The sequence below is a fragment of the Mirounga leonina genome, unplaced genomic scaffold (genome assembly GCF_011800145.1).
Source record: "Mirounga leonina isolate KUSES-001 unplaced genomic scaffold, KU_Mleo_1.0 Mir_174, whole genome shotgun sequence".
Classification (NCBI taxonomy): Eukaryota; Metazoa; Chordata; class Mammalia; order Carnivora; family Phocidae; genus Mirounga; species Mirounga leonina.
Genome location: NW_023270451.1, coordinates 79,353,391 through 79,477,911, shown reverse-complemented (window position 1 = coordinate 79,477,911; position 124,521 = coordinate 79,353,391). Strand labels below are relative to the sequence as shown.

Genomic DNA, 124,521 nt, shown 5'->3' with positions numbered 1-124,521 from the left:
GAAAGCTCGCAGGGAACAAAAGCCCCGGAGAGCAAACCCGAGCAGATTACTTAGCCGGGAGGGGGCAAGGGCGGGGCAATTCCGCCTCCGGCAGAGACATTTGGAAACCACGGCAACAGGCCCCTCCCCAGAAGATCAGCGAGAACAGCCAGCCAAGACCAAGTTTACCGATCAATGAGAACGGCAGAACTCCAGCGCTAGGGGAATACTGCACATAGAATTCATGGCTTTTTTACCATGATTCTTTAGTCTTTCAAAGTTAATTTTTTTAACTGTTTTTTTTCTTTTTTTTTGCATTTTTCTTTTTCCCTTTTCAACCAACATCTTATCAATCCCTTTTTTTAAAAAAACATTTTTATTTTTCATTTTTAGAGTCATATTCTATCCCCTAATAGTAGTTACTCGTATTTTTGGCATATATATATAAGTTGTTCTCTCTTTAAAATTTTGAGATAGTTTCTTCTAACAGATTAAAATATACCCTAAATCTCTAGTATATGGTGTTTTCTATTCCCCTGCCTGATCACATTCTCTCCCTTTTTTTTTCTTTTTTCTTTTTTTAAATCCTCTTCTTTCTTTTTTCAAACAACTTCTTATCAATTCCTTTTATAAAATTTTTTATAATTTCCATCTTTACAGTCATATTCCATCCCTTCATCATATCAACCCTTATTTTTGTACATATATAAGTTTTTCTTTCTTTAAAATTTTGGGAGGCATTTTCTTCTAAAAGACCAAAATACACCCCAAATCTAGTGTGTGGCACTGATCTATATACCAGCCTGATCATATTTGATCACATTCTGTTTTTTTGTTGTTGTTGTTGTTTTGTTTTGTTTGTTTTTGTTTTTATCTTTATCTTTTTCTTTTTCTTTTTTCTCTCTTTCCATTTCTTTTTCCACTGCTTCAGGTCTTTTCTGATTTGTTTAGAGTATATTTTCTGGGGACATTGTTACTCTGCTAGCATTTTGTTCTCTCATTAATCTATTCTCCTCTGCACAAAATGACAAGACGGAAAAAATCACCTCAACAAAAAGAACAAGAGGTAGTACCGACTGCCAGGGACTTACTCAATATGGACATTAGTACGATGTCAGATCTAGAGTTCAGAATCATCACTTTAAAGATACTAGCTGGGCTTGAAAAAAATATGGCAGTTATTAGAGAAACCCTTTCTGGAGAAGTAAAAGAACTAAAATCCAACCAAGTAGAAATCAAAAAGGCTATTAATGAGGTGCAATCAAAAATGGGGGCGCTAACTGCTAGAATAAATGAGGCAGAAGAGAGAATCAGTAATATAGAAGATGAAATGATGGAAAATAAAGAAGCTGAGAAAAAGAGAGATAAACAACTACTGGATCACAAGGGCAGAATTTGAGAGATAAGCAATACCACAAGACGAAACAACATTAGAATAATTGGGATCCCAGAAGAAGAAAGAGAGAGAGGGGCAGAAGGTATAATGGAGCAAATTATAGCAGAGAACTTCCCTAATTTGGGGAAGGAAACAGGCATGAAAATCCAGGAAGCACAGAGAACCCCTCTCAAAATCAATAAAAATAGGTCAACACCCCGACATCTAATAGTAAAACTTACAAGTCTCAGAGACAAAGAGAAAATCCTGAAAGCAGCTCAGGAGAAGAGAGATGTAACCTACAAGGGTAGAAACATTAGACTGGCAACAGACCTATCCACAGAGACCTGGCAGGCCAGAAAGGACTGGCAGGATATATTCAGAGCACTAAATGAGAAAAATATGCAGCCAAGAATACTCTATCCCGCTAGGCTGTCACTGAAAATAGAAGGAGAGATAAAAAGCTTCCAGGACAAACAAAAACTAAAGGAATTTGCAAACACAAAACCAGCCCTACAGGAAATCTTGAAAGGGGTCCTCTAAGCAAAGAGAGAGCCTAAAAGCAACATAGACCAGAAAGGAACACAGACAATATACGGTAACAGTCACCTAACAGGCAATACAATGGCACTAAATTCCTATCTTTCAATAGTTACCCTGAATGTAAATGGGCTAAATGCCCCAATCAAAAGACACAGGCTATCAGACTGGATTAAAAAACAAGACCATCGATATGCTGTCTGCAAGAGACTCATTTTAGAACCAAAGACACCCCCAGATTGAAAGTGAGGGGATGGAAAACCATTTACCATGCTAATGGACACCAAAAGAAAGCTGGGGTGGCAATCCTTATATCAGACAAATTAGATTTTAAACCAAAGACTGTAATAAGAGATGAGGAAGGACATTATATCCTACTTAAAGGATCTATCCAACAAGAAGATCTAACAATTGTAAATATCTATGCCCCTACGATGGGAGCAGCCAATTATGTAAGCCAATTAATAACAAAAGCAAAGAAACACATCAACAACAATACAATAATAGTGGGGGACTTTAACACCCCCCTCACTGAAATGGACAGATCATCTAAGAAAAAGATCAACAAGGAAAGAAAGACTTTAAATGACACACTGGACCAAATGGACTTCACAGACATATTCAGAACATTCCACCCCAAAGCAATGGAATACACATTCTTCTCTAGTGCCCATGGAACATTCTCCAGAATAGATCACATCCTAGGTCACAAATCAGGTCTCAACCAGTACCAAAAGATTGGGATCATTCCCTGCCTATTTTCAGACCACAATGCTTTGAAACTAGAACTCAATCACAAGAGGAAAATTGGAAAGAACTCCAGTACATGGAGGCTAAAGAGCATCCTACTGAAGAATGAATGGGTCAACCAGGAAATTAAAGAAGAATTTAAAAAATACATGGAAACCAATGAAAATGAAAACACAACTATTCAAAATCTTTGGGATGCAGCAAAGGCAGTCCTAAGAGGAAAGTATATAGCAATACAAGCCTTTCTCAAGAAACAAGAAAGGTCTCAAGTACACAACCTAACCCTCCACCTAAAGGAGCTGGAGAAAGAACAGCAAATAAAGCCTAAACCCAGCAGGAGAAGAGAAATAATAAAGATCGGAGCAGAAATCAATGAAATAGAAACTAAAAGAACAGTAGAACAGATCAACGAAACTAGGAGCTGGTTCTTTGAAAGAATTAACAAGATTGATAAACCCCTGGCCAGACTTATCAAAAAGAGAAGAGAAATGACCCAAATCAACAAAATCATGAATGAAAGAGGAGAGATCACAACCAACACCAAAGAAATACAAACAATTATAAGACCATATTATGAACAACTCTATGCCAGCAAATTAGATAACCTGGAAGAAATGGATGCATTCCTAGAGATGTATCAACTACCAAAACTGAACCAGGAAGAAATAGAAAACCTGAACAGACCTATAACCACTAAGGAAATTGAAGCAGTCATCAAAAATGTCCCAACAAACAAAAGCCCAGGGCCAGATGGCTTCCCAGGGGAATTCTACCAAACATTTCAAGAATAATTAATACCTATTCTTCTGAAACTATTCCAAAAAATAGAAACGGAAGGAAAACTTCCAAACTCATTTCATGAGGCCAGCATTACCTTGATCCCAAAACCAGACAAAGACCCCATCAAAAAGGAGAATTACAGACCAATATCCTTGATGAACATGGATGCAAAAATTCTCACCAAAATACTAGCCAATAGGATCCAACAGTACATTAAAAGGATTATTCATCACGACCAAGTGGGATTTATCCCTGGGCTGCAAGGTTGGTTCAACATCCGCAAATCAATCAATGTGATACAATACATTAATAAAAGAAAGAACAAGAACCATATGATCTTCTCAAGAGATGCAGAAAAAGCATTTGACAAAGTACAGCATCCTTTCTTGATCAAAACTCTTCAGAGTATAGGAGTAGAGGGCACATACCTCAATATTATAAAAGCCATCTATGAAAAACCTACAGCGAATATCATTCTCAATGGGGAAAAACTGAGAGCTTTCCCCCTAAGGTCAGGAACACGGCAGGGATGTCCACTATCACCACTGCTATTCAACATAGTACTAGAAGTCCTAGCCACAGCAATCAGACAACAAAAAGAAATCAAAAGCATCCAAATCGGCAAAGAAGAAGTCAAACTCTCACTCTTTGCAGATGATATGATACTTTATGTGGAAAACCCAAAAGACTCCACCCCAAAACTGCTAGAACTCATACAGGAATTCAGTAAAGTGGCAGGATATAAAATCAATGCACAGAAGTCAGTGGCATTCCTATACACCAACAACAAGACAGAAGAAAGAGAAATTAAGGAGTCGATCCCATTTACAATTGCACCCAAAACCATAAGATACCTAGGAATAAATCTAACCAAAGAGACAAAGGATCTGTACTCAGAAAACTATAAAATACTCATGAAAGAAATTGAGGAAGACACAAAGAAATGGAAAAACGTTCCATGCTCATGCATTGGAAGAACAAATATTGTGAAGATGTCAATGCTACCTAGAGCAATCTACACATTCAATGCAATCCCCATCAAAATACCATCCACTTTTTTCAAAGAAATGGAACAAATAATCCTAAAATTTGTATGGAACCAGAAAAGACCCCGCATAGCCAGAGGAATGTTGAAAAAGAAAAGCAAAGCTGGCGGCATCACAATTCCAGACTTCCACCTCTATTACAAAGCTATAATCATCAAGACAGCATGGTGTTGGCACAAAAACAGACACATAGATCAATGGAACAGAATAGAGAGCCCAGAAATGGACCCTCAACTCTATGGTCAACTCATCTTTGACAAAGCAGGAAAGAATGTCCAATGGAACAAAGACAGTCTCTTCAACAAATGGTGTAGGGAAAATTGGACAACCACATGCAGAAGAATGAAACTGGACCATTTCCTTACACCACACACAAAAATAGACTCCAAATGGTTGAAAGACCTCAATGTGAGACAGGAGTTCATCCAAATCCTAAAGGAGAACACAGGCAGCAACCTCTTTGACCTCAGCTGCAGCGACTTCTTCCTAGAAACATCGCCAAAGGCAAGGGAAGCAAGGGCAAAAATGAACTATTGGGACTTCATCAAGATAAAAAGCTTTTGTACAGCAAAGGAAACAGTCAACAAAACCAAATGACAACTGACAGAATGGGAGAAGATATTTGCAAATGACATATCAGATAAAGGGCTAGTATCCAAAATCTATAAAGAACTTATCAAACTCAACACCCAAAGAACAAAGAATCCAATCAAGAAATGGGCAAAAGACATGAACAGACATTTCTGCAAAGAAGACATCTAAATGGCCAGCAGACACATGAAAAACTGCTCAACATCACTCAGCATCAGGGAAATACAAATCAAAACCTCAATAAGATACCACTTCACACCAGTCAGAATGGCTAAAATTAACAAGTCAGGAAACAACAGATGTTGGCGAGGATGCAGAGAAAGGGGAACCCTCCTACACTGTTGGTGGGAATGCAAGCTGGTGCAGCCACGCTGGAAAACAGTATGGAGGTTCCTCAAAAAGCTGAAAATAGAGCTACCCTATGGCCCAGCAATTGCACTACTGGTATTTACCCTAAAGATACAAATGTAGGGATCCGAAAGGGTACGTGCACCCCGATGTTTATAGCAGCAATGTCCACAATAGCCAAACTATGGAAAGAGCCTAGATGTCCATCAACAGATGAATGGATAAAGAGGATGTGGTATATATATATAATGGAATATTATGCAGCCATCAAAAAAATGAAATGTTGCCATTTGCAACAACATGGATGGATCTAGAGGGTATTATGCTAACGAAATAAGTCAATCAGATAAACACAAGTATCATATGATCTCACTGATATGAGGAATTTAAGAAATAAGACAGAAGATCATAGGGGAAGGGAGGGAAAAATGAAACAAAATGAAACCAGAGAGGGAGACAAACCATAAGAGATTTTTAATCTCAGGAAACAAATTGAGGGTTGCTGGAGTGGAAGGGGGTGGGACGGATGGGGTGGCTGGGTGATGGACATTGGGGAGGGTATGTACTATGGTAAGCGCTGTGATTTGTGTGAATATGTGAATCACAGACCTGTAACCCTGAAACAAATAATACATTATATGTTAATTTTTAAAAAAAAGATGTGTTGTATACATATACAATGGAATATTACTCAGCCATCAAAAATGTAATCTTAATATTTGCAATGATGTGGATGGAACTAGAGGGTATTATGCTAAGCAAAATAAGTCAATCAGAGAAAGACAATTATCATATGATTTCACTCATATGTAAAATTTAAGAAACAAAACAGGATCATCATAGGGGAAGGAAGGGAAAAATAAAATAAGATGAAATCAGAGAGGGAGACAAACCGTAAGAGACTCTTTGCTATAGGAAATAAACGGAGGGTTGCTGGAGGGGAGGTGGGTGAGGGAATGGGGTAACCAGGTGATGGACATTAAGGAGGGTATGTGATGTAATGAGCACTGGGTGTTACATGCAACTGATGAATCACTGAACTCTACCTCTGAAACTAATACACTATATGTTTATTAATTGAATTTAAATAAAAGAAAAAGAAAATTTTGGAAGTTGTAAGAGCATAAAAAAATACTTGTTAGTATAAAGCAAAGAAGGAATGGAGCACGACATCATTCCATAAAACCTAAAAGTGAGTATAATTTAATAAACGCATGGCATTTACTGAGACCTGCTATGTACTAGGCTCTCTTCAAACCATGTCTTATGTAAGAATGACATTGTTGTGGACTGAATGTCTGTGTCCCTCCAGAATTCATATTTCGAAATCCTAACCTAAGCTAATGTTGATAAACTTAGCAGGGAGAGCCTGGGGGGAGGTAATAGGTCATGAGGGTAGACTCCTCATGAAGGGGATGGGATGAAGAAATCCAAGCTCTCTCCTTTTGTCATGTGAGGTTGTTGGCAACTTGATCTTGTACTTCCTAACCTCCAGAAAATTATGAGAAAAGACATTTTTGTTCTTCAAGCCACCCAGCTATGATATTTTTGTTACAGCAGCCCAAAGTGACTGGGACAAATTAAATACCTTTTAAATTAAAAGTAGCACGTGCAGAGGTGCCTAGCTGGCTCAGTCAGGGGAGTGTGTGACTCTTGATCTCAGGGTCATGAGTTCGAGCCCCATGCTGGGTGTAGAGATTACTTAAATAAAACTTTAAAAAATAAAAATAGCATGTGCAATATAATCCTTCCTTTTTTCTTGATTCCCATCTATTAATGCACTGTATTGCTTTAATAAAAATAAGGAAGTCTTTGTCCTTAAACAGAAGATAGCACTTAACCATTCTTTAAAAAAAAAAAAAATTCTCCTGCTTTACCAGTCTTCCCTCAGTTTCCCCCATCCTCCCACTGTTACTATTTTGATTATATTTATTTCTCAATGATTATATTTATTTCTCAATTTATATTTATTATATTTATTTCCTATTTTGATTATATTTATTTCTTAACTATTCATTTCTAAACACAAAATGTTCCAAGCTTTAAACATGTTCTTCTTTGCACTCGTGTTTGTAATAATTCCACTTAAAAAACTGATTTTAGTCCCTATTAAAGCCCACAGAGAGGGACACATAAGGACATGAGGGAGAAAATGGGGAGGGATGGAATCAACCGTAAAGGTTCTCTGGTAGCTGATTTATTTTCCTCAAGGCTTTTATCCCAGACTATAGTGAAGAGTTACATGAAGTGTACTTAAATGTCCCCCTCCCACCGTAGAAGTCCCTATGTTATGCAACATAGAGCTTTTAGGGGTGGTGGGGAGGAAAAAAGCTTAGGAAAACACACCAGGACAGAGGCCTGCCTGGTAAATAAAGAAAAGCACCAGTGAGGGGCTACAGATAGGTGTATCTGTACAGATAGGGATAGAGGACATTGATTTATTACAAAGAGTTGGCTCAGGGGATCTGGGAGGCCAGTGAGTCTCAGACTCTGCAATCAGCCAGCTGCAGACAGGAGAGCTGATGGTGGAATTCCAGTCTGAAGGCCAACAGGCTCAAGATCTGGGGAAAAAGGACAGGAGGATCAGTTCAAAGGCAAGAAGAATTTTCTGACTCAGGAGAGGGTCAGCCTTTCTGTTCACTGGTACAACCCCTTCTCCCTGGAAATCTGCAAGCCACCTGTCCTCTCCTTGCCTCCCTGCAGAAACCTAGCCTCCCTCAGAACTGCCCCACCAGAGTGGAGGGCAGACATGGGGTTCAGCTCTCAGAGGTTTCTAGAAATGAGCAACTGGCTTCCCAGACACAGAAGGGTAGTTTCTGACTAGAAAGTCCTCCTAGGATGAAAGACAGAGCCAATGTCTGGACACGTTTGTGCAGCTGAGTGGGGTGTCTGGGGTCTTCTGTGGAGGCAGACTGAGTGTTCCTAAAGGACCCGGGGTGCCTTGGCATTGAGCTCTCTTTCCATTCTCTCTGCCAACGCAGCTGTATTTCTCTCTTGCCATATTCCTCCTCCTCTCAGAAAGGGAGAGTCAAGAGCACACATGCCTGCCCTCCCCCACTCACTCCCCTGACACTCACAAAACCCACCATTTTGCTGTGCAATTGATCATAGAGTTTGGGAGCTAAAACATCTCCTCCAAGCTCCTTCTTTCTCGGAAAAGGAATACTGAATTCAGACAGCAGAAAGGGTTAGCCCAGGTGGAGATGGAGCATGACCTTGACATTTCTATGCCCACTGAGGCCAGTCTGTTCAGTACAGAATCTGGGAGGCCGAAATCACGGCCCTAGGCTTGGCTCCTAATGTGTGTGGGGAGGGGGCGGGGGGGGGGATCTGAGAGGAGACAGGGCCATTGCAGCCTGCAAACCTCCTCCACCCAAGCACAGGCAGACATCACCGACCTCAGCCAGCAAATTCCCTGCCAATCGGGGGCTTGGCTGTTTTGCTCAGCTTCTCTCCTCCCACAGCTGCCTCCCCGCACCCCAGCCCCGTCGCCCCTCCTCCTCTGACGTCACCCACATGCTCTTTGAGGACTGGCTCTGGGCCTGGGAAGGAAAGTCAGTCCCTGGGTGAGGGTCTGGACAGGAACGCGCGGAGAGGCGGGGCACTCGGACTGACAGCCGTCAGAGTTAAGAACGCCCTGTCTCACACGGTACCGCGTGTGTTTCCACAGCCCTGAAAAGCAGCAGAGTTTCAAGTGGCAGTAAAAGGGCACAACCAAGTGTTCTGTTCATAAGGTGCTCTACCCACTACACTTTCTACCTGTAAAGAAGGAAATTATCGGGCGCCTGGGTGGCTCAGTTGGTTGGGCGGCTGCCTTCGGCTCAGGTCATGATCCTGGAGTCCCTGTATCGAGTCCCGCATCCGGCTCCCTGCTCATCAGGGAGTCTGCTTCTCCCTCTGACCCTCCCCCTTCTCGTGTGCTCTCTCTCATTCTCTCTCTCAAATAAATAAATAAAATCTTTAAAAAAAAAAAGAAGGAAATTATCTGGGGGGACAAAGACGAACCAATGCAGAAGAGAAGATGAACAGAAAGAGAAATAAGCATAAAAAGGGAAGTGGGATTCAGAACTGAGGGTGGCCTGTGGGATCCAGGGCGGAAAGGGAGCTAACAGGTCAAAGTCGCTCAGAGATAAGTGAAAGAGAAGCAAGAGAAATATGTGGACAGGCATAGAGGCCCAGGTAATGAGATGGCTGGCTTTGAAGATGGAACCCAAAAGCCAAAGAATTTGGGCAGCCTCCAGGAGCTGAAAAAGTCAAGGAAATGAAGTCTCCCTGAGGGCCTCCAGAAGGAACACAGCCCTGTCTACACCTTGATCTCAGCCAGTGGGCTTCTGAGCTACAGATGTGTATGATAATAAATGTATTGTTTCAAGTCACTAAATTTGTGGACACTTGTTATTGCAGCCATAGGAAGGGAATGCACTCCCCGGATGGAAAGGAGGCGATGTGCCAGAGGCTTCATAGTCTAGGTTTATAATAGCCACACCTTTCTTTCTCTCATGCCCAATATCTGCCACCTATTTGTTAGTTAGTAATATTTTTAACACCTTCCAGTTTTTTATTTAACTTATAAAACTATACATGTGCTATTTTAAAATAATTCAGTGGTTATGAAGATAAGTATCAATAGCCAACTCCTTCACTCTTAGCCCTGCCCCGTGTATAAGCCTTGCAAGACTGTTTTCTTCTTATAAGAATGTAACCGTATGCTCCATTCTAATGCAACTTGACGCTTTTAATTAAAAATGTATCTAGGACCCGAAGATTTAACTCTTCCTTAGAGATAATTGCGCATTATCTTATATAAAAATATATTATTGTATATCAATTGCTCACTTGTTCATAAATTGTCTTAGATTTATTTTTCAACGAACTGCCCTGCCGCGCTCCCTGGACGGGTGCTGGGGTCCCCATGCCGGATTTGGGGCTGCATCTTCCTGCAGAAATTGATACAAAGAGAGGCCTCTACGGTCCGGGGACTTCGGGCCAGGCTCCGCCCCAGCGCCGCGGCCACCAATCAGCTCCCGGGACGCCCCCCCCCCCCGCCCCCCGCGCGCCCCGCTGTCTGCCTGAGACTTTCCACGTCCCCAGCCTCGGCGGCCGCCCAGTCCCTTCTCACCTGAGAAGCTCCTTCCCTTGGGGAACTGCCGCTGCCCCCTCCGAGCCGGTCCTCTCCGCCCCGAACCCGCGCTGCAGGGAAAGCGGGGCAAACGGTAAGTGGGGGTCAGCGATGGATTCTGGACCCAAAGAGGCCTGGGAGCGACACAGGCCACAGCCCGGAGCGCTGTGGCCCGGGGGTGGGGTGGGATGGGGGCACGGGGAGACAGAGGGAATGCCCGTGGAGACTGTGCGTGCTGTCGGGTAGGGAAGGATGGGGACTGGTGTGGGGCCTCTACTTGTCCTCAAGGGGAGGGTGGCAGACGTGTTTAACATAATTCCTTGCGGTTTACCTCTCGGATTCTTCTCTGCTGTCTCCCTGCAACTCGGTCTCTGTTTTCTTCTTGCCGCAGTGTTTGTCTCCCTTGCTTGTCAGGAGGCGATGACCTTCCCCCTCCCCATTTTCTTGTGCTTTTTTTGTGCGTGTGCTCTACAAGGAGCCACTGAGATTTGAGCTAAAACGAACCCCGGAGGTAATGTTACCCCATCTCCTGGGGCGTTGCTTTTAAATTATCTGGCTGTTGCTGGCCTCTGCAGGACCACTCCCACCCCCCACCCCACCCCTCGAAAGCCTACTCCAGTGCTCTAGGCGCCCAGAGGCTCTGAGTGTGTCTGCGCTGGGGGAGGGAGGGGTGGGGTGCGGGAGGGGTGGTGGTAAGAGTAGGTGCCGTGAAGGGGGCGGAACTTTAGTCTGGAATGTGTTTGGCCTGCAGCTGTAAGTACTGGATTATACAGTTCCCAGGTAAACAGCTCGAGCTGGCCAATGAGTTGGGTAAACCTGCAATGAACGGAGAAGGTCTTAAGTATAGGAGAAAAAGATTTATGAACCAGATAATCATGAAATTCTTTTTTTTTTTAAGATTTTATTTATTTATTTGACAGAGAGAGACACAGTGAGAGAGGGAACACAAACAGGGAGAGTGGGAGAGGGAGAATCAGGCTTCCCGCAGAGCAGGGAGCCCAAATGCGGGCTCTATCCCAGGACCTGAGCTTTCGGAAGGCAGACGCTTACCGACTGAGCCACCCAGGCGCCCCCAATCATGAAACTTCTTGAAAGAAGTTCAAGTTCGATTAGACATAAAGGACCGAACGATCCATCTAGCAAACCACCCATCCATCCATCCATCCATCCTTTCTTTGATATTCCAAATTATTTATTTGTCCATTGACTTCATTTCAATACCTTGCTTTCTTTTTTGCTTTGGTTTTTTGTGTGTGTGTTTATTATAAAGGGGTATATAAAACGTCTAGAACGGTCTAAATAATGAACAGAATGCCTGACCATCTCCTAGATGGAAAAAATGGCACTGCAGTACCACAGAAGCCCCCTGCGTGTCCCCCTAAAGCCCATCCTTTCCCTTCCGTGAGAGGTGACAGCTGATTTTTGGATTAATCATTTCCTTGCTTTTCTTTATAGCTTTGTGATTTGTGCGTGTATCCCAAAAACATGTATGTACATGTTTGCTTTCCCTAATTTTTTTAATTTTCATATTAATGGCATTATACTGTACATACTCAAGTTTTTGAGATTCACCCTTGATGATTCCTTCATTTTCACTGCTTATGGTATGAGTATACTATAATTTATCCATTCTACATTTAGGTTGTTGCTAGTCTGGGAAATGTATTAGTTATCCTTTGCTGTGTAACAAATTACCCCAACACTTAGCAGCTTAAAATAAAAACCTATTATCTCACAGTTTCTGTGGGCCAGGAATCCAGAAAGAGCTTAGCAGGGAGTGTCTGACACAGTTATCTCTCACCGGCTATAAGCAATATCGTCTGGTACCACAGTCTTCTCGAGGCTGAGGATAGAGGGAACCCCTTCCAAGCTCCCTCAAGTGACTGTTGGCAAGCCTCTTGGCCTCACTGGCTTTGGTTGGACACATCAGTTCTTTGCCAAATGGGCTTCTGTTTAGGAACTAGTCACAACATGGCAGCTTGCTTCCCCCGGGATAAAGGCTCCCTGAGAGAAGGAGAGAAAAAGATGAAGGCCAGATTCTTTTTGTAACCTAATCTCAAAAGTGACATGTGATCTTCTATTTATTAGAAGTGAATCACTAATTGTAGCCCACACTCAAGAGAAAGGGCTTACACAGAACCATGGACATCTGGAGGTTTTAAAGCCTGCCTACTACAGGGGATATTAACAAATCATGTTGTTCTCTAACATTCTTGTACATGCACAGGCTCACTCTGGTTCCCTGGATGGAACACCCAGGTACAGAATTACCAGGTTATAAGATTGGTGTATGTGCAACTTTATTAGGTTATTTCCAACCTGTTTTCAAAGTATTGAGCTGGTTTTTACTCCCTCTAGCAATAGACAAGAGTTTGTTACTCCACATACTTGTTATAACTTGGTATTATCAAATTTCATTTTTAGCCTGTCTGGTGGGCATGAATAGTGTTTCACTGTGATTTTAATTAGCATTTCTCCAATAACTAATGAAGTGACCATCTTTTCAAACATTGGTGAACTATTGTGCTTTCTCTCTGAAATCCTGGTTCCTGTCTTTTACTCATTTTCATATTGGGTTGTTTGCCTTTTTCTTATTGACTCATTGGAATGCTTTCCTTATATAATGTATAGTATAGGTAATCAATTCTTCGTCAGCTGTACATGCTGCAAATATCTGCTTTCAATTTGGTGCTTAGCTTTTCTTTCTCTGTATGTCCATATCTCTCAGCGAACTAAGTTTTGAATTTTAATTTCAAGTTACCAATATTTTCTTTTATAAAAAGAAAATTGGTTTCTCTAAACAGTAATTTTACTATATTTACCTCTAAAAGCATTTATAGTTTTGCATTTGGCAATTTGTCTTAATCCACCTGGAAACTGATTGTTATATTGTTTATTCCATATGGATAATCAGTTGTCTCAGCACCAGTGATCTGCAAGAATTCAGTTTTTCATATAAGCATGAATTTGTTTTAAGTTTCCTAATCCTGTAGTTATCTCAAGATCTTACCATTTTTAAAATTTTTCTTCAAGAGTTTTTAGCAATTCTTGTATCTTTGATCTTCCATATAAATAAATTTTTTAAAGATTTTATTTATTTGTTTTAGAGAAAGAGAGCATACGGGCAAGGAGAGGGGTAGAGGGAGAGGGAGGGAGACAATCTCAAGCAGACTCTGCACTGAGCATGGAGCCTGATGTGGGGTTTGATCCTGTGGTCCTGTGATCTTGACCCAACCCAAAACCAAAAGTCAGACACTCAACCAACTGAGCCAACTAGGTGCCTCCATATAAATATTTACATGAACTTATCAAGTTCTCCCAAACAAGGAACAAACAAGCAAATAAACCCACTGGAATTTTGGTTGATATTGCATTAATTTTATATATCAATTTGGAGAGACAAGTCCTCTTTAAGATGTTGCATTTTTCCATCTATGAACTTGGTATATAATCCTATTTATTTAGCTCAACTTTAATGTTTTGTAATATTTTTCATTGTTTTCCTTCTGCTTATGTTTATTAAATTTATTTCCAAATACACTATGTTTTTACTGCTATCGTAAATGTTTTCTTTTATAAAATTATATTTTATAGCTTATTGTTTCTGTTGTATAGAAATTCCGTTGCCTTTTATATATTGACTCTATTTCGAACATGACAAACTCCATTAATAATTCTAACTTTACCTGTACAGTCTTTCAGATTTGCTACACAGGCTATCATATCATCTGAAAATCGACAGTATTGTTTCTTCCTTTCCAATCCTTATACCTTTAATTTCTTTTTCCTGTCTCACTGCGTTGGCTAGGACCTTCAGTATAAAGTTGAATAAAGGTGAGAAGGGCATCTTGTTTTATCCTTAAGAAAGAGAAAGATTTCATTATGTCAACTTTAAATATTGCATTTGGAATGGTTAGTTTGTAAATGCCTTGTCCCATGATAAGAAAGTTTGATTCTTCTTCTGGGAAGCACTTTTATTATAAGTAGATGTTTTATTGAATGCTTCTTCTGTAGCTATTGATTTTCTCATATGTTTTTTCCATTTAAATATGTTAATATGATAAAGTGTAGTATTCAATCTTTAATATTTAATCAGCTTTGCTTTCCTGGAATAAATTGTCTCTGGTAAATATGCAATAACTTTTATATAAAGATAAGCATTAGATATTTGCATTTATATATGTGAATTGAGATTGGCATGTAATTATCCTCTTTGGTTCTTACTTTATTATTTGTTGATATCATCTCATAAAATAAGATGGGTAGTATTCTCACTATTGCTATTCTATGGAAGAATTTGGGCTAGGTTGGAATTATCTGGTCCTTGACTATTTCCTCAAATCACCAGCAAAACCCCAGGTTGTGGAGTTTACTTTATCAAAAGGTATTAAAATTGTTGGTTCAATTACTTTAAGGATTATAGGACTATTTAGGTTTTCTTATGAGTCAATTTTCATGAATTTATTTTCTAAGATATTTAACTGTTATATATATATATAATCAAACTTAATAGAATAAAATAGTTCATAATATTCTCTCATTATGTTTAGTTTCATCATCTATTATTATGACCTGTTTTTATTATTAATGTGTGTAAATATACTTTCTCATTTTGTTTTGACTAATTTTGCCAGAATTTGGACTACTTTATTAGCTCTTTCATATACTTACACCCATACACACACATACATGAAACTTAGCTTTTTTTTTCATTAATTGTTATTTGTTTTATTAGTTCTTCTTTAATTTTTTGTTATTTTCTAAGCTTTTAAGGTATATGCTTAGCTCATATGTTTAGCACATTAAGCTCTTAAATTTGTGACACTGCTTTTTAGCTATATCTCTCAAGTTTTGATACAAATATTTTGCTATCATGTAGCTGTAAGTATCTATAATTTTCATTATGATTTCTTATTTAAGCCATGCATTTTTTTAGAACAGTGTATTTTAATTTCCAGTTACTCACATGAGGTTTCTTTTATTATCTTGCAGTAAATGTTACCTAATTCATAATATAGTCAGAGAATGTATGATATCAATTCCTTTGGATTTATTGAACCTAGCTTTATGATCTAGCACATGATCAGTTTCATTTGTGCGCTTGATGATAATGTATAGTGTCTAATTATATTAACAAGTGTGGTAATTATACAATCCAGATCTGCCATATCCTTACCAGTTTTTTATCTGTTTGAATTGTCGATTACAAAACAAAAAGTATGTTACCATCTCTCACTATGATGGTAGATTTTGAAATTTCTCATTGTAGATCTGTATATTTTTACTTTATATATTTTGAGGCTCTGTTATTAGTGAATTGGAGTAAATTGAAAATTTTAATATAATGTAAGGATTCAATATTATGGCTACCTATTAATGCTTTTTGGCTTAAATTCTTAATTTGTTCACCTATCAAATCAAGGTTTCTTTGACTAATGTTTACCCTGATTGGTGTTTACCTCCGAGAAAGATTTATCTTTCTTTCATCCTTTGACTTTAAATCTTTCTAAAACTATGTTTTAGGTCATATATAGGTCATAAACTTATCGGTATTTTTTAAATGCTGGTTTTAAAATTATTGTTTGAGAGGTGCCTGGGTGGTTCAGTTGGTTGGGCATCTGACTCTTGATTTTGGCTCAGGTCATGATCTCGGAGTCATGAGATTGAGCCTGGTATCAGGCTCCATGCTCAGTGGAGATTCTGTTTGAGAGTCTCTCCCTCTCCCTTGGCCCCTCTCCTCCCCAAATAAATAAATCTTTAAAAATAAGTAAATAAAAAAAATAAAATTATTGTTTGACAATTTATAACTTACCACTGAATAATTTATTCCAGTTATATATATTGTGATTAGTAGTGCAAATAGATTTCTATCTCTCTCTCTCTTTTTTTTTTTGCTTATTATTTTTTGTGCTTTATCTGTCTCTTTCATTCCCCTCCCCTCTTTTACTCCTTCATTCCCCATTTTTCTGCTCCTCTTATTTCGAAGTTATATGTTGTAATGTGTTAGGTTGAATGTTTTAGGAATACTCTAGTTGTATAACACATTAAATCATAACATTTATTAGGGTATAATTGAGAAAATTTGCATATATATAAAATGTACAATGTGATGTTTAGATATATGTGTACATTGTGAAATGATTACCACATCAAGCTAATTAATATATTGATCACCTCACATAGTTAACCTTTTGTGTGTGTGTGTGTGTGTGTGAACAATTGAGATCTATTCTCTTAGCAAATTTCAAGTATGTAATACAGTATTATTAACTATAGTCCTTGTGCTATACATTAGATCTCCAGAACTTATTTACCTTACATACCTGAAATTTTGCAACCTTTGATCTATATATCTCCCCATTTCTCCCACCTCCCAGCACATGCTACTTTCTGCTTCTGAGTTTGACTATTTTAAATTCTACATATAAATGAGATCACACAGTATTTGTCTTTGAATTATTTTGAAACTTAGCATAATGCCATCAAAGTTCATCCATGTTGTCACAAATGGCCAGGTTTTCTTCTTTTTATGACTTTTTTATTACTTTTCTTCTATTTATTTATGACTAAATAAATTCCATTGAATATACATACAACAATTTATTTATCCATTCATTCATTGGATAACCACTTAAGTCATTTGCCGTATCTTGACTACTGTGAATAATACTGCAATGAACATAGGAGTGCAAATATCACTTCCAGATATTGATTTCATTTCCTTTGAATATATACCCAGAAATTGGGTTCCTGGGTTCTAATGACTTTACCAATGTACATTCACACCAACAGGGTGCAAATGTTTCCTTTTCCCCATATCCTCACCAACACTTGTTATCTTTTTGATAGTAGTCCTTCTAACAGGTGTGAGGTGATATGTCATGGTTTAGATTTGTATTTCCCTGATGATTAGTGGATTTGAGTACTTTTTCATATACCTATTGGCCATTTGTATGTCTTCTTTTGAGAAATGTCCACTTAGGTCCTTTGCTCATTTTTTAATTGGATTATTTATTTTCTTGCTAGTGGAGTTGTTTGAATTCCTTATATATTTTTTGTATTAACCCCTTATTGGGGACATATGGTTTACAAATATTTTCTCCCATTCCATAGGTTGTCCCTTCACTCTGTTGATTGTTTCTTTTGCTATGCAGATGCTTTTTAGTTTGAAGTAGTCCTATTTGTTTACTTTTGCTCTTGTTGCCTGTGTTTTGGGGGTTATATCCAAATATTTATTGCCCAGACCAATGTCAAGAAGTTTTTTCCCTATATTTTCTTCTAGTAGCTTTACAATTTCAGGTCTTAACATTTAAATCTTAATTACATTTTGAGTTGATTTTCATATACGGTATTTTTCCACATGTGGATATCCAGTTATTCCAACACCATTTATTGAAGAGTCTATCCTTTCCCCATTGTGTGTTCTTTGTACCTTTGTTGACAGTGAGTTGAATGTAAATGTGTGGGTTTATTTCTGGGCTCTCTATTTTTTCCCATTGCAAGTACCATAGTATTTTGATTACTGTAGCTTTGTAGTATAGTTTGCAATCGGGCATTTGTAATGCCTCAAATTTTATTCTTCTAGCTGAAGACTGCCTTGGCAATTTGAGTTCTTTTGTGGTTCATATGAATTTTAGAATTGGTTTTTTTTTCCAGTTTTGTAAAAAATGCCGTTGGAATTTTGTAGATTTTGTACTCAAATCCACTAATCATCAGGGAAATACAAATCTAAATCTGTAGATAATTTTGGTTAGTATTGACATTTTAACATTATTGATTCTTCCAATCTATGAACATGGAATATCTTTTCATTTATTTGTGTCTTCAATTTCTTTCTTCAATGTTTTATAAGTGTCGTCTTTTACCTCCTTGGTTAAATTGGTTCCTAAGTATTTTATTGTTTTTAATGCTATTGTAAATGGGATTATTTTCTTAATTTCCTTTTCAGATACTTCCTGGTTAGTTTATAAAAACACAACTAATTTTTGTATGTTGATTATGTATCCTGCAACCATACTGAATATACTGAATTTGTTTATTAGTTCTAACAGTTTTTTGATGGAGTCCTTATGGTTTTCTATATATGAGTTTTACAATACTGAAATTCTCCAGCCTTGCTTCTATAATTTTTTAACATATTGACTCAGTTATTTTAAAGTCAATCCCTAAGAATGCAAATGTCCAAACCACATGTGAGTCTGTTTCTATTATTTGTTGTTTCTTCTGAGTTCTTGGCAATGTAATCTGATTTTTAGCCTCCCCCTAAACCATAAAGTTATGGTTGATGTTATTGTTTTTCAAAGAGGATTTTGGGGGTGGGGATGAGCAATGATAAAGCACCAGAAGAGTACTTTCATGCCATTAAAGGTTAGTTTTAAGCTTTCTTAAAATTGGTGCATTTTAAGTTTTTCCTTTACCCAAGACCATAATCCTGACTCCAAAGATGTCATTCTTTTGATATGCCATGGATCCTCTCATGTCTCAACTGAAAGAGTGTGTTGATTAAGAGTGTATTGTTTTTGTGGGACTTGACCTCCACTGCTTTATTCCCAGAATAGTACAGCTACTGAAATAACTGTCATCTGTTTGACATTTTAGCTGCTATTTTCAACAAGCTTTGGTGGATTTTTTTGGAGGAGGTGGTCCCTTCCTGTGTGTGCATAGTTTAAGAGTCAGCCAGTGACAAATTAAGGGGAATTTGTATACAGATTTTTTATATTCACTCTCAGAGATAGCTTCTTGTCTGAAATTTTGCCCTCTGAGTTCAGTTGGTTTGAGAATCTTGAATCAGTAAGACTGACACTTTCTGCTTGGCCTCACTTTTTCTGCATTGTGAACTTGAAAATCCCCAGTGGATGTAGAGCTCATGTCCTGTGTATTTCTTCCCTTGGGATTATAGCTTCTCAAATTCTCCTTGTGTTGTTTGCTCTTCCAAGTCTTCCATTGTTTCCTAGATTTTGTCCAACTTTTATTGCTGTGAATTTTCAGTGGAAGGGTTGTTCTAAATAAGGTATTCTCTCAGTGCCAGATTTAGAAGTCTCTTACCATTTTGTCTTACATTTCAGATAATTTATCTCAGATTATTTTATTTCTTCTTGAGATACATCCTTTAGAATTTCCTTAAAGAACTTTTGAAAATAAATTCTCAAATTTATCTGAAGATAACATCTTTAAGACACTTGTAATAGAAGATAGTGCCAGGGCAGAACTAGGGGTAAGAAAGAAGGGAGGGTAGTATCCAGTTTTAGATTATTATGGATGGTGCTGCCTTGAACATTATGGTACATGTCTTTTGGTGACATATATATACATTTCTCTTGGGTATATACCTAAGAGTGGTATTACTGAATAGTGGTATTACTGAATAGTCCATATATATATATAATATATATATATATTAGGTTATGTTTGTAACATTTTAAAAATACAAAATGCTAAAGAAAGGTGCCTGGGTGGTTCCATTGGTTAAGTGACTGCCTTTGGCTCAGGTCAAGATCCTGGAGTCTCAGGGTCGAGTGCCACATCAGACTCCTTGCTCAGCAGGGAGTCTGCTTCTCCCTCTGACTCTCGCCCCTCTCATGCTCTCTCTCTCTCTCATTCTCTCTCTCTCAAATAAATAAATAAAATCTTTTTTAAAAAAAGTTTAGGGGCACCTGGGTGGCTCAGTCGTTAAGCGTCTGCCTTCGGCTCAGGTCATGATCCCTGGGATCGAGCCCCGCATCGGGCTCTCTGCTCGGTGGGAGGCCTGCTTCTCCCTCTCCCACTCCCCCTGCTTGTGTTCCCTCTCTCGCTGTGTCTCTCTCTGTCAAATAAATAAATAAAATCTTAAAAAAAAAAGTTTAAAAAAATAAAAATAAATGTCTAAAGAAAAAAATTACTTGTCAACCCTCTCCACTTCCTGAGGTAGCCAAATATGTCCTTATTTTTCCTGCTTAAATAAACATAAACACATACTAGGAGCATTACAAATTTTTTGCTGAAAATATATATTGAAAGCATTCCTCAAGGTATGACTTGAGCTTATCCTTTTTCAGAACTGCATAATATTTTATAGTATGGGTTTTTAATAAATTGTTCATTCATTCCAATTTAGCTGAGTATTTACTGAATGTAATATTTCAAAAGTTATTTCATTACATTCAGGATTTCATGGCAGTCTCAAGGTAGAAACCGGAAAGAAAAACAGAAACTCTAGAAGGATATAGGATTTAAAACGGAGCAAGTGATGTGAAGTCTGAAACAGAGGGAGAGATTAGAACTAGCTGAAATTTTAGCAGATATAGGAAGAAAACAAAAGGTTTATGGGAGAAGATTAAAAGAAAAGAATATGAAGATGAGAAAACTTACAACATAGGAAAGCTGTGATTTGATTCACTGTTAAGCTACTCTTTGTCTTGTTGAGGAGTGTGCTAAGATTGCCTTCCTCACCCCACAGTCATGTATCTTGTCCATCCATCCATCAAGCAGACATTACCAAGCACCTGTTTGTGGGCCACATGAAGTGGAGAATCTAAAGAAGAACAAAACACAGTTCTTGACTTATGTTTACTCTAGTTTGGGGAGTGGTAATGAAACCCCAAAGTGATACAGGATGTAGGAATCTATCTCCTTTACCACTGAAACCACATTCCTGTCAAAGGTCCAGCCTGGACACTGTTTTGTGGTAGGGGAGAAAGCTTTTTACTGGTCACTTCCTGAGAACAGTTTGATCAGGGACACCTTCTCCTTAGGCACGCAGAGAATAGGGGCCAGTGCAGTGATGGGTGAAGGGTGAGGAAACAGCAGAATGTACAGATGCCACACAAATCTTTCAGGCCTTTGGGACCAGCCATAAAAGGGAACAAGCTGGTTTTTGGCCCAGCTTCTAAATTTGAGCTCACCAAGCTAGATGAGCAGACATGGATTCAAGGCGGGACCATATAGTCAGGTTATGGCTCAAAAGTCAAGTGTTATATCCTGCTCTTACTGACTAAAATGAGATAGGACTAGGGACAAAGTTCAAGAATCCCCCACACAGGGAAAAATCATATTTATGGCTGTGTCACTACCAGCTATTTGAGCAAGGATATTTTATCTGTTTTAGTTCATTAAATTTATCAATTTTTATCACAAAATAATATATATTTCTACCAAAATGTTAACGAGGTGTATGAAGAAAACATACTTAAAAGTAATCTACTGTTAACTGTCTGAAGTAACTGATTCTAATTGTTTGATGTATGTTTTCCATATAATTTGTGTTTATATAAGCATATATAAATATTTAAAAAGTTTTTCCTACAAAAATGCAAGCTCTATTTTTAATACCATGTTAAACGTTCATTAAAAATATTAATATAGATACAGCCTAACTCCTGGCACATATATGTATATTTAACTCTTCCTTGTAAATAGTTATGTATCGTTTTATATACAAATCTATATTTATCAACCCCTCCCTTGGTAAAGTCTTACGGATTTGTTTTTTAACCAATCGCCCTGTCGCACTCGGAGCCGTGCCGGGACTCCATCCAGGATTTGGGGCTGCATCGTCTCAACACAAAGCAGGGCCTCTGAGGTCTGGGGGCGGCCAGCCAGGCTCCGCCCCCCCGCCGCAGCCGCCAATCAGCTCCCGGGTGGTACCCCCCCCCTCGCCCTCTGCACTGCAGGCCATCTCCCCGCTGCACGCCTCCCGCCGCCACCTCCGCCAATTACCGAATCTGCAGGCTGACTGCCCTGTCTCCTTGTCACGTCTCTGCAGATCAGTCCCTTACCCCTCCGGTTAGCCCGGTGTGAAAATTGCTGGATAACGGGTGAGTATCGTCCAAAGATGGTTCTGGAACCGGAGCAGGCCCCGGCGCACCGACCAAGCTCGCGCGGCTGGGGTGGGAGAAGGAGCGACCCGGCCAGAGTCCGGGGGAGCGCCGGGGAGGGGGCGCCTGCGGGGCTGCGAAGGTAGTCAGGGTCTGGGCCTGAGACCGCTTGGGCCTGGAGGCAGATGTCTTCAAAGGGGACTCCCTGCGGTCTCTCCATCTCTGTGTCTGGTTCTGCTTTTTTCTACCACTCTGGCTCTTATTTCTTTCGTGCTTCATTCTTCTCCAGGAATTTCCGCCCTATTACAACACTTCTCATGATGAAATGTTTCGAAGCTGCAGATACGTACAGAAAATAATATAACAGAATTATCAGATGCGGACATTTTATTACCTTTGCTTCAGCGCACTTGCTCTCCCCGCCCCCCACCCCGTGGATGTGGATGTGTGTCTCCCCCCTCCCCGCGTGTGTGTATATGTGTGTGTGTCTCCTCCTTTCTAAGAAACAAAACCTGACAGTTAAAATCTTTTCCCCATGAAATCTCACGTCCATCCTCAGATGTAAGTTAGGGTCTATCCTTCTCACGTATATTTTTGTCCTTTTATTATTTATTTTTATGTAAACAATATGTGCGTTTTTGTTTTGCATTTTAAATTTTTCCATGCAACTCAGTACTTGGGGGGTTTGCCTTGCGGTGCTATTAGTCTTGTCATTTCAGACTGGAAAGGGACTTAGCAAGCAAGTCTCCAGCCCTCCTTGTTTATTAGCTCAGAAACTTGAGCCCTGTCGGGGATAAAGGACGTGCTCACTGTCGCTCAGGTGGTCCTCCACTGGGCAGGATCCTGAATTGAGGTTTTCTTGATTTCTGTTCCTGGCGTTCCTTCTGTGTTTTATGCCACTGAGCTCACCTACCCATATCCCTTATTGGCTATTAATTATATGATTCAATTTGGGGAAAGATTTAAAGAAGAAAGGAAAGAGGAAAAGGAGGTTGAAGGGGACTCGGGAAAGGAAATATGACTTGGATTTGGACCAAAACTCTAGTCAGTATATTAAAAGGTATGCATTTTCCTGGAACATGAAGTATTGAATCTTAGGGCAGCCTGAATATTTATTTTATTTAACAGGCACTGGTACAGTCTTACTGCATGCCAGTCATTGATCTAAGAACTTTACAAGTATTCACTCACTTAATTTCAGCCTTACAATAAATCTGTAATATAGGTACTAATTTTATCATTCCTATTGTACAAGTAAAACTGAGGTCAGCCTGTAGATTGTAGCACTGAGATCTGAATCCGGGACATCTGGTGACAGTCTTGAGTTTTTAACTGCATTTCACATGCTAGAACTAGCTCCTGAGGACGGTGAAGTCACTGGACAAAGTAGAACTCACAGTTCACAGCAGGGAGGACAGCTGTCAACTGGTGATCAGAAAAGACTTCAAGAAAGAAATAGGAACTGAAATGTACATAGAAAGGTAGACTCTAGCTACCTATTGTCCGTTTGAAATATAATATATTCATAACTTACAAAAGAAACATAGATAATGCAAACAATGCAGAGCTATATAAAAGTTGCCCTGCGCTCTTCCTCAGGTCAAACAATATTAACAGGTAGAGATGTAGTCTTCCCTTCTCCCATCATAGTACAAATACGTAAAGGGCTATTTTTTTTAATTATAAAAATGAAAGCACAGCTAACAGTTTTGTACAATTTTTATCCCCCCTCCGCAGTATGTCAAGTACATCCCCCCAACCAAATGGAGATCTAAGACCTTCCTAAGAATTGAATAATATCGCACCGAAGGTGTCCTATCATTTATTCAGCCTTTCCCTTAGTAACGAATAGTCAGAGCAGTTTATGTCTCTAATAGAACGGCCGTCCACTCTGCCAGGATGGGGGCCACCGCAATGCCGAGCCAGCAGGGCCGGCGACACAAAGAAGCGCTGTCCCCTGCCAAGCGCCGCCCCTCGGGCTCGCTCTCGCGCCCGGGAGGAAGTGGGGAGGAGGAGACTCTTCGGGAACCCCTCCTCCCCCCCCATCCCGGCTGCGCCTCCTCCCCGCTACCAGCTCGCTCGCCCGCCCGCCGCGGCGCTGCCTGCAGGGAAGCCCCTTCCCCGCCGCACCGTGCGTCCCCTCTGCACCCAGCCCTGCCCCCGTCCGGCTGCCGCCGCGACCCGGTGAGTGGCCCCCTGCCGAAGCCCCGCAGGCGGGAGAAGGGGCGGCTGGCGAGGAACTCGGCCTGGCTCTGGGGAGGGCGGTGCCGGAGGCCGAGGGGGCCCGAGGGGGCCCGAGGGGGCGCGGGCGGACCTGCGGAATCTGCGGGACCTGCGGGACCTGCGGGACCTGCGGGACCTGCGGGAGGGCCCCCGGATCTGGGACAGGTCCCTCGCTGATTGTGTCCTAGCCTCTGTTGCTGATTTTTCTCTGCTCTGGGCTCCGCGTCGCCGCTGCCGCATTGCTGCCCCTCTCCGGGTTCTGACATCTGATGTTTGTGTTTGCGTGCTTTGTGTGGTCGAGATACGCACAGGCCCGACGGGAGAACAGCATCTCCTCCGCAGCTTCGTCGGATGAGAATGCCCCAGACCAGGGACGAGGCAGGGCTTGCCCAGGGTCACACAGGTGGCTGGTGACAGAGCATCACTTCTGTCCTACTGTCCTTTGATCTTTGCAAACACCGGCTCTGGGACTGAGTTCCCTTACCCACTCTCACTAGCCCCCGGGGGACCGGTGTCTGTGTGTGTGGGTGTGTGTGTGGGGGGGGAGTTTAAGTGCAAGAGGCGCCAGTGGTCTGTGTACCCCTACCTCACGCAAACCGTGCCAACAGGTCTGGAGCATTCCCTGCCAGGCAGAGCTTTTCTGCTCAGCTCCCTTCCTTCCCCCTATTGCCCTCTCCCCCGCCCCCCAGCCCCTCTCCATTCCGCCTCGGACGTCACCAACAAGCTCTTCGCGGACTGGCTCTGGGCCTGTGTACAAGTCTGGCTGGGGTGAGGGCCTGGGGAGGAACCGAGAGGATTCCGCACCAGAACTCAGTACGGACAGCCCCTCAAATTTAAGAACGACCTGTGTCCCCCGTTGTCTGTTTCACAGAACGCTGTGCTCTGGGAGGCAGGCTGGTCAACACCCCCGGGCTTGTGCTCCCTGCGATGCTGTTCTCTTGGGAGTTTCCTCGTCAGAGAAATGAGCAAATATGAGTGAGAGAAAGAGAGCCCCTGGGGGACTCAGGAATTGAGAAGGGAGTGTAGTAAGATAGGAATAGGGGAATAGAAAAGCAGCATTTTAAATCGTGCTTACTTTTTTGGGAATGGGGGAAGTATTAGAGAGGACAAGAAGGCCTTTAAAAATAATGGTAATGGTCTGTTTTTTAAGCTGGGTAGTAGGTATATAGGAATCTGTTTAAATTTTAAAGTTAACGTTCTAATACATGTATTTCATATCCTTTTTAAATATATTAAACCATTTTTCAATGAAAAATAAATAAAATTGATCTGGGAATATGTAGGACAGAATACAAAAGAAGGGTGAACCCACCCCAATTCTAGCTTAGTAGAAGTTGATGGACATTGGACAGGGTATTGGATGTATAAGGAAAAAGAAACAAGGGGTTCATGGAAGAAAATGGCAGGAAGAAGAGAAGACCCATAGGACTGAATGTCTGTGCTATTAATCATTTGCCAAGGCCAGGGGAGCTGTTTGCTGAAGAAGTGATCTCGGTCTGCCCTTGACACCATCCATCACTCCCGTTATCCACCCACGGAGCACCTCTTCATTCTCCTGGAGAATCCAAAGAACCCACATAGCCCTGATCTCAGACACTTACCCTACTTGGATCTGGAATCAAACTATAATGCAGGATGTGGTGCAGTATCCAAGACAGGCCTGCTACCCTCCTTCCCTTCCAAATACATCTCTTAAAGGGAAGCCCCATTTAGGTTGCATGGGGCCTCTGTGGTAGGGGTAGGGGACTCGTAAAGCTCTCTGCCTGAGTTACAGGTTGAGCCTGCTTTAGAGGTGCCTGGGGTTCCAGCAAGCTGAAAGAGGGCCGAGTTGGCCCAGAGGAGAGAAAGCAGAAGCCACAGAAGGAGAACCAAGGATGAAGAACTTAGGGAGAGAAATAAAAGGGATTCCCCCACCCTGCCCCCACCCAGCCTGTGTCCCTCTGTAGTCCCCAAGCTAGGAGAGCATAAACAGGCATAAACAGGAAGCTTTCGGTTTAAAAGTCAGGTGTTGGAGTCATGGATATAGCTGGTTAAAGTGGGAACAGAACCAGCTGCAAAATTCAAAGAACCTCATAGAGGAGGGAATCAGATTTTTTTAGTAGGTAAATGCTCAGCCGATTGGGAGATGAAAAAATACATTTTAGGTGAGATATGATCAGGTAAGCAATCCAGTAATATATATACCCAAGCATTTAATGTGTGTTTACTTGCTTGTTTGAAGTTATATTACCTGTGTTACTTTTAACTGTAACAGTAATACATACAATTCAAAGGATGAAGACTTGTATAGGGAGAAAGAATACTGTTCACCTCTTCCCTCCCTAATGCAGTTAATGTTGGCATGTTAAAATGTGGCCCCCATAGATTTTTCTCTTGTATAGAAAATCCTGGTCCTTAACCAGGCTTATATATTTCTGGTACTTAAGAATGTGGACTCAGTACAAGATTCCCTGGGTTTGAATCCTGGATCCACCACTCACACTTGTGTGACTTGAGCAAGTAACACATTCTCTGGCCATCACATTTTTTGTTTTATTTGTTGTTGCCTACCTATAAAATGGATAGTGATCGTACATACCTCACAGGTTTGTTGTCAGGATTAAATACTTTATGAAAGAAACATAATAATGCTTGGAACCTGGAAAGCAGTGTGTTGTGATTACTCCCACTAAAATTACTAGTACTACTGTTATTATCTTCATCCCTACAAAAATGGGTTTGTGTGCTATATATTACAGTGATTTGAGGTTTCCACTTAAAGTATATCTAGGGTTTTCTACATATGCAAAACAGATTTAACTCATTCTTTGTAATAGCGACATGATATTCTATAATATAGATTATCATCCTTTATCCAAACACTCTCCCTCTCAGACGTTGGCTTGCCACACACACAGCATGGGTATCAGGCTGAGGCTCTATCCCAGTCCCACTCGTGGTGCAGGACAGGGGAAACTGGCCGATCAGAGGGGAGCCTGAGTGTTCCCTACCAAACCCCAGCAGGTAAGAGGAGGCAACTCCACAGGAAAAGCCCTCTTCGTTCTGGTCCCCTACTTTTCAAATCTCCAGGCCACCTGCCCATCCCTTTGTCACTTCTCCATAGACTGTTCTCCCATGAACTAGCTTAAAATACAGCTAGGGAGACAAAAACGTGAGTTCTCTGCTCTGAGTGTTTCTGGAGTACCAGCCCTGGCGGTGACCAGGGCCCAGAGAGAAGGGGTCTGATGGGCAGCTCTTTAGGGGGTGTGCATCCGTGGCTGGCTGGGGGCCATGGCCCAGGGTCTTATGTTGTAATACCAGGCTGTGAGGTGGGGTAGCATGCAGAAATGGGATAGGTGTGGCTTTGGGTTAGAGAGCTGCATCCACAGAAGTCATAGATGGTTCTGGAAAACATTCCCTGTCATTTATCTCTCTCCATTTCTAGGTTTGCATTTATCTATCTCCATTTGTAGTTCTGTATGGCAGTGAGCATCCTTGTACATATTATATCTTTAATACTGCTGCTCTTGTTTCTGTAAGAAAGGTCATCAGAAAAGGGATTGCTGGTCTGAGGATAGGCTCACCTCTGAAATGGAGCTGCCACCGTCAGATTGCTCTCAGCTTCTCAGCCCTTCCAGCACATTGTGGTCATGTCCTCCTAGCCTTTTGGACATTGGGCATTATTATCTGCCTTCATCTTCTTCACCTTCTCCTCCTTTGCCTTCTTCCTTTTTGACAATCTTGTGGGCAACATCATGCATTCTATTTTCAATTGCCTTGACTAGTGAGATTGAGAGTATTTGCATAGACTACTTGGCCATTTAAATTTCCTCTTCTGTGAATATCTTCTCTTAGAAGGGTAGGATTTCAACAGATAGAAAGAGGTGGGAGAGGGAACAGGAAGGGAAAAGAATGGAAAGAGACTCTAAAATGAAAGCAGGGCATGTCCAGGGATGCCAAGTGTTCTGGAAGCTGCAGAGAGGTTAGGTGGCTGGAAACTGTAAGGAGCAGCCAGCCCTGGAGACCTCAAACCCCAGGATGAAGGTGTCAGATTTAACCCTGTGGGAAAAAGCAAAGCTCTGGGAGGGGGTTCTCTTCTGGGAAATAATGCTATCAGTGGCTTTTAGAAGAACAGACCCTGGTGACTCAGAAACTGGGTCAGTTTAGTCGAGGAATGAATTACTGAGCATCTGAACTAGGTTCCTGGCACTATGGTTGGAAACCTTGAACGATGACATTGACAGGACTGTGACCAGCTGGATAGCAGACAGGAGGGAGAAGGGGCACAACTGTGACTCTTTGCGGTTTGCTGTCCTGGCTATTTGTGGACACCAGGAAGAGCAGGGAAAGGACAAGCTCTTGTGAACCAGCTGCCTGCTGATTCTAGCATCTCAAAGATTCTCTGAGGTAAATGTCACCCTCCTTAGCAGCTAGGGACATTGAGCCCATGTAATGTGCCTAAGAGGAGCTAGTTTTGAGGGAAAAGACTAAATTTAAGACTTCTTAATTTTAGAGACCCCTGCAGATGGTAGAGTGTGCTCTTTCAGGAGGATCTTGAGTTTATTTGTTACCTCAGAACCAGGGCCTTTTCATCTGTGCCTGCGGAAGGCACAGTGCCTGTGCCCGGGACTTTCTCAGGGGCCCGTGGAAACACTTGAGAACTAAATGTAATAATAATTAATATTAGTGTTAGCATTGGCTCCAAAATGTGAAAACTATAAAATCAGAATCATTAAATGCTTAGTTCAGTTTTTATAAAATCTGACATTAGGTTTGGTTTTTGTTCACTTTCTAAGAATTCTCTATGGGGCGCCTGGGTAGCTCTTGATTTTGGCCCTAGGTCATGATCTCATGGGTCATGGGATCGAACCCCACATTAGGCTTCACACTCAGCTGGGAGTCTGCTTGAGGATTCTCTCCCTCTACCCCTCCCCCACTCGCTCACTCAGTCTCTCTAAAATAAATAAATCTTTTTAAAAAATAACAATTCTCTCTTATGCACATTTGCAAGTTAAATAGCTTACTCTTAACCAAATAATTATAAGTAAACATACATATAAATAAACGCATATACATATATATATAATAAGTAACTGAAAGACACCTAACTTGTTATTTCCTTTAATCCTTGGGACAACCTTATATGCTAGACACTCTCGTCCCTACTTAATGAATGAGGAAGTCAAGTCTGAGATGTGTCGCCCCATCTCACAGTTAGTAAGCAAACAGAGCTAAGATTCAGGTCCAGATAGCCTAACTCCAGGGCCTGAGCTTGTAACTGCTTTGCCATATTACCTTGAGAGTGAGCAAATTCTCTGACAGGGGAAACAGAAGGATGTTAAGGACCAAAGATAAAAACATAAGGAACATCTGCATTTTCAGAAGAGGTGAGGGAAGGATAGAAAGTGAATGGGTCAGCAGGTTGAAGATGATGAGGTTGGCTCTGGCCATAACATTACCTGCGGTGAGAGCCTCAGGGACCAGGGGAGCAGCATTGGCTGGTGCCACCGAGTGGGCAGTGAGAATGCCAACCCCTGGATGTCCTGATTATGAAAACACAGCTGCTCTTGGGGCAACTGCTTCAGTAAAGTGTATATAGTGGAGGTCAGACGTCAAGCATCCTAAGCAGGGAGCTCATGGTGAAGAAGCAGAGGGTTTGTGTGAGTACGCATCCACAGACATACACACCTTTCTCCACTGTGTCCAGGTACAAGTAAGAATCTGCCATAGTTCCTGGTTGTCTGGGACCTGGATTCAAGCCACAGAGGACTTATGCTTTCCACTTCCCCAGCCTATGACTGCGACCAAAGAAGCTTCTCTGAGGACCCAGACTTTCCAGACTGAAATTCTGGGATCCCCAAGCTGGGATTAATAAGATCAGTGTGGGAGCTGAGTGGGGCAGGGGGGAGCATGCGGCACCACTGGATTAGTTTTCTGGTGGCTGTTGTACCACATCACCACAAACTGGGTGACCTAAAACAGCAGAAATATGTTCTCTCACAGGCCTGGGGGCAAAGAAGTTTGAAGTCCAGGTGTTAGCAAGGTGATTCTTTCTGGAAGTTCTGAAGGAAAATCTGTCCTATGCCTCTTCCAGAGCTTCTGGTGCTCACCAGCAACCTCTAGCCTCCCTTGGCGTATAGATGCATCGCTCCAGTTTCTCTTAGCATTCTCCCCTGTGTGTCTGTGTCTGCATCCAGATGTTTCTTAAAAGACACCAGTCATTAAATTAGGGCTTGCTCAAATCCAGCATGACCTCATCTTAACTTGACTGTACTGCAAGGACCCTGTTTCCAAATAAGGTCACATTCACAGGTACTGGGAGTTAGGACTTACAGATAACTCTTTGGGGGCACTATTCTGCCCACATTCTCCACTTCGAAGGTTTGCTTCCTTCTGCAATGGAAAAGTGTCCAGCTCTTTTGGTTTGGCCACAAGAATTTAGGAGGACTGGGAAGGGTGTGATGGGGTCTCCTGGGTTGGATACCTTGACACCCCTGGTGAGTCCCTGAGTCAATTCAGTCTGTCTCATCTGCGTCGTGGGAAGAACTGTCCCTGCTAGGGGAGGAGTGAACTGTTTGGCTCCTTTATTTATTTGTTTATCTATTCTTCGTCAAACTGAGTCTTTGCTTTCCTCTTTACAGAAGTCAATCCAGCCATGGCGACTCCCTCTGCTGCCTTTGAGGCCCTTATGAATGGAGTGACAAGCTGGGATGTCCCCGAAGATGCCATCCCATGTGAACTGCTTCTAATTGGAGAGGCCTCCTTCCCAGTGATGGTGAATGACATGGGCCAGGTCCTCATTGCTGCCTCCTCCTATGGCCGAGGCCGCCTGGTGGTGGTGTCCCATGAGGACTACTTGGTAGAAGCCCAGCTCGCTCCCTTTCTCCTCAATGCAGTAGGTTGGCTCTGTTCTTCCCCAGGGGCTCCCATTGGTGTACACCCATCCCTGGGACCCCTGGCCAAAATCCTTGAGGGTTCTGGGGTGGAGGCGAAGATTGAGCCAGAAGTGAAAGACTCCCTGGGGGTTTACTGCATTGATGCCTACAATGAAACCATGACGGAAAAGTTGGTCAAGTTTATGAAACGTGGAGGGGGTTTGCTCATTGGAGGCCAGGCCTGGGACTGGGCTAACCAGGGCGATGATGAAAGGGTGCTTTTCACGTTCCCTGGCAACCTCGTGACCAGTGTGGCCGGCGTATACTTCACCGACAACAAAGGGGACACAAGTTTCTTCAAAGTCTCCAAGAAGATGCCCAAGATTCCAGTCTTAGTTAGGTGAGTGCCTTACCCCAGTGGGGATTTGGTCCCATGTTAAAAAAGACACGGTTCTTGTCTTTCGGTTGCTCCCAGGCTAACAGAAGAGACCTTGGCACTTAGGCATAGATTCACCCTAAATCAAGCAGATTTACCCTCTATCAAACAGATCACCCTAAACCAATCAAGGTCCCCATTGCTACTGCCTCCCCAGACCAGACCACTTAGCTCTTTGAGCAGAGAAAACTTCTTAGTGACCATTATTTCCCTGGTGTCTAGCTAAATGTGAGGAAACGGAAAACAGACATGAGGGACCCCATAAGACAAAGTCTAAAGAGCTGTGGGGAAGGCTTTGAAATGTCCAGCCAGATGGGACTGGGATGGAAGTAAGAACTAGACGATTCAGAAGGTGAGCTAGAAGAAAAGATAGCATGAGTTGTTTGTGCTAAATCTAGGAGTTAGGGGAGGATTTTATGTCTGCAGGCAAAACACCTGATGTTGAAGAACGAGGGGGGCAGGCGATGGGTACAGAGACAGGCTACATGGAAGTTCTTTAAGAGCACTGCCCAGTCTGTTCTGTTCACACTGTGCTCCAACATCTCATATAGTGCTGAACGTAGAGCAGGTTAGTAGGTGCTCAGGAAACATTTGTTGGCTGGTGATTGGATGGGTGAATGGGGGAGATTAGAGGCTGGAGTAGTCCCAGGAGTATAAGAAGCGTACCAGGCCACACCCGGTTGTACATTAAAACTCGAAGCATCTTTGGAGCAGAGAGCACTGGGATCTCTGACTGGCAGGAGCAGAGTAAAGTAGGATTGGGTGAGGAAGGCATACGAGGGTTAGTGCGGACACATAGGGCATGGGCCATGGCCTCTTCTTGGCATGGAACATTTGAAACAAAACCCCACATGTGCCATGAGGAAAGACACAGTCGTTCTGAGGCATAATGACTGACCAAATTGATCAGATTTTCAGCTTACCAATGATTTTCATCCTAAGGAATAGGGAGGTAAGACTTGACCATAATTCTGTTTCTAAACAACCTAATCCCCCTTACTTGCCTTCACAGATGTTTTTCTCTACCAAAACCGTACCTCTTTTTTCTTTGGCTTGCCTACTCATCTCTCATCATCAATGATTCTCAGCTTGTGGGGTTGAGGGGGTTCGGCTGTACGTGTGTGTGTACTGATATATGTGTATGCGCACATGTAAAATCAACTTGAAGATTAATGCTTGAGAAACAAATCAGAGTTAATAAGGGAAGTATGCAGACTCTGTTGTGGAGATTGTGGGTTATCAGTGTTGGTTATTTACTAGGTAAGACTGTGTCACAATGCTTGCTTTTGCAGGTAGGTATAGCATAGCTTTGCTCATATGTTAGGTGGGTCATTTTTTAACTTGTGGATGGATTGAAGATGACAGTAGTGATTTTCCTGAGCTGACTGGCTGACAGAAGTATGGAGGAGAAAGTAAAAGGCACAAGAGGGTGTGTGGGGGGGGGTATGAGAGAGAGAGAGAGAGAGAAAGAAAGATGTGAAATACTGATTAAATGCATGGGTTGAGATTAGTATGGGTTGAGATTTGGTAGAGAAAAACAAAAAACCCTCTCCTCCTCACCCCATAGTTTACTTAATATTCACTCTCACAGGGGCGCCTGGGTGGCTCAGTCGGTTAAGTGTCTGCCTTTGGCTCAGGTCATGATCCCAGGGTCCGGGGATCCAGCCCTGCACCAGCTCCTTGCTCAGCGGGGAGCCTGCTTCTCCCTCTCCCTCTGCCCTTCCCCCTAGCTTGTGCTCTCTCTTTCTGTCTCTCTCAAATGAATAAATAAAATCTTAAAAAAAAAAAATTCACTTTCACGTAGCCAATGCCGAAAGGTAGACATTAAGTGATCTTCTCCCACCTGATGTTGTGGTGGTTGCCAAACGGTATATCAAAATCCATTAATTATAAACCTAAATCAAGTGAATTTTATTTTATGTGAATTAGGCCTTAATAAACCTTTAATATGTCTTTTTTTTAAAGATTTTTTTAATTTATTTTTTAGAGAGAGAGAGAGCATGAGAGGGGGGAAGGGCAGAAGGAGAAGCAGATTCCCCGATGTGGGACTCGATCCCAGGACTCCAGGATCATGACCTGAGCCGAAGGCAGTTGCTTAACCAACTGAGCCACCCAGGCGCCCCTAATATGTCTTTTAATAGGACTTTAAAAAAGAATCAGATATAATCAGATTCATGTACAAGGATATGCAATTCAGCATTATTTGTAATAGGGAAGAGTAGTATGGCTAAATAAATTATAGATTTACCAACCATTAAAACTATGTTTCCAAGAATAATTAAGGGCATGGAGAAAATCTTTTAGGGGGTATTATTAAATGAAATAAAGTAGGATACTAACCTGTTTTTCATTATGTTCCCACTTTTGTTCAAAAAATATAGCTATGTGTAGAAAATATTATAGAAGGAAAAGGTCAAAATATCAGTAATGGGTAGAACTCTGGGTCATGAAATAATGGTAGATGATTTTTACTTTTTAACTTTTATTTTCCAAACTTTCTACCAAATTTTATTAATAAGGTATATATTTCATTACCTCACTTCACATGTAAGAACATTAAAAGACAAGAAAAATAATTCACAAGTCACATTAAAGACCTTCCACATCTGTCAATGCATAAAAACTTTTATGACATAAACAGAAAACCAAATTTAACTCTCCAAATGATTCACTTACCTTTTTAACGTCTCTGATACACATATAAATATTTCTATGTGTGTATGTATTGCCAATTGCCAGTACATTGGAATTATGAATCTTCTTCATGGGATACTCTTTTAAGCCACTTTTTCAATATTCTTCAATAGCTCCTATATTTTTAAATGTTCACTTTAAAAAGTAATAGGTCATAAACCTACAACACAACTCATCCATAATTTTACATAGTTATCATCTTAGTATACATACTATTTTGAATTCCACTCATAAATATTTTTCATTCTATATAATCTTCAAAGTTATATTTGATTCACTTCATGAGAATGCCTCATTTATTTAATCATTTGCCTGCTGTTGAGCATTTGGATCTTTCTCCACTCTTGTTGTGATTGGTAGTACTATACAGAATATCTGCAAAATGTTTTAGAAACATTAGACAATGCAAGACACCAGGATGCTTCTATTAGAATTCAAGAAGGAAGATTATTTCCATCACATGCTCAGCAAAGTTCAGATTGAAAACCCCTATGGATTTAGTTACTCAAAGGATTTATTTATTTTTAAGCCCTCATTTAAACATGGGAATGTGAATTAAGATAACTTTAATCTTATTACTTGCATATTTCTTACTAAATTCTAAGTAAGATCTTGGGATCCTCTCGCCCTTCTAAGAGTAAACTGTGGCAGGTCTTATCAAGATGAATCAAATTTTTGTCAGAGGACATCTACTTTATGATCAGAAAAACAAATCCCTAAGCAATAAAACCAGATGATCTACTTTTAACCTGGTGAGAATACCCACAGGTGTCAGGACATGAGCCTCCTAGTCACTGCCCTCCCTTCCTGCCTGGAAAGCATCATCATCTGCATTTAGAATGCTAGTCTCCGGGTGCCTGGGTGGCTCAGTCGTTAAGCGTCTGCCTTCGGCTCAGGTCATGATCCCAGGGTCCTGGGATCGAGCCCCACGTCGGGCTCCCTGCTCGGCGGGAAGCCTGCTTCTCCCTCTCCCACTCTCTCTGCTTGTGTTCCCTCTCTCGCTGTCTCTCTCTGTGTCAAATAAATAAATAAAATCTTAAAAAAAAAAAAAGAATGCTAGTCTCCATGCCCTCTGTAAGACCAAGCCACTTGTAGTCTGTTCCCTGAGCAATTTCTCCTCTTATCATCTTCATCCTCAGTGTCTCTACTGTGCCTCTAGTTCTGAGGCCAGTGGTGATGTACTTTACGTGCAGAAGGAGACTCACCTTCTATTAAGTATTTCATTTGACAAAACACTGTGTCCATTGTCATAAACTACTCACAGTCTCACTGCAGGACTCAGGATTCATATAACCTGGAAAAGGCCCAGATTTTAGAGAAGGAAGACTTCAGTAAGTTCCCAAGCTCTGTCTGGTGCACGCTCTATAACCTGGTGTCATAGTCACCCTCTCAAGCCTCGTCTCTGAAGTGGGATTAATAATAGCTGCCTTTCAGGATGGTTGTGAGGATTCAGTGAATTAAGAAACACGCTCAAATACCTAAAACACTTTAATTATTTTCACATCCAGCCTCCACACTATGGTATATGAGTATGATGTCATGAATATTATTCCCAACCAGTGAAACTTACCTAGCATCCATCATTATGGTGCCTTACTCCAGATCATGTATGTTGTCCCAGTTGTATGAAGTATTGGCATTTTAACTCATGTTTTTACCTACTTCCTCCACCAAACTGAGACAGCATCATCATGATCAACTGCCACATTTTATAAATTTAACATTTATACATTTAATAAAACAGGTACTAGAGATTGAACTGGCTCCACCAATAAGAGATGTGATGCAGATAAAATGCATCATTAGATGATCAATCTTAGGGAGGTTTTAGGAGAATCAACCAGAATAGTTTGCCTAGTTCCTCTTTGGGATAGAAGTCCCTTGTCTCATTTTTATCCAAACCTCAGGCTTCTATTAAAGAGTTCCAACTCTGTTGTTCATTCATCCATTTATATAGCCAGCATTTATGGATTATATTCTATATCCCAGGCATTATTTCTTATGCCAAGAAAATGATTTCCAAAGACCTGAGAATTAAAAGCACATAAACATCTCCAGTAACAAGACCTGGAAGGAATTAGAAAAACCGAACAACTGTTGTAGGAAGGGGCTGTGATATTGAGTTTCACTGGAACCCCGGGATCTTACTGCCAGTAAATGCAGCGTGACCTTGGCATATCCTTCTACCTCTTTTTCCCTCTGAATAGAAAGTGCTGGAGTAGAACATCCTTGTCCTCCTTTAGGCTGTAGGCCATTGAGAATGGTTTTCAGTCCACAGTGATCCCCATATAAAGTCAAAGTCATCAGAGATGCATTGAAAAGAATGTTGTACAAATGGTCATACCCTGAAATGTCTGCATGCTCCAAATTCCTTGACTTGAAAACACCCTTGTGAAACCTGAATTGACAGACATTACACACTGATAACGATTTATATTCCCTTCATTTTGAAAGATCATGAAAGGATATTACACACAAAAAGTCTTTGAATTCCAGATCATTAAAATTTCAGAATTTTGAAAATTGAGTAATCTACTTGAAATTAGCTGAAATGAAGAAAGAAAACTGTCAGTTTATGGGAGATAATCATAACTATTACTTGCCAAGCAGTTTGGAAAACAAAAAATCTGAGCGGATATTAATTATAAGCTTATTTATAACAAGGATCCACAAATCGCTGGAGGTCATTGCTTGTTACATGTTAGGAATTTTCAGAATGCTAACTGTGGAATTTTATGTTAGGATCATGGCCAGGCGTGGTGGGGGTAAACATAGGACCTAACTCCTACTCCACCATTCTCACTTCATGCTTAGTTATGTAGACTACAATTGCATTAGTTGGTTCTCAAAAAATAAACAAGATGTTTTAGAGAACGAATCCAAGTGGGAAGACAGGGCACTTTAGAAGAGTTAATTGCTAAATCACAATTCGGATCTCTTTCTCTTTTTATGAACATTTTCCTCTCTTCAGTTTCAAAATACATGCTTGTTGAAAAATAACCGAAATAATCCAGAAGTATGCAAAGTAAAAAGTAAAAGATCTTCATCTCCACTTCTCCCTCTGCTCCAACTAATTCGTTCTTTTCCCCAGAGTTTGGACTCTATCTTTTCTGACTTTTCTTCCGTGTGCGTGTGTGTGTGTGTACATACGGGGGAGGGGCTGGTAGAGCTGGGGAAGAAGAAAGAGAAACAGAGAGAGAGAGAGATCTGCAACTTGATTTTTCACTTAATGTATCTTGAACATTTTTCCATGTGCACCTGATAAACGTACATCATCTTTCAGAATAGCTGTATAGCATTCCACAGTTGGATTGTTCCATAAGTTACTTAACCATTCACCTATTAGTACACAATAAAGTTATTTTCTAATTTTTCTCCTATACATAAAGATATAATGAATATCCTTCCACTAAAACCTACACAGGCTAGATATATACCTATTCGTTTTAAATACTTGTCAGTTTCCTTTTAGAAACTTACTTTGGAAATCTTCAAACATATACAGAAATAGAAATCAGAACGGTGAACAAACATGTACCCATCACCCAGGTGCCACAATTACCAACTCCTGCTAACTGGTCTCAACTCATCACCTGCCCTTTCCCTCCCTCTTCCAGTTGGTTTTGAGCAAGTCCCTGACAGTGCATCATGCCATCCATAAAATAGTGTATCTCTAAAAGATTAAGGTCTGATCTTTAAATATAACCACAATGCTGTTATCACATACTTTCAATAGCATTATTTTTTCTGACCTAGCAAAATATCAATAACAGTATCGTTTTTTGAGAGCATTTTGTAAATTCTCTGTTATGTACGTATGTCTAAACTTACCCTTTAGATCAACTGGATTATTCATATTTTCCATAAATTACTTAATTTTTATATACTTGATCTAAAAGAGAGTTCTAAAACAATTGTTCTGTACTCCCACTGTGATTTTAGAACTGAATTGGTTCTTATTTTCCATATTTCAAAGCTATATTTTGGTATCCTAAAAACTCATGAATTTTTTCATGGTGTGTATGTTTTGTCGGTCTAGCATATCCTTTCTTGCAACTAGTATTTTTCACCTTGAACTCTATTTTGTCTAATACGGTAATAGCTATTCCTATTTTTTTGTTGTTGTTTTGCTTCTTTGTTGATCCTTTTACTCTGTCTTTCTGTATCTTTTCCAAAAGATTTGTCTCTTACTATAAATCTGATTTTTTAACCTAACAGAGAGCCTCTGCCATTTACAAGGGAAATAATCCATTTATATAATCGAGAAAATTGATGCTCTAGTTGCTATCATCGTACTCGATATTTTCTGTTATACTTTCTTGTTGTTTCTTTTAAAATTTTCCCTTTTCAGTGCTCGCTTCAGCAGCACATATACTAAAATTTTCCCTTTCTGCCTTTTGCTCCATTGGTTGAGTTTCTTTTTCTCTTTTCACTGTTTAGAAATTACACATGATTTTTCTATTCTTCCTGCAGTTCTCTTTCATTTTTTTTCCCAGATCTTTACTTAAAATTTTTCACATTTATGGGAGCGTTGCAAGAATAATGTAATGATAACCACACCCTTCACCTAGATACCTCAGTGGTTAGATTTTCTCACATATACTATGTAAACACATAGGAATAATTATTTTGCCTAACCATTTGAGAGTAAGATATAGACAAAGTAACAGTTCACATCTAAATACTTCAGCATGTATCTCCTAAAAACAAGGGCTTTTTCCAGCATAACCATAATACAGTGATCTCAAAAAATGTGCCGTTGATACAATACTATTATTTAATGTCCATGTTCAGATGTCTGCAATTGCTCAACAATGCCTTTTTTAGATTTTTTTAAAAAATATAGGATCCAGGGGTGCCTGGGTGGCTCAGTTGGTTAAGCGACTGCCTTCGGCTCAGGTCATGATCCTGGAGTCCCGGGATCGAGTCCCACATCGGACTCCCTGCTCGGCGGGGAGTCTGCTTCTCCCTCTAACCCTACCCCCTCTTGCGCTCTCTCTCTCACTCTCTCTCTAATAAATAAATAAAATCTTTAAAAAAAAAAATATAGGATCCAACCAAAACATTTGTCAGCTTTTCTTATCTTTCAGGACCTTAGTGTTTTGAAGCATCTAGCCCAGTTGTTTTGTGGAATGCCCCTCAGTTTGGATTTGTCTAATTGCTTTCTCATGATTATACTCGGCCCAGACATTTTTGGCAAGAATACTACATAGGTGAAATTGTGTTCGTTACACTGTATCAAATCGGGGAGGCATGTGATGTCAGTTTTACTGTTACCGGTAATGATAGAGTTAGCCATTTAGTTAAATTGGAGTTAGTCAGATTTTCCTATTGTAAGAGCCTTTCCCCCTTTGTAACTAGTTTAATCTATGGTGTGACAATTTGAGAGTAGTAACGTCCTGTTCACCAACAACCTTCTACCCACTGGTTTTAGCATTAGTTGATGATCTGTGCCTGAGTCAATACTTAAAAAATCAGTTACTTCTACTGCTCTTGGGTAGCTCCTGTTCCTTTCTTAAAGATTCATGTGAAATGTCACCTCCTCCAACGCCTCCCATTCTGATATGGATGCCTCTCTTCTCTGCACCTGTAGCAACCTGACCTTCTAGCTGGGTGTAGTTCTGCTTGTAGGTTTTCTGCTCCCAGAATGGGTTGAGATCCTTCTGTCAGGAAGAGCTTTCCTTCCGCACCCCCACAACATTTGTTGTTTATTTTGTGGTGGTTTTAAAATTTTGTTTTAGTCTCACTCTGTACTCACGTCATGGACCTTTTAAAAAAAAATCAAATGTGTTATAATTCATTGATAGTCAGTGTTTTTTGAAGGTCATCTTGTCACAAATTTGGCAAGTGAAAGCCCTATTAAGCTGACTGCCCGATGATTTGACATGACCAATCATTTTTTAGTATTTACTCAATGTCTGGTACAACAAGGTGTTGCAAGTTTATCTTGTCCTTTTCTAGTCCAAAACCTGGATTCAGCCATATCTTCAAAGATTCCTAGCTCCTTTCAGTGGTGAATAGTGTTTAGAAACCAGGATCACCTCAGTGTGCTCATTGCTTTTGGACTGTCTTCATTCCTGGGCTCCTCAGAAGACAGCCAGGAAATATTTATTTTTTAATAAGTTCATACTGATACCTCCAGTTTAATCCAAAACTACAGGGTTTCTTCTTCTCTTTCCCTCATTCCTGATTTGTATCTTCCATCTCCCATAATGAGAATACTGGTTTCCTCAACTTCAGTATTTACTCATTTGCTCAATCCTACAGTGCACACAAAATAATTTCATGATTACTGTCCTCATACTACTACCAACAGCATAAATAATAAGTTTTAAAGATTTCTCTGTATTTAGTTTTGTCCTCAGAATATACTGCCCTGAACACAGAAAGTCCGAGTACTGTGTTCAAAAGGTACTTGGATTGTCTGTTTGTTTTTCATTTGGCCCTACTTTTATTTAATGTGGGGTTTTACCCATATTTATATATTTAATTTTACTTTTTGAATGTGTAAACTATTAGCATGGTTACAACAGCAGAGTGCACATTCTTTTTAAGTGTACATGAAACATTCATGAAGACAGACCATAGGCTGAGCCATAAAATGTCTCAATAAGATTAAAAGGATTAAAATCATACATAGTATGTTCTGATCACAGTAGTATTACACTAGAAATCAATACCATAAACCTATCTGGGATATCTAGATATTTGTAAGTTAAAAAATACATAAATACCCTGCAAGTCAAAAAAGAATTACAAAGGAAATTAGAAAATATTTTGACCTGAATAAAAATGAAAACACAACATGTCAAAATTTGCGTAATGCCGTTAAAGTAGTGCTTAGAGAGAAAGGTATGCCTTTAAATGCTCTTATTAGAAAAGATTAAAGTTGGGCGCCTGGGTGGCTCAGTTGGTTAAGCGACTGCCTTCGGCTCAGGTCATGATCCTGGAGTCCCGGGATCAAGTCCCGCATCGGGCTCCCTGCTTGGCAGGGAGTCTGCTTCTCCCTCTGACCCTCCCCCATCTCATGCTCTCTGTCTCTCATTCTCTCTCTCTCTCTCAAATAAATAAATAAAATCTTTAAAAAAAAAGAAAAGAAAAGATTAAAGTTTAAATTCAATGACCTAAGTTTTCCACATCAAGAAGCTAAACAAAAAATGAAAACCTCATCCAAAATATGTGGAAGGAATAAGAAGATAATAAAGGTGAGAGCTGAATTCAATGAAACAGGAAATAGAAAAACAATAGGTAAAATCAGTAAAATCAAAAGCTGGTTAGTTGGAAAAAAATCAATAAAAATGATAAATCTCTCTCTATATATTGATCACAAAAACAAGAGAGATAATACAAATGATAAATTCTAGGAATGGAATATGGATGATTAATACAGATCCTACAGGCATTAAAAGGATAATAAAAGAATATTACAACTGTATGCCAATGAATTTGACAAATGAAATGGACAAATTTCCAGAGAGAGGCAAACTGCTAAAAATTGACGCAAGAAGAAACAGAAAATAGGTGTTAAATGAGTTGGAACTATAATTTAAAACATCCCAATACTAAATACAATGTGGTTTCCTGGATTGGATCCTAGAAAATGTTGGTGGGAAAGCTGATGAAATTTGTATAAAGTCTGGAGTTAATAGCATTTTACCAGTTTTAACTTCTTAGTTTTGGCAAACATACCATGATTGTTAATATGTTAACATTAGGAAAACTGGGTGAAGGGCTTATAGAACTTGGTACTATATATGCAATTTTTATGGTTTTTTATTTTAAAATAAAAATTTTATTTAACATCAACAATAATGCAAAAAAAAAAAAATCCCAATAAGGAAAACTTCAGATCCAAATAGTCTCACTGATGAATTTTATCAAACATTCAAAGAACAAATAATACACTAATCCTACATAAACCCTTCAAGAAAATAGAAGAGGAGGAAAATTTTTGCAACTTGATTTATTAAACCAATATTTCTCTGATGCCAAAGCCAGAGAAAAACATTCCCATAAAACTACAGAACAATATCCCTCATGAACAAAGATGCAAAAATTCTTAATAAAATATTGTAAAAAGAATAAAAGTAATATATAAAAAGGATACTACATCATGACCAAGTATGGCTTATCCTAGGAATGCATGGCTGATTTAACATTCTTACATGGAAGTAATTCACCAAATTAACAGAATGAATGAGAAAACCATATAATTCAATATATGAAGGCGCATACACAAACACATGCAAGCATTTGACAGAATTCAATACCAAATCATAGTATTTTATTTAGAAATAAAAAGGAACTTCTACCATATGATGAGTCATCTTTAAAAAAGCTATAGCTAAGAACGTGCTTAATGGTGAAATACCCCAAGATTGAAAATAAGACAAGGAAGGATACCTGCTCTCATTGCTGTTATTCAACATTGTACTAAAGGTCCCAGCCAGTGCAGTAAGGCAAGTAAAAAAAAGGCACAGGTATGAAAAGTTAAGAAGTAAACCTATGCTGATTTGCAAAAAACATGATCATCTATGTAAAAGATTCTTTAAAACTACAAAAAAGCACTATAATAATTGAATTAGCAAGGTTGCAGGATACAAGGTCATATACAAAAATTAATTTTTATATACTAGCAGCCAGAAATTGGTAATTGAAATTAAAAATACAATATCAGTTAAAACAGGACACAAAATTGTGAAATACTAATGAATCAAGTTAATAAAATTCATTATGAGACCCATATCCTGAAAACTATAAAATGTCACTGACAGAAATTAAGACCTAAAGAAATGGAGAAATACACCACATTGATGAATCAGAACACTCAATATTTTTAAGATGTCAGTTTTCCCCCAGATGACATAGATTGAACACAATCCCAACCAAAGTTCAAAGGGACTCTAAAATTAATGCACATGAAAGGAACTAACATAATCTAATTTCAATACTTATTAGAAAGCTAAAGTAATCAAAATACTGTGGTATTGGCATGAGGACAGGCATACAGATCAGTGAAACAGACTATGTGGTTCAGAAATAGACTCACAGATCCATGCTCAATTAGTTTCTGGCAAAGGTGCCAAGGTAATTCAATGAGGAAAAGATCATCTTTTCAACATATGGTTCTGGAATAAATGGACACCCTTATGGAGAACAAGTGAATCCTGATGCTTATCCCACTCCATACAAAACAAATTATTGAAAAGATCTGAACCTAAATGCAGAGGCTAAAATTCAAAAACTTCTATTTTTTGTTTGTTAAAAACTTGTAAATGAAAGCACAGGAGAGATTATCCGTGATCTTAGGGTAGGCAAAGATGGCCTAGATAGGACACAAAAAGTACATAGGCCATAAGAGGAAAAGACTGATAAATTGAGCTTCATCAAAAAATTTTTAAATAACTTCTCAGTTCAATAGACAGTATTAAGAAAACAAAAAGGCACAAGCTACAGACTGGAAAAATTATTTGCAGTGCTTAATCTGACAATGGACTTGCATTCAGAATACATAGAGAATTCTTACATCTCAATAAGAAGATCAACAATCCAGTAAAAAAAATAAAAGGATAAAATATTTTAACATACTTCACAGAAGATAAACAATAAAAGGCCAATACGCCCATGAAAAGATTCTCAACATCGTTGGTCATCAGAGAAATGCAAATTAAAATCACAATTAGATACCATACACCCCCCACTAGAACAGTTCCTAAAAAGACTCAGAAAGTGTTGGCAAGAATGTGCAACTGGAACTCTCCTGTTACTGTTGGGAATGTACAATGATACAATTACTTTGGAAAACAGTTTGGCAATTTCTTATAAATTTAAACCTCCTCTTACCATACCACTCAGCCATCTCATTCCAAAGTATTTATCCAGAAGAAAGGAAAACATGTCCACACAAAAATTTTGTGCGTGAATGTTCATGGCAGCAAACCCCAAACTGGAAGCTACCCAAATGTTCACAACAGATGAATGGATGAACAAAATGTGAGATATCTACCCAGTGGTATACTACTCAGCAATAAAAAGGAATGGATTACTGATCGGCTCAATAACACGGATGGCTCTCAAAAATGTATTCTGAGTGGGAGAAGCCAAACACGAGAGAGTCTATACTTTATGATTCCATGTGTATGAAACTTTAGAAAAGGCAGATCTCATCTACACTGAAAGCAAGCACGTTGGTGGTTGCCTGGGGACTGGAATGACTGAAATGGGGCAAAAGGTAGCTTTCTGTGGCAACGGAAATGTTACATATTTTTTTGTGATTATACAAGCGTATAAATGTAACAAAATCTCATCAGGATGTACACTTTAAATGAATTTTACCACATGTCAATGAAGTTGATTTTTCAAAATGGCGTGTTCAACACAATATTGGAGGAGAACGAAGTTGGGGGACTGACACCAGCTAAGGCTAACCATATAGCTACCATAATCAAGAGTGGTATTTGTGAAAGGACAGACTAATTGAACAGAATGGAGAGCCCAGAAAGAGACCTACATAACTATGGTCATATGATCTTTGACAAAGGAGGAAAGGCCATACCATGGAGAGAAGAAAGTCTTCAAAAATGATGATGGAACTGGACATCCACAAGCCAAAAAATGAATCTAGACACAGACCTTACAGCTTTCATAAAATAACTCAAAACGGATCACAGACCTAAATGTAAAACAGAACTATAAAACCCCTAGTAGATAACAGGAAGTAAGCCTAGATGACCTTGAATACAGCTATGACTTTTTAGATACAATACCAAGGATCCATGAAAGAGATAATTGATAGGCTGGGCTTCATTAGAATTAAAAACTTCTGCTCTGCAAAAGACAATGTCAAGAGAATAAGAAGGCAAGCCACAGACTGGGAGGAAATATTTGCAAAAGACATATCTGATAAAGGATTATTATCCAAAATATACAAAGAACTCTTAAAATAACAGTAAGAAAACAATCCAATTTTAAAAACGGTCCAAACACCTTAACAGACACCTCACCAACAAGATGTACAGATGTTAGATAATCATATGAAAAGACGCTTCACATTATGTATCAGGGAAATGCAAAATACAATGAGATGTCACTAAACTGAAAATCCAAAACACAGACACCACCAAATGCTGATGAGGACTTGGAGCATCAGGAACTCTTGATTCATTGCTGATGGGAATGCAAAGCGGTACAGCCAGTTTGGAAGACGGTTGAGCTTAAACTAAACTGCTCTTACTATAGGATCCAGCAGTCACACTCCTTGCTATTTATGCAAAGGAGTTACATCCACACAAAAGCCTGCACACAGATGTTTGTATCTGTAGCAGCTTTGTTCATAATTGCAAAAACATGGAAGCTACCTAGATGTCCTTCAGGAGGTGAATAGATAAGTAAATTGTGGTACATTCAGACAATGGAATATTATTCAATGCTGAAAAGAAATGAGCTAATAAGCCATGAACAGACATGGAGGAACCTTAAATGCATCATCAATGCATGATTCCAACCAGATGACATCTGGAAAAGGCAAAACTATGGTGACAGTAAAAACCTCAGTGGTTGCCAGGGGTGGGATGAGAAGATGAATAGGCAGACAAGAGTATTTTTAGGGCAGTGAAAATACTCTGTGTGATACCATAATTATAGATACATGTCATTACACCTTTGTCCAAACCCACAGGATGTACAACAACAGGAGTGAACTCCATTTATCACTATTACTCCCTTGGGTGTTGGTTTTCTCAGGTTAGTTTGGTGCTTCTCTTTCGTGCTGCTACTTGTCATCAAATATTTGGCAATTCTTGTTTATGTAAATGTTAAATGGCATTGGAATTCTAGATTGATCATTATTGGTTACTGAAGTGTATTTTCTCAGTAATAATTATCTCCGTATTTTCTCAAAATCCCTATTCTTTTTTTCTTGATCTTTTTCTCTCACATATATGCAGTTACAGAGTTTTCTGTGCTCATGGGTTTCTGATCAGTTTGATTCCATTTGATTTATATTTTCAATAAATTTCTCACTAGCCCAGTTTACTGATTGTGCCCTTTATACAACTCAGTGCAATCATGGATTTATTCTGATTTTAAAGCTTTTGTTTCATTTCAGAAGAGAATGGGAAAGAAAAGTAAAAATCCAGTTCAGATTTTTTCAGTTTATGAACAAAAATTTATCTACCCCGGCACATAAGTCATGGTTATTAGAAATAACAGATGCCTGAGGCTTTCCCCCCTCCTCCGGCTAAGCATGAGCAGGACCTCACCTAGGGTCATTGTCATTGTCTAGATGAGATGCTAGTGATTCAGTGTCTGGGCCTCAAGTTTGCACATTCAGTATCACCCACCTAATCATAATAGCTAATGTATAAACCGTGATGCCAATGTATTAATCTAAAACACAGTAGCTTACCTTTTCACTGACTTTACTTGTCAAACAATTAATTGCATGAAATTTATAAACAGAACTCCTTATTATGAGAATCAAAACACATTTTTCATTTAATTTTGTATACAGGTATAAAGTAACAAAAACTCTTATTTATTTATTTTTTTATTATTATTATGTTATGTTAATCACCATACATTACATCGTTAGTTTTTGATGTAGTGTTCCATTGATTCATTGTTTGTGTAAAACATTTAAAGTTAATATTGTTAATTGTAGAATCACCAAATTAAAGAGAGACTGTGCAAGCTATTCCTTGAGAAATAGATATGTCACAGAACTAGAACATTCTGCTTGGCCTGGCCCCTGACTTCCTTGTGTAGGCAGATGATCATCAGAAGCAAGATTATCATCACAAGGCGGTTTGGTAAACTTGGAATCAGAGCGAGAAGAGCTAGTTGAGTGATTTCAGTGGTTAGTGCTTCGAGGAGCAGGAGAGTCACTAGTAAGGTGATACCTTTGTCTTGAGGAAAGGATCGTACCTACTAAGAGCACCACAGTCTCCCATCAGTTACCTGGAGTTTTTGCAGCTACAGAGAGAGAGCACAACACAGACACACAGTGATGTCTACCTGACTCCCGTTTTTCAGCGTTTGCGTGCACTGCCTCCTGACCATATAGTTGCCAACCTTTACCCAACAAAAGTGGCATAACCAGCTCTGGGGTCTCCAGCTTTTAGAAGTCACTCTACCTTTCCCCCCTAATGATCCCACTAGGTACCCAGGACTGCATCTCCCGTTTGGGGGATGTGGGTGTCCTGAGGTCTTACAGGGGTTTGATGGCCACAGACAGGTCCGGATAGACTGAGAAACACCTTATAGCATGGATATTTGGCTCCTGTAAGCCAGCAAGGAATGGGTGGAGTGTTGGGTGCAGACAGTCAATCCTTTTGGGTTCAGGTAACAAGAGGGTCTCTACTAGAGTTGAAGCCGGCCAGCTCCCCTGCCCCACCTTTTGAGATAAGAGCGATTCTTCAACGGTGCCACCAACGCAGCCCTCCGCTGACTTTACTTGAAAATTGGCTGCATGAAATGTATAAATAAGACTCTTTATAAGAATGAAAACACAGGGGCGCCTGGGTGGCTCAGTCGTTAAGCGTCTGCCTTCGGCCCAGGTCATGATCCCAGGGTCCTGGGATCGAGCCCCGCATCGGGCTCTCTGCTCAGCGGGAAGCCCGCTTCTCCCTCTCCAACTCCCCCCGCTTGTGTTCCCTCTCTCGCTGTGTCTCTCTCTGTCAAATAAATAAATAAAATCTTTAAAAAAAAAAAAAAAAAGAATGAAAACACAATTGCCCATTCAGTTATTTATGTAATGCCCCACAGGCTGAAATAAACACTTAAATCTAGAATAGTTAAGACACGATATCGGGTAAACACGGCAGAGCTTCCTTTGAAGGATTTGCATCCCAAGAATGAGCAGAGCAGAACGAATGTCCCTCTGTCTTCCCTCAGACCAGCCTGCACACCCAGTGAGGTCAGATATGTCTACTTTGTTCCCCCGGCTCTCCTGCAAGAGCCAACGGCCATCATGTCAGTAAAGCTGATGCTTGCTGTATGTGGGGCGCCGTTCTCGGAGCTTGATGTGGTCACCCCTTTAATAGAGAACACCTGTGGCTTTTGCAGCTGTGAAGACGACCTCTCCGAGGACAGAGAGGAGCTCCTGCACGGGATTTCAGAGCTGGACATCAGCAACTCGGATTGCTTCCCCTCCCAGCTGCTAGTGCACGGGGCTCTAGCCTTTCCCCTGGGGTTAGATTCCTACCATGGCTGTGTCATAGCAGCGGCCCGCTATGGCCGGGGCCGGGTGGTCGTGACCGGCCACAAGGTATTATTCACCGTGAGCAAACTCGGCCCCTTTCTGCTCAATGCCGTGCGCTGGCTGGACGGGGGCCGCCGAGGCAAGATCGTGGTGCAGACAGAACTGAGGACACTGAGCGGCCTGCTCGCGGTGGGGGGCATAGACACCAGCATCGAGCCCCATCTGACCAGTGATGCGAGTGTCTACTGCTTTGAACCCGTGAGTGATGTGGGGGTCAAAGAGCTGCAGGAGTTTGTAGCCGAGGGCGGGGGACTGTTTGTTGGTGCCCAAGCCTGGTGGTGGGCCTTCAAGAACCCTGGAGTGTCCCCTTTGGCTCGGTTCCCAGGAAACCTCCTCCTCAACCCCTTTGGCATCAGCATCACAAGCCAAAGCCTCAATCCAGGGCCCTTCCGTACGCCTAAAGCAGGGATAAGGACCTATCACTTCCGCTCCACTCTGGCCGAGTTCCAAGTTATAATGGGCAGGAAGAGAGGGAACGTGGAAAAGGGCTGGTTGGCCAAGCTGGGGCCGGACGGTGCAGCTTTCCTCCAGATCCCCGCTGAAGAGATCCCTGCCTACATGTCTGTGCATCGGCTCCTGAGGAAGCTGCTGAGTCGCTATCGGCTCCCAGTTGCAACCCGAGAGAACCCCGTTATCAATGACTGCTGCAGGGGTGCTATGCTTTCCCTGGCCACTGGCCTGGCCCACTCTGGAAGTGACCTCTCTCTGTTAGTGCCAGAAATCGAAGACATGTACAGCAGCCCCTATCTGCGCCCCTCGGAGTCTCCTATCACTGTTGAGGTCAACTGCAACAATCCAGGTACGGAATGGGGGCGGAGCGCCCAGCGTGGGGTCCTGTGGGAACGGGGTCTGATGGCTTCAGAAGGCCATCTCCACCCTTGGCCATGCACTTTCAAGGAGATGGGGGTGGGGGTTTTAAGTAACATTTGCAAGAGTTGAGTCAGGGCAGCATGAAGGGAGAGAGCCGTGCAGAGTTCCCGAAGGGGCCGTGGATTCGCCGGACGGAGATGGCATCACGGAGGAGGGGTAAAGTCTGTCCTTCCTGTGCTCTGGCAGGCACCAGATATTGCTGGATGAGCACTGGGCTCTACATTCCTGGAAGGCAGATTATAGAGGTCTCACTGCCTGAAGCTGCTGCCTCTGCTGATCTGAAGGTAAGGCCGTGCCCCATCTCCACATGACACAGACCCAGATATTCTGGCTTTCACAGTTGCCATCTTATTTGATCCTCGTAAAAACCCTATTGGCAACGTGGGGCATGTACTTTTATCCCATTTTAAGGATGAGGCAACTGAGTTGCGGGTGCAGGTGGACTGAAAATATCGATCTAGTACACCTAAAACTAATGTAACACTGCGTGTCCACGATACTCCAATCAATCAGCCAATAGATCTGATTCATTTCAGAGCCCAGGACTCAAACCTAACCAACTCCTGGCTCTTAAATTTTGTGCTTTTCACTTATGTCCCAGAGTGGGGAATAAGAAAGGCACCAAACAGGGGCGCCTGGCTGGCTCAGTCGGTAGAGCCTGCGATTCTTAATCTCAGGGTCGTGAGTTCAAGCCCCACGTTGGGCATGGAGCCTACTTTAAAAAATAATAATAAAAATTTTTTAAAACTAAAAAAACAAAAGGCACCAAATGGAGGGCACCCGGGCATGCAGAAGTGTTCAATCAATCTCAGTTCCCTTTCTGTGCTCATCCAATCTCCCATTGGAGCGCAGGGTCTTTCTGCCTCTTTCCTGGGACACTGAGGACTGTTCCTGGCTCCCCTGGTCCCCCTTCAGCTGTCACTTTCTTTTTTTTTTTTTTTTAAGATTTTATTTATTTATTTGACAGAGGGAGACACAGAGAGAGAGGAAACATAAGCAGGGGGAGTGGGAGAGGGAGAAGCAGGCTTCCCGCTGAGCAGAGAGCCCGATGTGGGGCTCGATCCCAGGACCCGGGGACCGTGACCTGAGTCGAAGGCAGACGCTTAATGACTGAGCCACCCAGGCGCCCCTAGCTGTCACTTTCATACACACACACACTCCGTTCGAAAATTCAGTAGCCATCCTGCTCTGTCCCTCTGAAGAGTCGTGACAGGTAGGGTCTGTTCTGTGCCCTTGTTCTGTAACTTGTTTAGCATAAACCTGGGAGAATGATCCCAGGACTCCACCCAGTACAGGAGCCGCTCCATCGGCCCAGGAGAGGAGTCCTGGAGAACGGGAGGAACTGAATCCACCCTCCAGTTCATGAGCTGGTCACACTGCCTCCCCCTGCACCTCCTCCCCAGTCAGCAAAAGTCCCAAGTCAGCAAGGTCCCCTCTGCCCCGTTCCCAAGGCCAGAGTCACCACAATGAAATAGGCAACCCAGGACCCTATGGGTTCCAGAGACACCCAGGGGCCTTTGTGGGAGTCAGCCCTCCTCAGCATTAGCCTATGGGCTGCACCTATGAGTGCCCCTCACTTCAGTGTCTAAACATGACCCTGTGTGGAGCTGACGCCCCAGGGAGGACGTTTACGTAAAACACGATTCGGTCCACACAGCCCCGAGGAATGATGGAATGGCATGGGCTTGCATGGGGTCATGGCCCAGTGGCCTTTCCTGTCCCCACCTCCTGGGAGCCCTCCCTCTCCACCTGCACACACCCCAAGGTGACTCTTAGGGGGATCTCTCTGCTCCAGATACAGATCGGCTGCCACACGGATGACCTGACCAGAGCCAGCAAGCTGTTCCGAGGCCCACTCGTGATTAACCGGTGCTGCTTGGACAAGCCCACCAAGTCGATCACCTGCCTCTGGGGCGGCCTGCTCTATATCATCGTGCCTCAGAGCAGCAAACTGGGCTCTGTGCCCGTAACTGTTAAGGGGGCCGTGCATGCCCCATACTACAAGCTGGGTGAGTGGGAGCCATGGGGAGTGGGAGAGCTGGGTCAGGAGATCATCTGGGGCTGTTTGGTGTAGGAGGAGAGAAACTCTGGGCTGGTAGAGGGGAGGAAGCTAAGTTTCCTTAGATTCAGCACTGGGGCCAAGGAGATGAAGACCAAACCACATTCTTGGAGACTTCCTAGAAGGATCAAAGGGGCGATATGGTCACTCATGACCTCGGTCTTTCCCTCCCGGGGTTCAAGTTGGATGTTTTAACATAAGGGATTTGGGAAAGTGAGTTTCAAGCCCCATGGCCTCTCTTCCCAGGGGAGACCTCCCAGGAGGAGTGGAAGAGGCGCATCCAGGAGAATCCAGGTCCCTGGGGAGAGCTGGCTACGGACAACATCATCCTGACAGTACCAACCGCCAATCTCCGCACGCTGGAGAACCCTGAGCCGCTGCTTCGCCTCTGGGACGAGGTGATGCAGGCTGTGGCACGGCTGGGGGCTGAGCCCTTCCCTCTGCGTCTGCCTCAGAGGATCGTTGCTGACGTGCAGATCTCAGTTGGTGGGTGCTCTGTGCATGCCGCCCCTGACAGCCTTCCTTTCTTTCGACAGACAAGCAGTGGGCAGGCAGCATGGTAAAAACGTTTTTCTAGCAAGACATACAAGATGTAAGTCTTGCTATTTAAACGAAAGGGGGGAGATATGTATTTAAAAAAATAGACTCAGCCAAATCCCCCAACAAAACAACTGGAAACTACCTAAGTACCCAACAGTATGGAATGGTTAAGTAATATATGGACAGACACTGAGGAAAATTTCTAAAGTGGTATTTTGATGGCATAAGGAAATATGATGGGATTATGGGACATGAGAAAAGTGGGCTGTGGAACCGTGTGTGAGCAGCATGTGAAATAGTGGACAGTCTAGGTCAGCATGTCAAGACTTGTCCTCCAACAGCCAGAAGAACGCAGGAACAAAGTGCTAGGCTTTCACAGGAGTCCCATTGGGCGCTTCAAGGAGAAAGTAAAAGTGGGGGGGGTCTCCCCCCAGGGTCACAGTTGTTGGGAGAAGGAATTTAACAACGTTGAGAAGGCACTGAATGAAGAGATCTCTGCCAGTGAGTCAAGAGCCTTACAAATCAGGGGGTGTGTAGAAATGAGAGAACGATGGAAATTTCTTTAGACCCCAGTTTTCTTGCCTTGCGGAGGTGATTACTATCAAGTAGCGTCAACGTGGGCAACACCGTTTCTAAATAATGAGAAGGGGAAACCACCATCCAAGAGTTCTCCATTTTGAGAAAAGAATATAATGAGACAGATTCACATGACAGGACACCCTCACAGAAGTGAAAAAGCTGGAGAGTAACACGAAGGGCTGTTTGTAACGTGCATCAGACCCATTACCGGCAGGCCAGAGTGAGGGTGGGGGAGAGCCCTGGTGGGCCTCGTGTGGATTGCCCTTCTGAGCCTTACGGGGTTCTGGAAGTCCTGGTAAAGACGGGTGGGGAGCGTTCTAACCCCTCTCCCTCCCTCCTGCGTTCCCAGGCTGGATGCATGCCGGGTACCCCATCATGTGCCATCTGGAATCTGTGCAGGAGCTCATCAATGAGAAGCTCATCAGAACCAAGGGGCTGTGGGGCCCCGTCCACGAGCTTGGCCGCAACCAGCAGCGTCAAGAGTGGGAGTTCCCCCCGCACACCACCGAGGCTACCTGCAACCTGTGGTGTGTTTACGTGCACGAAACGGTCTTGGGCATCCCTCGGGGCCGGGCGAATATTGCTCTGTGGCCTCCCGTTCGGGAGAAGAGAGTCCGAATCTACCTGGGCAAGGGTCCCAATGTGAAAAACTGGAATGCGTGGACTGCGCTGGAAACGTACCTACAGGTACTGGGCAAGAGGGAGGGGGATGGGAAACCCCGCGGGGGGGCCGCCCGTGCAACCTCGAGAGGGGACACCCTAGTGACCCCAAAGTGGACTTAATTGCCTCAGCCGCACCCTCACGCCATGATTCTGAGGAGATTCATGAGAGTAGATAGAAAGCACCAAGGCAGAGGCGAGGGCAGTACTCTTCAGTTACCATGGCTTGCTCTGAAGCCAGACATACCTGAGACTGAAGCCAAACCATGTCACGGAATAGCTATCTAACCCCAAACACCATGCCCACCCCCCCACACACACACGTTATGGGAGGGGACCCATCATTTTCCTTAGAAACTGCCTCAGTTTCTCCCTCAGAGGCAATCCAAGATGCCTCAGTGGCCTGCACATGAGGTTGCCTCTGCCTTTGAACTATTGTCCAGCATCCAAGTTCCCTCCCCCGAGTCCCTGGAGCGGCTCCCAGGCCACCGTGCAGAGTCTCACCACCTGGGATTCTGGAACTCAGTCTCCAGCCAGGTTCTTCCACGTGCCCGACTTCCTCTCTGTGTGTACCCACGGCCCCGAGAACGATAGCCAAACTGCCCGGAGACTCTAACCTCGTCGCTGGGGCCACTTCACCCCAGGGACAAAAGTTGTTCAGCTGTGAAATCCAGCTGAGGGTGTTTCAGAGAACTGCTACTGTCCATCCTAACCTTAAAGCGCCATAACCCGGCCTCACACGGGCTTTTTCCAGGGGCCTCGGGCCAGCTGCCTTTTCCTAAAATGATGCCTTACTTAACTTCTTTCCAACCACCTAGACTATATATCATCTTCTGTTTCTACTGGACTTATTTTTTTTCCTAAAGGCCATGTCAGTAGCCTTACAGATTGGCACAGACCTGTGACTGATGCAGGTTATGTCCGGGTAAGGGAGAGGGGGATAGTTCTCCTGCTTTGGGGGTTTAACTTTGCAGCTGTGAAAGATACAAGGATTTTTTTCACTTCAGTCAGCTTTAAACCCTTGTGTGATATCCTCTCAACACTTTCACGATGGAGTGAGCTACCACCTAATGACGTAGGTGGTAAATACTGATAATAATCATGACCGTGATTACCACAGCCATCCTTTATTGAGGGTCTGCTCCATGCTGAGCACCTCGCTAGCTCAGAGGCCCCATTAAGATAAGACAGAGAGTAGCCCATGAGGCCAGCAGCTAGAACTGCAGAGAGGGCCAGTGACAGAAATGAAACTAATGTTTTGGGGGGTTAAATACATTACATTAATTTATTATAGTGTTTTTGGGGTCTTTCTGTGGATTAAATGTCTCCTCCTCCTGCTGCCCCTTTCTCTCCCCAGCTACAGGAGGCCTTTGGTTGGGAGCCATTCATCCGTCTCTTCACTGAGTATAGGAACCAGACCAACTTGCCCACAGATAATGTTGACAAAATGAATCTGTGGGTGAAGATGTTCTCCCACCAAGTGCAGAAGAATCTGGCTCCGTTCTTTGAGGCCTGGGCCTGGCCTATCCAGAAGGAAGTGGCTACCAGCCTGGCCTATCTGCCTGAATGGAAGGAAAATATTATGAAATTATACCTCCTCACACAGATGTAAGGAGTGCCCAGCGAGGTGGCAGGTAGAGAGGTTTGGGGAGGTAGGCAGAGATGGGGATTCATTCCTCGACCTCTGTCTCTTAGGGTTCTAGCCTTGTGCTCTTGGCTCATTGCCCCCATATCTTAATACCTAGTAGTTCTAGCTCTAGGAAGCGGGTTAAGAACACAGCAAAAAGGGGAATCAGAATTTCTTAGGAGCAAGGCCTTCTGTTTATGAGTCTCATTCCTCTGCTCTCAGCTATCATATTCCCTCCTGGCCCTATTTTGGCCTGGTTCTGAGAGCTTTGGCATCTGCCTCTATGCCATCCCTTGGTTCACCACTATGGGCCATGGCCCTTGCGGGTGGTTCTTATCCTGACATCCTGAGGACTCTCTGGGCTTTTGTTTTTGACCAGTTGTTCCAAACACCTGACCATAGAATCCACTGAAACACAAATTTACCAGGATAAGCAGACAGTTCCTTGATATTCTGTGTCTAGGGTAGTTTTCAAAGAGTTTGGAAAGCAGCCTGGTGTAGTAGAAAGAGCCCATGGTTAGCGTTAGCTCTTGGGGAAGTCATTGTGTCTCTACTCACATTTCCTTGTGTGTGAGATGAGGACAAAAATCCCTGCCTCACAGGGTTGTCGTGAAGACTCAGACTGAGAGTTCTGAAGAGGTTTGTGAATGTAGGGATTCTTCTATGTTCTGCTGGCCCCCAGAATAGTGAGCTGAGTACTCCCCTTCTCTCGCCATAGCCTGGAGGTTAAGACCATCATCTCTAAGAGTAGACTCCCCGCATCCAAAGCCTGGTTCTTCCACCTGTTAGTCACATGACTCTGGGCAAGTTCCTCATAAAATGGGATCTATTTCATAGAATTATTGTGAGGATTAAATTTTAGTCCCTCTAAAAGGAATTAGAACAGTGCCTGGCAGTTGGTAGGTATTGAGAAAGTGCCAGGTGCCTTTATTACTAATTGGCATTAATTAATCATTTCAGAACTAGACTACCCTTTTACATGGCATTTACCGATGTGGTGTGATCCATCCCATCCCATCCTACACTCTATACACCAGCCTCTCAAAGGACTGGGGTCCATTGCTTTATGAGCTCTAGGATCTACAGGATCCACGGGCTCTAAATTCATAGTGGGGGTCTTACTAGCTACTTGGCGTTTGGTCTCTTTATTCAATTCCATCTTTCAGGTAAAATTCCTTCTTTGATTAAATCAAGAGTGGGAGTCACTTGAAAAATCAGAACAAATCCATGAGGGCGTTTGTCTTTAGCAAACAATGGGCATCCAACTTAGGGATGGTGTTCCTATCAGATTCCTATCACTGCCCAGAATTCCTTACTAGTTTGGCAGATAAAGTCCACACGCAGAGAGAATCTTGACTTCAGAACCAGATAACTGGATACGACTGACCCAAATTTTATTTAATTACAATGCAAAGATTTTCTCAAGTTTTCTTCTAATCCTATTCAAAACCTCCCATTTCCGTGTAATTTTAACTAGAGTTGAGGCTCTGGGATTAATGCACACATCCAGCCAGTTTTCCTTTAGACCGCTTATATTTATTTGGATGTAGTTGTTTCAGTACACTATTTTATTTGCCTTATTAAGAAGTGGGTGGATGCAGAGATAAGATTTGACCTAGAGAGTGTTTTTCTGTGGATTCCTTTATTATGTCATTTCTTAATCCTAGAAGTCTTTTCCCTTATTTCATGAATATCTATCATCTAGATGCTTTAAACATAGATGATGTTGGATATTCATTCAACATTTGAAAAAATTCTATTGATTAGTTAGAATTCTATCAATTAGATAGTATGTGCCAAATACTGTACTTGTTCTTTTATATAGATTGTTTAATTTAATCTTCACAATAATCTTATGAGATGGAAATTTATCGCTCCCATTTTAGGAAGAAGTGAACTGAATTTTACAGAGATCAAGTAAATTGCCTAAGTCTACACTGCTAATAAATGGTAGACCTGGGATTTAAACCTGGGCACTCTGATTACAGAATGGGTGTTAATAACTACAGTGCTTTGAATATGCAAATAAATGAGTAAATGAAGAAACCGGCCAGCAAACAGAAGGACCTTTATGTCCCTACTTGCCAGCACTTTGCCTGCTTGTACTCACTCCTCATCCAATTTTATCAGAACAGAAAGTCCCTTTGTTTCTCCCAAATGCCAGTTAAAAGGAAGAACTTGAGGTAGGCTCCTAAGGTACATCCCAAAGACAGTGACCCGTTTAGCATCATCCAGGTCTTTCAGATCCCAGTTTATTCAGGTTTCCTTTATCATCTCTAGAGCACCATGAAAGCATTCTAGTAGGGTACTGGGTTTTGAATGATGGGTTATTTTGGTAAAGTGCCTGACTCCCAAAAGCCCCAGACATTGCATGTTCTCAGCAAGGAAATCAGATTCTTAGTCTTCTAGAATAATATTTGTATCCATCCTGGCCCTCTTTAGTTCATTTTTAGCATTATGGCCCTGGGGACCTTCTTAAAATAGGAAGCTATTCATGTCACTCCCCTGTCTGAAAGCTTCCAGTGGGACTTCAAATATAAGATGATGAACTGAGCATATAAGTTTACCTCCCCTCCCTCCCTAGGCCCCACTGAAATTGAAGTCAAGAAATGCAAGAGAGAATTGACACATCTCAGCAAAGAAAACTAAACAGATTTGATTATAACTGAAGAAGATCTCAACACATTTCTGGAAGAGAGAAAGTGGATGAAACATGAGAATGAATGAAAGAGTGAAGGTATCTTTCAGACAGAATAGAAGCTGATCTGAATAACGTAATTCCAAAGAAACATGAGCACCTGAAAAGTCTACAAAGAGTTATACCAGTTGTAAAATTGAATCCCATCCTATTCTGCCCCAACCATTGTGCATAGAATACAGGCAGTCTATAATTGGTATCCATTACAAATCTATTGTTCTTGTTGTTGTTTGTAGAGAAATTGAATAAACTGCCTGAGGAGAGGTAGGAGTTGGTGCCCCAGAATAAAATTTCTCTTTTTGTGGAAATAAGTGACCCCTAGCCTATCGGCTAATCCTCTGAATGTTGAAACCCCTCCTCAAGTAACCCTAGTGCTTCTAGTCCTGGAAGAGGCTTATTGGAGAAACAGATCCAACCATACACTGGCAGAGGACACCCACACCAACTCCTGTAAAAGTTAACAGTTATATTGATTCTTAAATGAAAACAGTCAGCTAGGAATCCCGTCTTTGGGCATCGGGGGGTGGAGGAGGAGGACCAGGGGAGGAGCATTTAAGAAAAATAATCAGAATTAGGACGCTTGAAAAATAAAGTGAACATGGAAAGAATAACTTTAAAATCTGTATCTTCAGAGAGATTTGAGGTGTATTTGTAAGATGAGTACAGAATGCTACACAGAAATGAAAAACTGAGAATAAAGGAGCCCTTGAAAGTGAAATAAAACTGCCCAAAATATTCAGTGGACAGGCTGGAAAATATAGTTGAGGGAAACTCCTTAGATATAGAACAAAAAGAAATAGCAGAAAAAAATAAAGAAAGGAAAAGATCTAGACAATCAATATCTAAGCATTAGGACTTTCTGGAAAAGAGAACATAAAAAAATATAGGTGAAGAAATAAAAAGGACAAAAAATGAAGAACAGAAAGAACCACGTCTCCAGATTGAGGAGCCCCAATACAACCTACGTCTACACACAATCTTGTGAAATTCTGGAATATTAAGGATACAAGGAAGATGTTAAAAGTGCCCAAAGAGAAAATAAAGTTAAGTCATCACAATTAGCTCAACTAAAACAGGAATAAGAAATAGACTGGCAGCAGATTTTTCATTAGCAATACTGAATGCTAGAAGCCAGTGGAGTAATTTCTTCACTTACAGAAAATTTTTGTACTCAGAGTAACATAGCAAAGCCAAACTGTCAAGAGTAGTGTCAAAATAAAGACCTTTTCTGACATGCAGGTTTTCAGAAAGTCTACCTACTTTGCACCCTTTCTGAGAAAGTACCTCGAGGACGTTCTCCGACAAAATGATGAGGAAAACTGGGAAAGAGGAAAAAACAGAATCCAGAAAACAATGGATCACACCCAGGAGGTGTCACTCTAGCAGACCCATTTCAGATGAGAGTACACAGTCTCGGGCTCTTTGGGGAAAGTATGCATTCTGTTCCATAGATAGTTTCATTGAGAAGCTGGAATGTTTGAGTATATGGAGGACATACATTCTTTAGTCAGCAAAAAGAAAACAGAAATAAGTCAAGACATTTGGGTCCAAATGTGAAACAACAACAAAAACTCACGGGATATAAGAAGAGACTCAACTGGACATTGGCGGTAGGTACATCTCCTTACAAGAGGCACGGGCTTCATGAACACTGGATATGTACGGGAGAAAATGGCCTAGCTTCTACTCAGCTCTCAGTAAACATGATTTACTTAGCCAAAGTAATGCAGATGCTGTTTGTTGGTATTCAGTGTTCTGATCAGCCTAGAGACAAAACATGAAAGGCTTACTGTTTTATTCAGGAATGAAACTGAAAATAATTAATTCTGACAAATTAAGAAACAAGAGAGCAGAAAGAGGTTGAGAATTGGTTGGGGGAAGAGAGGTGTCAGGAAGAGTGGGGCTACTTAGATATTCACAGTGGGAATGAGAAGATAAAGTCCGCAGCTAATGGAACAAGAACCGGAGGATAGTATATTGTCCAAAGTTATAAATTAAATCAATAGAAGTCTTAAAAATGGCATATCTATCAAAAATTTGGGAAAGGATAGGCATAGGAAAGGTGGGGATAGTGTAAGTTAAATCCTTATCTTTTGTAATGGGGAATTATTAAAGATTGTCTAAAGTTAATAAGTCAAGAATTATTGTTCAGACATATTATTTAATGTTAGCAAGTTAGTCAACAGAAGATCTAAAAATAGAAATTGTTAAATGCATTGCCTCTAGGGAATGGGTCTAGGGTTAAAAGGGGTGGGGTGGGAAACTGTGTTTTTCATTTCAAGTCCTTCTGTACTATTTAATTTTTTACCTTGTGCATGTATTTGAAAAATTTTTAATAAACTCAAATAAAAATTCTTCAGTGACCTCATATTGACTAAGATATGCCCCAACCAAAACCCTTAAAATGGCTTATGATGCCCTCTGATACTTGGATCCACCTGATTTGTCCAGGTTCATCGTATCTCCCCATTACTCTCTGGTTCTAGCCATACTAAATATCTTCGAGCTATTCACACCTCACCTTCTCGTTTCCACAGGTGTTCCACAAAAAGCAAAGCCTGCCCCTGATCTCACCATGTATCTGAGATTAAGCTTACTCTCTAGCAGATTTTCAATATTTGTTGAGTGAGGGAACACTCATCAGGTGTTGCATGAAGATGGCCAACCAGTGTTCCTTCCCAAGAAGGCGTATGATATTTGTCCCTATTCCAGGAAGCATTTCAAGATCATATCGGTTTGTAAGTTTGCCTGTATTCCTATTCATCTGACAATTTTAGAAAGTTTTAGTCCTATATGAGACCAGATGGTGTCAGAGGATTTCATCCATCAGTCTCCTTGTTATATTCCTTGCTACTTTGCTTGAACATCATAATCTGCTTTCTGCTGTTCCCCCCCACCCCCCTTCCCCCACCATATTTTGGAGAAGCAGTCAACTCTAAAGGGGAGATCTTCAGGCTCCCAAATTTCTTGTGTCCTGCTATTCCTAGTCTCTTGGTGGCTCTTCTTTCTCTGCTAGTTTACTTTCTTCTATTGTCTAACTCCCAAGGCCAGATAGAGCTTCCTAAGGAATATTGGCCTTACATCCTTACATATTGGCCTTACAGATCAGTCTGATATATTTAGTCCCTAAACCAATGTCCCCACCTGATGTCCCAACCTCATCTAATATATATGCCTAGCAAGCCAACAGATAACCAGCTATAGCCTTAGATGTTGACTATTTTTGCTGACAAAAGTAACCCATGCTATCCTTTCTTCCAAGACTACATCACATCTGTGTTCTTTATTCCTTCAAAGCTTTTGGACCCCTGCTCAGCTTCCATTTTGAAAAGGATTTCCTTCTTTGACCCTCATCATTGAAGTCAATCTTCCAAGTGTCGTAGAGAAGGAGTGATGGCTGATCCTCTACTTTTCAGACATCTTCTAACTACACACACACACACACACACACATACACTCCACATCTAATTCAAGAGAGCTATAGAAATGCTATTTATACATGTGGATTCTTATACATTTGAATGCTATAAAGAAGCATTTCTTTGTGAGGAAAGGTTGTGTAGATTAAATTACTGTCAATGTTCTATTGTCATGTTGGATGATTAGTTTTATAGTATTCAGCATATTAGGAAAAAATAGAATAAATGAATGAGTAAATTAAAAAAAAAAAACATGCATTGACCAGTGATGGCAGTACCAGGAGCCAAGGATTATGTTAACACAAATGTGTGTACATGAGGGCCATTAAAACGTTACTTCTGTTCATCTGAACTATACAGGAACTCAAATACACATAATTAAGGAATACATACATGTAGGTACTAAAAATTTCTTTGCATGAACTGCCTAAATTTTGACATAAAATTCACTTTCACAGACTGCCAAAATTATTTAGTATAATTTTGAGATCTGAAATAATACAGGTGAGAGGGAGACAGTGAGGGTGGGAGCTAGGAGGGCAAAATGATCAAATGCAGAACATGAAAACAATGAAATCACAGACCCCACAGACACAGAAGACATCCCTCCCTTCCTCAGTACAACCTGGAACCTGGGGCCAAGTATATATAACAGGCTATACCTCTGCCCCATCCTGTTATCTGCAAAGCGTCTGTGCTTTAAATAAGAGCCAAGTGCCTGAAAGAGTTCACAAACTCTTCCCTTAGCCTCCAGCAGGATGGAGAGAGGCAACTCCAACTTTTTGTTTTGTTTTTTAACATGGAGTTTCTCCTTTTGTTCTTGCTGTCAGAGCAGCCTTGAGACCAAACTGTTACCAAGGAAACAGTACTAAGCCTCAACCAAGGCTTTGACATTTATTCACAAGACTTGTGGCACTGTGAGCTTGTCCACTGGTAACAAACAGTCAAAGCCTCGAGCAGACTTAAGTCTCAATGCTCCTAGGAAATTGAGATTAAACTATAAAAAGGCGAACAGCTGACTCGTGTCAGTAGGGTTGGAGTGACCTTTGGATAATGCCTAGTGGATCTCTGGTACTGGATCAAGAAGAGTGTTTAATGGGATGGGGAGGAGAGAATACGCTCAGGTATGACAGATGATGGTATTCATGCCCTCCAGCCAAAGACCACCAGCAACACACCCATAGTTGAGCAAGTTGGATCCCAGTGAGGGTAAACACTGCAGGAAACTGGGCATCTCAGTAAAAGGGTGTTAAAAGAAACTACTAGAGAATTTGGGCTTTGGGTGGATAATTTTGGGGAGAGTCTAAGGAAGCAAGGGTAATTCTATGATTGTCTCATTAAACGTCATCTATTGGTGGGGATGACTGAAGTGCCCATAGAGCTATAATTGGTTTCTGAAAAAGTAGCAGGTCCTCATTTTAGACAAGAAAGAGGGATATTTGGTATTGTGTGTTTGCCCAGGGATCTTGTTCTTGCCTTGCTTGATCATGCTCTCAGAGTGCTCTTGTTTGATGTGGTTGTTCTATGAAATTGTTCATGTACAAAGGGGAAAAACAGTGCCTAGCTGTGTGTGTGTCAGACAAGCGCCTGCATGTCAACAGGTGCTTTTGTTTTCTTCCGCAGCCCAAAAGAATGGATGAAGAGCCGTTGTTCCTCTTACACAATATTAAAATATGCATTCCTCTTGACTGAACATGGGGATAAATTGGGGAAAAAATTAATATCACAAGGTACCCAAGAGTGACCCTTGCAAAGGATGACTCCTTAATGCTGCCCTAGACAGGATGTTATAACTTGGTTATAACTCAAAATGAAGTTGGGACCACAAGTCAATGCTAACGGGTCACTTCCTTATTGTCTGAAACATCCCCCCTTCTGAATGTAGATGCCCTGAGCCGTTCTAGGAGGAATAGAAAGTAGGCTTTAGGGCAGCAGTTTGCTTTGACCTAGCAGGAATAACGTAACAATAATATACCTTCACAATCTGTGTAAATGCACTTGCTAATTGAGTCACACAGAGAAAAGCTGGAATTTAAAGTGGAAACTAAAGATGCCTTTACATTAGATACATAATGCTTTTCTGAAAGGAGTAGCGGAAGCCATTTTCTCCTGTGCTCAAACACCCCTTTTTGAATTTACAGTCTCTGTGGGACAGAGAGTAAGGTAGTAAAGATCTGGGGCCTCACTGAATCTTAAATATTTTTTAGCACAAAACTAGATGAAGCCACTAGGAAAATACTTTCCCAAGTTAAATTAAAATCCTTCGTGTTTTATCTGCCCTCTTTTAAGAAATGTTCATGGAAAAGTTTCCTAAACGTTCATAAAATCATCTGGGCATCCCCTTCCAATCAGGTCATTGGGTCACCTATAAATTCATTCAATTAACATTTATTGAACACCTACTACAATGCTAGTTACTGTTATAGGGTCTGGAAATACACAATAAACATAATAAAGCACCTGCCCTCATAAATATTCCAGTTTGAACATTAAAATGAACAAATAGGGGTGCCTGGGTGGCCCAGTTGGTTAAGCGTTTGGCTCAGGTCATGGTCTCAGGATCGTGAGATCGAGCCCTGGGTTGGGCTCTGTGCTGGGCATGGAGCCTGCTTACGATTTTCTCCCTTTGCCCGGGATATCCCCCCTCCCCTCTGATGTGCGCACACACACACTTAACTCTCTTTCAAAAAAAAAATTTTTTTAATGTAAAAAAAATAAGACACCATTTGTTACAAAGACAAATAAAATAAAATACAATGATCAAATAAACATATATCAAGTATGATAAGTGCTATGAAGGAATATAAAACAAAATAAAGTTAGGAAAGTGAGCGTTCTGGTGAGCGGGGGGGTGGGTACTGGACAAAGAGTATGTTTGCCATTTTATGTAGTTAGGTCCAGGAAAGCCTCTCTGATAAGGGGACATTTGGCAAATCCTTGAAGAAAATGGTGGAGCAAACCAAGCAGACAATTCAAGGCAAAGAGAGGTAAAACTATAGTTGGCATATTGAGAGCCGCAAGACAGACAAGAGTTCCATCCCTCTAAGAGTCAGTAGCTACTCTCTTGGATGTAAGTGTTGATTTCTGACCTTAACCTTATGATAGGATCCACTGACCTAATGGAAACTCACAACTTGTGAATATCTCTCCTCAAACTTCAAAATCAAGGTGCACTTCACAGGAGTTTCTCCGTCTGGAATTTAGGAGTAAGAGGGGCTCATCTTAGTGGTTTCTGTGACCTCTACCAAAGGTATTGAATGAAGACATGCCTCTAAGTTCTGGGCCCCTGTCGATGGCCTGATGGATCCAGTAACAAGTGGAATTTGGAATCACATTCATATGAAGAAAATTGATTTGGAAACAATTGACTAAATTTGCACAGCAATGGAAGTTTCAGACTTACATATCGATGTTCATCAGGACAAATGTGCAGGGAGTCATAGGAAACAGCCTCAGGTATTCTTGGCTTCTTACTCCATTTTCCCTCTTCCCCCATTAAGCTGCATAATATCTATTCGACCTCGATTAAAATTAAAAGACACTTGGATCACAAGTCTCAACATAAAATGAAAAGTCTTGAGAAGGAAGACCGTGATGTTAGATAACTCTGGAATAATCAATTTGGAAATAATTGTTTATATTTGTAGAAAAACATAAAAAAATAATGTTGCTGGTCCCATAGGACTAGGAGCTTTGAGACTCTGTAGGAATTTTGTTGTAGAGAGATTGGCCTTCACTCACTCCCAACTCCCATACACTAGCCCCTCTGACATCCTGACAACATTTGTGGGTTTGTGTGTGAAGACATATAAACCCACTGGTGTGGGTGCATAATTATAGAAAATGGATCTGTTGTGTGCCTACCCAATGGGTCTGATATTTCAGAGCCAGAGGAAAAACATCCACATTCAGCCTTGGCTAAGTTAGCTGCCCTGGCTCCTGGACAACTGAACTCTTCAGTACAAAACCAAACTTTATATCTGACCTGGAGTTGGGACAAGTTTGGAAACAGAAGACTCCTCGCTTGTTCCTTATTGCAATATTACCCACTCCTACCGTATGTGTTCCATACACTTATGATCCAAAAAGAAAACAGAGTTCCAGGTTAATTTCACAAATACACCAAAGGAGACTATGAAAGCTTTTCTGACTCTGATTAAGCACTGGCCACCTGTCAAGAGTGGCAGCAAACTCCAGCTTCATTGCTTTAAATAAATAGGCAGGCAGGAACTTGCCTAGAGAAAGACCATGCTATAATTTGAACAAAGGTTTTCATAAATGTACTAAAGAATGAAAAATGTAGTGGGTGAGGCTTTCCTAAACGCTCTCAAGTTAATGCCTTTCCTCTTCACTTCCATTATAACACAAATTTAATAAATGCACTTGAGTGTTTGAACTTTAGGAGATATAATTGTAACAGTATATGTTTTAGCCTGGATCCTCCAAGAAGCAGAAGCCAAGATGAGATCAGACGTGCAAGAGATTTATTAAGGGAAACATCTGTGAGAGAAAACAGAGAGGGACCAGAGGTTGGGAGGGCCAACAGACCTCAAGGTAGGTGTAATCTCAGGAAGGAGAGAGCAAAGGAAGAAAGGCTTACATTGCAGGGCAGGTCTCAGAAAGTCTCGTCAAGGCCAGTGGGAGTCCTTTAGCCCCAGTCGCCCATCAGAAGAGTCCCATGTCTCCCAGGAATGGGCCTGCCTTAGTCCCCTTAGTCCCCTTAATCACCAGTCAGGAGAAGCCAAGAGAATTGCAGCATGGCCCTGGCACCAGGATTCCAGAGGCATCAGCTGGGGCTGTCTGTCAAGTTCATACCCACTCCCTGCAGTTGGAGATCTGAGTGGAGCATTTTCATGGCCACCACAGTACTTATTCTTAAGACAGCTGTAGGCACCTGTTCTGGATCATCTTAAATAATGACTAAGTAAACCTCCCCAGTGACTCATACCAGTAAATGCACATAGGTGGATTCAACCATCCCTATTCCTAAATTAGACTGTGGCTAATCCTTTCCAGATTCTTGAGGCCCTTCAGGGAAAGAATATATGGGGCCACATTAAGTATAATTCGTAACTAAAAATAATTGAAGAAGGAAGTCAGTGACTCTTAATGCTAGCCCATAATTAGAAAGCCTATGTATGAAGTAACCCCTGCATTTGGCTTAGTGAGAAAGTGGAATTGCTGTAAGGATTTCCTGTTTAACAAAAATGGGCTGATGTACCACTGGTAACAGTAACAGCCGTGATTTGTGTATGCCTCTTGCTTAGGCCCGACAATTAAGTATCATATTGTTCATGCATATTAATTATGTACAACCCAGAAAGAGCCAGTCATTGCAGTACAAAGGATAGGGAGTAGCATGCTTGGCATCAGCTAATATATACCTACCCTTGGAACTGGATCTCATAAGGGACAGGTAGGTTACCTGAACAAAACTGGGATCTGCTTAGAAAGGGCAGTAGAAGGTGGGGTAGGATATAGACGCTGAAGAGGGAATCTCAGTGTTTACTACCTGCCATTTCTTAAAAACCTTCCTCCAGACTATAAACTCCAATCCCAACTCCTTGGATGCCATCCAAATTCGCTCCTGCAAGTGCTGTTAACAAGCTTCGGTCACAAGGAACATTTTCATGTCTTTCTCAAATCAAGCTTTCACACTGACATCTCCATGCTGTGGACCATGATGTGGTCTCATGGTGTAATGCCCTCCACTCTTCTCTGCCCACACACAATATTTATGTTTTTTCAAAGCTAAGTTTTAGCGTCCCCTTCTCTGTAAGTTCATCTCTGATGACTAGAAACCACTGCTTCTTCCTTTTTCTTCCCTGGCACTTATTTTGCAGCTGATTTGGACACCTACATAAATCCTAATGGTATTATGGTTCTTTCACCTCTACTATCTTCTTAGATTTATTGACTGTAGTATCATTTCCATCTCCCAGAGCACCTCACAGAACTCCTGCCCAATGAGAATATGTTGACTTTCATGGAGGAGTCTCTGTTTTCTCCCAGGTTGTAGGAAGGGCCTGGGGGTCTGCACCTTCACACCCTTTAGTTAGGCCCATGCTGGGCCACATTTCATTTGCCACATTTTAAATGGACCTTTAAAAAAATAGCAGCAATGTCCTCAATAGCCAAAATATGGAAAGAACCCAGATGTCCATTGACAGATGAATGGATAAAGAAGATGTGGTATGTGTATATAAATACAATGGAATATGACTCAGTCACCAAAAAGAATGAAATCTTGCCATTGGCAACGATGTGGATGGAACCAGAAGGTATTATGCTAAGTGAAATAAGTCAGTCAGAGAAAGACAAATACCCTACGAGTTCACTCCTATGTGGAATTTAAGAAAAAAATAGGTGAACCCACTGGAAGGGAAGGAAAAATAAAATAAGATAAAGACAGTGAGGGAGGCAAACCATACGAGACTCTTAACTGTAGGGAACAGACTGAGGGTTGCTGGAGGAGAGGTGGGTGGGGAGATGGGGTAACTGGGTGATGGGCATTAAGGAGGGCATGTGATGTAATGAGCACTGGGTGTTATATGCAACTGATGAATCACTGAAATCTACCCCTGAAACTAATAATATAGTATATGCTAACCGAACTGAATTTAAATAAAAAATTTAAAATAAGTAAATAAATAAATAAACAAATGTACCTTCATGCAGTTTCCTATGTTGTTTTGTTTCCATTCTTCGGCCAACTCCTGCTCCCAAATGGCAGATACTTCGATGACCACAGGTACCTTTTGCTCTCTGGCCCTGGAAAAATCATCTTTGTTTAAAACCCTTTCTTCTATTAGATCAACACCAAAATACTCTCAGGAGTCTTTCTAGAATAGTGGTACTTTACCATAAAGACAGTGATGTAGGTAGAGTCTGGTTAAAACTGTAGAGTCCCTCCCTAAACTTAGCGTTGGACATGGAACTCTCCTGACACACTCCCTCAGCGACCCACTCCACTTTGCTTCCCAAAGGTTTGTTTCCTCGCCTATAATCTAAGAATTCAACTAACCTCAGCTCGCATTAGGCTTCTATCCTGAAATACCCTGAAATTCCAATCGGTCTTCTCCAAATTGCCTTCGTTGTGTAGGTTTCTCCTTGCTTTTTCTTTCTGAAACCTGACTGCACTTTGGTCCTCTGCCAAACAGACTTCCACTAGTCCTCCAAGACTCAGTTATTTACTAATTCAGCAGACATCTCTTGAACATTCACTATATGCTTATGTATTCAGTCACACACTTTTATGTATTAAGAAACTAAAGCCTACCACGTGACAGAAATGAAACTAGGTAATGATGGGTACAGCGGAGACAGACACTAACTACACTCACAGCAAGAGAGACTATGAGAGAAACCAACGATAATCGGTGGTCATACAAGGAAGTGCGGCATCGCAACCTGGGTACCAATAAGAAGCAGAGGTATTGGGCGCCTGGGTGGCTCAGTCGTTAAGCGTCTGCCTTCGGCCCAGGTCATGATCCCAGGGTCCTGGGATCGAGCCCCACATCGGGCTCCCTGCTCTGCGGGAAGCCTGCTCCTCCCTCTCCCACTCCCCCTGCTTGTGTTCCTGCTCTCGCTGTGTCTCTGTCAAAAAAATAAATAAAATCTTTAAAAAAAAAAAAAAAGAAGCAGAGGTATTTGGTGTAATCGGGAGGAGGATTTGGTATAATCTGGAGGTTATGAAATTCTTTTCTAGGCAAGTGATGGCTGAGCCGCTTTCTAGGAGAAGGAAATTTCACTTTGATAGGAAGGAGTGTTGCGTTGAATAAACTTAAAGGAAATCCCGGGAGCAAGACTATCTCTGGCACAGATTTCTATTATACTCCCAGACCCAGTTCTCTAGCTTGAGCTCCGTGCACAGCTTTGAATCTCCGTCCGCACGGGGTGCACGGGCGGGTGCTGACCACCAGGGGGCAGCCCTGCAACGCAGGAGCCGCGGTTCTCCGGGGCTGCACCCCACGACCTGAGGGGAGGGGCGCGATTCCACTCGACGAACCGTCGGCCGCGGCTTACGTTGCAGTTGGGCGTTATTTACCCCGAATCTGGTTTACTGGGAACTCGGCGTTTGCTTTCAGCACCAAGTGTGACAGCAACTTTGCAAACCTCCCTCTCGTACCCCGGAACCCTCGGAGGGCCTGAGAGAGCCGCTTTCGGCCCCGACCCCTGCAGATTGAGGACCCTCGCCTCCTGGGAGGACTAGCCGCGCACCCCGAAGGAGCCCCGCAAGCCGCGTCACCGCCCCAAGTGCAACCCGTCGGGAGGAGCCTCGCGGAGGCGACTCCTGGGCGTAGAGCCCCGCCCTGTGCTCCCTGCCCGCCCCGCCCCAATAGCCCCAGTAGCCCCAATAGCCCCGCGCCCCGCCCCGCCGGCCTCTGGGCCTCCCGCCGCGCTCCGCCCTCCGGACTGCCGCCGAGCCGCGTCTACGGGGCGCCCCAGGCCTCCGCTGCGCCCGCCAGCTCCCTCTCCAGACCGCGCGCCGCGCCGCGCCCTGCCCCACGCGCCCCCTCCAACCAGGCACCGGCCCACCCCAACTGCGCCCGGCCCAACCCCCCGCCCAGCCCCTGGACCGCCCGCTGCGCCACTGCAAAAATCCACACGCCCCGAGCCAGTGCTGAACATCCGACTACTGACCGTGAGTTTGCCCATCCGAGAGCACTGCGGTTGGGGCGGGGACCGAGCACCTGGGCACGCTGGCGCGCCCCGAGGTGCCAGAAGCATGCCCAAGAACGTGCCCTCAGTCGGCGTGGTTCTCTTATTAGGTCCAGGGTTTCGTTTCGTTTAGCCAGTCTGGTGCTACTTGGTGTTTGTCTCCAAACACGTTTCTTTGCCTCTTTGGACTTGTGAGTCAGGAATTTGATGGGTGTGTGCACGGATGTGTGCGTGTCTACGCGCGTGGGCACCTACTTCTAGGGAGTGGAAGTCAGAGTTCGGAGGAACTGTTACTCATCTCCTGGGTTTTTTGGTCTGTCTTCCCGTTCAACTATAGAGGTCCAGATTAGTAAAAGACTTCTTTCAAAGGTAGTTACCATGATCTTGACCTCAGGCGTCCTGACCTCTTTCGCTGCTTTTTCCCACTGCTACACCAGAAAGCTGAGATCACCCACATGCCCCATGATGCTCCATGTGGGTGTTGGTTCTCTTTTATGAATTCACTTTCCAGGGAGCATTGCTGAGAAACAAGTGGTTAGATGGGAAGAGAAGTTAGGGGGTGGAAAGGAGCTGGCCTTGTACAGGAAATACCGGGCAGGCTCAGGGATGCCAAGCCTGCTAGAGAGGTTTGTGGAGAATGTAGCAGGAAAAAAGTCTGGAAAACGGCAGAGAGCCCAGACCCTGGAGGCACTCAGCTTTTACCTTATGGGGAGTGGATGCAACTGAAGGGTTTTTATTACGAAGAGAAGTGGGTGGGATGGCTTGAGGAAGATTGTGGGTGAGAATCCATCCTGGGACTAAAGCCAGATCCGTTTAGTGTAGATGTGACTACAGACTGAGGGCACTGATGTTTGAGAGACCCCAGCGACAGACGATGAACAAAGTGAGGTAGGTGGCTGGCTGTGTATGGAAACAGGAGAGAGGAAGAAAGGAGGCAAAGGTAGAGGTGAGCTTTGGTGTCTTAGCTTCTTCCCCAAAGTAAAGCCTGCTCCAAGAACTTGAGGCAGGTAGTGTGTTTGGGAAGTGAGCCCAGAATGCCCGGTTGAGGACTTGGGGAGGGAGAGACCAGGAAGAAGGGAGAGACCAGGAAGAAGGGAAAGGCAGTGAAGGGCACATGGCTGAGCTGTCTACCACCGTAGGCAGCTGGAGCTCAGCTCCTCCTGTGAGGAACTCCAGAACGCACGTGAGGTCCGCCACCGTGGCATGTGTCCCTGACGCTCCCCACTTCCCCGGGTGTTGGCTCTCTGCCACTTCAGGGCTGCCCCTGTGCACCTGCCCAAGTGAGCGGGCATCCGAGCGTTCCGGAAATTCCTCCATGGCGGCTGCTGAAGTCAGAGGTGGGCTGAGGGGAGTGGACAGGGGACCCAGGGCATGGCCCTTGTCACTTGGGGAAGCTAGAAAGGTCAGCATAGGGGCAGACCCTCGTGTTTCCTCAGAGCTCACTGTGTACTCACAACAGGGTGTTTTCTATGCATTCTCTTAATCTTCAAAAACAGTCCTCCAAGGGGTGTATTATTCTCTTTTTATAAATGGGGAAACTGAGGCTTAAGTCCTTTATCCAAGAGGAGCTGCTTTAAGGGAATAATGAGCTCAATTTTAGGCACACTGAATTGTAAAAGACCTCTGGAAACCACAGATTGCTACCCATAGGTTAGGGCAGGTGTATCAACTCATTCTGTCAAAACTATCCCCAAAAATGCAGTTTCTGAAGGGCCGCCTGACCTTTTCGGCGACAGAGATGCAGTCCAATACTAAGCCAACTCCTGCACACCGGCTCTCACCTTGTGCCAGGCCCTGCAGGACCCAGCCCCTCCCTCGGCCGCTCAGGTCCTGCTCCGACCCAACTGGTACTCTCCAGCCTCCCTGCCCGGTGCTTCTTTGGGCCGGGTGTGCTCTTCCCCTGCAGCACTTCAGAGCTCAGTTGCAACGTCAGTTCCAGCTTCACGGTCACGTCCGTATCTAGGCCTTTCCTGTCATGCAACCTAAATTCTCCAGTTGCTTGATAACACATCGCTAGTTTACTTTCATAACAGTTATTAACTGCTGCATTTCATTTATTTGTCTCTCTACCTATTATTGTCCTTTCCCTTCTGAAACATCAGACTCATGAAAATGGGGCCCTTGTCTGCTGTGTTCCTTGCTGCACCCCCGGTGGTTGGCACACAGTGGGGAACCCAGTAAATGGTTTTTGTTCGCATGCATTTAGTTGGTGTGTTTTCACTCGGTCCTTCATCAGTTCTGACCAAGCTGAGTCTTTGATTTTCTCTGCAGCAGCTAGTTGAACCATGGCGACAACTCCCGCCCGTGCTTTCGAAGCCCTCATGCATGGAGTGACCAGCTGGAATGTCCCCAAAGGCCCCATCCCATGTGAACTGCTTCTTACTGGAGAGGCCTCCTTCCCAGTGATGGTGAATGACAAGGGCCAGGTCCTCATTGCTGCCTCCTCCTATGGCCGAGGCCGCCTGGTGGTGGTGTCCCATGAGGGCTACCTGCTGAATGCTGGCTTGGCTCCATTTCTTCGTAACGCGGTGGGTTGGCTCTGTCCCTCACCTGGGGCTCCCACTGGAGTGCACCCATCCCTGACGTCACTAGTAAGTATCCTGCAGGGCTGTGGGGTTCAGGCACAAGTTCAGCCAGAAGTGGGGGCCCCCGTGGGGGTTTACTGCATCGATGCCTACAATGATATGATGACTGCAGAGCTGATCCAGTTTGTGAAATGTGGAGGCGGCTTGCTCATCGGGGGCCAAGCCTGGCATTGGGCCAGTCAGCATGGTCCTGACAACATGCTGTCCAGGTTCCCCGGGAACCAGGTGACAAGTGTGGCTGGAGTGTACTTCACCGACATCTATGGGGACACAGGCCGGTTCAAGGTCTCTAAGAAGATACCCAAGATCCCGCTCCACGTCAGGTGAGTGGTATTTCCCAACAGGGAGTCCGACACGTGTCAACAGTAGATCGAGCTCCCTCTTCGATGAGCTTCCCTTTTTTTTTTTTTAAAGATTTCATTTATTTGAGAGAGCGAGCGAGCACGAGCCAGGGAGAGGGGCAAAGGGAGAGGGAGAAGTAGGCTCCCCACAGAGCAGGGAGCCCGACGTGGGCTTGATCCTAGGACCCCGAGATCATGACCAGAGCCGAAGGCAGATGCTTAACCAACTGAGCGACCCAGTCGCCCCCCCCCCTTTTTTTTAAGTAGGTTCCATACCTAGCGTGGAGCCCAACACAGGGCTTAAACTCACAACCCTGAGATCAAGACCTGAACTGAGATCAAGAGTCAGACACTCAGGGGCACCTGGGTGGCTCAGTCAGTTGAGTGTCCAGCTCTTGGTTTCAGCTCAGGCTGTAATCTCAGGGTTGTGGGCTCAAGCCCGGTGTCGGAATCTGCGCTCAGCGTGGAGCCTGCTTGGTTCTCTCAATCATATGCTCAACTAACTGAGCCACCCAGGCGCCCCTGAGCTTCCATTTCAATACACGTGATTCTCCACTCTATTTTGGAACTACCACAAACCAAAGACAGGATAATTAAAATGCACCAAGACCCAAAGGGGGCTGGGTTCTGACTGCTACTCTATCCTGTGGCCAAATAGAAAAGCTTATCTTATTCACTTCTCTGTCTCCCGTGTCTAGTGCCTGGGTTGGTGAGAGTGTGTATGGGTGTCTCTCAAACAGATGAAAGAACATTGATTTATTCGTGTGAGCACTACCGTGTGCCAGGCCCCATTCAGCAGTCCAAGCCCAGCTACCTGCTCTATTACATTCCAGTGCAGAATTAAGCAACTGAGGGAACCTATAAATAGAAACTCTAGCAGGCGTTGATAAGAATTAACAGGAAAGGAAAGCAAGATAAGTGGACAGAGTAACAGGGAAGGGAGTGGAGGGTATTTAGGGTCATCAGGGAAGGCTTATCAGTCAGGACTAACTGGTGTTTCGACAGAGAGACTTAATACGAGGAACTGACTAAGCAGGTGATGCAAGAGCTGAAAACCTGTATGAGAGACCACACGGTAACTGAGGGCTTAGCAACAGCTCAACCGACAGAGGGAGGTGGTAATGTCCCTGGAGCCCAGGGGTGAGTCACAGGGTGGACACTGGTGCCATGCTAGGACTGTCTAGCAGGAGATGGGACCCCAGATGGAAGGCCTGTCTGTGGGACCTGGGGTCTCAGAGGAGACACAGTGATTGTCAGAAACACAGCCTGAAGAGCGAGACAGAGACCCCGGCTCCTTCTCTCAGCCTGCCTGCCTTCCGGCTTCTACCCATAGGATGGGACACAATGTCTGTTTCCCTCACCATGATATTAGCAGTCATTAATCATCATTGCCTAGCCCTAGATCTGTTAATTCATTAGTGGTTATAAAATGGTAGGTTTAAAAGTTTTAGCAGTTCTTTCATTTAGCATTTGGAATACTCCTATAAAAATGAACCTCCCTTCCTCCACTATTTGCTTGCCCTGTGGTTCAGTCTGTGTAGGGAAGGCAGGATAAATGCGGGATTCTCCCTCTCCTCCCCTTTTTAACCAGTTTTCGAAGCACTGGTTCGAGGGGATACCTAGAATCTTCCAGAGGTCTCCATTGTGAACTCATGGATTGAAATACTCACATAATAAACGTGTTTCATGTATTATCTTTATCAGTGCTACTGATGAAGTAGCTTTGTTGGTCATCTGATGTTTGGCCATCGTGAGCCTATTCACAAAACGTCTCCTGACCTCCTGAAATTTTTGACCCAACCTTAGTGGACTTCCTTGTTTCGGTCTCACGTTACACGTTCCTGCCGCAGACCCAAGATCAGCCATTTCTCCAAGGAGCCTGCCCTTCTTAGAGTGTTAAATGGTGTTTAGGAGCCAGAGTCTGTTGAGGGGCTCACTGCTCCTGGGTTGATCATTGTTTCCAGGCCTTTTGAGTGGGCAGAGCTAAGAAGTAAGTATTTTTAAAGATAAACACATCAAGAGTTCGTACTGAGGCTTCAAATTCAACTTCTGGGCTACAGGGTTTTATTTCATTTCAGCAACCGTGCATCTGTCTCCTTTTTTCCCATGACGAAAAAGCCTAGCGCTGAAAGAAAGCAACTTAATGACTCATTGGCTTTATGCCACAACACACACATAACAGTTGCAAAATAACAGTACTACCGCAGAGTTAAAGATTATGTCCAGTTCCTTCCATCCTTATGATATATTTTATGAGGTACACAAAGTCAAATTACCATCCTTTAACGACACTTAGACTAGCCCTTCTCTTTGTGGTTACACCACTGAGTGGATACACATGTAGATTCGTTTGGATATTTTACTTTTGCTTTGGGGAGTTGCTTTTGTGAATTAATAATTATTTTATAATTATGTAACATAGCTATGTGTATCTAAAGTAAAATCTTAAGAAGCCAGTATTGGGCGCCTGGGTGGCTCAGTTGGTTAAGCGACTGCCTTCAGCTCAGGTCATGATCCCAGGGTCCTGGGATCGAGTCCCACATCAGGCTCCCTGCTCTGCGGGAAGCCTGCTTCTCCCTCTCCCTCTCCCCCTGCTTGGGTTCCCTCTCTCGCTGTGTCTCTCTCTGTCAAATAAATAAATAAAATCTTTAAAAAAAAAAAAAAAGAAGCCAGTATTCTATCCCCTGTTCCCTTTATATAATTTTCTTCTCTCCCTTTAAAAAAAAAAATATCTTTACTCCACTGTTGGTTTATATATGAACGCATACATACACACTTGAAAAAGATAATAGTATACTACACATACTTTCTCCACCTTGCTTTTTTACTTAACATTACTTTCTGGGGGCGCCTGGGTGGCTCAGTCAGTTGAGCATCTGCCTTCGGCTCAGGTCATGATCCCGGGTTCCTCGGATGGAGCCCTGTGTCAGGCTCCCTGCTCAGCAGGGAGTCTGCTTCTCCCTCTCCTTCTTCCCCTTCCCCCAGCTCGTGCTCTCTCTCTCGCTCTCGCTCTCGCTCTCACTCTCTCACTCTGCTCTCTCCCCCTCTCAAATAAATAAATAAAATCTTTAAAAAAAACACATAATTTTCTGGATATGGCTCCATAATAGCCTATAGATATGCACTACATATTTTATTACACTGAAATGTATAGATGCAATGTAGTTTATCCAGTTAATTTTTAATGACAGACATTCGAGTTTTTAATATTTAAATTTTTTTCCAGTATTCTTACTATTACATCTATACTACAATAAATGCCTATGTGCATATGTCTTCATATTTTTGCCATATCACTGGAAATGGAATTGGTGAGTCAAAGGAGAACTGCAAATGTAATTTCTGCTAAACATTACCAAATTCCCCAGAACTGGGTTCCCCATGAACCCAACTCAAAGACTGACACAGTGTACAGGAAGTTTACTAGGAGGGATTCTCCAAATCAGTACCTATGGGGGAAGGGAAGATGGAAGGGTTGGACAGCAGAAATTGGGCCATGAGGCAGATATTTAGTAGCAAATATTTTTAATGGTATTTTCACTATTAAGTAAAACACTGGGAAAACTCTAAGTGTCTAATAAATGGAACACTGCTTAAATTATTATGGTATATCTTATTCTTCAGGTCCTTAAAGACTTACTACTTAAAGGAATGAGAAAATACTCATAATACAATAGACAGAATTAAGATATAAAGCTACATTCAAATGATGCCAAATTTGTTAAAACATGTACATATATAAGTAGAAAAAACACTAGAAGGAAATAAAGTATTAATAGTGTATCTCTAGGGATAGGTGATTATTCTTTTCATCTTTAAACATTTCTGTAATCTCCAAATTTTCTGTAATTATAACCTGAAAAAACTTTTTTATATTACTTTTCTGCCTTTTTTTAATAAAATCTTAAACAATAGAAAAAAATGTCCTCAAATTACACCCTGATGTCTTTCTTTAACCTCACATCTTCTATTGTTTTATTAATTTGGCAACAAAATGGATAAAGAAGCAAATTTCCTTAACATATCAATTTTCCTTCCCTCTTTCTAGTACCTGTCCATTCTTTCATTCATCTAAAATGTATTTTGGGGCTTCTGACTGGCTCCAACTCTTGATTCCAACTCAGGTCATGATCTCAGTCATGAGATCAAGCCCCACAACAGACTCTTGCTGGATGTGGAGCCTGCTTAAGATTCTCTCTCCCCCCTCCCCCGGCCCCTCCCGCCATGCACGCACACTCTCTCTCTCTCTCAAAATAAATAAAAATTAAATAGATGATAGATAGATAGATAGGTAGGTAGGTAGATAGATAGATAGATAGATAGATAGATAGATAGATAAAATGTATTAAGTGCCTGTTAAGTTCCAGACACTATTTTGGGCACTGGGCTTACAGTGGTGTTTAACTATAGTTAATATAGTTTATTATAGTAGTGTTTAGTCTATACTTGAATGACCAACAGAATTGCTGGGAATGTTCAGGTAATGTATGAAAATAACTCTTCCACGTTATCAGCATTCCTTATTTGTAAAACTTTCACTGAAATAACAATATGACATTGAAGTATCTGAGTATGTTTAGTTTCTCATTATGTCCCCAACAAAATCTTGACCTTCTGTAACCTTTCTGTAACTTCCATCACATCCATCATTTTTGCTAGTTGTGATTGTGTACTGCTATTCTGTATTTGTTTAAAACCATTTTTCTATTTTTTAGAAATAATCTTTTTAATGAGAGTTTTTACTTACAGTAGATGTGCCATATTTTGTTTAACTGTGTCCTTTTGTTGAGTACTTAGGCATTTTCTAGGTTGGGTATTTCAGGAGGAGCTGTAGCTGATACATCAACCACACACATCTTAAAGTATTTTAGAAATCCCCCCAAATTCAAAGACCATAAGTGTAACATTAGGTTTCTTGTCTTATAAAATTTCAAGAGATTTGCAAATCCAGTTATTCAAAAAAATAACATTGGCAGTTTGATGGCAAAGTTGTTTTTAAACCCTGGTTTTCAAATTTCTCTTCCTACTCTGGATCTTCCCTCAGCTCTTGAAAAGCCCATTCATTCTCCTTACTCAGCTTCAGCTCAAACCCCCTCCTCAGACGAGTCCTCTCTGATGACCCTGTTGAATCTAGGACTGACCTGCCAGTGTCACTGTTCCCCATTTATGGCCCAAACATCAGTGATCACAATCTGTACATCATATCCCACCTGTGCACTTGCTAGTGCCCGCCCAGCTAGCCAGAACATAAAGCTGCATGAATGCCTTGATCTTGCCTGTCCTGTTTGCTGCCTATTCTCAGTGCCCGCTGTGTGAAACACGGAAGGGAGCAAGAGATATTTGCACACCATATAAACTAATGAATACATAAGTGAGTACGCATCCAAAACCATAAAAAAGAAAGGGTGGTCTAGTAGACCAGTGTTAACCCCACAGTTAACTTCACGTTAAGGAATGTTCCGCCAGGGGAGCTTAGCCAAAAACTGAACGGAAGCTGGCGGACCAGGTCAGCTCTAAAGTCTAAGAAGGCCCTATTACTTTAAGCCCAGGCCCTCAGCTCAGATTCCTTCCTCCATCACCTGGCATCCCCTTAGGGGTTTTTAGGGAAGTTTTCTGCCAGCAAATGGTCAAATGCTACTGGAGTGACCCAGCAGGTTTGCTAACTTCAAATTCCTGCTGGAGACATGAAATACTCTGTCTGCCAAGGGGAGGGGCATTCTCTAAAAACCAACAGAAGATACCCTCCGTGTCCTGTCCCCAAGGGCAAGAACTGACTGCACACCTATGCTTAAAAAGCTGAGGAGGACACGGCACTTGCTTTAATATGCAAAGTCAGATCCAAAGGTACGCACTGCTTTTATACCAAGACACAGAAGAGTATAGTGAAAACAGTATTCCTCGAACAACAGCTCAATACGTTTACACGTGGTGTAACCTATAAAGTCTAGAATATATTAGGAACTGCTCACATAAAAGTAAACATACACTAGCAGCTTATGCATCTCTTGAAGATTTCATGTTCAGTCATGTGATCCTCACCACAATCCTGAAGAGTTTCCAGGTAAAGATTGTGTGAAATGAGGCTAGATCCTGGAGTTGCCCTCTCCACCAATCTGACCACATGAATGAAAAATGCTAAGTAATGAGCTGAACGTGGGGGTTTCGAGGCTGACAGGTGACTGATGTGTGGCAGGTATGTGGCATCGCCTGACCCCGCCCCCACCCCAGATGCAAGAAAGAAGCGGAAACCACAAATCCAAGAACTAGCATTAATGCCTTCTCATGTTCTCGAAGACTGAACACATTGGGTGAGATTAAACACAAGTACAAAAGCAGCAAAGCTGCTTCAGGATTTGGTGGAGGCAGAAAAGGATGCTGGAGCTGCTGTCTTCCCTGCACGGCGGTGGGTGGAACCCCTCGGGCGTGTTCCCCCCCTGTGGGTGGAGTAGGCCTAGCCTCAGCGCCCCAGACAGTGGAGGGACTAGCCCCCAGCAAGGACAGCAGTAGGCTCAGGTGACCCTTGCCCTTCTGTTCGTGCTACAAACCTCTGGCGACAAGAAAGTGGAAAGCAGAAATATATCAACTTCCATATTATCTGGGAAGATGGGTAGATGTGGGGTGTGTGTACAAACAAACGGGTCCTGGGTAAGTTAGAAAGCATAGAAGGAGAGAACTATTGCAGAACATGGAAAAGATCTGCCGACGCTAATCAGGAAGAAATCCATTTAATAACTCTGTAAAAACACTAGCAAGTTTAAAAGGGAAGTATAAGAGAGACAGAAATTTAGTATGGAAAGACAACAGAATTAGTCATGCCTGGAAGAAACACATGACCCAGTGAACAGAAGCAGATTCCTTGAGAATGGTTCAAGCCATGAAAGTTCTATTTAGACCTTTCTAAAAATATATGTTAAATAAAACAAGCAACAGAGGGCGCCTGGGTGGCTCAGTCGGTTAAGCGACTGCCTTCGGCTCAGGTCATGATCCTGGAGTCCCGGGATCGAGTCCCGCATCGGGCTCCCTGCTCGGTGGGGAGTCTGCTTCTCCCTCTGACCCTCCTCCCTCTCATGCTCTCTGTCTCTCATTCTCTCTCTCTCAAATAAATAAATAAAATCTTTAAAAAAAAAAAAAAAAACAAGCAACAGAGTAAGATGAAAAGGAGGATTTCAGAGCAAAGAAAACAAATTAAGAACCAAACACCTCAGGAAAAATAAGCCAGTTAGGCACCACGAGGAATAGGATAGGCGAGGCCAGGCAGGGTATGATGAAGGGGACAGTGGCTCACTTCGCACTGAGCCTTCTTGTCTTTGCTGTCATGACTGGGAGGACTCTTTAAGCTGCATTCAGAAAGGCCTTTCCCTGTATCTCCTGCCTGCTCAGGTGTGATGAGGGAGCAGAAGGCAAGCTGAGGACAAAGCACAAGCTGACTCCCCACTCCCAGGTGGCATCTGTGTGACATTCCTCAGGCCCTCCTGCCTGCCCTAAAACTAAGGAAAGGGAAAAACAAATGGTTAACTAATAGAGATCTCAGTCCAACAGGACTGAGTCCCCCTCAGTTTACAAATGTCTTAGTGATTTATAAGAAAAAAAGCATTCTAATCAATAGCCTAACTTCCAGAAGGAAACTCCCAGCTGTCTTAATGTTAATCCTTTACTAGAAGGATTTTTTTTTTTACTTTACTTTTTTTTTTTACCTTTACTAGAACCTTGACAATGGCAAGGCCTCCAGTATCTCGTAGGTCCTCTTGAGCTTATGACATTTCTTTTGAAAACCTCCTTTTTCTCTTACCTCCCCCAACTCCAAGTATATAATCAATTGCTTCTCACAGCTCCAGTGCAGCTCTTTCTACCCACGGGTCCTTTCCCCGTGCCTTAATAAAACCACCTTTTTGCACCAAAGACGTCTCAAGAATTCTTCCTTGGTCATGGGCTTTGAAGCCTGACATCTCTCCTACATCAGTCTGGTGTCTTTCCTGCACCCCAGCACCTCTCAACTTCCCTTCTTCCTCAGTGCCTCCTGCACTGTCAGCTCTGAAGAGACACGTGTTTCCTTTTTCACAGATGCTGTACTGTTTGCACCTTCATACCTATCTATCTATTTATCTATCTATTTTAAAGATTTATTTATTTATGTGAGAGAGAGGAAGGGGGGGGCAGAGGGAAAGAATCCCAAGCAGCCCAGTGTGGGACTCTCCTGATCCCAGGACCTTGAGATCATGACCTGAGCTGAAACCAAGAGCCAGACACACAACTGACTGAGCCACCCATGCACCCCAACCTCACATCTATCTAAAGCCTCCTTTGCACAACCTATATGTGTTGCTTGCCATATACCCACTTGTGGGCTTAACCCAAAGACTCAATAACTGAAGGAGAGTTTCCGCTGTGTGGACAACTTTGGCTTTAGAGGCAAACCACAAGTGGGCTTAATCCAAAGACTCAGAGTTTCTGCTGTGTGGACAACTTTGGCTTTAGAGGCAAACCACCCTGGATTGGCTTCCCGTTCCCACCAGTTATTAGCTGAGAACCATGGAGCAAGCTGCCTAACTTTTCTAAGCCTCATTTGTAAAGCAAGAATAATATATCTCAGGTTTATCATAACTATTAAGAGAGATAATCCATGTGTAAATGCCTAGCGTATATTACGCCTCATTAAGTAGTAGCTACTTTAATTATTTGTCAGACTTCAATGTTGTAAATAGATAGTATACAAGATTTTAAATATTGGTAAAAAGATGTCTGAGATCATTAATATTGCCCTTAAAAGATTGTCAGTCTGTTGAGAATTACTTGGCGTCCCATCTACTATGATCTACTATGCTTGCCCTTCCTTACTTCCTTCATTTTTCTTTTGAGAAACATCCCATCTTTTTACAAAAAATATTTCTAAAGGAATTCAAGCTTACTGTGAAAACATACAGACAACAGAGAAATATATAGAGGAGAATGGCAGGTTGTCTTCCATCCCACACCGCCATCCCTATTCTCATGCCTCTGGACTCCGAGAAGCTTGATACAGATCATCTAATTTGCTCTTCTGTGCATGTGTGTGAGCTGAAAATTGGTGTTTTATTTAACGTATCCTGTTTGAGAAAGTCTGCTTTTTCTGTATATTTATGCCACAAATTAGTGGAATATGGCATTCTAGGCTCTCTGTTGTCCTCAGAGTCTGGGAGAATATTGCCCCATTGTCCTCTGGTTCTAATCAAGTGTGTTTTCATTCTGCTCGAATCATCTCTATCCTCTTTTTTTTTTTTTTAAATGTAACTGATCCACTGGATGCTGAGAGAGCCATAACCATCCCAAACTCGATTATGAGTTCATCAAATTTTAATTTGCTTTGTAGCAGTTTTTGCTTTCAGTGCTTTGTTCTTAGGGCCCTAAAAACCGATGAAAATTATATCTTTGGTGAAGTGTAATAACTTTTACCCATGAAAAATATTCATCTTTGTGTATTTTAATTCTTTCCTCTTTGAATTCAGTTGCATCTCATATTAATACTGGCACTTCTGGTTTCTTTGTGCTGTGTTTTTCAGATACAGCTTTGTTGATATATAGATTTCCGCACTTTCAGTCCTTCTGTGTATCAGCTTCAAGTCTGTCTTTTACAAGCAGCTTATACCAAGATGTTCTTAGCTCAATCCAAGAGCCTCTGTCTTTTGATATGGAAATTTAACCCATTCATATATAGTGATAGCTTCAGTGTATTTCTTGCTCTTGTCTTCTTTCTTACTTTGTTTTTATGCTTTCTTTGTTTCTTTCTGCATTCTTTCTTAAGTTTTCTCAATTCCTTAAATTCCCCAACACATTTGTAGATTATACATTTTATCTCTAGTTTTCCAGCAGTTACCTTAACATTTTAAATTTAATTTTTAACTTTTAATTACCCGAGAAATTACATTCGTACATTCTCCTGATTTGAAAAAAAAAAATACCAATGAGGCTAAAGCTCTTTTGACCATCTCTTTCAATACCAACCCTGTCTCTCTATTCCACAATCCAAAAGTTTATTGTGGCTTAACCCTAACTTTTTTGACATTTACATTGACATATATTAACTTTGTTTTATTTTTGTCTTACATAAACTGCAACACCAAGTTCTGCTATTAGAATTTTTTTTGCTCAGCAGAATGTTCTGGACACCTGTCCACGTTAATTCGCATGCATCTATCTGTTGTTTTTAACTGACAAACAGCAAGCCATGGTATGATTGATGCCAATTTTTTATTTGCTCCTCCTTTATGCTGAAGAGAAATTAAGGAGAAACTGTACAAGAGGTACTTTTTTCAATAATGTTCTGCTACTTGAATAAACTATTTTTTAACAACATTTGATTTTTATTATGAGAAATAAAGTTTTATAAAGCTAATTAAAATTGTGAAGACACTGAAGACATTTTGAGAAATATTCTTTAGATTCTGCTTCTCTGTCTGGTTTTATGTTTTCTACTCGTTCTTGGTTTTGTTTTTGATGGTTCATTGCACAAAATTTGGCTTTTTAGGGCACAGTATCTTGGAATCTGATTTTGAAATTTTTTCCATTAAGCATTTTCCAATATTATCTAATAATTATTTTAATTACCATATGGTATGCCATCTATAGTTAACTGTAACTTTTTTAACTAATCTGCCATTGTTTGACATTTAGAGTATCTACAAATTGGTAAAAAAAATCTTGATGGGCACCTGGGTGACTCAGTCGGTTAAGCATCTGCCTTTGGCTCAGGTCATGATCCCAGGGCCCTGGGATCAAGTCCTGCATCGGGCTGCCTGCTCTGCAGGGAGTCTGCTTCTCCCTCTCCTTCTGCTGCTCCCCCTGCTTGTGCTCTCTCCCCCTCTCTCTCTCTCTCTCATAAATAAGTAAAATCTTTTAAAAAAATCTTGAAATACAAACTTTTTCTGAATTTATTACACTTACACCATTTCTTAATAAAAGTGGTAAATCTCATCAGATTTAAGTGAGAATTTTGAGTGTGTGTTTGCATGTATCTTTAAGTGCAGTATTAAACAATTTACTTATGTTTCTAGCTCAGAGCTAGCAATTTGATGTTTTCACAGCTTTTTTTTTTTTTTGGCAAAAAATTAGCTCTGAGAAATGTAGAAGTAGGACTACTTTCTCTAGGAATGGACTGTTTTTTCCTAACTTGTTTATATGTGTAATTACTTTTTTTTTCTTTTTTTTTTTAAGATTTTATTTATTTATTTGACAGAGCTAGATACAGCGGGAGAGAGAGCACAAGCAGGGGGAGCAGGAGAGGGAGAAGGAGACTCCCCGCTGAGCAGGGAGCCTGATACGGGGCTCGATCCCAGGACCCTGGGATCGTGACCTGAGCTGAAGGGAGACGCCCAACGATTGAGCCACCCAGGCGCCCCCCATCTTTTCTTTAGATGTATTAATAATCCGGTCAGTCTCCTGTTGATCTGGTTGCTGTGGACATTATGCCTTCTCCTGGAGGTGACTTTACCTACCCTTATTCTCTGGTTCACCCTTCAATCATCCAAAGATATTTATGAGCACTTCAGTGTGCAAGAAATGGTATATACTGTGGAGGGACATTTTAGTGAAAGGGACACATCACTATCATGTAAACTGATGAAAAAATTAAGTTATTTTGGTTAGTGATAATGCTGTGAAAACTTTTGATTGGAGAATCAGGATTGAGTGTTGGGATGGAGAAGGGTGTTGGGCTGTAGGCAGGGTGGACGGGAAATGTCTCTCCGAGGAGATGCAGTCTGAACTGAGCCCTGCATGCTAAGAAGGAGCCGGTCTGTTGATTTTTTTTTTTTAAAGATTTTATTTATTTGACAGAGAGAGACACAGCGAGAGAGGGAACACAAGCAGGGGGAGCGGGAGAGGGAGAAGCAGGCTTCCCGCCGAGCAGGGAGCCCGATGTGGGGCTCGATCCCAGCACCCTGGGATCATGACCTGAGCCGAAGGCAGACGCTTAACGACTGAGCCACCCACGCATCCCTATATGTGTAATTACTTAAAAAGACATGAAAGTCAAGCCAGAATATCCACCACTCAGTTGACTAGCATGGGAAGAATTCCTGGAAGGGTTTACTTGGAGAATGTGGGCTTTAAGATGTGCCGCTACCATACTCCTCAGTATCTCATCAAGTCTGTGACCACGTCGGTTATAAGAAGCACCATTATCTTGTGTGTCACGAAGTAAGAGCAAACACTGCCAATTAGACAAGGTTATGCCATCAGTTAGTTGTTAAAAAGTGGAAAACTCTGCCTTAGACTCAAAGAAGTAAATGGCATCACATCCTCCAATCCTAGCCGTTATTAGTGAGAACTAGAGGGCCGTGAACGAGGTCGTCCGTGCACCCCCACACAGACCTCCCCATCCAGTGAGCTTGTTTCAGTGCTTCTTTGACTTGACCGTAGCCCCTCTGTCCCCCTGTCACTTCGCAGGTGTGGGGATGATCTCAGGCAGGATCAGCAGCAGCTCCTGGAAGGGATCTCAGAGCTGGACATCAAGACGGGAGGAGTGCCCTCACAGCTGCTGGTGCACGGGGCCCTCGCCTTCCCTCTGGGGTTAGACGCCTCGCTCGGCTGCTTCCTGGCAGCTGCCCGCTACGGCCGGGGCCGGGTGGTCCTGGCTGCCCATGAGGCCATCCTCTGTGCACCCAAACTGGGGCCCTTTTTGCTCAATGCTGTGCGCTGGCTGGCCAGAGGCCAGATGGGCAAATTGGGGGTGAACACACATCTAAAAAACCTGTGTGCCCTCCTGTCAGAGCGTGGCCTGGAGTGCAGTCTGCAGCCCCATCTGACGCATGACTTGCGTGTCTACTGCTGTGTGGCTTACAGTGACCAGGAGGCTAAGCAGCTGCAGGAGTTTGTGGCCGAGGGTGGGGGCTTGCTGATCGGGGGCCAGGCCTGGTGGTGGGCCTCCCAGAACCCAGGCCGCTCTGCTTTGGCTGGTTTCCCCGGTAACGTTATCCTCAACGGCTTAGGCCTCAGCATCCTAGCTCAGACCCTCGACGCAGGCTGTTTCCCTGTCCCTACCCCCGAGATGCGGAGCTACCACTTCCGCAAGGCGCTGTCCGATTTCCAGGCTGCACTGAGCCGTGGGGCTGGGAACTTGGAAAAGCACTGGCTGGCAAAGCTGGGAGCCGATGGCGCAGCCTTCCTGCAGATCCCTGCAGAGGGGGTCCCGGCTTACATATCCTTGCACCGACTCCTGAGTAAGACGCTGCGTCTGTCAGGCCTCCCAGCTGTGAGCCGGGAGCACCCTGTGCCTGGTGACTCCTTTGAGGCTACACTGCTCTGCCTGGCCACGGGGCTGGCACACTCTGGGACTGACTGCTCCCAGCTGGGGCAGGAGCTTGGAACCTGGACCTGCAGCTCAGGACACCCCATCACGGTGGAGATCGATGGGAGCAACCCAGGTACAGAGTGAGGGGTGTGGCCAGAGCATCAGAACCCGGGGGAAGGTGGGGTTCCCGGGCTCACAGGACACTGCGGGTACTGAAGCTCAGGTGGGCCAGCTTCATTGTCTGTCGTGTCCTTTTGGGAAGACGGGGTTGGGGTTCTGCTGAGGGTTTTGGAGGGATGCATGCCGGAAGCATGGATGCGTTGAGGGAGGCGGGGCAGGGGCTGTGCCTCCAGGAGGGGCTGTGGGGCTCCAGGTGCGGCAGAGGCAGGTGAGTGAAGAACTCAGCCTTTCCTATGGCTTTTGTCAGGCCACTGTGATGCCTGGGTGAGCACCGGGCTCTACCTCCCAGGTGGACAGAGTGCAGAAGTCTTACTGTCTGAAGCCGCGGCCTCTGCCGGCCTGAAGGTAAGGCCAGAACCCCCACTGCCGACACCCCAAACCACAGAGCCACCTCCTTTTCCTCAGCTCTCAGCAGTGCTACCAGGAAGCCAGGAAGGGACTATTCTGCCCATTTCACAGATTTCACAGATGAAGCAGCTCAATTTCAGGGAGCCTAAGGGAGGGACTGAATGCCAGAGCTAAATTCAGGTACTTGAACCTAAGCCCCTGGATTTCCACGTGGGGTGATTTTACCCCTTCCTCCCACGGGGATATGAGGGGGGCCAGGAGCACCTGTCACATCCTCAGGACTTCACCCGCTTGGCCAATAGCACACAGCCTTTCTGCGTTGTACATCATTACCTGGACACCTGAAGGGTGTGCTTCATCTGACCACAAAAATAGGCCCTAGAGGCAGAATTAAAATTGTCCTGCCTTAGCTCTGAGGGTCACTTGCTGTTACAGGGTGTCTTCTGTGTCAGCCTCCTTTCTGGAGCTCGCTTACATGAAACCTAAGAAAAGCAACCCCAGGACTCCGGACAAAACAGCCCTCAACCCACCTGACCAGGAAGGGGAGCCCTCGACAACGGGGGAAGTGAGAATCAGTCCTCCCCACTCAGGCCAGATCCCGCCGCCTCTAGATGGGTGGTCTCCTGTCTGTGTACAAAGGGTCACCAGTATCCCCTCTGGCTCATCCTGGCTTTGGAATCACCACACTGGTGTAGGTCCTGCCACAAGAGCCCGGACTCCACCTGGTACAGAAGCTCTGCGGGGCCCTAGTCAGTATCAGCCTCAGGATTATCCCGCCTGGTCTGTCTGGTGACAATCCATTGTAAAGCTGTTTAAATCCCTGGAAGAATGGTTCCCACATACCTTTCAGTCCCAATGACTTTTGGGATACTAAAATGTCATAGGTTTCCATGCATAGCTCATCGAAGGAGGAAGCTGGTGTTTTTCTAGTACCTGCCATTCACCCATCACACACACAGCACCCCCCCCACACACACACACCATAGGGACCTAGTTCCTCCTACATATGGTGGAATCACCTCCCCAGGTACAGATTGGCTGCCACACTGATAACTTGGCCAAGGCCAGCAAGCTGTCTCGAGCCCCTGTGGTGACTCATCAGTGCTGTATGGACAGGACCATACTACCCATCTCCTGCCTCTGGGGTGGCCTTCTCTATGTCATCGTGCCAAAGGGCAGCAAACTGGGCCCCATATCTGTCACCATCAAGAGGGCTGTGCCTGCCCCGTATTACAAGCTGGGTGAGTGGACTGAATGCTGAGGGAAGAGGGGGTGCTGGGGATGCCACCATAGTTATGGGCCAGTTGCTAAGGAAGGGTAGGGTAGGGAATGGCGGACAGAAGGGGGGAAGAACTGTTCAAGATGTAAGCAGAGGTGGGAGCTATGGAATACCATGTCCATTGAGACTTCCGGCAGAACCAAGAGGCCAGTCCTTCACTTCATAGCATGTAGACCCACATGTTAATAGTTCATTATTTTGGTGTCCTCCTCCTGGAGTTCAAGGTAAGTTGGGGAAGTGGGTGACAGGCCCACAATATTTATTCCCAGGTAAGACATCTCTGGAGGACTGGAAGAACTGTATCCAGGAGAGCCCGGCTACCTGGGGAGAGCTGGCAACAGACAATATCATCTTGACGGTGCCGACTGCAAACCTGCGAGCCCTGGAGGACCCCGAGCCGGTGCTCTGCCTCTGGGATGAGATGATGCATGCGATAGCCCAGCTGGCAGCCCGGCCTTTCCCTTTCTGCTGTCCCGAGAGGATTGTTGCTGATGTGCAGATCTCAGCTGGTGCGTGCTCCTAGTCGGTGGATGCCATTTTTTCATTCTTTTGTCTTTTTTAATGCCCCATATGTGAAAGGCATAATCTCACCAGTAAAGGAAAAAAGACATAACAGACGCAGACCTTGATGGGGGTGCAGAGATGTTCCCATATGAAAAGGTGAATCATTTACATCTACGAGGTGAGATTTCACAGGATGGTAAAACAATCTCAGGAAAAAAATGCTACTAGGAGTTCACAGCAATGAGCCATCTCTTCATTGTTTCAAGGAGAAACAGCAATGTTCCTTCAAACAGAAGTCAGAGTTGGCAATGGAAGGAGAGTAAGGAAAGAAGTTTATGTTAAGTATTGACTGGTTTACATGAAAGAAAAATAAGGAAACGTGGTTCTGACATAGAGAACATTCCTTTGGACCTCAGTTTTCTTCTCTTTAAAAAAGGAGAAGATTATCTCTGCTAAAGAGCATAAATGTATACAACGGTGGCTTACATGGCAGAACTGACATACCTGTAGCCTCAGGGATCTCAAATCCAGACACAGGACATAGTGTCACAGACTCACATGATAGGAAACTCACACAAAATGAAGCACTGAACCATAGTAAGAATGGCTATGTAAAGTATATTCATCTTGTTCAGGGCCAGAGCGGGGAGGAGGGCATAACCCTGGCATGAAAGGCTGGGAAGGGGGCTGGAGACTGTTCCATTTCTGACCAAGCAGAGCAAGCCATCTACTTTCTAATCAGCATGGAGATTCTGGCATTACTGGGGGCAGCCAGGATGGTGAGGAAAAGTTACCCAGCGGAGAGGCATGAAGGGAAATGGTTTGGGTGCCCCCCACCTCCGCCATGCCTCATCTCTTCCTTCTGCATTCCCAGGCTGGATGCACTCAGGATACCCCATCATGTGCCACCTGGAGTCGGTGGAAGAGCTCATCAATGAGGCAGGCATGAGGAGCACGGGTCTGTGGGGACCCATCCATGAGCTGGGTCACAACCAGCAGCAACAAGAGTGGGAGTTCCCACCACACACCACTGAGGCTACCTGCAACCTCTGGTCTGTCTATGTGCATGAAACGGTCCTGGGCATCCCCAGGGCTAAGGCCCACCCTGCTCTGAGCCCTCCAGAACGAAAGCAGAGAATCATAACGCACCTGGGAAAGGGAGCGCCCCTGCATGACTGGAATGTGTGGACAGCTCTGGAAACATACCTACAGGTACAGAGCAGAAAGGCAGGGAGGTGAGGGCGAGCAGACCCCTCCATCATGTAGCATCCTTGGACCCCCTTCGTACCCCCTCCAGCCTGGGCATGGAGGACCTGACTGCATAGTGGGACTTCTCTAAGACTGAGGAAATAACACCTGCCCCAGGCCCCTTGTATTTTGTGATGTTAAGTAAGAGGAAATGAAAAGTACTCTGGAAACCAAGTAGAGAAACTACAGCTTACTGTTCTACTGGTCATGAGCAGAAGTTCTGAGTTAGTCATTCCTGAGGTTGGAGCCCAGCACTTCCACTCACTGGTTTTGACTATGGTCTCCTAATAAGTGCTCCAGAAGTGGGTGTTGTTTTGTTGTGCTTTGTTTCTCTTCACCTTAGTTTTGTGGATCAAGTGAGTGTTGCATCCCTTCGTCCCTTCGTCCCTTCGTGATAACAGTGGTGTGTCTCCAGGACAACTGCATTACAAGAGGCTTTTTAGGAGATAACTGTTGTCAAGGTTCTCTGACTCCAGTCATCCCACTTGAACCTGAAATGTTCTTAGAATGAATAACCAACCAACCCAATGGGAGAATACCAAAGTCCTGAAGCAGGTGGGCTTCCTGTGAAATATGCACAAAGCCCTGTCGTCTCCCCCAAACTGCTCTGAACATTAACATTTCCGAACTGTCAAAGCTGATCCCCAGATGTCATCTGTCCTTAGGTTTTACACCCCAGAGTCAGAATTCTCCTCCACAAAAGGGCGAGTTGTCTGGGACACCCCAGGATCCCTGCTCATTCTAGACCTCTATTATCTTAGCTGACAAGGGCCTCCTGGCTGTGGCTTTCAGGTGGGCTGCCCCTCTGTGAACATGAGTCACTCTCTTTTTGAGCCCCTTGTGATATGCCTGCTTCTTCCTGTTTTGCCCCAAGGGAGTGCTCCACAGAGCAAAATAGTAGCCTTGAAAATAGTTACAGATCTGAAATGGCTGTATAAAAACAGGGATTTTATTATGTCTGCAAAGTGTTGGAAGTTCCCAGCCTTTAGGGTCCCAAAGGCCAAACATGTGAGATATAAGGGTTTCCCATCTCAGTCAGGCTCAGACCCGTCTGATGCCTAGGAAAACATTTAGTATCTGGGAATATAATTTTTTTAAATTAGAGATAATTATAATAACTCATTTGTTGAATATTTATGCCTTTTCAGGTATTAGCTTCCCTGTGAAGTCCCCTACTAAATAGAAGGGTTATAGGTTTTGTGGCCAAGAGGTGGAGTGAGCCAACGGGATTATATTTATATGCAAGGGTAGGGTAGGGACACAGAGGCAAATCATGGGAGGGAAGCTCATGAATGATCAAGGGGAAGGAATCACTATAACTGAAATACACTTTGAACGTGCAAGTTGCAGGTACTTCCACAAACTGGTTCCTCATCCTGTCCCTTCTCTCTCTTCTCAGCTCCAGGAGGCCTTTGGGTGGGAGCCATTCACCCAGCTCTTTGCTGAGTACCAAACGCTTTCTGGCATCCCCAAAGACAAGGATGGCAAGATGAATCTGTGGGCGAAGAAGTTCTCTGAAAAGGTGCAGAAGAATCTGGCTCCATTCTTTGAGGCCTGGGGCTGGCCTGTCCAGAAGGAAGTGGCGAACAGCCTGGCCTGTTTGCCTGAGTGGCAGGAAAACCCCATGCGGGTGTACATGCATCCTCAGAAGTAAACGATGGCAGCAAGGTGGTGGGGGAGAGGCAGTTAAGTCATAAGACAAAATGATACCAACGTTCTCAGGAAAATGCCTTTGTTACTGTTCCCCTGTTTATACTGTTGCTCTCACTGACTTGTTTCACCATCCTAATCCTCCAGCAGAGGATCTTACATATGCCCATTAAGGTCCTGCAGGCTCTCGGCTCCTACTTTTGACCAACAGTTCTTTTTTTTTTTTAAGATTTTATTTATTTAAGAGACAGAGAGCACAAGAGAGCGAGCATGAGCAGGGGGAAGGGCAGAGGGAGAGAGAGAGAAGCAGACTCCCCGCTGAGCAGGGAGTCAGATCATAACCTGAGCCAAAGGTAGATGCTTAACCGACTGAGCCACCCAGGTGCCCCTTGATCAACAGTTCTAAAGACTATGGGTTACCATAATAATCTGATATCACTCCCTCACCCCTGCTAGCCCTGAACATGGCTGATAATTTCTTATGCTTTGGGAAGTTTTCTAATAGCAAGAGAGACAGGCTGGTATAGAGAGCCCTGAACTTGATTTGGTACTATGGAAAATCTCTTAAAAAGTCTCTGTCTATGTTTCTGTATTCTCATCCATGACATGGGGATAAAAGTCTGGTGTTTGATAATGGTAAACATGTTCGTCCACTGCAATATGCGTACACATGCAAGGGTATTCTTTAGCTTTTGCCAGGGCCCATGGTGGTCTGTCTGGACAACCTGAAAACTGAATCCCACTTCAGAGTTGGCCACCTTGAGGTGGGCATGCAGTCTCTGTGTAAGAGTGTTTAATGCATTATCAGTGTTGTTCCAGACATGATATCACTGATGGTTACTGAGATCCTAGCCTGTCTTATGTCCCTTCTCCCACCTCTGGAAGGATTCTTGGGTATGACCTAACCCAAAGAACTGTGTAAACTCAAAAGAGACAGTATAAAGAATACCTGGGTGGCTCAGTCAGTTAAGTGTCTAGCTCTTGATTTCAGCTCAGGTTGTGATCTCAGGGTCGTGAGATCAAGCCCTGCGTTGGGCTCCACGCTCAGCAGGGAGTCTGCTTCTCCCTCTCCCTCTGCTCCTCCCCCTGCTCACTCGCCCTTTCTCTCCCTCTAAAATAAATAAAACCTTAAAAAAGAGAGAGATGGTATAAACTCAAACTGGATGTCACAAAGCCACTTAGTCTTCTTGGTTAGTTCCATCTTCTAGTACTTTTGTTTCAACCAAAAGTAAATGTCACGGTAGCAAAGCCTGCCAAGTCCACCAGCCTGTTTGTTCTTGGCACAGAATAGGCAACTGACCCCTCTGGTCACCACAGAGTCAAGGCGATGTCTGATGTTAACAGCAGCCATGATGAGAAGTCTGCCTGCACAACAGGTTTCACTTGGGACCAGGATTACTCTGGGCGCAACAGCCCAAATTAACCCCCAACGCAGCCTCCCTGAGCTTTCACGCAATCCATTCCAACCCATCCCAACTCTTTGGCTAGGTGCAGTTCTCATTAGAGCTCCATCTCCAGGATTAATGATGGGGTGTGGCCATTTTTCTCTAGCTGGCTTTTATTTTTTTATTTATTATTATTTTTTTAATCACAATAATAGATTTATTGAGCAATTGTGTACCAGGTACTATGCTAAGCCCAGTACAAACATTAACTCATTTAAATCTCCCATTATTTTTTTTTAATTTTATTATGTTATGTTAGTCACCATATAATACCTCATTAGTTTTTGATGTAGTGATCCACGATCCATTGTTTTCATCTAACACCCAGTGCTCCATAAATTACGTGCGCTCCTTAATACCCATCACCAGGCTAACCAATCCCCCCTCCCCCCTTCCTCTCTAAAACCCTGTTTGTTTCTCAGGTCCGTAGTCTCTCATGGTTCATCTCTCCCTCCAATTCCCCCCGCCCATTTTTCCCTTCCTTCTCCTAATGTCCTCCATGTTATTCCTTATGTTCCACAAATAATAAAACCATATGATAATTGACTTTCTCTGCTTGACTTATTTCATTTAGCATAATCTCCTCCAGTCCCATCCATGTTGATGTAAAAGTTGGGTATTCATCTTTTCTGATGGCTGAGTAATATTCCATTGTATAAATGGACCACATCTTCTTTATCCATTCATCTGTTGACGGGCATCTCGGCTCTTTCCACAGTTTGGCTACTGGGGACATTGCTGCTATGAACATTGGGGTGTATATGGCCCTTCTTTTCATTACATCTGTGTCTTTGGGGTAAATACCCGGGAGTGCAATTGCTGGGTCATACAGTGGCTCTATTTTTAAATTTTTGAGGAACCTCCACACTGTTTTCCAAAGTGGCTGTACCAACTTGCATTCCCACCAACAGTGTAAGAGGGTTCCCCTTTCTCCACAACCTCTCCAACATTTGTTGTTTCTTTCCTTGTCCATTTTGGCCATTCTAACTGGTGTAAGGTGGTATCTCAGTGTGCTTTTGATTTGGATTTCCCTGATGGCTAATGATGATGAACATTTTTTCATGTGTCTGTTAGCCATTTGTATGTCTTCTTCAGAGAAGTGTCTGTTCATCTCTTCTGCCCACTTTTTGACTTGATTATTTGGGGTTTTTTTGTTTTTAAATCTTTTTTTTTAATTAATTAATTTATTTGAGAGAGAGAGAGAGAGAGAAACAGCATGAAAGGGGATAGGGTCAGAGGGAGAAGCAGGCTCCCCGCTGAGCCGGGAGCCCGATGTGGGACTCGATCCCAGGACTCCGGGATCATGACCTGAGCCGAAGGCAGTCGCTTAACCAACTGAGCCACCCAGGCGCCCCTGATTATTTGTTTTTTAGGTGTTGAGTTTGAGAAGTTCTTTATAGAGCTTGGATAACAGCCCTTTATCTGTAGTGTCATTTGCAAATATCTTCTCCCATTCTGTGGGTTGCCTCTTTGTTTTGTCGACTGTTTCCTTTGCTGTGCAGAAGCTTTTTATCTTGATGAAGTCCCAAAAGTTCATTTTTGCTTTTGTTTCACTAGCCTTTGGAGATGTATCTTGAAAGAAGTTGCTGTGGCCGATGTCAAAGAGGTTACTGCCTATGTTCTCCTCTAGGATTTTGATGGATTCCTGTCGCACATTGAGGTCTTTTATCCATTTTGAGTTTATCTTTGTGTATGGTGTTAGAGAATGGTTGAGTTTCATTCTTCTGCATGTGGCTGTCCAATTTTCCCAGCACCATTTATTGAAGAGACTGTCTTTTTTCCATTGCATGTTTTTTTCCTGCTTTGTCAAAGATTATTTGATCATAGAGTTGAGGGTCCATATCTGGGTTCTCCATTCTGTTCCATTGGTCTGTATGTCTGTTTTTGTGCCAGTACCATGCTGTCTTGGTGATCACAGCTTTGTACTATAGCTTGAAATCGGGCAACGAGATGCCCCCAGCTTTGTTTTTCTTTTTCAACATTTCCTTGGCGATTCAGGGTCTTTTCTGATTCCATACAAATTTTAGGATTGTTTGTTCCAGCACTTTGAAAAATGTCATTGGAATTTTGATCGGGATGGCACTGAAGGTATAGATTGCTCTGGGTAGCATAGACATTTTAACAATGTTTATTCTTCCGACCCATGAGCATGGAATATTTTTCCATCTTTTTGTGTCTTCTTCAATTTCTTTCATGAGTGTTTTGTAGTTCCTAGAGTATAGATCCTTTACCTCTTTGGCTAGGCTTATTCCGAGGTATCTTATGGTTTTTGGTGCTATTGTAAATGGAATCGTTTCTCTAATTTCTCTTTCTACAGTTGCGTTGTTAGTGTATAAGAAAGCAACTGATTTCTGTGCATTGATTTTGTATCCTGCCACATTACTGAGTTGCTGGATGAGTTCTAGTAGTTTGAGGGTGGAGTCTTTTGGGTTTTCCACATAAAGTATCATGTTGTCTGCGAAAAGAGAGAGTTTGACTTCTTCTTTGCCAATTTGAATACCTTTTATTTCTTTTTGTTGTCTGATTGCTGTTGCTAGGACTTCTAGTACTATGTTGAACAACAGTGGTGAGAGTGGGCACCTTTGACGTATTCCTGATCTTAAGCGAAAGGCTCTCAGCTTTCCCCATCGAGGATGATATTTGCTGTGGGTTTTTCATAGATGGATTTTATGAGCTTGAGGAATGTTCCCTCTATCCCTATACTCTGGAGAGTTTTAATCAGGAAAGGATGTTGTATTTTGTCAAATGCTTTTTCTGCATCAATTGAGAGGACCATATGGTTCTTCTCCCTCCTCGTATTAATGTGCTCTATCACATTGATTGATTTGCAAATGTTGAACCACCCTTGCATCCCGGGGATAAATCCCACTTGGTCGTGGTGGATGATCCTTTTAATGTATTGTTGGATCCTATTAGCTAGGATTTTGTTGAGGATTTTGGAATCCATATTCATCAGGGATATTGGTCTGAAATTCTCCTTTTTGATGGGGTCTTTGCCTGGTTTGGGGATTAAGGTAATGCTGGCCTCATAGAATGAGTTTGGAAGTTTTCCTTCTGTTTCTGTTTTTTGAAACAGCTTCAGGAGAAGAGGTATTATTTCTTCTTTGAATGTTTGGTAGAATTCCCCAGGGAATCCTTCAGGCCCTGGACTCTTGTTTTTTGGGAGGTTTTTGATCACTGCTTCAATCTCGTTACTGGTTATTGGCCTATTCAGGTTGTCAATTTCTTCCTGTTTCAGTCTTAGCAGCTTATAGGTTTCCAGGAAGGCCTCCATTTCATCCAGATTGCTCAGTTTATTGGCATATAGTTGTTGATAATAATTTCTAATAATTGTTTCTATTTCCTTGGTGTTAGACGTGATCTCTCCCCTTTCATTCATAATTTTATTAATTTGGGTCCTTTCTCTTTTCTTTTGGATAAGTCTGGCCAGTGGTTTATCAATCTTATTAATTCTTTCAAAAAACCAACTTCTAGTTTCATTGATCTGATCTGCTGTGTTTCTGGTTTCTAATTCATTGATTTCTGTTCTAATTTTAATTATTTCTCTTCTAATGCGTGGCTTAGGCGTCATTTGTTGCTTTTTGTCTAGTTCTTTAAGGTGTAGAGTTAGTTGGCGAATTCGGGATTTTTCTATTTTTTTTGAGTGAGGCTTGGATGGCTATGTATTTCCCCCTTAGGACTGCCTTTGCAGTATCCCATAGGTTTTGGACCGATGTGTTTTCATTCTCATTGATTTCCATGAATTATTTAAGTTCTTCTTTGATTTCTTGGTTGACCCAAACATTCTTGAGCAGAGTGGTCTTTAGCTTCCAAGTGTTTGAATTTCTGCCGAATTTTTTCTTGTGATTGAGTTCCAGTTTTAGAGCATTGTGGTCTGAGAATATGCAGGGAATAATCTCAATCTTTTGGTATTGGTTGAGACCTGATTTGTGACCCAGTATATGGTCTATTCTGGAGAAAGTTCCATGTGCGCTCGAGAAGAATGAGTATTCTGTTTTTTTAGGGTGGAATGTTCTGTAAATATCTATGAGGTCCATCTGGTCCAATGTATCATTCAAAGCTCTTGTTTCCTTGTTGATTTTCTGCTTAGATGATCTGTCTATTGCTGAGAGTGGAGTATTGAGGTCTCGTACAATTAACATATTGTTATCAATATGACTCTTTATTTTGGTTAACACTTGGCTTATGTAGATGGCTGCTCCCATGTTGGGGGCATAGATATTTACAATTGTTAGATCTTCTTGTTGGATAGACCCTTTAAGAATGATATAGTGTCCTTCTGTGTCTCTTATTACAGACTTTAGTTTAAAATCTAATTTGTCTGATCTAAGAATTGCTACCCCAGCTTTCTTTTGAGGTCCGCTGGCATGGAAGATGGATCTCCATCCCTTCACTTTCAGTCTGGATGTATCTTTAGGTTCAAAATGAGTCTCTTGTAGACAGCATATGGATGGGTTCTGTCTTTTTATCCAATCTGCAACCCTGTGCCGTTTTATGGGAGCGTTTAGGCCATTCATGTTGAGAGTGATTATTGAAAGATATGAATTAATTGTCATCATGTTGCCTGTGAAGACATTGTTTTTATAGATTGTCCCTGTAAATTTCTGTTGTAGATCACTCTTGGGGTCTTTCTCCTTTTATAGAACCCCCCCTTAATATTTCTTGCAGGGCCGGCTTAGTGGTCACATATTCTTTCAACTTCTGCCAGTCGTGGAAGCTCTGCATCTCTCCATCCATTCTAAATGAAAGCCTTGCTGGATAAAGTATTCTTGGCTGCATGTTCTTCTCATTTAGTACCCTGAATATGTCTTGCCAGGCCTTTCTGGCTTGCCAGGTCTCTGTGGATAGGTCTGACATTATTCTGATGTTCCTCCCTCTGTATGTAAGGAATCTCTTACCCCTAACTGCCCTTAAGATGGTTTCCTTGGTTCTAAGATTTGCCAGTTTTACGATTACATGCCGGGGTGTTGGCCTGTTTTCCTTGATCTTAGGAGGGGTTCTCTCTGCCTCTAGGACTCAAATGTTTGTTTCATTCCCCAGATTAGGGAAGTTCTCAGCTACGATTTGCTCAAATACATCTTCTAGTCCTCTCTCTCTCTCTCTCCAATCCCTCTGGGATTCCAATTATTCTGACATTGGAACGCCTCATGGTGTCACTTATTTCTCTGATTCTATTTTCATGGATTCTGAGTTGTTTTTCCCTGGCCTCCTCTTTTCCCTTTTTATCTATTATATTGTCTTCCAGGTCACTTATTCTCTCTTCTGTCTCAGTTACCCTAGCTGTTAGATTATCTAGATTGGATTGGATCTCATTGATAGCATTTTTAAATTCTGCCAATTCACCTTTTATTTCTGCCCTTAGAGACTCTATGTTGCCATTAATTGATTTCTCCATTCTAGCCATTGTCTTCACAGTTGCTAGCCTGAATTCCATCTCCAACATCTTGGTTATGTCTGCATTCATTTGTAAATCTGCAGCATAAGTCATAATCTCTGAGTCTTTTCTGTGTTGGGGGCTCCTCCTCCTAGTCATTCTGTTGATGGGTGTTTGAGGGAATGTATAGAGTCCAAATTATTGACCAAAACCCAAGCAAGATGCACCCGTTTTCTTGGGACCTTAGGGTTGCTGGCCTCTTGTTTTCCCAGCCTGTCTTCTGCAGGAGGGGCCTGCCTTGCTGTTACTCAGGCAACCCTGTTTGGGTGGAGTTGCCCTGCGCCCCCGTGGCAGGGGATGGGCTCAGTGGGAAGCAGTCTTTGGGGATTTTGTTCTCTGGCGCCTTTCCCTGGTGGCTTTCCGCGTCTCCTCCACGAGTCAGAGCAGAAGAGACCGTTTCCAACCCTCTGCCTCAGAGCAGAGAGACCGCAGTCTGTTCTTCAGTGAGCTCTCCAGGCCACACCGTCTCCGTTTCTGTCCGTGCTGCTATAAACTGTAGCAGCCTGGGTTGTGCACCCCTCCGCGGCGCCCCCAGTCCTGCCTCCAGGTCGGGGCACATCTCTGCCCTTTGTGCTTCTAAAACCGCCAGCCGCTTCGTACCTCAAAACCAACCGCCTGTGATATTCTGTTTGTAGAGATCCAGATCTTCTTACATCTCAGGCTGGTTTCGTGGGTGCTCAGAGTGGTCTGGTAGATATCCAGCTCAATTCTGGGGACCAGTTGAAATAGGGTCCCCTCCTCCTCCGCCATCTTTCCCCCCTCCTCCCCTCTAGCTTGCTTTTAAACCATATTTTTGTCGTGTTGAATATCATTCCATGAGCTGTGTTCAGAGCAGAGTGGCTCCTCAGAAGGAGAAGTGATTTAGGGAATGTCTTTTTATGAATCTCATCATCCTCCTACTGACTCTAGGATAATTTCCTTTTATTCCACTATTATCCTTTGCCAGGTGCTTTTCACATGAAAGGCGCTCAATAAACATTTGTGAATGGGAAGAACAGAGATGACACCTAACACACAGTGAGAGTCAGTCTGTCCCAGGCACTGTGTGGGGTGTTTTCTAAGAGCTATCCCATGGAATCTTCACAACAGACCTTAGAAGCAGGTACTCTTATTAGCCCCACATCATAGTTGAGGAGACAGATGTTTAGGGATATTAAATAACTCTGAAGTAACCAAGCTAATAAGAGGAAGAGTCAGGGCTTGAGTGAAACCCCCAGCAATGAAAAAAATCCTCCATGAAGATTTAGAATTTAAGCAAAAATTCACCTAGAAAATAGAAGCTCACCAAACTTCTGATTTAGCTCATGTTAACTACTGAATTTTTATTAAATATCAAGTTTAACCTCCAAAAAGATATTGGTACCTGATTTTCTGGTTGTCTTCAGATATGATTAGCCTCCCTATAGGTAGAGGAAGGATTTGAACCCAGGAAATTCAATTTCAGAACTGGTGTTCTTAACCATGACGTTAAGGAGGAGTACATGGATGGAAAATACTGGGTTTAAGAGGTTGCCATAGAGACAAAGACAAAAACCTGACTGCTCCCCACACTCTCTTGTAGTGGAAACTAGAACCTTCCCCTTCTTACAAGGGGAAGCTCTGCTGCTTGTTTCTAAGTTCACAGTTAGTTGTAACTGTGACTGTCTCAGGGCATTCTGTATTCCAGATTATATTTGCTCACAAGGATGTGAATGTAGCCATGATAAATCATCAATAAATGCTGTTTGCCAGGAACTGTCATAACTGCTTTTCTTTATTTGTGCTCACAACAGTCCTACAGAATTGGTATCATTACTGTCTCCACTTTGCAGAGAAGGAAGCAGAGCTACAAAGCTAAGTGATGAAGCCACATTTCCAACCCTGTTCGCTGGGACTCCAGAGCCCACACTTTCAGCCAACACACTACAGATGCTTCCTGGGTCTGCCACAACCTGCCGCTCTACGTGCATGAAACTTACACGTACATCACTACTGACCACAGACGGCCAACCCGATTCACACTGCTAAAAACCCAGCATGTTATTTCTAGTTACTCAAAAAGAAATTACTTAATGATAAGGGTCATTCACCGAAGGTACACATCCTTTAATACCACAACCCTGCCCTACCTAGTCTGGAGGATTTAAGATCTGATGCTTGAAAATAACAGCTTGATGGAGTCCTAGAAGCTTGTCTCAAACACAGGACTTATATCCAAGTGTCCTTTGTTCATTCTTAAGGATACCGCAACTTCCATCTTCATGTCTCAGAGTGTGGGACAAGGAACCCCATATATTCGCACAGGCTATTAGATCTAATATCTGAAATACCCACATACCTAGAGAACTGGATAAATTTCAAAGGAAAGACATCACCCTAGGGTAATTTAGGGAAGTAGTAAATGGCTGCCTTACAGTTTTAAAGGCGATAAGAAGGACTCTACCTATATCTTCCCCCCTCAGCACTATATAGCCACTGACTTATCAGAAGAATGGGCAATTAATTTCAAAACCATTAAAGCTCTAGTGGTTGGTCACACTGAATGGAACCATAAAACCTCTTACTTCTGGCCAATAGTGTTAAAATGAAATAAGAAGCCCCGCTAAAGGGAATTAAAGTAATTTCTATCTTGAATGAACCTTAAGGCATTGTAGAATCTGCGGTCACCTATATTGTTCTTTGTCTCCTCCTTGTGGCTACGCACAAACATTACAACTCCTGACTAGCAACAGTACCATTCCCATAGTGGCAAACTCAAGTCCCTGCACTAGTTTTCATTTACAAGAGCTATCCATGCTACCCTTCCCATAAAGCAACTGACAGTCAATATGCTCTTCACTTTTTAAAAAATATTCTAAGTGAATTTTTTAAAGCCAAGAAATACAACTTTTAGAAGAGGGCAAATACACAAATTCACTGAAGGAGTAATTTATACCTACTATACAAACCTTTCTTTAAGGTCTTTGAGAGTTTGTCTTTATTATGAAGGCAAATATCTCACCAAAAGACCCCATGGCTTTTGATCTTTGAATAGAGATACACAAAGGTGGACAAGTTTCACTTGTACTATCCATGAAACATCTCCCAAATCAATTCACTCTTACTCAAATACAAAAAAATTCATTCTATTGTTTAGCTCGTAATATTGTTAGAATGGATTTAGATTCTTGGCATACAACAGGGTCACCAGCTTTATCAATTACACATATGAAATTTTAGTTAATAGTTCTTATTAAATCTATGACTTTCATAAAATAGATGATCATTAAAACAAGCCCAAGAACCTTCCCAAAAGATACACTTTTGGCCATAGAAATATCTAGACCACAGAAAAATATCCTCCCAAAGTAAACTTTACCTTTCTCTCACTTAAACCCCCCCCCATTCTAAGAAAGAGGTTCATAGATGAGTAGTCTTTTTAACTGATGGAGTTAACCCATTCGACATATGGGCAGGCTTCTTCAGCCTAATCATTTGGGACCTAGATGAAGTAGTGACCACCCACTGGGGAAAAGAAGCAATAAGATGCTCTTCGGATCCCAGTACAGTCTGCCTTTACACTTGGCTCATACCACACAGAGAAGGAAACTTGGCCGCTTGGTTACAAAAAAAAAAAAAAAAAAAACCTACTCACAGAAGAACATCAAGTGCTACAAACTACTTACCAAAAATGAATAATGATAGGTTAGTCAGTTACAAGATCGTTAAGACTAAGAAGAGCTCCGCCAAAAAAAAAAAAAAAAATGTAAAAAGCATACTAGGAAATAAAACTCAGTTTACCAGGGATTTCACCCATCCCTGGGTCAAAATCACCTCACCAAATGGGGGCCACAATCAGGGAATTCTGACTCTATCCTGAAGACCAGAGTCTCAGACCTCATGAATCTTTATTTCTTTTGAATCTCCGTTCTCAAACATCCTGTCAAGGATTCTGACCCTGCTTTAGGACTAAATGAGGGCTCTTAAAGGCAGCAACTTATGTCAGGCCTGAAGATCTTGAAAGGCTCCAGAATAAAATACTTAGGTGCACAGAGAATTCCTGAACCACTTCCAATAACTTGGCTGCGGTCAAGCCCTGGGCCATGGGAACTGGTATACTGGATCCAAAGTAACAGAGCAAATCAATCTGAAAACAGCTGACCAAATAATCAGATGAAGTGAAATTTTAGTCTCACATATTGATGCCAACCAAATATGTGTGCATGTACGTGTGTGTGTGTGTGTACATGAGAGTATTAAAGACTCTAAGCAGAATTATGCAGTGGATACCTTAATTAGAGCTGATGTTCTGTTGGGAGATCTAGCTACTCCTGTAATGACAGGAAATTGTTTTATGAATGTGGATAGGTCGTTGCTCTTAAAAGGATTTGAGCCAATGTATCCCTTTAATTATATCCAAATCCTATATTCAGTGGGGAAAAAAACAAGAAAAACAGTGTTGAGGGAGATTCTACCCTTTTTTTTTTTTTACCTTTACTTGAAGCAAGATTCCTTGGCAGTTCTGAGTTGCAAGTAGTAAGTGATTTAAGTTAACATGACTAGGATATTATGATTTTCTATCAAAAAGATTCCATCTCTTGGACCCTTCCAGAGATAATGAGATCTGGTGGTAGGAGTTGGGACGCTGTCTTAAGGCTCCTAAAGATCAAATTAAAAGGAAACATGGAAGTTGCCTGAATCTCTGCTAAAGCCAGACAATTTGAAGGAAGAAGCAGTAAGTTACAACTCAGAAGCAGGCAGAACTTTGAACTTTACTTGCCATAATCCATTTGTTATAATATAAACTTTAAAATTGAAAAAAGAAAGTATTTTTAGGAACACTGTCATGTTATAATCTACATAGGTTATAATGTGCTCTAATAACTGAAGTTGGGCCTTTTAGAGTCAGAAGATGCAACCCAACAATATTCTTGCTATTTTGGAATACGTCATGTTCACAAAAATTGTGCATAAAAGATAGGTACTATTTAAGTAATAATTGTAAAGTGAACCATCAGACCAGCTCCAGGCTAAGAAATAGAATATCACCAGTAACTGAAGCCCCTCATGTGTCCTTCCAAGAACATAGCCCATCCCTTGCCTCAGGATGGAACACTAAGCTGATGTTTGTGAGCTCCTTTGCTTTCCTTTACAGTTTTCCTGACCTTTATGCACAACTTTAAACAACATAGTTTATTGGCGCCTGGGTGGCTCCATTGATTAAATGTCTAACTCTTGATTTCAGCTCAGGTCATGATCTCAGGATTGTGAGATCAAGACTGCCTTGGGTTCGTGCCCAGCATGGAGACTGCTTAAGATTCTTTCTCTCTCCCTCTGTCCTTCCCCCTCTCCACTCCTCCCCCCACCCCCATACGCATGCATGTGTGTGTGCTCTCTCTCAAAAAAAAAAAAAATATATATATATATATAGTTTACTTTTAACTGATTTTGAACATTATGTAAATACAATAAGATTGTATTTTATGTAACATTTTATGGTTTCTCTCTTTTGTACAATATTACATTTGTGAATTGTATTGTTTAGCTTATTGTTTAGCTATAGTTTATTTTTATTTCTGCCTAATAGTCCACCATATGAATACAATGTATGAAACAAAATCTATTTTGCTGTTGATAGATATTTGATTGTTTTTATTTGGAGTCCATTTGCTACTACGAACTTCTTTCTATGTGTCTCTGTACACACGTGAAAGGGTCTCTCTGGTATACCCTAACAATGGAACTGCCTTGCCATAGAATATGCACAACTTCAACTGGACTAGATGAAAACAAGTTACAAACAATGGCAAGTTCAAGTTGTATCACTTTGACTCTATGAGGAGTTTCCATTGCTCTAGATCCTGTGGACACTTAATGGCATTGCTCCCTCTTTTTTTGCCAAAATGATGGGTATGTAATAGCATATTATAGTGGTTTTAATTTATGCTGTCCTGGCTATTAATGAGGTTAGGCAGCTTTGCATAGATTAACTTGACATTTAGATTTTGTTTTTTCCTCTTGTGCATTTTTCTGTTGGATTCTCTGCATGTCGTGATATTCTGTTTACATAACCATGGTCAGTTACATGTGTGCTGATAGCTTCTCCCACTCTGGGTTGCCCTTTCTTCTTCTGGTATCATCTGATAAACATTATAAGTCAAAGTTATTAATCTCTTCCTTATGGTTAATGCCACTTGTATCTTGATTAAAAATTATTTTGTTTATCCCAAATTCCATGAAGATATCTTTCTATATTATCTTCCAAGAGTTTTGCGATTTTCCTTTCAAGTTCAGATGTTTTTTGGGTCACGTGAAATAGGAACACAACTTCAGTGTCTAAAACTATGGATTCCCAGTTATCAATGCACACTGTTCATTGAAGTCTACTCTTTCCTCAAATCTGCTGGGCCAAGTGTCTATATACTGTGGGTCTTTTGGAGGCTCTGTGTTTTTTTCTATTGATTTATTTATCTATCTCTGTGTCAATGCTACAACATTGCAATATTTTTATATTTGTTCTTCCTTATTTTTCTTCTAGAACACTCAACGATTCTTGGCTCTTTGTTGCTTCCATTTAAATTTTAAAATCAGCTCATTGTGTTCCACCAAAACAAATAAGCAAACAACTACTACTACAACAAACCCTGCTGTGATTTGATTCTAAGCAATTTTTTAAAAATATAGATCAATTTGTGGGGAATTGACATCTCTTAAGAAATTAGTTTTTCGGTCTATGATCATGCTTTACCTCTGCATCTCCTTAGGTACCCCCAGTGATTCTCTATATACCTTTCTAATTTTTCCCACAAAGCTGTAGAACATTTTCTAGATATGTTACTTCATATCTAGTTTCTTGAATCCTTCATAATTTTTTTAAAGATTTTGTTTATTTATTTGGTAGAGAGAGAGAGACAGTGAGAGAGGGAACACAGCAGGGGGAGTGGGAGAGGGAGAAGCAGGCTTCCCGCTGAGCAGGGAGCCCCACACAGAGCTTGATCCCAGGACCCTGGTATCATGACCTGAGCCAAAGGCAGACATTTAACGACTAAGCCACCCAGGTGCCCCTTGAATACATGCAGAGAACACTTGAAGACACTGGGTAGGTCTCAGCCCAATCATTTTGGTCTCAGTTACAGACCCAGACCCAAAAAGCACCATTTAAGTGTCACTCAGGTATTTAGGGAAATTGTCCAGCCAAGCACCACTTTCCCAAAAGGAAGCAGGAAGAAGCAAAAGATAATCATATCTTCTTCCCTATATATAGCATCTCCAAACCATCCATTCACTACTTCTACACAGATGACTTCTCCCTGACACTAGACCTGAGCTATAGTCGCAAGATGACCAGGTGAGCTTCTCTGCTTGTTTCTGGAATGTGAATGTCCCAGGCATGGAGGAAGGAGGTGTTACTGAGCTTCCTTCCTTGTGTATTGGAACTGGGGTTGTGTGCCTAGAGCTTATGGTAACACTGAAAGGATGTAGCTATTGGGTACTTGTATTGATAAAGGACATAAATGTGTGTGTTTAAATTGGAGCTTCCAGGTACCCAAAGCACATGAAAGAAGTTTCCTTGCTGTTGGTCTGTTTTCTGTTTCTGATTTTCCTTGTACTCCGATTCTCTTTCTTTTGTGTACCTTTCAGAGTCAAGTGGGGATGAGAGTATCAAACTCTAAGGAACTTGGAAGGAGACCAGTTAGGCTACAAATAAACTTGGGCAGGGTGATAAAGTCAAATGCTTCTCTGATTAATCTGGGATTATTCAAAATGCTTTAGGTCTCCTGGGCTGGTGGGGGGACATATACTCTATAAAGAATATTGGGCATCACATCATCTCTTCTTTCCTATTGTTTTCTTCAGGTTGGATGCATTCAGGATATCCCATCATGTGCCATGTGCAGTCAGTGCCTATGTTCCCTGATGAGGGGATCATAAGGTCCGAAGGCATTTGGGTTCCCTTCCACAAGGTGGACCACAACCAGCAGTGATTGGATGGGATATCTGTCCCCACACCACTGAGGCCATGTGCAACCTCTGGCCAGTCTATATGCATGAGATGGTCCAGGACATCCCCAGCTCAGACTCACTCTGCTCTTGAGACCAAAGCTGGACAAGGGGGACCCCTGCATGACTGGAACGTGTGGACAGCTCTGGAAACATATCTTCAGGTACTGAGTAGAAATGGGGAGATTGGAACCACCAGACGCCCCCCCAAGGTATATAATATCCTGGTGACCCCAGGAGTCCCACGACTCCTGCATCACCCACACCAGCCATGGGCACACTGCCTCCCCTTGATGAGGGAGACTGGAATGCACAGGGGTGTCTCTCAGGTCTTAAGGTTTTAAGTGTCTAAAATGGATAATAATATGTGTCCTGCTCCTCTCCTCTACCTCCAAACTTCGTGGAAATAAATGAAAGTGGGTGGAGTTATTGAAAATATACAATAACACAGCTCTGGCCAGACAACCTTGAGGTAGACTCTCAGCTTTGCCAGCTACAAGATCAGTGGTTTCTCCTGAGTTATCTTTACAGTTCAGAAGATGATGACTTCACCTCACTATCGCAATGCATTACAAGGGCGTGTTTTGGGAAGAATGACCTGGTAGCAAGTTTCTCACAATGGCATCTTTCTACTCAAATCCCAAATTCTGGTTTCACTATAAAATAAATAATATGTACACAGTATTTTACAGCATTTTGAAAACTTTCCTTCCATTTTTCAACGCAATTCTTGCCAGGCGTGGAAAATACAATCCTCATTTTACAGATGCAGGAACTGAAGGCTAAGAGCATAAGCAGTTTGCATCAACCTTTTAAATAACCAGATAGAGACAGACTTACAACTCAAGTTCAGTGTTCTGACTCCTGATTCCCTGCTTTTTGTCTTACAGCAAACTGTCTCCAGATTTTCACTGACTTCACAATTCCAAAGAGTCTGAGATTACTTCAGACAGGAAGGTAGCTTTGGACTTACACCATTTCCCCTGGCAGTAAGGAATCTGAGCGTTAGCAGGAAAGAATCCCAGTCCCAGCCAGAAGATTAACAGGCAAGTTCAAATCAAAGCCCCTGGGGGTAGACTTCCTTCACTGCTCTCTATCTAGATTTCCATTGCTCTGGGCTGACTCCTGTGCAGGGCCAAGTCACCACCAGTCTGACTCCATTCCCTGCACCATGGTCAAAATTCAAGTCTCCAGTGTCTCTAATCTGAACTATTCCAGTAGCCTTTTCACTGGGCTCCCTACCTCTAGGTATGATCCCAACTGACATGTTTTCCAAACTGCTGCCAAATAAACCACACATGCCAGTTAAAAGGCCCTCAGTGACTCCCTATTGCCTTCAGGTAGAATGCCAGACTCTTCATTTTCTGGCTCTTATCTTCCTATCTCGAGTTCTAGCTCCCACCTTCTCATTCTCCAGCAAATCCAAATTGTTTCTAGTCTTCAGCACACATCACCATGGTTTACATTTCTGTATGTTTAGAGATATTGCTCCTTCTCCCTAAAATAGTTTTGCCTTCTTTATACACCAGGAAAACTCCTGTTAATCTTTCAAGCTAAGCTCTCCAAGATGCCTTCCCTGAATGTGTTCCTTTGAAATATTATTTACTTGCTCCCCATGTTACTTCTGTGTCCTAATGACACCACGTTATTAGTCACCTGTTTAAGCAGCGGTCTCTCTCATCAGGCAGTATAACAGAGTCTTCTCCTTTTCCATCTCTGTGACCCTGGTGTTCAGCACTGCACGTGGTGTCCTGTAGATGTTCAACGAATGCTTGGTTATAATTAGTATGAGATATTTCCTAATGACACAGACTGATCACAGCTGAGCAATAATGAAGAACAACAGTGGTGCTGGTTGAGACACTCTACTTTCACTTATCATAAGGCTGTGATTCTCCAGGGTCCCTAAGGATATTGCTCCATAGTCTAGGACCAGTATTCCACATAAACACCTATACTTTTTTGTTTCCTAAACCAGTAAATTGCTTTCTTTTGCTTCTACCAGTTTGAGTTGAGTTCCAATCACCTGTCCTCATAAAAGTTCAACTGAAATATTTTCTTTTCCTCCAGTTTGCTGATAGAGCAGTGTGACTCCTGTCTTTTCTCACCGAGGATTTGCTCTGGTGTCACATCTCTTTCCTCTACTCACAGTGGATGGATGCCACCACAACCTGAGTCAGCACAGTGAAAACACAAGCCAGTTTTCCACTGATGGTAAAGACAGCCAATGATGACCATGGATTCTACCTCTAGAATTCCATGATTCTGAAACCATACACTCTTGATTTTAAAGGTAGCCTTGGATAGAGAGAATCTTCAGACAGGCAAAGGATTTGTTTATTTCCTGCTTTGGAAAGACAGGAGTCTGGTCAGTAAGGCTAACCAATGGTTCTATCTCCTCTTGTAGGTCTCAATTTAAAAACCACTTCTTAGAGCAAAGTCTATACCCAGCTGTGTCCTGACTATGGGCACTGTTACCTACAGTCATACCCCCTGATTCCTTTCCTACTTCTCATCACATTTGCAGCAATGTTTGTTTAATGTTTTCTTCCCTAACTGGCCTGTACATTTCATGAATGTGGGGCTGATGTCTGCACTTCTTAGAGCTTTACCCCCAACTCCTAGCACAGGGCCTGGCACACCAAAAGGTATTTGTTGACTAGATGAAGCTAAACAAGACTGAGTTTCCCAACTCCTGCCTCCACTGAATATCCTATACAGGCCTATGATATTTAATGAAATTCAAAGACATTCTTCCATTCCTCTAGAAGGGAAGCTGCAATATGACTTTAGTATTTATTCTATTTTTTCTACCCCATTCCTTGCTACATAAATGTTGGTCATATTGGTAGTCAGATTAGATGAGAAGTTAACTTTCCACTGGTTTCCTCTCCCACCGCTTCTATATATTCAAGATTCAGTATCGATAAGAATGTTTTCAGCAAAAATTTTGTGGGGGATGATGATGGAAACTTTCAAGGGAAATAATCAGCTTTTAAAAAAATATATTTTGGGGTGCCTGGGTGGCTCAGTTGGTTAAGCAACTGCCTTCAGCTCAGGTCATGATCCTGGAGTCCCAGGATCGAGTCCCACATTGGGCTCCCTGCTCAACAGGGAGTCTGCTTCTCCCTCTCCCACTTCCCCCCTCTTGTGCTCTCTCTCTCTCTCTCAAATAAAAAAAGATAATAAAAATAATAAATAAAAAAATATATTTTATTTATTTATTTTACAGAGAGATAGTGTGTGTGCGTGCACAAGAGCAGGGGGAAGGGCAGAGGGAGAGAGAGAATCCCAAGCAGACTCTGAGCCCAGTGCAGAGACCCATGCAAGTCTCAATCTCATGATCCTGAGATCACGACCTGAACAGAAACCAAAAGTCAGATGTTTAACCAACTGAGTCACCCAGGTGCCCCCAAAGAATCAGCTTTTAATTAAATTCCTTAGACCTTAACATTTTTATGGTCTGTCTTTACTTCTTCCCACACTTGTTTCTTCTCACTTGAACTTCAACCAACATTAATTTTGGAAAGGCTCTTTTTTTTTTCTGAATTGTCACTTTCCCTGGTCCTGCTGTAGGTCATTAAATTCTGGATCAAAGGCATTCCTCTAAATCAGGATGATTCCCAAATCTCTTAACAGCATCAACCAAAATAATTCCAGTCCTTTCCTGTCTGTCCTCAAGATGGCACACTAAGCACAGGCTCCAGCTTCTCCAAAAACCTGGCTCTAAATTTCTACAAAGACAAGGTCTTTTCTAAAACTCCATGGATCAGAAGAATAAACATTGTTAAAATGTCTATGCTACCCAGAGCAATCTATACCTTCAGTGCCATCCCGATCAAAATTCCAATGACATTTTTCAAAGTGCTGGAACAAACAATCCTAAAATTTGTATGGAATCAGAAAGACCCCGAATCGCCAAGGAGATGTTGAAGAAAAAAAACAAAGCTGGGGCATCACGTTGCCCGATTTCAAGCTATAGTACAAAGCTGTGATCACCAAGACAGCATGGTACTGGCACAAAAACAGACATACAGACCAATGGAACAGAATAGAGAACCCAGATATGGACCCTCAACTCTATGGTCAAATAATCTTCCACAAAGCAGGAAAAAACATGCAATGGAAAAAAGACAGTCTCTTCAATAAATGGTGCTGGGAAAATTGGACAGCCACATGCAGAAGAATGAAACTCAACCATTCTCTAACACCATACACAAAGATAAACTCAAAATGGATAAAAGACCTCAATGTGCGACAGGAATCCATCAAAATCCTAGAGGACAACATAGGCAGTAACCTCTTTGACATCGGCCACAGCAACTTCTTTCAAGATACATCTCCAAAGGCTAGTGAAACAAAAGTAAAAATGAACTTTGAGGACTTCATCAAGATAAAAAGCTTCTGCACAGCAAAGGAAACAGTCAACAAAACAAAGAGGCAACCCACAGAATGGGAGAAGATATTTGCAAATGACACTACAGATAAAGGGCTGGTATCCGAGATCTATAAAGAACTTCTTAAACTCAACACCCAAAAAACAAATAATCAAGTCAAAAAATGGGCAGAGGATATGAAAAGACACTTCTCTGAAGAAGACATACAAATGGCTAACAGACACATGAAAAAATGTTCATCATCATTAGCCATCAGGGAAATTCAAATCAAAACCACATTGAGATACCACCTTACACCAGTTAGAATGGCAAAAATGGACAAGGAAAGAAAGAACAAATGTTGGAGAGGTTGTGGAGAAAGGGGAACCCTCTTACACTGTTGGTGGGAATGCAAATTGGTATAGCCACTTTGGAAAACAGTGTGGAGGTTCCTCAAAAATTTAAAAATAGAGCCACTCTATGACTCAGCAATTGCACTCCCGGGTATTTACCCCAAAGACACAGATGTAATGAAAAGAAGGGCCATATGCACCCCAATGTTCATAGCAGCAATGTCCGCAATAGCCAAACTGTGGAAAGAGCCAAGATGCCCTTCAACAGATGAATGGAAAAGAAGATGTGGTCCATTTATACAATGGAATATTACTCAGACATCAGAAAGGATGAATACCCAACTTTTACATCAACATGGATGGGACTGGAGGAGATTATGCTAAGTGAAATAAGTCAAGCAGAGAAAGTCAATTATCATATGGTTTCACTTATTTGTGGAACATAAGGAATAGCATGGAGGGCATTAGGAGAAGGAAGGGAAAAATGAGGTGGGGGGGGGAATTGGAGGGAGAGATGAACCATGAGAGACTCTGGACTCTGAGAGACAAACAGGGTTTTAGAGGGGAAGCGGGAGGGGGAATTAGTTAGCCCGGTGATGGGTATTAAGGAGGGCACGTACTGCATGGAGCACTGGGTGTTATACGAAAACAATGGATCGTGGATCACCACATCAAAAACTAATGATGTATTGTATGGTGACTAACATAACATAATGAAATTTAAAAATAAATAAATATAAATAAATAAATAAATAAATAAATAAATAAATAAATAAATAAAAACTCCAACACATTATTGGAAAACCAGAGGCTGGCTCCCCCTAAAAGACCCAGGAAGGTGGTATCACATGGTAAAAGGTAACCAAGAACCTGCCCAGCACAAAGTGTTTTACAGAGCAGGAGTGGCCATAGGAATTCTCCAAGTCTAGAGGAAGTAGATTGGGGGAACAGATAAATCTCAAGAATGCAGAATGACACAATTCTAGTACAACTAATGTGTTCACTGACTTCAAAGATTATAAGAGAAAAACTTCATGATCTTGACAGAAATAACCTGAAAAATCCAAGACCCACTCAGGATTAAACATTTGCAGCACAGAGTAGTAAGAAACTTCCTATAACAAATAGTATATCTACTAGAAACCTCTAGCAAAGCATTATATTCAGTAGTGAAAAGTTAGAAGAATTCACATTAAATTCAAGAATATGAGAAGAATGTTCATTCTTGGTACTACCTTTCAGCATACCCCTGGAGGTCCTTACTAATGCATGAATATAAGAAAAATAGACAAACTAGGAAGGAAGAAACAAAATAGTCATTATTTTTGGAAAATACAACCCTCTATATTTGTGGGGTGGACCTAACAGACTTGGAGAATGAATCAGATATGGCGGGGACAGGTAAGAGAGATCAAGCATGATACCTGGGCTCCTGGCTTGAGCCCTCAGTGTTTTTCATATCTTTAACTGATATAGTGGGAAACAAAAGTATGGGATTAAGAAAAATATCAACTAGGCAGTTTGATAGAAGAGGTCAGGTCTGAAATATAAATGTATAATTCATTAGAATATAGACAGTATTCAAAGTTTTAGACCACACTGAATTCCTTAAGAAAAACACTGAGAATGCTACCAGCCATTTTGAGACAAGCTAATGAGATTGGGAAGGACTAGCCTGGTAAGATAAGAGAAAAGCCCAAACTTCTTATAGTATCACAGAACTACAGAAAAGAAAAAAAATTTTTTTAAAGCGGAGGAAGAGGAAAATATCCAGTTGTTGACTGCTCATGAAAAAGTTGTGTAAAAGGAGGGTGGAGATGTGACTTTGGAATCAGTCCTTATGGAGATGATCTTGTCAAGGGAGATAGTAGCTGAGTCAGAAACCCAAATGGAGTAGGTTGAAGGAATGGGAGGTGAAGAATTTGAGACCACCTATATTGAAAATGCTCTTGATAAATTTTTCTTGGTAAGGAAACAAAGAAAGAGGTGACAACTGGAGGGATAAAAAATTAAGGGAAGAGTTCTTTTGTTTTATTGTGTTTTTTAGGATGGTTGACACACGATGTTATATTAGTTTCAGGTATACAACATAGTGATTCAATTCTATACCTTATGCTGTGCTTACCTCAAGTGTAGCCACCATCTGTCACCATACAACACAATTACAATATCACTGACTGTATTCCTTATACGTGCCTTTTATTCCAGTGACTTAACGCATTCCGTAACTGGAAGCCTGTACCTCCCTCTTCCCTTCACCCATTTCACCCATCACCTCTTTGCCCATCCCCTAACCCCCTTCCCTCTGGAAAACATCAGTTTGTTCCCTGTATTTATAGGTCTGATCCTGCTTTTTGTTTTTTTATTTGTTTGAATTTTTGGATTCCACATATGAGTAAAAGCATATGGTATTTGTCTTTCTCAGTCTGATTTATAATCAGCATATATCAGCAATTTATAATTAGCATAATACCCCGTAGGTCCATCCATGTTGTTGCAAATGGCAAGATCTCATCCTTTTTATGGCTGAGTAATATTTCACTAAATATAATAATATATATCACATCTTCCTAATCCATTTGTCTGTCAATGGACACTTAAGTTTCTTCCATATCTTGGGTATTATAAATAATGCTGCAATAAACATAGGGATGCATATATCTTTCCAAATTAGTATTTTTGTTTTCTTTGGGCAAATACCCAATAGTAAAATTACTGGATCATATGATATTTCCATTTTTTAGTTTTTGAGGAAAGCTTCATTCTGTTTTCTACAGTAGCTGCCCCCAATTTATGTTCCCACCAAGAGCACATAAGTGTTCCTTTTTCTCCACATCCTTGCCAACACTTGTATTTCTTATCTTTTTTTATTTTAGCCATTTTGACAAGTGTAAGGTGACATCTCATTGCAGTTTTGACTTGCATTTCCCTGATGATTAGTGATGTGGAACATCTTTTCATGTGTCTAAAGAGTTTGTTTTTTTAAGATAATGAAATACTAGAGAATATTTGTATGAAGATGTGACTAATCCAGTATGGAGGGAGAAATTCTGTGTTTAAAATTATGTGTTTGAAAGGGGTGGGGAAGTAAATTCATTTAGTTTTATATGAAATTATAAAGTATTTTTCAAATAAAGGGAAAGAGATTAGATAGAACACGATCCACAGCTCAGCCAAACTGATTTTCATCTTGACTGGACTTAAAATTTGTTATATGCTTGACGTTTAAGAGACTAATGTGTAAAAGATATTTTTTTCTCTCAAAGACATATAATTAGCTCAGATTATTTTCATGACAATAAAATATCTGGTGACTTTACCCCTAATATTAGCACCTTACTTCTCAATATTTCTTTGGGTATCTAGGATGAAGCTATATTGACAAAAGACTTACTAATTACTTCTACAGATGAAAAAGTGGAAATCTGACCAGATTCATACAGATTGCCTATTTATTCTCGACTCATTTAGTTTTGTTTAATTTTAAACAGACACAGGGGATTTTTAGTTGTTTGGGGGTTTTGTTTTGTTTTGACTGCTCAGCATTCGGATCCTGGTTCTGTTTGGGGTCCTCCTCAAATAGTCTGAGTCTGAGTGGAAGATAAGTCCTCCTTCACAGTACACTAGGTAAAAATGCCAAATACATATATTTCTTCCTCTCAACCCTGAAGCTAGAGTAGTCGGTCATGTCCACTGGGACACTGAATAACAAGTAGATGACGCCAGGGGAGGATAAAAGTATGGAATTAATTCTGTTGGTAGCATCCAGTGGCTAGTGGTCACAGCAGCTGCACCCTAACCAAACTTCCTGAGGTATAAATTGTGCTGCAGTTCCGAACATCTAGCTCATAGCTCTCCACACACGCCATTACTTATGAGAGCTGTCCAAATTACTTCCTGTAAATCCCTTTCCTCCAGGAATTAGCTAAGGCTTTCTTTTCTATTGCTTTCCAACCAAGATCCCTGAGTGCTGCACTAAATAAACTCCCAACTGTAGCATCCTCTAGACAACCTGACAGCCTCTTCCTCCAAGAATTCATCCAATTCTTGGAATCTCTGCAAGCCCAAATGTACTCATAGTTTCTCGTGGCACTAGGTCTCATTTGGCTCACAAGGATCTAAATCTTGGCCACCAAAGGTTGGTCTTAGAGTCAGACAAAGGAAAAAGATTGAATGAGTGAGTATAAGAATACTTACATCCTGAGCATGCATCTCAAGAAAATAGAATTCAGGGCGCCTGGGTGGCTCAGTTGGTTGAGCGACTGCCTTCGGCTCGGGTCATGATCCTGGAGTCCCGGGATCGAGTCCCGCATCGGGCTCCCTGCTCGGCGGGGAGTCTGCTTCTCCCTCTGACCCTCCCCCCCCTCATGTGCTCTCTCTCTCTCTCAAATAAATAAATAAAATCTTTTAAAAAAAAAAGAAAAGAAAAGAAAATAGAATTCATTTTCGTTTCACCTATGTGTGCCATTTTCCTCAATGGCTAACCAGTGCAATGCACATCGGTTTTCAGTAAGTAATTGTCAAATAAGTAAATCCAGGAAAAAATTATAAAACAGTACAGAAGCATAAAGAGAAAGCTGAAATAGGGTCAGGAAATAAAGCATTCTCTTCCTTTCTCTATGACCTTGAGGTCCTCTCTGGCATCATTTTCCTTATTTGTAAAATGAAGAGACACAGTAGCTGAGTACCTTTTAGCTCAGGAACTCTTTGATTTGGGAATAAATATACTTAAGATTGGGTACTAGGACCCTGTTGCACAAGTTTTTTAAAAAATTATTTAGTGAGAAAAAATGGGGTTTTATCCATTTATTTTTCCCAGCACTCAGCAGAATAAATCTAGGTTTTATTAATTAGTAAAATTGTAAATGCCAGTGTGTGCGTGTTTGCTCACAGAGGCATGAGTTCCCACAGGAAGGTGCCGAGAACCTGCCAGGAGCTCTACATCTATTGAAATGTTACCTCCGTGGGGCCCAGCACACCCATATTCCCATAGCACTTCCTAAGGCTAACCTGTCCTTCTCAGGGTTGAACTCACTGCTGCAAATTGCCCAGCTGGGTTTTAATTAAAGTTCTGCTCCCACTTTCCCTAGAGTTTTTCTATCATATATCCTTCTCTTCCCTCCTTCTCCCTTAAGTTACCTCTCTCCTTTCCCTTAACTCCCTCCACATAGGCCCAGGGTGAAGAGAGTTGACAATAATGAGGTCCCAGGAACTGGTTCAAAGCCTGCTGTATAACTTTTTAAATTAAACCCTTGAGATTTTAAGAGTCATAAATAGAATGCATGATTTGAAGTGAACTAACATCAAGCTGGCATAATCCTATGCCCATGGGTCTGCAGGGCTCTGGGCGCTCAAGCCCTGGCAAAGAGCTATTTTCCACCATTGGCTATCCTGCCCTGAAAGTGGGCAAAGTCTTCCTTGAACCTTTTAGGAAGGGTCCCAAATTCTCCTCTTGTTGAACAGTTAGCATGTGTATAATTTTCCACTCTTAGAATCAGTTGCTTTGATGACTGTCTATAGAGATAAGTCTTTGCATTTGTGAATATTTCCTCAAAATAGATTCCTAGAATTGGAATTAGAGAGTGGAAGGGCAGAAATATATTAAGGATTCAATATAGAGGCCAAATTCCTTTCTTCCTACTCATTCATAGAAGCGAACATTTATTGAGCATCTGTATTTGCCAGGCACTCTCCCGGGTGCTGGAGTATGGCTGTGAACAAGATAGACAAGTCTCTGATCTTATGGAATGTCTGGTCTAGTAGTTAAGAAGACAATAAACAAGGAAGAAAAAAATACATGATATAATTATAAATGGTAGCAAGTGCCGTAAATATACATAAAATGGGATGATGGAGAGTGAGGGTTAGGTTCTTCCCTTTTTTTATACCCTCATACAATTATCAGCAGATATGGTCAGTTTTATCTTCTAGACAAACAATTCAATCTCTCTCACTACCTTCTTGCTACCTCCCTAATGCCAGTCATCACCACCTTTTGCCTGGACTTTCCCAATACCTTCCTTTGCCTCTAGTTCTATTCTCCCCACAGCAATCCGATTGAGTCTTTCACAGTGTAAGTCAGATCTTATAACTCAGCTGCAAAAGTACTTCAAATGGCTTCCCCTTTCTCAGAGTAAAATCCAGTCACTGTCATGGCCTGTAAAGCAAGCCCCAGCCTGGACACGGCTACCTCTGCTCCTGTCTCCACCATTGCCCTTCTTCCATGTGCTCCTCTCCAGTTCCAGGCGTGATCCTGCCCTAGAGCATTTGCACTTGCTCTTTCCTCTGTTTGGAATGCTCTTTCCCCAGCTATTTCTCATTTCTTCAGTTATTTGTTCAAATATTCTCCTTTAGGTAAAATAATCACTGGCCATCCCAATCACATGGCTTCCCCATGTCTTTCTTCTGCATCTTGTTTTTGTGTTTATGATTGTGCTTATCATCCATCACTTGACAAACTTATTTGTATATTTTGTTTATTGACTATTTTCACCCACTAAAATGGCAATTCCATAGGTAAAAGACTTTATTTGTTTTATTCACTGCTGCAACCACAGTGCCTAAACTGATACCTGGGTTCAGTATTTGTTGAATGAATGAACAAACCACCACATGCAAAGTCTGTTCATTAATGGCTCTGTTTCAACCTGGCAAGAGATTTTTAGGGATATGCCAAAGGACTAGATAACGTGCCTTTTCTTGGTTTTCATCTTTATCACTGACATAGATCAAAAAGTAGTAGAGGGTTTCACAAAATGGTGTAAAAAACCTGTTATCAGAAGTATCTGCAGCAATGTTTAACTGGACATCACTAACCATTAGTAGGCAGTAAATACAGTTTAGCAGGTTCTGAACAGCTTTTTAACAATGAGAATATAGCCAGGCTGGAACAGAATGGAACTGAATTGGGGGAAAAAACAAAACATATCATATGCAACACAGGTAAGTGTTATTTTGAGAAAGTTAATTATATGTATGTGGGCTTTCCCGCACATAGTGGGATATGATGTAAAATGTATTTATGATAAGTCATAACTTTTTTAAATTTAAAACATAATGACCTAGAGTGTTGATTCTTGGAAATTGATCCAGAATTCCTAGGATAGTAAAAATAACAGCAGGAAACATTAAAATGGAAAAGCAGTAAAAGAGAAAGAATCAATAAAATAAAGAGCTAATCCTTCTGAAAACATCCATAAATTAATACCTGACCAGTTATCCTGGCCATGATAAGAAGAGGAAAGGTATAAATTACTAATTTTATTAATGAAGGAGGGGACATCACTGCAGAGTCTAAAGATACTTATAATCATAAAGATTAAACAGGCATGTCCTTTGAAAGAAATACTAGCAAAACTCACTGAAGAAGAAATAGACTTCTTTAAGAATCTTATGTTCTTTTTTAAAAATTGAATTTCTTGGGGCACCTGGGTGGCTCAGTCGTTAAGCGTCTGCCTTCGGCTCAGGTCATGATCCCAGGGTCCTGGGATCGAGTCCCACATCGGGCTCCCTGCTCGGTGGGAAGCCTGCTTCTCCCTCTCCCACTCCCCCTGCTTGTGTTCCTGCTCTCGCTATCTCTCTCTCTGTCAAATAAATAAAATAAAATCTTTAAAAAAAAAATTGAATTTATTTCCTTCCAAGGAAAAGTCCTCCAGGCTCAGATGGCTGCACTGGCAAGTTTTCTCAAACATTTCAGAAGAATACAGATTCTATGCAAATTTTTCCAGAAAATAAAAGAGGAGAGAATGCTACCTAGATCATTTTATGAGACCAGCATTACCTTATATTAAAAACAAAACATTAAAGGGGCCCCTGGGTGGCTCAGTTGGTTAAGTGACTGCCTTCGGCTCAGGTCATGATCCTGGAGTCCCTGGATCGAGTCCCGCATCGGACTCCCTGCTCGGCAGGGAGTCTGGTTCTCCCTCTGACCCTCCTCCCTCTCATGCTGTCTCTCATTCTCTCTCAAATAAATAAATAAAATCTTAAAAAAAAAAACATTAAAAAAAAACATTAAAAAAAAAAAAAACCAAAACATTAAAATAAAACTACAGACCAAATACCCCTCATGAGCAGAGATATAAAAACTTTTTTTCTTAAAGATTTTATTTATTTATTTGACAGAGAGAGACACAGCGAGAGAGGGAACACAAGCAGGGGGAGTGGGAGAGGGAGAAGCAGGCTTCCCGCCGAGCAGGGAGCCCGATGCGGGACTCGATCCCAGGACCCCAGGATCATGACCTGAGCCGAAGGCAGTCGCTTAACCAACTGAGCCACCCAGGTGCCCCAGAGATATAAAAACTTTAATAAAGGGGCGCCTGGGTGGCTCAGATGGTTGAGCGTCTGCCTTCGGCTCAGGTCATGATCCCGGAGTCCTGGGATCGAGTCCCACATCGGGCTCCCGGCTCAGCGGGAAGCCTGCTTCTCCCTCTCCCACTCCCCCTGCTTGTGTTCCTGCTCTCGCTGTCTCTGTCTCTGTCAAATAAATAAATAAAATCTTAAAAAAACAAAACAAAAAAAATTTTAATAAAATAGTAGCAATTGCAATCCAACAATACATAAAAATGATAATACATCATGACTAAGTAAGGTTTATCTTGGCATGCAAGGGTGGTTAAACATTCAAAAGTTAAAATAATTCACCACATTAGTAGACAAAAGAAGAAAAAACCATACGCTTATCTCTTAGAAATGCAGAAAATCATTTAACAAAATCCAGTATCTATTCATAACAAAAACTCTCAAGAAGTTATTAATGGAAGGGCACTGCCTCAAACTGAGGAATAGCATCTACAAAATGGCCTGCTAACATCATAGTTAATGGTAAAAGGAATGTTTTACCTCTAAGATCAGGAACACAGCTAGGGGGCCACTCTCACCACTCTTACATGACATCACACTGGAAGTTCTATTCATTGCAGCAAGAGAAGACAGAAAAGAAATACATAATGACCTACTGACTGGAATGAAAGAAATAAAAATGTTTCTCTTCATAGATGACATGATTGCGTATTTAGAAAATTCCAATCTATGAAAATTGTATTAGAACTAAAAAGTAAGTTTAACCATGGATAGAAGGCCAATATAAGTTCAATTTCCAAAATCAATTGCGTTTCTGTATATATTGTTTATGTTACCAATGGAAATTGAAAAATTTCAAGCAGTATCATTATAATAGCACCAAAAAATACAAAACATTTTGGTGTATTTTAGCACCAAAATTTTAACAAAATGTGTTTATGATCTGTGTACTGAAAACTCCAAAACACTGATGAAAGAAGTCAAAGACCTCAAAAAATTTAAGATATATCTTGTTAGTGAGTTGAAAGTCTCAATGTAGCTATGATGTCAACTCTCCCTCAGTTGTTCTATACAAATGCAACCTTAATATCATAGCAGGAATTTTTGTAGAAATTGAGAAGCTGATTCCAATCTCTATAAGGAAAAATCAAAGGAATTGCAAGAGCTGAAACAATTTTGAAAAAGACAAACTTGGCAGGGGGACTTAAATGACCTCATTTCAAGACTTACCATAAAGCTACATTAATGAAGAGAGCGTAGTATTGGTGAAAGGATAGACACATAAATCAATGTAGAAGAGTAGAGTCCAGATATAGACTTATGCATAAATATCAATAGATTTTTCACAAATATGTAAAGGGAATTCAGTGGAAAAAGAAAAATCTTGTCATATGACATTGAGATTTATGGTTGTTTGTTACACAGCGACAGCCAACTATAACACAAATTTGTGCAGAAATGCCATAACATAGCAATCACTTGAAATATGCAATATTGGCTTTGGGCTTCAAGTTAGTGGAAGCTGGAAAAAACTTCTGGAATTATTATATAGAGGCAAAACATTTAGCATAAGTGTTGCCTGTGATAACTTGTAAGGCAGAAACTGTAGCTAATGAAATTATCACATTTGGCAAAGAGGTTTTGAAGAAGAATGTTGAAAGATGAGCTGGCTGCTACTAACTATATTTTTAAGGTACTGCCTGAAAGAGCTGAACTGAGGAAAGAACTAATCAGTTTGCAAGAATTTAGAGGGAACTTAGTGAGTTGTGAATGTGCAGCGTTGAATAATGAAGTAATTTCTCACCATATCAAAGGTATGACAACTATTACACAGTCTCAAACTGAACACCAAATCAAGAGTGAAATTAAGTGAAATATTATCAGAAGCTAATAGAATTGACTGGAAACCCATAGAATCATATTTGAAATCAACAGGAGTGAAGGTAGTTTCTGGAGTCTAGAAGGCAAGAAAATCAGGAATTGTTTAATAGATGAAGGTATCTGGTTAGGATGCCATGGATGGGATGAACGAATGCCAATTATCTTCCGACTTGTTTTACATCTTCTGAAGATTTGAATCTTGAGGAGGAGGAATCAAACTACTTCAGCATGGGTCATATGCCCACCCCTTGAGTAGGAGAGTGCAGGCCCGTGGTTAGTTTCATCTGACTACGGAAGAGTTAAATACTAAAACCAAATCTGGCCAATGTCAGGAAATAAAATATGTGAAAAGAAGAAAAAAAAAACCAAAACTATCTTCCATACTTGGTAACTACACATGCCTTGCAGAAGACGGTCAAGAAGTGCCTCTCAGGGAGGGCGCCTGGGTGGCTCAGTTGGTTAAGCGACTGCTTTCGGCTCAGGTCATGATCCTGGAGTCCCTGGATCAAGTCCCGCATCGGGCTCCCTGCTCGGCAGGGAGTCTGCTTCTCCCTCTGACCCTCCCCCCTCTCATGTGCTCTCTCTCTCTCATTCTCTCTGTCTCAAATAAATAAATAAAATCTTAAAAAAAAAAAAAAAGTGCCTCTCAGGGATATTCCATTTACCACATGAGTTCACTTCTGCTTCCTCTCAAACCTCTCTAAAATGACAAGTAAGGGACTTAAAAGGTATAAATCATCAAGAATCAAGAAAATAGGGATGGCAATGACAGTAACAAAATTTTAGACTTGGCAAAACGAATGGATGGGTAACCAACTTAGCAGACCAAGGAAATAGAAACCTAAGCTGGAAATATAGTAGCCCTGAAGCCTAGATTTATACTGTAGATTATTAGGACATCTCTGGAATTAGCAAGAGTTGAGGTTTGATGGTTGGCTTAAAAGTCTGCACAGAAGCAGTTAGGTCCCTATAATCAATGAGCTACCCCTACTCTATCCAAGGGGTAGAAGGAGATAGGAGAGGTTGAACCGGCAAAGCTCTGTATTAAGGACACCATACATATCCCAGAACAGGGGTGATATGCTGAAAACAGGCACTGAGTGAGGTTTCTTTTCCATCTCACCCTCAGATCACCTTCCCCATCAGATTCCCAAGATCCTGGCAGCCAGGTTTATACCCTACCGACTAGAGATTAGGGAATTCCTTTCTGAGTATACTGACAAGTCAGCAGAACAGACTTACAGATCCTGACATTTAGAGGTGCCCATTGAAGAAACTGAGACCTCACTTAATTGCTGACTCCCACCAATCAACAAGCTTTGTCTGTACATACTGTGATTCCAGATAGTTTTTACTGACATCATAAACAAAAAGTTAGGAAGCACCTTTCATTTTATTTATTTATTTGTTTATTTATTTATTTATTTATAAAGATTTTATCTATTTATTTGACAGAGAGAGACACAGTGAGAGAGGGAACACAAGCAGGGGGAGTGGGAGAGGGAGAAGCAGGCCTCCCACCGAGCAGGGAGCCTGACGCGGGGCTCGATCCCAGGATCCTGGGATCATGACCTGAGCCGAAGGCAGACGCTCAACGACTGAGCCACCCAGGCGCCCCAGCACCTGTCATTTTAAAAAACCTCCACTGTTAGAGAAAATATACACACGAAAAGAAATCTTAGGAGAAAAAAGATATTACCCCCAAATAAGATATTACAAAATATACATAAGACATATTGCAAAATATATATTTCCTCAGAGAAATTAGAAAAGATATTGCATCTATCAAATAAGAACAAATAGAACATTATATCACAGACAAAAAAAAGGAACACCAGAGAATACAATGTTCTTTAAAATCAGAAATTTGACAGTAGAAATGAAAAAAATTCAATGAAAGAATTGGAAGATAGTCAAGAAAATCTCCCACAAGTAAAGCAAAAAGAGAGGGAAAACTAGAGAAAATACATACTTTAAAAAAAGAAAGGGGTGCCTGGGTGGCTCAGTCGGTTGAATGTCTGCCTTTGGCTTGTGTCATAATCTCAGGGTCCTGGGATCAAGCCCCACATCGGGCTCTCTGCTCAGCGGGGAGTCTACTTCTCCCTTTCCCTCTGCCCCTACCCCAGCTCATGCTCTCTCTTGCTCACTCTCTCTCTCAAATAAATAAATAAAATCTTAAAAAAGAGAGAGAGAAAGAGATAACGAGAGAGCAGTCCAGATGGTTCAGTACCTGAATAAGAGTTCCAAAAAGAAAGAAGAAAGAAAATGGAACACTATCCAAAACATAATGAAAAAATATTTCCCTGAATGAAGACCAGGAGTTTCAAGGTTGAATGGACCCACCAAAGTGCTCATGATCCATTTTATTTTTTTTTATTTTTTTTAGATTTTATTTATTTATTCGTAAGAGACAGAGAGAGAGAGAGAGAGGCAGAGGGAGAAGCAGGCTCCCCACTGAGCAGGGAGCCCGATGCAGGACTCAATCCCAGGATCCCGGGATCATGACCTGAGCCGAAGGCGGATGCTTAACCATCTGAGCCACCCAGGCGCCCTCATGATATTTTAAAAACGGCTCACACCATGCCACAGTGTTGTGATATTTCAGGTTATTCTGAACAAAGAGAAGATACCAAATGTTTTCAGAAAGAAAAAGAAAGATAGGTTATATGAAAAGGACTCACAATCAAAATAACATCATACTTCTCCAAAGCAACAATGGCAGCCAGTAACAATGGAATGAACTTTCACAATTCTAAGGAATAAGGTTTTTCAGCACAAAATTTTATACCCACCCAAAATAGTAACCCATTGTTTGGACAGATAAAGACATAAACAGACATTAAAGGCTTCAAAGACTTTTTAAAGTAAGTTTCTAGGGGAATATTTGCTAACTAATAAGAGAATAAAGGAGGGAGGGAGGGAAAGATCCAGCACCCAGGCAACAGAGATCCAACAGAAAACGGAAGTAACATTCAGCATGGTGCTAAAGAAAGATGCCAGGAAGACAGCTGTGAAGTGAGCAAAGACCAACAAGCCCACGTTGGAGCAGGAGTTTTGAGCTCCAGGAGAGATGTCTCCATAACATGTGATGAATTGACACATTGCAAATATGCTCAAATGCACTCCACGATTCACACCACTGGCTCCATGTTCCAGGGAGAAGGAGTAATAGCTACATAGCAAACAAAAAGACGACATAATTATTGACTCTGGGGGAAACAAAAGTTTTACAAGAAAGGAAATATAATAATTGGTGATAATAGTATAATCTATGGCTCATCCACGAATAATATTAACATAATTACAATCATGTACACAGCAAATATCATCCTATACCAAAACCATGATGTAACTATTATACAGGGAAAGGAAGTACTTGTGTTTGTCTCTCATGTGTTTGTATTGGGGACGAGTATAAGAAAGCCAAATTCCCATCTTCCACAGTGGAAAGGTGAGAAATAATATGTGAAATAATA

The 124,521-nt window shown here is 42.1% G+C and overlaps 2 protein-coding genes, 1 long non-coding RNA gene and 1 other non-coding gene across 8 annotated transcripts; 3 read left to right on the top strand and 1 right to left on the bottom strand.

Moving 5' to 3' along the window:
• Window positions 1-7,450: 7,450 nt before the first annotated feature.
• Window positions 7,451-10,947, bottom strand: LOC118021208. The gene is made up of 3 exons (XR_004682134.1): window positions 10,860-10,947; window positions 10,529-10,599; window positions 7,451-7,970 (listed from the first exon to the last, which is right to left on the bottom strand). It is a non-coding gene; the product is annotated as an uncharacterized LOC118021208 (long non-coding RNA).
• TCAF1 (TRPM8 channel associated factor 1) lies at window positions 10,535-59,321 on the top strand. 4 transcript variants are annotated; one of them, XM_035021310.1, is made up of 9 exons: window positions 10,535-10,622; window positions 31,164-31,797; window positions 48,592-49,586; window positions 49,844-49,941; window positions 51,453-51,666; window positions 51,963-52,202; window positions 53,185-53,522; window positions 54,853-55,103; window positions 57,707-59,157. In XM_035021310.1, the coding sequence occupies exons 2-9, from the start codon at window positions 31,178-31,180 to the stop codon at window positions 57,714-57,716; spliced, it is 2,766 nt and encodes a 921-aa protein (XP_034877201.1). In that variant the 5' UTR covers window positions 10,535-10,622; window positions 31,164-31,177; the 3' UTR covers window positions 57,717-59,157. The 4 variants fall into 4 exon arrangements, with proteins under 4 accessions (XP_034877201.1, XP_034877200.1, XP_034877202.1 ...); XM_035021309.1 differs by lacking the exon at window positions 10,535-10,622 and adding an exon at window positions 22,171-22,320 and having other exon boundaries at window positions 57,707-59,321; XM_035021311.1 differs by lacking the exon at window positions 10,535-10,622 and adding an exon at window positions 24,386-24,504 and having other exon boundaries at window positions 54,853-55,129; window positions 57,707-59,321.
• TRNAK-CUU lies at window positions 50,291-50,363 on the top strand. The gene has a single exon. It is a non-coding gene; the product is annotated as a tRNA-Lys (tRNA).
• Window positions 59,322-69,761: 10,440 nt separating the features above from the next.
• On the top strand, window positions 69,762-91,518 carry LOC118021200 (TRPM8 channel-associated factor 2-like). Of its 2 annotated transcripts, XM_035021301.1 has the most exons (8): window positions 69,762-69,883; window positions 72,172-72,808; window positions 85,247-86,223; window positions 86,518-86,615; window positions 87,646-87,859; window positions 88,167-88,406; window positions 89,276-89,613; window positions 91,049-91,518. In XM_035021301.1, the coding sequence occupies exons 2-8, from the start codon at window positions 72,186-72,188 to the stop codon at window positions 91,301-91,303; spliced, it is 2,745 nt and encodes a 914-aa protein (XP_034877192.1). In that variant the 5' UTR covers window positions 69,762-69,883; window positions 72,172-72,185; the 3' UTR covers window positions 91,304-91,518. The 2 variants fall into 2 exon arrangements, with proteins under 2 accessions (XP_034877192.1, XP_034877193.1); XM_035021302.1 differs by lacking the exons at window positions 69,762-69,883; window positions 72,172-72,808 and adding an exon at window positions 77,950-79,134.
• The last annotated feature ends 33,003 nt before the right edge of the window (window positions 91,519-124,521 follow it).

Coding starts and splice junctions, on each gene's coding strand:
- LOC118021200 (XM_035021301.1), top strand. CDS start 72,186: ATGGCGACAACTCCCGCCCGTGCTTTCGAAGCCCTCATGCATGGAGTG. Junction 87,860..88,166: donor TGCCCCGTATTACAAGCTGG/GTGAGTGGACTG, acceptor ATTTATTCCCAG/GTAAGACATCTCTGGAGGAC. Junction 88,407..89,275: donor TGATGTGCAGATCTCAGCTG/GTGCGTGCTCCT, acceptor CTGCATTCCCAG/GCTGGATGCACTCAGGATAC.
- TCAF1 (XM_035021309.1), top strand. CDS start 31,178: ATGGCGACTCCCTCTGCTGCCTTTGAGGCCCTTATGAATGGAGTGACA. Junction 31,798..48,591: donor AAGATTCCAGTCTTAGTTAG/GTGAGTGCCTTA, acceptor TGGCTTTTGCAG/CTGTGAAGACGACCTCTCCG. Junction 49,942..51,452: donor CTGCCTCTGCTGATCTGAAG/GTAAGGCCGTGC, acceptor TCTCTGCTCCAG/ATACAGATCGGCTGCCACAC.